Raw genomic sequence first — 102,095 nt, 5'->3', positions numbered from 1 at the left:
ATGTCCCTCTGGTGGTGTGGGGGCTGTGCTTTGGAAAAGTGGGTGGGGTTATATCCTGCCTGTTTGGCCCTGTCCGGGGGTATCATCGGATGGGGCTACAGTGTCTCCTGACCCCTCCTGTCTCAGCCTCCAGTATTTATGCTGCAGTAGTTTGTGTCGGGGGGCTAGGGTCAGTCTGTTATCTGGAGTATTTCTCCTGTCTTATCCGGTGTCCTGTGTGAATTTATGTATGCTCTCTCTAATTCTCTTTCGCTCTCCTGGAGGACCTGAGCCCTAGGACCATGCCTCAGGACTACCTGGCATGATGACTCCTTGCTGTCCCCAGTCCACCTGGCCGTGCTGCTGCTCCAGTTTCAACTGTTCTGCCTGTGGCTATGGAACCCTGCCCTGTTCACCGGATGTGCTACCTGTCCCAGACCTGCTGTTTTCAACTCTATAGAGACAGCAGGAGCGGTAGAGATACTCTCAATTATCAGCTATGAAAAGCCAACTGACATTTACTCCTGAGGTGCTGACCTGTTGCACCTTCTACAACCACTGTGATTATTATTATTTGACCATTCTGGTAATTTATGAACATTTTAACATCTTGGCCATGTTCTGTTATAATCTCCACCTGGCACAGCCAGAAGAGGACTGGCTACCCCTCATAGTCTGGTTCCTCTCTAGGTTTCTTCCTAGGTTTTGGCCTTTCTAGGGAGTTTTTCCTAGCCACCGTGCTTCTACACCTGCATTGCTTGCTGTTTGGGGTTTTAGGTTGGGTTTCTGTACAGCACTTTGAGATTTCAGCTGATGTAAGAAGGGCTATATAAATACATTTGATTTGATTTGAGTAACTACAATGTTGATCCATCCTCAGTTTTCTCCTATCACAGACATTCAACTCTGTAACTGTTTTAAAGTCACCATTGGCCTCATGGTGAAATCCCTGAGTGGTTTCCTTCCTCCCCGTCGAACTGTTAGGAAGGATGCCTGTATCTTTGTAGTGACTGAGTGCATTGATACACCATCCAAAGTGTAATTAATAACTTCACCACAGGAGGTTGGTGGCATGTTAATTGGGGAGTACGGGCTTGTGATAATGGTTGGAGCGGAATCTGTGGAATGGTATCAAATGCATCAGGCATGTGTTTGATGCCATTCCATGTGGCTCCATTCCAGACATTATTATGAGCCTTCCTCCCCTCAGCAGCCTCCAGTGAACTTCACCACGCTCAAAGGGATATATTCAATGTCTGCTTTTTTTGCTTTTTTTACCGATCTACCAATAGGTGCCCTTTACGAGGCATTGGAAAACCTCAATGGTCTTTTCGGTTGAATCTGTGTTTGAAATGCATTGCTCTACTGAGGGACCTTACAGATAATTGTATGTGTGGAGTACAGAGATGAGGTAGTCATTAAAAAATCATGTTAAACACTATTATTGCACACAGAGTGAGTCCATGTAATGTAACATGTTAAGCACATTTTTACTCAGCTTATTTAGGCTTGTCACAACAATGGCGTTGAAAACTTACTGACTCAAGACATTTCAGCTTTTCCTTTTTAATGAATTTGTTATTCTGTGTTGACATTATCGGGTATTGTGTGTAGGCCAATGACACAATCTCAGTTGAATCCATTTTAAATTCAGGCTGTAACACAACAAAATGTGGAAAAAGTCAAGGGATGTGAATACTTTCTGAAGGCACTATAGGTCTTTTAATCTACATGTTGTGTTCTATCATGAAAAGTTGTCTTGAAGTTGTCTTGACAAGTTGTTCTCTTGAGAAACAACCAGCAGACAAGAATGTACATTTTGTGGCCTAATATATTGATACCCTTACACTTTTCTTAAATAATCCATAATTCTGTCTAAAATAAATTGAAATTGAAAATAACTCCACACCTGGTTATTTGAATTTCCACATTGCACAACCACATAAAATTTTAGAAATAAAACTATTGACAAAATTATTAGAACCCAGTACTAGTACTTGGTTGCACAGCATTTGGTCAGCATAACTGCCGCTTATTGCAGCCCTCAATGAGCTTGCTGTACCTTTCTACTGGCAACTTTGCCCACTCTTCAGCTGTAAATTACTCCCAATTCTTCAATGTTTGATGGTTGCCTTATGACCAACTGTTGTTTTTAGATCTCGCCTTAGGGTTTCGACGGGACTCAGATCTGGACTCATTGCTGGTCACCCCAGTCCAGTGTTTCTTCTTGAACCATTCCTGGGTGCTTCTTTGTGTTCTTGGGGTTGTTGTCCTGCTGGATACCCATGACCTTCGACAGAGACCTCATTTTTGGAATCTGGGTTGAACACTGCACTCCAAAACTCCTTGATAAGCTGCTGATTTCATGATGCCTTGCACATGTTCAAGGCCCCCAGTACCAGAGGCAGCAAAGCAGCCTCACAGTATTATCAAAAAACTCTCGCATGTTTGGTTGTAGGGAGGGTGTTATTTTCTTTGAATGCTTAATTTGGTCATACATTACTGTAGTTCTACTTGGAATATCGTTGTTCAACGGGAGAAGTAAAAAAAATGACTCGAGTGAAGGGTGACAATATATTAGGCTGCAACTTTACCCAGGGATTGCACATACTGTCAAGACAAACGCAGAGGGTTTCATCCTTTTATGCGTAAGAGGTTGAGACATCAGAAAAGAGGAAATACATGGGAGATTAGGATGGAGGTATGGAATAGGTATATGAGGCAGAGCTGAGTGAAAGAGAGCATCTGAGGCAAGGAGAAGAAGCAAGAATAGAGGAAAAAGACGGTGACATTTACACACACCAGGGTAAAACCCAAATATTTGATTCTGTAATGAGAAAATGCACCTCTTTTCCAACGTTATTCCACCTCTTTCTGTTTGCTTTCTCGTTTGTCTCCATGTTCTCTGTATTTCTCATTGTCTGGGAGAGTGCCGGTCGCGTGCCCCCACAGATCGTAACTCCCGGTCTCCTTTAAAAAAAATCATATAATAACTTTGCTCTTTTCCCAACAGCTGAAGAAAAGTGAAAATCCCATGATGAAGGTCCTACCCATTCTGGCCATGATGCTACTCGGGGCGTCTGCCATGGTGCTCAATGGCCTAAACTCCACCGGTACAGTAGCCTGCCCTCATCATCTTAACACCACAGTGACTGATGTAGATTCAACAGAAGATATATTTTGAGGGCCAGATACTCTGACCCAGATTAAGCCTAGTCCTGGACTGAAAAGCATGCTCAAATGAGAATCTCCATGTAAAGTTCTGTGTCTGCCCCCATCAAAAAATATATAGTATACATATAAATACTATAGTATTCACTGTAGCATTTTTGCTGACTTTACTATAGTATTTACTGTAGTACTGTATACTGTTTTATTTACAGTTAATTATAGTAGAAATACTGTAGTAAAATATAACTGTCCTTGAGCAAGGCACTTAACCCTAATTGCTCCTGTAAGTCGTTTTGGATAAGAGCGTCTGCTCAATTACTAAAATGTCAATGTAAATACTATAGTAATTAATGTTGTGTTTTTGCGGATTGTAGTATACTGTAGTGTTTTTGTGGATATGACTCTACTATTTGTTTTATTGTCTTTGATATAGAATTCGAGGCTTTCTCCTTCAGGAAACCTACTGGAGAAATACTAAAAGCTAGTTTTCCATAACCTGTAGGTAGGACTGGGGTCTGAACAGACCCCGGCGCTTCTGGTCTTTTCTATAACCTGTAAGGAACTCAGTATATGGTCTATACTTTGCATGTAGGTTACTCACTTATGGGTGGAACTAATTGCGATATGGGGAATGGGCAGGGTATATGCAAATAAGATACTGTAGTATTTACTATAGTTAAAAAAAAATGGAGTGCTTTTGCAGACTGTAGTGTTTGTGTAGATAATACTGTAGTATTTACTATAGCATTCTACAGTTTACTGCAACATTCTATAGTAAGTACTACATATGGTCGAGGGATATTACAGTGTGTAGTATTTTTTCATGTTGGTGGGAAACCAGCCCTGAGAGTATATGGACGGAGCCTCTTTCTCTCATATCCCTCCTTCTAATCTCTCCCTTGTTCTCCCCTTGTTCGTTTAGAACCTAAGTGGGTCTCTGGGAAGGTCAAGGTCTTTCTCCCATGTTCTAGCCATTCTACCTGGTATAAACTTCTTCAAGGAAGAATTGGACTTTACATCTGCTGAGGTAAATTCAGACTTCTCTAAGGTTTTAGCTTACAGACCCATGTTCTCTTAGTTATTTAACCTTATTTAGGCAAGAGTCCCATTGAGACCAAGGTCTCTTTTCGTTAAAGGTAGACATACTGTATTGTACCTCTGTATCTCTGCATGATATGCAGAATTACCCAAATGACCACCATTAACTAACTCTCAAAGCAGCAGGCTGTACTCTAGTTCAGGATATCTACACTATTGTCGTCATTTAAGTTTTCAGTGTTGTGCATTAGTGTCTAACCCTAATTTTAAATCTATTACGATGACAACTCTCTCTCTCTTTCGCTTTCTCATGCATTCATCAATTCATTCGTTTTCTCTCACACACACAGACATTCTGCCGTTCTCAAAAGGACAAATCTCATCTGATATCAATCCGCTCCGGCCTGGAGAACGAGGACGTGGATGTTTTTGCTCAGACGTTCAGCAGAAATTCCACCTCGCATCTGGCTCGGCGGTTTTGCAGTATTTGACCCCATTCAGGTGACGATTTTAGACTGAATAGGGGCAGGTTCCTGGACACAGATTGAGTCTAGACCTGGACTAAAAATAATTATTGATGGAGATTCTATATTGAGTCTGCTTTATAGTCCAGGATTAGGCTTAATCTGTATCCAGGAAACTGTCCCATTTTTTTAAGTATTATTATTTTTAAACCTTTATTTAACTAGGCATGTCAGTTAAGAACAAATTCTTATTTTACAATGACGGTCTACCCCGGCCAAACCCTCCCTTAACCTGGACGAAGCTGGGCCAATTGTGTGCCGCCCTATGGCACTCCCGATCACGTTGTGATACAGCCCGGGATAGAACCAGGGTCTGTAGTGACGCCTCTAGCACTGAGATGCAGTGCCTTAGACCGCTGCGCCACTCAGGAGCAACTGGTCACCATTCAAAACCAGGTGGACAACAGTGTTCATGCCCCCCAACTCCTTCTGCACACACACACACACACACACACACACACACACACACACACACACACACACACTTTTGATTTGAAGTATGACCGATCTCACAAGTTTTGTATTATATAGCTCAGTGGCCATGTGGTTAGAGTGACTGTCCTGAGCTTGGAAGGTTGGGGGGTTTGATCCCAGGTCGAGTCATACCAAAAGGGGCCAGATTCCTCTCTGCTTATCACTCAGCATTAAAGAAAAGGATTGGGGCTAAGGTCCTGCGATAGACTAGTGTCCAGTGGATGTACTTGTATTGAACGCTTCATCAAAAGCCTCACGCTGCAGTAGATAGGCTCATGCCGTTCTGGCTTGGACAAGGCTACGTAGCTACTTATATGGCTCTATAGTCTCTAAAAGGGATTTAATAATGGATAAAACAAACTTTTTTCATTTTATCTCTCCATCTCAGAGAAAGGGGAATGGAATGATAAGCAGTGCAACCAAACCAATGACTTCCTGTGTGCCTTCAGACCTGATGAAAGAGAGGAAACGAATGAAGGAGAAGAAGAAGAGGGGATGGTGGAAAAAGGGAGTGAGGTTTGTCATTTAGAGTAGATGACAGAGGAGCAGTCAAGTGAGCCCAAAGTAAGATTTAACGAAGCAACTGATAGTGTTAGAAACTTCTAGACACATTGCATTTGAGAATCCTATCTAGACCTATTGTATTTATAGGTCTAGATAGGACCTATATAATGTATTTTCAGGAGGAATGGTGTCGATAAAAATGCTGCTTCACGTGTTTGTACTATGAAACATGATGCATTTTTTTATTCGAAAATATAAAAAAAGGAATACAAAATATCTTAATGAATCAATAATCATTGCATTACTTTATTTTGTTGACCTGGCCTTATTTAGCTATATTTAGAAAGCAGATGGGGGTCAAGAAATAACAATACAAATGCAGCCTCTTCTCATTTAGAGATGGACAACCCACTGGGTTGACTTTACAGATTTAGAATTTAACCTATTACCTTTCCATTCGGTGCCCTGTTTGAGTAGTCTGCCCAAAACAGAGATCATGCGTGATATTTACTTTGCATGCTTTTTTACACATGCTATTGATCAGAGAGAGAGAGAGAGAGAGAGAGAGATTAATCGCCCTCTACACAACTGTTGCTCTAATCCTCCTTGAGAGGATAGGCTTAGTAAAACTACAGGTTGGAGACGCTGCCACAGCCATATTGAACAGACATTTTGTAAAAAAAAGATTGTTCTTTTTTTATTTGATGACCATATTCTAATGGTCATTTAGCCTACTAAATATTTGTACAACTAACTTCGAAACTTATTTTCGGCCAAATCACTGGATGAATCAGTAGGCTATTAACTTGTAATGGTCTAATTTGGTAACCTTTTAATTAGTGGTTGTAGATTAGAATATCGCTTTTTTGATAGTTTAGAGATTGTGACAGTGACAACACAGTTTTGAAGATGAAGGACCGATTGGAACAGTTGAAGGCGGTAAGCTACGTCTTTTTATACACTTGTTCATGTTTTCATAGCCTTGCTTGCTATTAGCTTAATATATAACCGTTGCTAATCATAATACAATTATATAATAGGGATGGGGGACGTATCAGATTTACTCGTTTGTCTTTGCGCACTAGATGCGGTTGGTCCGGATGAGCGGTTTGGCCATAACATTAGAACAACTGTTTGATCTCATTTTCAGGCCTAGAAAAGCGGAAATAGAAATAGCCTAGTTGAACATTGGGCTAATAAACATTAGAGCATTCATTTATTCTAGGAAGTAGGTAGACCTAATTGGGGTGTGATGATATTCAGGCTGTACACTTGTTTATTGGTGGTGCGTTACAAATGGAGGGGGGTGGGTATAGAGAGGGGAACAGAAGAAGGGTTGATTAAGGAAAGATGAAAGGACTGTTTTCTCCTAATTTCCTGCACCTCATCCAAGATCTCAATGTCATCGATGTAGGCTATTCATTGTAGCTTGTGTGCGCTGCAATCCTTATTGTGTCTGGTTAAAAAATGTACTTTATAGTGGCTTCAAAACACATTGTTTCACTGATGTAAGAACCGCTAAAAAGCCGGTGAGTGTAATTATCTCACCACAAACACACCACCACAACAACTCTGTCTGTCTGTGTGCGTGTGTGTCAACAGAAAAGTGATGTGGCTGGGGACGATGTGGAGATTCCAGTGGAGAACCAAGCATTTATGGATGACTTCTTCGCCCAGGTATTTCTGACCATACTCCTGATGTTTGTGTTTGTGTGTGTGTGTATTTGCGTGCGCGTGTGTTCACCAGTATGTCATCATTGCCTGTCTCGGTCTCAGATTGAGGAGATTCGGGGCAGCATCGATAAGATAGATGAGAGTGTGGCGCAAGCAAAGAAGCTGTACTCTACCATCCTCTCCGCCCCTACGTCAGAGCAGAGTAAACATCATCATTCAATCCCACTCTGTCTCTGCCCCCTCTCTCTCTCTCTCTCTCTTCGTTATCTCACCCACTTTCTTTCCATTCCATATTGTTCATCTTTGTGGCTTATTGATACTTCTATGTTACAATCGCTCTTTTTTCTCCCTTTCTCTGTGCTCACCAGAGACGCAGGATGATTTGGAGGCAGTCACCAACGACATCAAGAAAGCAGCCGGCACCGCTCGCAACAAACTAAAGAGTCAGTCCTTCTTGACCCTTTAAATATTAGATGCACCATATCTTACCCACAGTCTTTCTGACATCCAACCGTTTTTCTGACGACCAGCACAGCAGTCATCAACTTGTATAAACTTAGTTTTCCTGTCAAGATAAAGTGTTTTTGAATGCCATGGACTCCAATGTCATAGTCATTTTGTGTTGTTGTCGATGGCCGTAGTCACGGTAACGGTTGCATCTTTCCATCCCTGGCAGGTATCGAGAAGCAACTTGAGACAAACACAGAGGAACGGTCGTCAGCAGACACGAGGATTCGGAAGTCCCAGGTAACCCTTAAAAAAAAAAATAACCTCAACCATACCCTTAACTCTATCGGTTTGCACGTCAATCATGTCCCCGTCGTTTTTCCTGTTGGAGACCGGGGTTGGAGACTTGGGTTCCATCCCCACTGGTCACCATAACAACCTCTGTACCCACCTCCACCTTTTCCCAGCATGCCATCCTGGCCAAGAAGTTTGTGGAGGTGATGACCAAGTACAACGAGGCTCAGACGGATTTTAGAGACAAGAGCAAAGGCCGCATCGCCCGGCAGCTGGAGATCAGTGAGTCTGACGTCTATGAACCTTCATAACCATGTGATAACCATGTCATAACCAGTAGTAGAGACAAGATACCTGGTATAACTAGGGCCAGGGTTTTTTGTTCCTGGAAAAGTCAATTGTCAGGAAAAAATGCAGGCCCAAGTTACATTAAGTCATAGTGTATGTTTCAACCTACCACAGACAGACTCAAACCAATACAATGCTCTTTACCAGTTCAAATACTTTGAGTGTTTGCTTGAATCTGCCTGGAGTTGGGCAGGGTTGCAGTTTTGTTACTTTTCTTTTCTGTTTTATTAAGCCAGGCAAGCTCAAACAGACACAGATAAAGTATTTGAAACCCAGATCTGCTGTTGATGGCGTGTATTAGTAGTCTATGTATTAGTATAGTATATGTATTAGTATAGTCTATGTATTAGTATAGTCTATGCCAGCATTAAATCAAATCAAATGTATTTATATAGCCCTTCTTACATCAGCTGATATCTCAAAGTGCTGTACAGAAACCCAGCCTAAAACCCCTAACAGCAAGTGTAACAGTGTAGGTTCCGTCCCTCTCTTCGCCCCAACCCGGGCTCAAGGGGAAACCCTACTTCAAGTCTCAGAGCGAGTGATGTCACCGATTGAAACGCTATTAGCGCGCACCACCGCTAACTAACTAGCCATTTCACATCGGTTACACTCACCCCCCCTTTGACCTCCTCCTTTTCCGCAGAGTACTAACCAATGATCCGGGTCAACAGCATCAATGTAACAGTGTAGGTTCCGTCCCTCTCTTCGCCCCAACCCGGGCTCGAACCAGGGACCCTTGCACACATCAACAACTGACACCCACCGAAGCATCGTTACCCATCGCGCCACAAGAGCCACGGCCCTTGCAACGCAAGGGGAAACCCTACTTCAAGTCTCAGAACGAGTGACGTCACCGATTCAAACGCTATTAGCGCGCACCACCGCTAACTAACTAGCCATTTCACATCGGTTACACAAGCAATGCAGGTGTAGAAGCACGGTGGCTAGGAAAAACTCCCTAGAAAGGCCAAAACCTAGGAAGAAACCTAGAGAGGAACCAGGCTATGAGGGGTGGCCAGTCCTCTTCTGGCTGTGCCGGGGTGGAGATTATAACAGAACATGGCCAAGATGTTCAAATGTTCATAAATGACCAGCATGGTCAAATAATAATAATCATAGTAGTTGTCGAGGGTGCAACAAGTCAGCAACTCAAGAGTAAGTGTCAGTTGGCTTTTTCATAGCCGATCTTTGAGAATATCTCTACCGCTCCTGCTGTCTCTAAAGAGTTGAAAACAGCAGGTCTGGGACAGGTAGCACGTCCGGTGAACAGGTCAGGGTTCCAGCAGGTCTGGGACAGCAGGTCTGGGACAGGTAGCACGTCCGGTGAACAGGTCAACATTACGGGCCTGTTATGTTATTAACTTGTTATTAAGCCTTTCATACATGTTATTAACCCCTTTCTGTGAACTCTCCACTCCACAGCGGGAAAAACAACGACCGACGAGGAGCTGGAGGAGATGTTGGAAGGAGGGAACGCAGCCGTCTTCACCGCAGGGGTAATTCTGTGTGTGTGCGTGCGTATGTGTACAAGCGAGAATGTTTGTGTGTATGTTTGTGTGTGTACAAGCGAGAATGCTTGTGAGTGTGTATGTGTACAAGCGAGAATGCTTGTGAGTGTGTGTGTACAAGCAAGAATGCTTGTGAGTGTGTGTGTGTTAAACAATTGTCGTATATTTCCTTTCCTAGTGTGGGTGTTAAGTTAAACCGTTGTGTATATCCTCTCCTAGTGTGGTTGTTAAACCGTTGTGTATATCCTCTCCTAGTGTGGGTGTTAAACCGTTGTGTATATCCTCTCCTATGTGTGGGTGTTAAACCATTCTGTATATCCTCTCCTAGTGTGGGTGTTAAACCGTTGTGTATATCCTCTCCTAGTGTGGGTGTTAAACCGTTGTGTATATCCTCTCCTAGTGTGGGTGTTAAACCGTTGTGTATATCCTCTCCTAGTGTGGGTGTTAAACCGTTGTGTATATCCTCTCCTAGTGTGGGTGTTAAACCGTTGTGTATATCCTCTCCTATGTGTGGGTGTTAAACCATTCTGTATATCCTCTCCTAGTGTGGGTGTTAAACCGTTGTGTATATCCTCTCCTAGTGTGGGTGTTAAACCGTTGTGTATATCCTCTCCTAGTGTGGGTGTTAAACCGTTGTGTATATCCTCTCCTAGTGTGGGTGTTAAACCGTTGTGTATATCCTCTCCTAGTGTGGGTGTTAAACCGTTGTGTATATTCTCTCCTAGTGTGGGTGTTAAACCGTTGTGTATATCCTCTCCTAGTGTGGGTGTTAAACCGTTGTGTATATCCTCTCCTATTGTGGGTGTTAAACCGTTGTGTATATCCTCTCCTAGTGTGGGTGTTAAACCGTTGTGTATATCATCTCCTAGTGTGGGTGTTAAACCGTTGTGTATATCCTCTCCTAGTGTGGGTGTTAAACCGTTGTGTATATCCTCTCCTAGTGTGGGTGTTAAACCGTTGTGTATATCCTCTCCTAGTGTGGGTGTTAAACCGTTGTGTATATCCTCTCCTAGTGTGGGTGTTAAACCGTTGTGTATATCCTCTCCTAGTGTGGGTGTTAAACCGTTGTGTATATCCTTTCGAGGGGGGGGTGTTAAACCGTTGTGTATATCCTCTCCTAGTGTGGGTGTTAAACCGTTGTGTATATTCTCTCCTAGTGTGGGTGTTAAACCATTGTGTATATCCTCTCCTATGTGTTTTGTAGATCATGGAGTCGGGTATATCGAAGCAGGCGTTGAATGAGATCGAGGCGCGGCATAAAGATATTGTGAGGCTGGAGAGCAGCATCAAAGAGCTTCATGACATGTTCGTGGACATTGCTATGCTGGTGGAGAACCAGGTAACCCTTCACACCTTTTAGGGTGCATCCCAAATGGCACCCTATTCCCTACGTAGTGCACTGCTTTTGACCGCTGTTTGTGTGTGACTCTCCCAACACTCCGCCCACTCCCTTCAAAGGGCGGTATGATTGACAAGATTGAGAGCAACATGGACCAATCGGTGGGCTTCGTAGAGCGGGCTGTTGCCGACACCAAGAAAGCAGCCAAATTTCAGCAGGAGGCCCGTAGGGTGAGTGGGGCTGAAACCATAGAATTAGAATGAGTAGAATGGCCGTCCCCATTCAGGTCGATGATGCCATAATAGGTGATTCTATTTATACGGCTGCAACGTCCTGTTTATAGGTCCACTTCAGTCCGGACCCTAGACCTATTATCTATCACCTTGGTCCATACAGGAGAAGGGATACATTGGCTTCGTCCCAAATGGCACCCTGTTACCTTCATAGTGCGTTGCTTTTGAAAGTACTGCACTATACAGGGAAAAGGGTGCCATTTGGGACATACACTAAATCTACTGTCTTGCTACAGGGGGTTCAGCATTCTCACTCATGCAAAGAATCTCTTAAAAACTTCCGAACGTGCAATGGCAGAATTGAGTCTAAATATTTATCGTGGGTTATGATTTCTCTCTATGGTCAGGTCAATCTTCCCTTTTGTTTTTCTGAGTTTTTTCTTGTTCTCTTTCTTCTCTCCCTTCCCTTCATTGTTTCTTTATATTTATTCCTCCTCTTACTCCTCTGCGTCCTCTTGCTCTCTCGCATCCTCTGTCTTTCTTTGCCTCTTTCTTTCCATCTTCCGGCCTTTAGAAGCAGATGATGATCATGTGTTGCTGTGTCATTCTCTGCGTCATCGGAGGGTCCTTCCTCTACAGCTTTATCAAATAGGAAATACCGTCCGGGGAAAACTTGTTGTGAAACTGAGAGGTGTTCAAAACTTAAACGTTTAAATCCTGTATTGATCCGGAAGGATGTTACCCTGGTCACAGATCTCTTTGTACTCTTGCAAACGCCATTCCTGTCCCTGTCAAGCCAAATGTGTGGATTTCCAAGTTTGATCAGGGCCTGGATTTATAAAGCCTTTCAGAGTATGAGTGCAGATCTGGGATCAGTTGAACCTTTTAGAGCACAATGAATAAGATTACATGGACAGGCGGGGCAGGATCCTAGATCAGCACTCCTACTCTGAGATGCTTTATGAATACGGGACCAGATTAGATAACATTAGATCCAGGTTATTCTTAGTCTGTGTCCCACATGGCACCCTATTCCCCTTGTAGTATATAGGGAATAGGGTGCCATTTGGGATGTAGACTTAGGCTTTATTATTGGCCTCTTAACGTGATAATTACTTATGACTCTGGCCTCAGGGGAAGTTGAAGAAGAGTGTCCCAGATTACCCCCAGTCTAACCTGGGTGGATGGATCAACAGTGGTCACTGTCTGTCAAGAGACGCATACAGCGCTACTCAGAGGAGATACACTTCAGTCCGGCTTAAGGCCTTCCACCCTACATTGTCTTTCGTCTTCCCTCTCCCTCTTTCCTTTCATCTTTTTCTCTGTCTTTCTCTCTCTCACACACACTCTCTCTCTCTCTTTTCTCCTCTCTCTCTCGTTCCTCTTTTCAGGCATGCTTCTCCCCACAGCTCCTTTTCCCACTTCAAGGATTTGTGTCAATTAGCTTTGGTAGTGTGGCTCCTTAATAATCTAAGCCAAGACAGGTCAACGATAACACTGTAATCATGTCAAGTAACCTAAAGATATTGGTAAACAAAATATGATAAAACGATGATTCACTGCCCTATTGTCAGCTAGTAATCAACATGACCCCAAAATGGCTCCTTTTTATGTTATTATTGTGTGTTGAAGTTATTGCTTAATATTGCACTCATGTCATTTTTATCCTACATGTGTGTTGATGCATGTACCACCAGGGAGCATGCCTGTGTCATAAAACTGTCACATGCACTCTCTCTACAAATGTGTATAAACCCTGTATTGAAGCCACCCTGCAGCCATCTTGGTAATCCCCCTCAATGGTTAAAATATTTTGGAAGCTATAGAAATGCATTTGTTAATGTCTACATTAGTTTTGACACGTTTATTCTATTACAGACGCTTTAATGCATACTTTTAAATTATATTATGTGGCCTAAACATTTTTTTAAATGAGGAGAGTACTAATGTTACTGTCCCCACTACAAAAAAAATACTTAAATACATGTAATTTTGTCTTTGAAATAATATGGAGGACTACTCCTTCTAGGGAGTGTCAATATGGCCGACTGGTGGCTTCAAAGCATCTCAATGACCAATACATAGCATCAGCAGTCCAGGGTTTATTTATATAAGCCATTGCTCTCATTCCCCCTCTAATAATAGATAGGGTAGTATTTTTGTTGTGATGCAAGCAAGCAGTATCAAGTGAATAGCCAATATGTCTGTGTGTGTTTGTGTCTTCAGTCAGATACATGTGTAGTGATTTTGTAGGCATTTATATGGAAAATGTTTATCTGAACAAAATGTAAGGTCAGGTTTCCGTTTTTTGTAGCTTTTCCCCTCTCTTGACAAATAATAAAAAAATAAAGGATCGCCATTTGCCAAGTGTTTTTATTTGTAAGTTTTCATTATTCAACTACTTGAAACTGTTTTGAAAAATAGGAATAAAACAAAACGAATTGCCTTTGACATCTCTCGCCGTCTGTATATTGTTTAATTGGCAGGCCAAATCCTCCAATTGTTGCCATCCACCCAACTGTGGGACCAATAGACAGCCGCTTCCGGACAACTGCCATGAAGGGGCGGCTTTGCTGTAGCAATCCAAGACCAAAGTAGCTACTCAGAAAACGTGGCTCAGCAATGCAAAGCTCCGGGAGTCAAGACACAGCAGAAGCCAGGAGGCAGACTGGCCCCGTTGACCGTCCTTGAACAGGTCTACTCAATCATGGTGGTGTGTAACGGAAATACATTTTAATTTTATGGGTTCATAAGTTATATGGCAGGTCTGGCAATTTTTGTAAAGAGGTTGAGTTGGGTAACACGATGTCTGAATTGCGTGGTAGTTCATTGGTAGCCTTACTGACCCTTTTAGTCTGTTGACCAATTGTTATTCTCCTTTGAAGATAGTAGCAAAATGGTTGCCAATTGGAGTTCGATTCGTCCAATAGCTTGCAATTTAATTGGTCATTCACGTGTCGGTATCACTTTGTTTTACGTGTGTTCAACCCTTATCGACAAAATGTATTTGGGAGTGACATAATTACCGACCATTTAGCTTCTCGCCGGCTTTGCGGTCGTTGGACGATTTTATTGTTGTAGGCGGGTCTTGAGAAACTAGTGTTTTGTGAGGAGATGAAAATGGCGGCGGATGGCTGACCGCCGTCTTTATCGGATATTAACATAAAAATGCGATTTAAACCAGCGTTCTCTGTCGCTTTTAACAGAACGTCGTGTCATTTTAATATGACCAGATTAAGGATTTTCTAAACTCTTTGGTTGATTGGAGTTTTCCAAAAGACAAAGCGGAAAGTTCCTTTGGAAAAAGATTGCTCGCTGTCTGCTGTTGCATTTTAAATTTAGACGTTCGTTTTAGTTTAGCGAACAGTTTGTTCAGCATAATAAGAAAATGTGTTTGAACTACATGCCGCAAATAATCCAGGACTGGTAACCCCCCCCTCACTCCCTAAAACTAGCCAGACAATTGTCTAAATTGTATGTATTGTATCAATTGTAAGCTACACTCTATAGCTAACGTTAGCTATAACACGCTAACCTTTACATAATGAACCACACTACAATCCCAAATGCAATATTGGCGCTATAAACAAACCAAAGCTTGCTAGCTAATCCCATTCTCTCGGTAGGGTTTTGTTTTGGTGATCGACAACAATGCTTCCCTTTGGTGGGGGATAGCTAGCATCTTTACTATTTCTCTAGCTATGTCCTAGTGGTAATTATCTACCGTTAGCTGCAAATAACATAACGTTGCAATGTGTAAACGCTCGTACTTTATTTATACGGTGGTTTTAATCAAATCAAAATGTATTAATTTGGCTACGTTGCTGACTGTATTTAGTTTGTCAGATTTGAAAGGCTATTTTTTTTGTTACCCGCAAGTTACAGTGGACATAAATATTACACTACTAGAAATAAATAGATAAATTAAGCTACATTTCCAATCACGAGCTAGTTGTAGTGTTCAGCAGCTTGACAGCGCAGTCACAGGTACCCACGTGTATCGGCGAACCGCCTACCAAATAAGCAGTCCACTGTCTCAAGTGACAGTCATAAAACATGGAAGATAAGCGTCGACCAAGATTCAGCAAGCGGCTGGTAAGTAACTAGTTGGCCCAGCGTTATTTCAACGTCTCCCTGTTTTGTCTGTAGTAAAAATCCATAGCTAACGTTACTTTAGACGTTGATGGTGATGAACTATCTGAAATGGCATGGACTACCGCAAGTTACTACGGACGCACCTTTCAATATAGTTAGTATGGACATTTTCATATTTTAGTGTGTTCTTAAACTGTCCATATGGATTGAGATATTGGAATTATAGAGACAGAGGAAGTGAGTTATGTTACTAGTCTGCGGTTCAATTCCATGACTTGCACCAAGACTTGTACCTCATAATTTAGGTTATGGGAATAACTGTAGTGTTTTTTTTCCCCTAAGTAACAATTTATTTCCAATACCAAATAGCTGAGAAGGTTATGTCTCTGACTTGTCTTGCTTGATGGCGTCATGTAGTCCAGATTGGCACTGTTGACTAACTTGAGAAAGTACTGTAACGACACTGGGTTTATAAGCGCAGAAATCGACTCTGCCGCTTGAGCATACTTTTGCGGCACAGTCGATAGTGCAGGACTTCGGGCTAGAAGGTCGAGGGTTCGAGACCTGCTCCCTGCTGTTTCGTTACAGTACGATAAACAGGCTCTTTGGTCAAAAGTAGTGCCTTATAAAAGGGAATAGGGTGCACTTTTAAGACGAGCCAGGTTCATGTTCATCGCTTGGGGGTTAAACCCTGCCAGGAGAGTGCATCATGTCAGTCGCTCCAAAACTTTGTAAAAGCAAACGGAGCGGAAGACATTTGGTTAAAGAGGACCGGATCAACCATGTCTGGAGGAGTGAACACAGGGTTAGGTTGGGCTATGGCTGGGATTAGTGTGAGCTAGCTAAATCTTTGGAAAGGAATATTGTACATTTTTGTTACATGGTACATTTGATTGAGGGTCAGATAAGATTATTGATTGATGTGTTTGAGGGGAGTTCTTTTTTCTGCATGTTGAGAGAATTTGAACCTGTATTGTAGGGTGACTAGGGTCTCCAGCCTACCTGACTGTGTAGAATCTGGATAGTTACAGGTGAGGTGACACAAAAAAGGCTGTTACTAGGCAATGGACTGTAGACCTGATGTTTATACTGTACAATGGATGTACGTGTGTGTGCACAAACAAGTGCGTGTGTGTGTTTGTGATTGTTAAAGTTGAGTTTTAAACGATAGTCACGTTTGTAGGAGCAGAAGCAGAACATGTCTTTCAGAGCTGTAGCCAGGCAGCATCATGCAGAGATAACGTCTTATCAATTATGAATAGGCAGTAGTGGTCAGCTCAACATCTCTAAGTCTCTGGTCTGTTAGGGAGAGGGAGTTATTTTTCTTTGCCTGTACTTTGAGCCATGCATCTCCAGAAGGCATATTGCCTGCAATACAACCGTGCCAGTAATGAAACAGGAGAAGAGAGGGAGAGAAGGGGATTGGAGGGAGGGGGGGTGTGAGTGGAGAGGACACTGTGGCGAGAGCACGCTGTCGGCTCTGTGTGAAGCAAGAGAAGTTACTGGAGAGGCTGGCTGTCTGACTGGCCATGTGAGCAGAAATGCGGAGAACACGGATGGAGAAGGGGGGGGGGTGAGACACTGCAGAGGCGGGGGGAGTGAGACACTGCAGAGGCAGAAGAATGACAGAGCTGGATAGACCGCAGGCCTCTTTCTCTCTGAAAAGAAATAGAGAGGGGGAGCGGAGGATGGCGAGCGAAGGAGAGATGCTGCTGCACTACGCTGGGGATGAAGGGATGTGGGAAGAGAGGAGGAGGAAGAAGAAAGATAAAGAGAGGAGGAGGGATGTAATGGTGACACTGAAGGTGCGAGGTGTGTAGAGTCTCCATCCCATAGGATTCCCCAAGGTGCACTGCAGGAGAGGGAAAAGGCAAGATAAATATGATGGAGAGGATACTGGATTGCTACAGTGAGGGAGGGAGAGAGAACATCTGTAACCCTGCTGGTACTGGCTCCGAGACCCGTCTCTTGGTGACGATCTTTGATAATAAACATGGACAATGCGGTTAGATACTGCATCTGGCGTGTGCCCTTACCCACTCTGGTTGCTCAGGCGTCGTGGTGCGATTGTGTAGCTCAGGGTCGTCTATTGTTTCTTGAGTAGCCGAGTGAGTGGGAGACCCAGGAGGTGATCTAGACCGGAGGCGCTGGCCGTCCGTTGTTCGCCAGCCAAGGCGTCTCCCAGACGGATCCACTCCCTCCCGCTCCCATGTTCCTGGCATGGTGCTCCAATCCAGACTGTTTCTCTGTCTGGAGTCTGTTGTCACAGAAGCAGAATTCCCGCCTTGGGAATACTAGGTGGAGCTGGACACTGCGGTGTGTGTGACCAGCAGCTGGTCTGTGTGATGTCTCAGTTAAAGGTCGTTGGTTCCGCCGCGGGCTGTAGCAACGTAGTGCGTCACTGAGAGACGGTATGCTGTGTCTCAAATGGCACCCTATTCTCTACATAGTGCACCATCTAGGGAGCCATGCGGTACGCGCAGCCACCGTCCACTGTGCTGGGCAGCGGCCCAGGGGAGCACAGACCGACTGGCGCACTGCGTTACACCACTCACTGCACTGCCGTTGTGTCCGTCTCCTATACCAAACCACCTGAATGGAACAAAGATCTTTCGTCAACCCTGACTTAAAGATGGATCGCGGATTTTGAATTTACTGGGACGGGGTTGTCTTCTTGAAGGGCTGGGCTGCCCAGAGCCAAAGAGGATTGCAGTGGCTGGCTGGCAGGCAGATGGGCAGTGAGATGTTGGAGGTAGGGCTGGTACTGGTGCCTCATTCTGCATCTCATGTCACTGATTTGGCTGCTACAGCGGTGGATACTAGTGCTGTTTAATGTCTCGCTGTAGAGTGGCGTTGGCTTGTGGCTGACAGTACAGTGAGGTCGTTTTACATTGTGTGATGTTTGCAAGGAGGCGTGTGTGTTCAGGGCCGGCTGAGGATGTTTTAGAGGTGGGTGAGACGGGCGGAGAGATTGCATTCTCAGACATCTCTTATTGTTGTCCCTGAGCTCTGGGCTGCTGGACCCCCACCCCCTCCCTGGGTCAGCTGGTGCATTGCCATGGCAACCCTGGTCCCCTTTGTGTAGCTGTTAGCGATAGTGCTAATGATAACCGTCAGCTGGTAGACGGAAAGGCTTTCCCAAAAAACCTTCTCAGTAAAATGTTGAGTTAAAAAGTAGCCTCTGCCTTTCTGGCAGAATGATATCATGATTATTTGCATCAATCCAATGGCCATTTGTTTTGCAAACTCTGAAATCACATGAGCCCTACATCCCCATCAATGAAGCATCAAGCCTCCAGTTGACAGAGGTGGTGAATAAGTAGTGGGGATGGGGGACAATATTGAGCGGATGAGCAGGGGGAATGGAAGCACTGGGTAAAAAAAAAGGCTCCAGGTAACCCCCCCTTTATTTATCCCCCCCCTCATCCCTGAGAGAAGGGAGAGTCAGTGTGAGGGAAATGAATGATAGGCTACTTTAGAGAGAATTGATACCCTGGCCTGAACATCAATGTATTGTGTGTGTTCTGTGTTGATATGGGTTTGTGTGGGTATGTTCTTTCCTCCTTGCCCCAGTGTGTGTTGTTATACAGAGACTTTTTGTAGGAGGGAGGTGCAGGTCATGTACTGTGTGTGGGAGCATTGTTTACACAGCCAAACACTGCGGTTTTTAAGTAGCATTACATGTTAAAGAAATACCTTAAAGAACCTGGGAGAAGTATTAAGCCTAACTATTACAGAAATTCCGTAAATACCCTAAAATAGTGCGATGGGATTTAAAGGGTATACAGCTGCTGAACACATTGAGGTAAATCTGTTCTTTATTCCTTTTCTCTCTTCCTCCTCACGTTCCTATTCCCTTTTGCTCTCCCCCTCTCCTTTCCCCTCCTTTCTTCCTCTCTCCAGCGGTCGGGCACGCGGCGGCGCTACCATGACGATGGTATCTCGGACGACGAGATCGAGGGGAGGAGGACCTTTGACCTGGAGGAGAAGCTGACGAGCGAGAGGTTCACCTCAGACAGGGTCAAACGCATGGAGGGGAAAGGTCAGTGTTATTGCACCCTATTCCCTACATGAAATGCACTTCTGACATTAGTAGTGCACTATAGGGAAGGGAATAGGGTCTCATTTGCGCGTTGCTTACAAACTTGAGTAGCTTTGAGGATTCCTGTTTAGTTTATGACTTATTGTGGTTTGTTTTTCCAGACCTCACGTTTGAGTACATCCAAAGAGGTGGGTTGAGGGACCCGATCATCTTTGAGAAGCCAGACGGACTGGGCATCAAGTACGTCCTGCTTTCCCCCCTCAACTCTGTTGGAAATACGCTCACTTTATTCTCTCTGGGGCAATTAGAATGGCTGAAATTGCATTAAGAGTTTGTAATTCTCTGAGTAATATGTAACCTGGTTTGTCGTGCTCTCTAAAGGATGCCAGATCCAGACTTCAGTGTGAACGACGTCAAGATATTTGTCGGTAAGATTCCCTCCTCCTCCAGTGCTTCTATCCAAACACGCCTCTTCCCTTTTCCAGTTCCTCTCCTTCACCCACTTCACTCTATTTCTCCATCATAACACTCCCTCATTTACATCTCCTTTATTTCTCTCCCTCGCTCGCATTTTTAACACCACAGTCGACCAAACAAGCCCTGCAGGCTCTAGTTTGATCTGATCTTGACCGTATTGCCCGGTGATATGAAGTGCTGCAAAGAAGGACTGAGAAAAGCTGCAGCCGGCCCAGAACAGAGCAGCAAGTATTGCCCTTCAATGTACACAGAGGGCTAATGTCAACAGTACGCGTGTCAGTCTCTCTTGGCTCAAAGTACAGGAGAGATTTGACTGCATCAATTCTTTATTTTTTTTAAATGTTTTATTGTGATAATTTCCAAGTAGTCTGTAATCAATTTACATATAGCTCTGATTGGCATGCTTACCCACCAGACATGCCACCGGGGGTCTCTTCACAGTCGAGACCAAATCGAGAACAGATTCAAGGCAACGCACAGTATTCTAGAGCCATTATCATATGGAACACCCATCTCAAAGGACTCAAGCAAACCTAAAAAAAATGAGCTTCAAAACAACACCTCACAGAACAGTGCCGCTCCCCATCTGACCTAATTAACTGATAGTCATTATGTACAGAGCATTCAGGAAGTATTCAGACCCCTTGACTTTTTCCACATCTTGTCACGTTACAGCCTTATTCTAAAATGGATTAAACTTTTATTTTTTCATGAATCTAAACACAATACCCCATAATGACAAAGCAAAAACAGGTTTTTGGACATTTTTGCAAAAAAATAATATTATTCAGACCCTTTACTCACTACTTGGTTGAAGCACCTTTGGCAGTGATTACAGCCTCGAGTCTTCTTGGGTATGACGCTACAAGCTTGGCACACCTGTATTTGGGGAATTTCTCCCATTCTTCTCTGCAAATCCTCTCAAGCTTTGGTTGGATGTTCGATCGGGTTCAATTCCGGGCTCTGGCTGGGCCACTCAAGGACATTCGGAGACTTGTCCCGAAGCCACTTCTGTATTGTCTTGGCTGTGTGCTTAGGGTTGTTGTCCTGTTGGAAGGTGAACCTTCACCCCAGTCTGAGGACCTGAGCGCTCTGGAGAAGGTTTTCATCAAGGATCTTTCTGTACTTTGCTCCGTTCATCTTTGCCTTGATCCTGACTAGTCTCCCAGTCCCTGCCGCTGAAAAACATCCCCACAGCATGATGCTGCCACCACTATGCTTCACCGTAGGGATGGTGCCAGGTTTCCTCCAGACGTGACGTTTGGCATTCAGGCCAAAGAGTTCAATCTTGGTTTCATCAGACCAGAGAATCTTGTTTCTCATGGTCTGAGAGTCCTTTAGGTGCCCTTTGGCAGACTCCAAGCTGGCTGTCATGTGCCTTTTACTGAGGAGTGGCATCCATCTGGCCACTCTACCATAAAGGCCTGATTGGTGGAGTGCTGCAGAGATGGTTGTCCTTCTGGAAGGTTCTCCCATTCCACAGAGGAACTCAGGAGCTCTTTCAGAGTGATCATCAGGTTCTTGGTCACCTCCCTGACCAAGGCCCCAATTGCTCAGTTTGGCCGGGTGGCCAGCTCTAGGAAGAGTCTTGGTGGTTCCAAACTTCTTCCATTTTAAGAAAAGAGGCCAATGTGTTCTTGAGGACATGCAGTGCTGCAGAAATGTTTTGGTACCCTTCCCCAGATCTGTGCCTCGACACAATCTTGTCTCGGAGCTCTATGGATAATTCCTTCAACCTCATGGCTTGGTTTTTACTCTGACATGCTCTGTCAACTGTGGGACCTTTTAAATAGACAGGTGTGTGCCTTTCCAAATCATGTCCAATCAATAGAATTTACCACAGGTGGACTCCAATCAAGTTGTAGAAACATCTCAAAGATGATCAATGGAAACAGGATGGACCTGAGATCAATTTTGAGTCTCCTAGCAAAGGGTCTGAATTCTTATGTAAATAAGGTATTTCTGTTTTTTTTTATCTTTAATAAATTAGCAAAACATTATAAAGGTTTTGCTTGCCATTATAGGGTATTGTGTGTAGATTGAGATTTGTATTTATTTAATCCATTTTAGAATAAGGCTGTAACGTAACAAAATGTGGAAACGGGCAGCGTGCCTGAATACTTTTCGAATGCACCGTACGTATACTGATGTGTGGGTAACCGTCAGTAGGGCCTTTTTTGTTCCCATTTAAATTGGTGTCGTTCAGTCCTTGAGCTGTTGTCTATTTATGTCATGTTTCATGTTGTGGAAGAGTAGCTTCAGCGACAGTTAATGGGGATCCCAATAAAATACCAAATACTCTCTTACCTTCCCTTTTCCTCCTCTCACCTTTTCTGTCTCTCTCCTCTTTCTCTCCTTTGTTCCTCCCTCACCGTATCACCCCTCTGTCTGTACACCTCTCCCCCTCCTTGTCTCCCCCAGGCAGCAGGCGTATGATGGATGTGATGGATGTCAGTACTCAGAAGGGTATAGAGATGTCTATGGCCCAGTGGAGACGTTATTACGAGACGCCCCCCTCCCAGAGGGACAAACTCTACAACGTCATCAGCCTGGAGTTTAGCCACACCAAGCTGGAGAACCTGGTCCAGAGGCCTGCATCGGTCAGTCTGAGAGAGATAGATATATAGATAGATATATATATATATATATATATATACATACATACATACATATACACACACACACACACACACACACACACACACACACACACACACACACACACACACACACACACACACACACATACATATCGGCACACACACCCTCCTGTCTGTTCTTACCGCCTCCTGTGTATCCTATCAGGTGGACATCATAGACTGGGTGGACAACATGTGGCCTCGGCACCTGAAGGAGAGACAGAGAGACTCCACCAACTCCATCACAGACATGCAGTACCCCAAAGTGCAGAAGTAAGGCTCATCTGTGTCCCAAATGGCACCCTATATAGTGCACAACTTGACCATGGTCCGTAGGCCCCGTCACCTCCATCACAGATATGCAGTGCCCCGAAGTGTGACCCTCTCCCTCATCAACTGCGTTCTCCTTCCCTCTTTTTCTCCTCTCCCCCTCTGTTCCAGGTACTGTCTAATGAGCGTGCAGGGCTGCTACACGGACTTCCACATCGACTTCGGGGGTTCCTCGGTCTGGTACCACATACTGCGGGGAGGCAAGGTAACAGCGGACTACTTGATCTTACAACGTACGACTTGGACTTAAGACTCGGACCCTACGACTTGAGACTTGGGACTCGAATAAGAGTGACTCTGGTTTCCTCTCACTTCTTACCTCTGAGCCTTTACTTCCTGTCAGGTGTTCTGGCTGATCCCACCCACGCCTCAGAACCTGGAGCTGTATGAGGACTGGGTGTTGTCAGGGAAACAAGGGGACATCTTCCTAGGAGACAAGGCCCAGGACTGTCAGAGGATAGAGCTGAAGCAGGGCTATACCTTCATGATCCCCTCAGGTACCCACTTAATATGTTGGGAAATCTGGTGTGAATGGATTGTAATGTTTTAAAAAAAAAAAATGTAGAACTGCCTTAATTTTGCTGGACTCCAGGAAGAGTAATGGGGATCCATAATTAAACCACACACACACACACACACGTTTAATCATACTCATACTTTGGCACACACACACATACAGATGTTTAACCGTTTAAACTTCAACCTAGTGTTGTGTGTTCCTGTTTCTAATGTTTACCTTTGTTTGTGTCCTGTCAGGTTGGATCCATGCGGTCTACACTCCAGTGGACACCCTGGTGTTTGGGGGAAACTTCCTCCACAGCTTCAACATCCCCATGCAACTCAACATCTACAGCATCGAGGACAGGACACGGGTGGGACACACACACACACTCTCTCTGTACTAAATCTTTTTCTATTCCTGAGCACTCAAAGAAGAGAAGTTACTAATAAATTGAAAGTTGAACTTGGTGTCTCTGCAGGTACCAGCTAAGTTCCGTTACCCGTTTTACTATGAGATGTGTTGGTACGTGTTGGAGAGATACCTCTTCAGTCTGACCAACACCTCCTACCTCACGCCTGACTTCCAGAAACACTCCCTGGGTATCGGTCAGTGCCAACACTACCCCCTCTCTGTTTCTCTGTTCTCCCCCTCTGCTCTCTCACCCCCTCCATCTCTCTCTACACTCCACCTCCTACTATTCCAGCTTTACAGCAGGCAGCTCAGCACTTCTCTAACCATCATTACTTGACATTAGGTGGTTACGTTTTGAATGACAGCACGAGATCGAGAACCTGAGACGTGCACTCTCTGTATTTCGTTAGACTACAAACCGTGCATTCCTTTTCTCTTTCCAGCTCCACCTCTTCATCTCTCTGTCCCTCCCTCCCTCCAGGTCTTACCAGGGACCCCTCCACCTGTGAGTCAGTCAACGGGCACACCCAGGAGGAGGATGAAGAGGAGGCTCCCCCGACCCGGGGCTCTAAGCCCGGGGTGAAGGTTCACCTCACGCCTTTTGAGCTGGAGGGGCTGTGGAACCTGCTGGGGAAGCTGGAGTCGCTGCCCTCACAGAAGAACTGTGTCCCGGCAGGCATACACGATGCTCCCGCTCTTCTGCACGACATCAGGGTGAGGGATGGATGGATGGATGTGGGTTTCTGACAGAATGAAATATCCTCATATCAAAATGGATGCATACGCATGACTGACTAAGTCACTTTGGATAAAACCGTCTGCTAAATGGCGTATATTATAAAGGTATTGTGTGTGTGCCTGTGTTTTCATGTACTAACCTTCTCTTGTCCTCTGTAAGGCCCTGCTGAAGGAGCATGCTAATGACATCCCCAAACTGTCCTACACTGGCAAGCCCATCGTCAAGTGGCCCAAGAGGGTGAGAAGGCGACACACCGCATTCAGTCACACGCTCATATTGGCCCTTTACACTCCTACCCATATACGGGATCAGATTGGCAGGTTTGGACGGCAACGAGCGCCTTAATTGGGACGCAGTGGCTGTACAGTGACTTGATATACCTGACGTCAGAACTCAGTGGCTGTACAGTAACTTGATATACCTGACGTCAGAGCTCAGTGTCTGTACAGTAACTTGATATACCTGACGTCAGAACTCAGTGGCTGTACAGTACATTTACATTTACATTATGGTGCATTCACCTATAATATCCAGTAGAACAACCACTTTACAATAGTGCATCTAAATCTTTTAAGGGGGGTTAGAAGGATTACTTTATCCTATCCCAGGTATTCCTTAAAGAGGTGGGGTTTCAGGTGTCTCCGGAAGGTGGTGATTGACTCCGCTGTCCTGGCATCGTGAGGGAGCTTGTTCCACCATTGGGGTGCCAGAGCAGCGAACAGTTTTGACTGGGCTGAGCGGGAACTGTGCTTCCTCAGAGGTAGGGAGGCGAGCAGGCCAGAGGTGGATGAACGCAGTGCCCTTGTTTGGGTGTAGGGCCTGATCAGAGCCTGAAGGTACGGAGGTGCCGTTCCCCTCACAGCTCCGTAGGCAAGCACCATGGTCTTGTAGCGGATGCGAGCTTCAACTGGAAGCCAGTGGAGAGAGCGGAGGAGCGGGGTGACGTGAGAGAACTTGGGAAGGTTGAACACCAGACGGGCTGCGGCGTTCTGGATGAGTTGTAGGGGTTTGATGGCACAGGCAGGGAGCCCAGCCAACAGCGAGTTGCAGTAATCCAGACGGGAGATGACAAGTGCCTGGATTAGGACCTGCCGCTTCCTGTGTGAGGCAGGGTCGTACTCTGCGAATGTTGTAGAGCATGAACCTACAGGATCGGGTCACCGCCTTGATGTTAGTGGAGAACGACAGGGTGTTGTCCAGGATCACGCCAAGGTTCTTAGCACTCTGGGAGGAGGACACAAGGGAGTTGTCAACCGTGATGGCGAGATCATGGAACGGGCAGTCCTTCCCCGGGAGGAAGAGCAGCTCCGTCTTGCAGAGGTTCAGCTTGAGGTGGTGATCCGTCATCCACACTGATATGTCTGCCAGACATGCAGAGATGCGATTCGCCACCTGGTTGTCAGAAGGGGGAAAGGAGAAGATTAATTGTGTGTCGTCTGCATAGCAATGATAGGAGAGACCGTGTGAGGATATGACAGAGCCAAGTGACTTGGTGTATAGCGAGAATAGGAGAGGGCCTAGAACAGAGCCCTGGGGGACACCAGTGGTGAGAGCACGTGGTGCGGAGACAGATTCTCGCCACGCCACCTGGTAGGAGAGACCTGTCAGGTAGGACGCAATCCAAGCGTGGGCCGCGCCGGAGATGCCCAGCTCGGAGAGGGTGGAGAGGAGGATCTGATGGTTCACAGTATCAAAGGCAGCAGATAGGTCTAGAAGGATGAGAGCAGAGGAGAGAGAGTTAGCTTTAGCAGTGCGGAGAGCCTCCGTGACACAGAGAAGAGCAGTCTCAGTTGAATGCCCAGTCTTGAAACCTGACTGATTAGGATCAAGAAGGTCGTTCTGAGAGAGATAGCAGGAGAGCTGGCCAAGGACGGCACGTTCAAGAGTTTTGGAGAGAAAAGAAAGAAGGGATACTGGTCTGTAGTTGTTGACATCGGAGGGATCGAGTGTAGGTTTTTCAGAAGGGGTGCAACTCTCGCTCTCTTGAAGACGGAAGGGACGTAGCCAGCGGTCAAGGATGAGTTGATGAGCGAGGTGAGGTAGGGGAAAAGTAACTTGATATACCTGACGTCAGAACTCAGTGGCTGTACAGTAACTTGATATACCTGACGTCAGAACTCAGTGGCTGTACAGTAACTTGATATGCCTGACGTCAGAACTCAGTCTGTCTGCTTCACAGCCCTGGATGGGTTTTGACTGACAGCCGTTCTGAACTTGAGCACCACACGCGACAAAAAGATGCCCTCGTCCCTCCCGCTAATTGAGCAACCTTTTGCACATTTTTTAATTGTTGTCTGACTGAGGGAAATGCTGTAAATTTAAGAGGACTGGAAAGGTTGAGGATGACAATAAATACCGCTTTGATGTCGTACAAGCAGGCCAAACACCTGTCAGTCCAAATGTGCACTTCACATTTCTGTATCATGAACCTCATGTCTATACAGTTACAAGGTGACATGGCGGCATACCCCGTTCTGAACAGAATGAGCCGATTGTTTGTTTGTTGTGGAAACATTTTTGCCGCGGAACACGCACTCAAACGCACTCCTGACGCCATTCTATACTCACCAAAATCCCAATCTGTTTCTCTGAATTGTCTTGTTGAAAGCCTAACGCTGTAAGATCGTATTTTACAACTTAGCTAGTCATGTTGGAAATGGAATACGCTTTCAAATGATGCCCACCTGACCCAGACTGCAGTTTTCTAATGAGATGTTGTTGGATAGCGCGAACCACAACAGTAATTGTGTGACGGCTCCGATGCAGGGCTGCGTTCCAAACAAAACAACTGCAAGTCTGCTTGCTCTAGTTCCTCAACGGCACAGCTAGGAGAGCTCAAAACATGACCTTTTTTATAGTTGAAGACTCTTCACATAAAAGTGCATTGAAATTCATATTTTTCTAATGTTACTGAAAGTATCCAGATTACAGTAAATGTAAAATGCACATGAAATCAAGTTTAAATGTTTGGGTTCCATCTTGTGTAAGGTGAACTGTTGTCCTCAACTTTGGTTTAATCATTTTTTTCCATAATGTCCAAACTGTTGCTACTGTGCTTATGCTTATAATAGTTATGTAAGAAACCTAAACCTGGAGCCCTGTCCATATAGGCCTATATCCCCACACGTGTTAACACACACACATACTGTACATTGTCGTAAGACGGAGTGCAAGTCATGCCACATTCTTGGACTGCCCCCTCCCCCCCATTTGTTTCAAAAAAAAAAATTGTATAACTTTGAATTCACCTTTATCCCAATAATTCTCGCCCCCACCCTTCCAGCCGTCGTGGTACCAGCCCCCTCCCCCTCCTCCCCCGGTGGCTCGTCCCAAGCTGTCTGCCACGGTGGTGACCCCGCGGCCCCAGAAGCCCGCCTCCTCCATGTCCGTGCTGCGGCGGCGGCGTGTGCGGTGTAAGCGCTGCGAGGCGTGCGTCAGGACGGAGTGCGGGGACTGTAACTTCTGCAGGGACATGAAGAAGTTCGGAGGGCCGGGGAAACTGAAACAGACCTGCGTGCTCCGACAGTGTCTGGCGGTGAGAGCGAGTGGGGGGGGGGGTGTGTGAGTGAGTGGGGGGGTGTAAGAGAGATTGGGGGGGTGAGAGAGATTGGGGGGGGCGTGAGAGTGGAGGGGGGGTGAGAGTGGAGGGGGGGTGAGAGCGGGGGGGGTGTGTGAGCGAGTGGCGGGGGTGAGATGTTTCATCCGTACAGTAGAAGCATTGTCACTGTCTCCCTCTTTGCTCGCTGTGTGTATCGCTTACTGCTTGCCTTTGATGCCAGGGTCCTTATCTCTTCTTCCCAGCTAGTATACGGTGTGTGTGTGCCATTCTGACAGAATATACTAGTCTGTCAGTATATTAACTCCTCCCTTTCTCTCCCCCAGCCGGGTCTGCCCCTGTCAGTGGTGTGTGAGATCTGTGCAGAGGGGAACCAGGAGGGAGGAGAGGGGCCGGTCTTCGCCCTCACCCTCATGGAGTGTTCCAACTGTGCCCAGATAGCCCACCCCGCCTGCCTCAAAGTAACCCCGACACTCTCCTCAAACTATACCCTACCTCCAAGTTTCAGCTTGATTTGCCATATGTAGTAAATGCATGTTGAAATCTAACTCACCAGAACTCTCACAATCTAATCAGCATTAAAACACACATGACATCACTTTTTGTTGTTGTCTGACATCAGTACAGATGGAGGTTAAACTCTCCCTCTACCTCTCTCTGGTTCTCAAACAAAATCCTCTACACTTCTGACTCTCTCTTTCTCTCCCTCCACCTCTCTCTCCCTCTACCTCTGTCTCTCCCTCTACCTCTGTCTCTCCCTCTACCTCTGTCTCTCCCTCTACCTCTGTCTCTCCCTCCACCTCTGTCTCTCCCTCCACCTCTGTCTCTCTCTCCACCTCTGTCTCTCTCTCCACCTCTGTCTCTCTCTCCACCTCTGTCTCTCTCTCCACCTCTGTCTCTCTCTCCACCTCTGTCTCTCTCTCCACCTCTGTCTCTCTCTCCACCTCTGTCTCTCTCTCCACCTCTGTCTCTCTCTCCACCTCTGTCTCTCTCTCCACCTCTGTCTCTCTCTCCACCTCTGTCTCTCTCTCCACCTCTGTCTCTCTCTCCACCTCTGTCTCTCTCTCCACCTCTGTCTCTCTCTCCACCTCTGTCTCTCTCTCCACCTCTGTCTCTCTCTCCACCTCTGTCTCTCTCTCCACCTCTGTCTCTCTCTCCACCTCTGTCTCTCTCTCCACCTCTGTCTCTCTCTCCACCTCTGTCTCTCTCTCCACCTCTGTCTCTCTCTCCACCTCCGTCTCTGTCTCGCTCTCGCTCTCTCGCTCCACCTCTCTCTCGCTCCCCCTCTCTGTCTCGCTCCACCTCTCTGTCTCTCTCTCTCTCTCTCTCGCTCTCTCTCTCTCTAGGTAACAGGGGATGGTGTGGTGAATACAGATCTGCCCAGCTGCTGGGAATGTCCCAAATGTGTTCTGGGAATCACCGACACTGAGGTAGACCCTCCTCTATCTATATACACACACACACACACACACACACACACACACACACACACACACACACACACACACTGTGTCCCGGCTAGCTAACGGCCGTGACTCTCTCCCTGTGCTGTGTGTCAGTCTTCGGGCACCGATGATGATGATGACAGTGGGGCGTCCGTTGGCCTCGGCCCCCTCTCCGCCACCGCCCTCTCCTCCACCCAGGGGCCTCTAGGGGTCTCCATGGAGCCAGGCTCTGCTCCTGGGTTGGGGGACGAGGGCTGGGGCAGGGCGATACTGCTACACCCAGGGCTGGTTCCCAACCCCCCGTCCTCCTCCTGGTTCTCCGAGGCGCCCCTTCCCTCCCCTGGGCAGCTACTACTAGAGCAGCGCGGCCTCAAGCGGGCGGGGAGATGGGCAAGCGGGCGCAGGAAGAGGGTGAGAGGCCTACCGCCGCCACCGTGCTTCCCCCCCGCCCGTTACATCATCATCACGCGCCTATCACTGGTCTGACTGACGAGGGGAGGGGCTGGGGGAGACGTGGGGCTTTGGGCTCCACAAATACTGTCTGAATGTAGAACCCTTTGCTTTAGGGTCGGTATCAGACACTTTATCTGTGCCTGTTTTCAGCTTGCCTGGCTTAATGGACCAGTAGATAAGTCTGGCACTCCAGAAAAATATTTAAAGGGGTTTTCAACTATTTGAACCCAGGTCTAGTCCATGTATTTGTGAGACGGTATTTGTGGAGCAGAAAGTGTTTGTAGCCTGAACGAAAGCCCAGTGCATGTGGAGGTTGAGCGAGAGAACCAGCAGCTTGTGATGTGAATGTGCTTGTCTGTCTTCAGTGCAGCAGGCGTTATGTCAACAGAGATGTTACAGTATTCAATGAACAGTGAATTTCTCTTGCATTGATGTTTTTCTTTTTTTGATTTCAGGTGAAGGGGGACAAGAATAAAATGTTACACGCGGTAAGTATGGCAGCCAATAAAAATGTATTAGACTAAACCGAAGACAGTTTTTCACCCTTTCCCTAAAGGATACTTTGCTCCCTCTCTCCTTTCCTCTCTTCTTTCCTCCCTCCTCTTTCCTTTCCTCTGCCCTCTTTCATTATCTCCTTTCCTCCCTCCTTCCTTCCAGAAACGCAAGTCTTCTTCGTATCTCGACGGTCACATCGCCAAGATTTACCGTCGCCATGGTCACAGCCGAGACGACGACTCGGGCAGCGATGATGATGATGAAGGCTCCAGGAGCGGAGGAGGCACGGGACAGAAGATATCCGGGCCACGCCCTCGCGGCAGTGGCTCCGCCTCTCGGAGAGGCTACGGGACTGGGAGGCGGGGCATTTGGAGAGGCTCCTCCCACAGAGGGGCAGGCCGCGGGAGCGGGCTGGCCCCTCACTCCTCCCTGAAGATGAGGCGCGGCAGAGGGGATAGAGAGGGGGGGCGTAGGGAGAGGGGCGGGAGAGTGCGCCTCCGGGGAGGCACCAGGATGCAGAGACGCAGGGACGAGTCAGAGGACGACGATGATGATGATGATGACGACGACGAGGGAGATGACGACAGCGAGGAAGATCGGCAGCATCACCACCGGCAACGCCACAGGCGGAGGAGAACGGACGACGAGGAAGACGACGACGATGAGGAAGACGACGATGAGGGAGACAGCTCGGCCCGGGACCTGGAGGGGGAGGATGAGGACGTGGCCGGTGAAGACGAGGAAGACGACGAGAACCGGTCAGACTCTGAACCAGAGCCTCCCGTCCTCCTGGTGTCTGACCTTAACGACGACCTCCTAAACGGCTCGTACCTGACCGTGACCCTACAGCGCCCCCCCAGGGCCAAACGCCACCCCGGCTCCATCGTGCCCAAGCTGGAGGCCGCCATGTCTCCCAGGACCCACGGCGGCGGTCCAGGTTACGTCCAGCATAAAACCCTCTGGAAGACGCGGCACAAAAACGGCACGGTCGCCGCCGGCAACGGCCTGGCCCAGCCCGCCAAGAATCCAGTCGGCCGGCCTCCTCGTCATCGCATCAACAATCCCCACGGCGACACAGCAGACAGGGAAAGAGAGAGGGACACTGCCTCTCATTCCTCCTCGGACTCCTCGGCCTCCCCCACCCCTCCTCCCCACTCCTCGCACTCTCCTTCCTCGCTCCTGTCGCTTCCCTCCTTCAAGGATGTAGGAAATGAGAAAGGAGGGGAGAAGGAGGTGTGGGTGGCGGTGTTCCGTTACCTGAGCAGAGCCGAGCTGGCTAGCTGCATGACTGTCTGTAAGGCCTGGTACAAATGGTGAGTCACACTGTCTGTTATTAGATTCCAATTCACAGCCATAAGCATGGCTTGTTAGTGATTGGGGGGGGGGGGGGGGGCGGAATCTACAGTTGCATATTGGCATATTATTTTTGGCGATATATGGTATTAAAAATATCGCAGTATTTTCTGCTAGTTGGCTTGTTCGCCATCTTTTTAAATATGGAGCAAATTTGTTTTCAGCACTTATTTCCATGACTGATCCAAACTGGTTTCTCATGGCTCTGTTGTCTCTCTTCAACAGACATCTATATGGTGAGCAATATGTTTGGAACATCGAATCGCAATAAAATTACAGTATCCAATCGCGTTACTTATAGAATCGCAATCCATATCGTATCGGCACCTAAGTATCGCGATCATATCGTGAGGTCCCTGGCCATTACCAGCCCTACTTATTGTTTCTGTAGACAAAGGAGTTTAGTTCCTGTTTCTGGTTCAACGCAGCTTTAGGATATTTTCTTCCATTTAAAATGACATGACACTCTCCTTAATCTGTGGACCAAAGGGCACTTTCTGTGGGGCTTCTCCATGACGCGTGGTTTTTACACCAGAGACGGGAGACAGTCATGTCATTTTAATGGATGAAAAATACTGAAGCTGCGTTGAAACAGAACCAGGAAACCTCCTTTATCTAACAGGACTATCCTCATTTCTGTACCCCCTCTCTGATAAGAGAATTATCTAATAAAGGTAAATGAATCAATAAACCATGATGAATTATTAGTCATACAGCATGGTTAATGAATAATCAATGTAATGATCGATTGGTCTGATTAGTTCCGGAAAGTTCAGGAACCACTGGAGAGGGAAAGAAATGTGTCTATGCAATTAGTATAGAGAGAGAGAAGCAGATGGTCAAGGGAGTAAAACTTCAGAGAGTTCCTAACCTTGAATGAAAGGAACAGGCTGAGCCAGAAGGTGATAAACAGCGTGAGAATTTTATGGGGGTTGCAGGTCACCAACGGATTGTGTGTAAATGCATGTGCGTAAGTAAGCAAGAACTATATAATGACTGTTTTGTTATCCTGACGGCAGAACGTTCTCATGAATAAAGCTACAGAAACCTTTTGCAGAAAGCTGAGTCCTTGCCTAATTATTTTAACCCATTGTCTTACAAACCTTGGGCATTAGTCAAGGCGAATTGATTATTGATTATTATCATCAAGATATAAAATTCCTTTAACACTCTCCTTCCTCCCTCCCTCTCTCCCTCCTCTCTGTAGGAGTTGTGACAAGCGTCTGTGGAGTGGTGTGGATGTATCGCGGTGTCCCTCCCTCTCCTCCCAGGCCGTGCAGGGCATCATCAAACGCCAGCCCACCTCCCTGGACCTTTCCTGGACCCCCGTGTCCAAGAAACAGATCACCCTGCTCATACACCGCCTGCCAGGTAGCTACTGCACACACACACACACACACTCACAGAGAGACACACAACAACATCCACCACAACAGTCTACACACACACCGTACCATTGCAAGATGAATTAAAACCTTCTCCATCCTCTTTCTCTCTTCCACCCCCCGTCTCTCAGGTCTGAAGGAGCTGATGATAGCAGGTTGCTCCTGGTCGTCCATGTCGGCCCTGTCCACCCCCAGCCTGCCGTGCCTCCGTACCCTGGACCTGCGCTGGGCAGAGGGGATCAAAGACACCCAGATCAGGGACCTGGTCACACCACCAGGTCACTAGTCAATACTAACTGACTAACAGGGGTGTTGGGAGTTAAATCTCTCTCCTTTTCCTACAGGCTGTTATGACTGCAGCAGGCCACTGGTGCCGTGTGTGTGTTTGACTATAGTAGTTTGTTTTTGAGGAATTATGTAGCTGCTTCACCTCCCCTATGATGAATGAATCTCGAGTTTTAGGTGGTTGGGTTTGGCGAGTAAGTATTTTCTATTGAATGGGGTGGGTTAGTGACGGTACTGTACGTATCTAACCCCTCTCTCCCAGCAGGTTGTGACAGTCGGTCTCGGCTGCGTGGCTGTGTGGCGCTGCGTCTAGCCGGCCTGGACATCAGTGACTCCACCCTGAGGCTGATTCTCCGTCACATGCCCCTGCTAGAGAGGCTGGACCTGGCCCACTGCAGGGACCTCACGGACCAGTCCGTCTGCCTGCTCACCGCCGCCGGCACACACACACGAAACACACTCACGGAGATCAACCTCGCAGGTAGGCGCGTGCGCACACACACACTCTCTCCCATGGAATGCATAGAGGTGAACCTTGAAGGTACACACGACCCACATGCGAATTTGCAATTGCTGAGATCAGCCTCGCAAGTACACACACACACACATTTTCTTCATACAGGTTGTACACCTCTACCTCTGTCTAAGCCCTCCTCCTCCCCTTCCTCCCCCAGGCTGTAACAAGCTGACGGACGGCTGTCTGGCCTACCTGAAGAGGGCGTCTGGCCTGGCGCTGCTCGACCTGCGGGGCTGCAAAGGTGTGACGCGGCGGGGCTGTGAGGGCTTCATCTCGGACCTCTCTCACTGCGTCCTGTTCTGTATGACAGAGGAGAAACTCATCCAGAGGATATCGTAAAACTGACCCCGTTCTTACCCCTACGCAAGGGGCACGTAGAGACCCCGTACCAGCCAGGAGAGATGGGGAGCAGCCAACACCCCTCCCCCGAAAAGGAGAACAAGCGCTCCAAAAAAAAGGAGGGCGAGCAACAAAAAAAAGTGAAGACGTTCCCACTCCTCACTTGGATGATAGAAGACATGGAGAGAGGGGAGGGTGTAAGGAGAGGGGAGAATGTGCTGTTGCAGCATCATGTGTTTATTAGGAGGGTTAGGAACGATATGACTAGCACAGAGACACTTGTTAGTGTTGTTCACACTACAGGGCTGAAAATGGGAGCCCTGGGCCTCCCAAGCGGCGCAGTGGTCTAAGCCACTGCATCTCAGTGCTGCCTGTGCCACAGAGATCCTGTGTCGCAGCCGGACGTGACCGGGAGACCCATGAGGCGGCGCAAAATTGGCCCAGAATCGTCCGGGTTAGGGGAGGGTTTAGCCGGCCATGATGTCCTTGTCCCATCGCGCACTAGCGACTCCTGTGGAGGGCCGGGCGCAATGCACGCTGACACGGTCGCCAGGTGTACGGTGTTTCCTCTGACACATTGGTGCGGCTGGCTTCCGGGTTAGGTGGGCATTGTGTAAAGAAGCAGTGCGGCTTGTTTGGGTCGTGTTTCTGAGGACGCACGGCTCTTGACCTTCTCTCCTGAGTCCGTACTGGAGTTGCAGCGATGAGACAAGACTGTAACTACCAATTGGATACCACAAAATTGGGGAGAAAAAAGGTTAAAAAAAGAAGACGGGAACCCTATGGATTGAATGTGGGTTTTTGTGCGACATGGTCTACATGAATTAGAGTGAATCAGGGTTTAGGTTTCAGAGGGGGTTGAGAGGGGAAGACTCCGACATGACTGGTGTGTCCCACTAGGTCCAGATTCTATGCCACACTGTCCAACACTTCCACGGACTCCTTGGGAAACCGAGCCGTCGGGACTTGGAAGCACCGAGGGGATGATGAATTGCAACCCCCCCCCCCCCCCCCCGTTTCAGCTCTCATTGTGTCCCCTCCTTCTTTTCGCGCCATCCTCACCTCTGTTCCTTACACTTACAGCCATGCGTTTTGTTGGATAAAAACCATACTGTATCTCTCATTAGTTACATCCAAAATGGTACCCTGTTCCTCATAGTACACTACTACAGAGCCCTGGTCAAAGGTAGTACTCTATATAGGGAATAGGGTGCTATTTGGGACAAATACATTGTTTCTCTTCAGTTTTACTTGACTCCCTTTCACACTACCAGTCACTGCAGGTCTTAACTTTAACTTGGCTTCTTTGAATTCCCTCATTTGACAGAATATTTTCCTCCTGTCATTTTAATGTTTTTCCTTTCTGTCAGTCTTTTTACAGGTGTAACTTTTTGTTCATCCCTCTGTCTCTGTCCCCCATAATGTTATTGTTAATAATGTTGAACCGGAGGGCTTTTGGGTTGAGCGCGCCCCAAATGTCACCCTAGTCCCAATATCGTGCACTACTTTTGAAAAGTAGTGCACTATATAGGGAATAGGATACCATTTGGTACGCGGTCTTGGTGAATTGTTTTGGTTGCCCTACTGCAGTTGCTCAATGGGACTGTAATGTGCCTGTAGCATTGCAATCAATTATATAATTATTTTCTGAAATGTTTTGCAGAAATTCTCTGTTAATTTGTGGTTTTTACAAGAAAAAAAGGAAAACAAGAAATCTGAAATAGTGTGTACGCACGTCTTGATTGAAATTAAGTTGAGGTCAGTTGCTAAATACAGTGCTAGTCAAAAGTTTGGACACACCTACTCATTCAAGAGATTTTCTTTATTTTTTACTATTTTCTACAATGTAGAATAATAGTGAAGACGTGACTCATGTACTAACCAAAAAAGTGTTAAACAAATCAAAATAAATAATAAAACCCTTACACAGCCTGGAGGTGTGTTGGGTCGTTGTCCTGTTGGAAAAACAAATGATAGAACCACTAAGCGCAAACCAGATGGGATGGCGTATCGATGCACAATGCTGTGGTAGCCATGCTGGTCAAGTGTGTCTTGAATTATAAATAAATCACTGACCATGTCACCAGCAAAGCACCATTACACCACCTCCATGCTTCACAGTGGGAACTACACATGCAGAGATCATCCGTTCACCTACTCTGCGTCTCACAAACACAGCGGTTGGAACCAAAAATCTCAAATTTGGACTCATCAGACCAAATGACAGATGTCCACCGGTCTAATGTCCATTGCTCGTGTTTCTTGGTCCAAGCAAGTCTCTTCTTATTATTGGTGTCCTTTAGTAGTGGTTTCTTTGCAGCAATTTGACCATGAAGGCCTGATTTACGCAGTTTCCGCTGAACAGTTGATGTTGAAATGTGTGAAGCATTTATTTGGCCTGCAATTTCTGAGCCTGGTAACTCTCATGAGCTTATCCTCTGCAGCAGAGGTAACTCTGGGTCTTCCTTTCCTGTGGCGGTCCTCATGAGAGCCAGTTTCATCGTAGCGCTTGATGGTTTTTGTGACTGCACTTGAAACGTTCAAAGTTCTTAATTTTCCACATTGACTAACCTTCATGCCTTAATGTAATGATCGACTGTCGTTTCTCTTTGCTTATTTGAGCTGTTCTTGCCATAATATGGACTTGGTCTTTTACCAAATACAATTACAACACAACTGATTGGCTCAAACGTATTAATTTCTGGAATCTCTTTCCTTAACTTTTAACAAGGCACACCTGTTAATTGAAATGCATTCCAGGTGACTACCTCAAGAAGAATGCCAAGAGTGTGCGAAGGGTGGTGACTTTGAAGAATCTCATAAAATATATTTTGATTTAACACTTTTTGCTACATGATTCCATAGTTTTGATGTCTTCAATATTATGCTACAATGTAGAAAATAGTTTAAAAAAATGAATGGAATGAGTAGGTGTTTCAACTTTTGACTGGTACTGTAAGCTATCATGCATGTTGGCTGCAGTGTTCATACTGAACATTCTCTACATTACTGAAAATCCACAACAATCCATAAACTTTTAGGGATTATAAAACAATGATTTAATGGCATTCATTTATAAGTGGTTAGAACAGAAGGCTCCCATGCACAAAATGGTGTCCCAGTGGTCCCTGGGAAACGTAGTGCACTCCTGCAGTCGCCATCTCTGTTGTAGGCTCATCATTAAAGAGAAACTGCAAGTCAACAACTAAACGCTAACTATATACACAAGTTCCTCTCCTTTTTAAATAGGATACCATATGCAAGATAAAAAATGTAGTATCAAACAGTAGCTTATTAGGCTATGGATGCATCTGAAATGGAACCCTATTCCCTACATAGTGCACTACCTTTGACCAGGGTCCATAGGGCTCTTGTCAAAAGTAGTGCACTATATAAGGAATAGTTTGCCATTCCAGACACCCTATGTCTGTCAGTATTTCATATGTAACAATGTCGTGTGTTTGAAAGCGGCATATAAAACAACTTTATTCATGCTTCTATTGGGAAATATCTATGTAGGTAGAGTAATTCCTCTGTGACAATGTCCTGTGTTGAAAGCTTATAGAGTGTTCGGGATGAAGGCGTTGAGCTTGTATCCCGTTCCACTTTAGAAATTACTCTGGAACTCCACCCTGGGAAGAAAGAAAATGGAAATATTAGGGATGGAGAATGGTGTGGCGTGAAGGACGTCACGCTGCTTATTCAGCGACTACCACTTCCACCTGACATGACTCGCGCTGAGGCTCGTACCAAGGACCGCTGCTTTGCTAGCACAAGTGACTGCACTCCCGAAGCGTCTTACCAGTCCGCGCCACCGACACGTTCACAATTCTGCGACACTTCAGGCTGGGAAGTTGCACACATCCCCATGTGTGTTGTGCGTGCATCATTTCATGTGTGAGGGTGAGAGATGGAAGACATCGATGGGCAACGGTATGTGAATGACCTAAGAGATGGAATAAATTGTGACCCACCAGTGCAATCTGAGCGCGTGCAGGAAGGCGGACAGCCCCTCCATGACAAGCAGGATGGAGACGGTGAGTGTGGAAAAGAAGACGGTTAGAACTACAGATCCCACGTAGCCCTGCCACGACAGGCTGATACGCATCACACAGAGCACCTCCGACAGCTCTGCAACACACACACACAACTGGTATTGTGCTGTGTTCAAAACAACTGGGAACTCTGAAATCTCTGACTTCAGTGCGTTCGAGACAACCGGTAACTCTTGAGAAAAAGTAGCTCCGACTGAAAAACGGAAACTCTCATCGTTCTAGAGCTCAGACCTGAAGCTCACTGACGTCATGATTTGACCTCGTTTTTTTCTCCAGAGTTCTCCGTTGTCTTGAAAGAACCAGTAGTAGTCTGTCACTTTTCTATTAAGCAAAAAGCATACAAATACATGTGGGTTCTTTTTTTTTAATTCAGTACCAGTCAAAAGTTTGGACACACCTGCTCATTCAAGGGTTTTTCTTTATTTTTACTATGTTCTACATTGTAGAATAATAGTGAAGACATAAACTATGAAATAAACACATGGAATCATGTAGTAACCCAAAAAAGTGTTAAATCAAAATACATTTTAGATTCTTCAAAGTAGCCACCCTTTGCCTTGACAGATTTGCACACTTGGCATTCTCTCTACCAGCTTCATGAGAAATGCTTTTCGAACAGTCTTGAAGGAGTTCCCACATATGCTGAGCACTTGTTGGCTGCTTTTCCTTGACTCTGCGGTCCAACTCATCCCAAACCATCTCAATTGGGTTGAGGTCGGGTGATTGTGGAGGCCAGATCATCTGATGCAGCATTCCATCACTCTCCTTCTTGGTCGAATAGCCCTTACACAGCCTGGAGGTGTGTTGGGTCATTGTCCTGTTGAAAAACAAATGATAGTCCCACTAAGCGCAAACCAGATCGGATGGCGTATCGCTGCAGAATGCTGTGGTAGCCATGCTGGTTAAGTGTGCCTTGAATTCTAAATAAATCACAGACTGCGTCACCAAAAAAGCACTCACACCTCCTCCATGCTTCACGGTGGGAACCACACATGCGGAGGTCATCCGTTCACCTACTCTGTGTCTCACAAAGACACAGCGGTTGGACCCAAAAATCTCAAATTTAGACTCATCATACCAAAGGACAGATTTCCACCGGTCTAATGTCCATTGCTCGTGTTTCTTGGCCCAAGAAGTCTCTTCTTATTGTTGTACTTTAGTAGTGGTTTCTTTGCAGAAATTCGACCATGAAAGCCTGATTCACGCAGTCTCCCCTGAACAGTTGATGTTGAGATTTGTGAAGCATATATTTGGGCTGCAATCTGAGGCTGGTAACTCTAATGAACTTATCCTCTGCAGCAGAAGTAACGCTGGGTCTTCCTTTTCTGTGGCGGTCCTCATGAGAGCCAGTTTCATCATAGCACTTGATGGTTTTTGAGACTACACTTGAAGAAACTTTCAAATTTCTTGAAATGTTCCGGATTGGCTGACCTTCATGTCTTAAAGTAATTATGAACTGTTGTTTCTCTTTGCTAATTTGAGCTGTTCTTGCCATAATATGGACTTGGTCTTTTACCAAATAGGGCTATCTTCTGTATACCACCCCTACCTTGTCACAACACAACTGATTGGCTCAAACGCATTAACAAGGAAATAAACTACACAAATGAACTCTTTACAAGGCACAACTGTTGATTGAAATGCATTCCAGGTGACTACCTTATGAAGCTGGTTGAGAGAATGCCGAGAGTGTGCAAAGCTGTCATCAAGGCAAAGGGTGGCTACTTTGAAGAGTCTCAAATATAAAATATATTTTGATTTAACACTTTTTTGGTTACTACGTGATTCCATATGTGTTATTTCATAGTTTTGATGTCTTCACTATTATTCTACAATGTGGAAAATAGTAAAAAGAAAAACCCTTGAATGAGTAGGTGTGTCCAAACTTTTGACTGGTACTGTGTTTGTGTATATATATATTTAAAACATTTTATTTGATCACCAGGTCACACAAAGACATAAATGATTGTATGTATGTAGAAGAGCGGCTTAAAATGTGTGTGTGTATATATCAGTGCATTCGGAAAGTATTCAGACCCCTTGACTTTTTCCACATTTTGTTACGTTACAGCCTTATTCTAAAATTGATGAAATAAAACAAAATCATCAGCAATCTACTGGGTTCATTATAATACAAACTCAATTCAGTGTAGGGTTGGAAGATGTAGACTATATGCAAATCACAGATGATTGTTACAGTATGGTTTTAGGGTTGTAGTGTGTGTGTGTGTGTCTCGGACATGTAGTTGAAAAAGGACAGGCAGACTCCGAAAGTCATGTGGACGACCCCGATGATAACGGACATCTTCATCTTGTACGAGTTCAGGAACGTCAGGTGGTTGTTGGCCAGCCGCCAGATCTACAGGTCAAAGGTCAGAAAACAGAACACAACAGATATTGTTTTGGGATGTGTCGAATTCAAGTATACCGCAAACAAGACTGTTTCTTTACGTTGAGTTGGTTTCTCTTTTCATTTCTTGTTTAAAGCAGCACAGTACCTAACATATTTGTACGGTTATAGGCTATATATTATAGGTTATAGTTATATAGCCTGTTAGTATTTGCCATTGCAGTGCAATAAAAGGAAATCAAATTGCGTAACGTTAACGCAATTTGGGGCGGCAGGTAGCCTAGTGGTTAAAGCGTTGGACTAGTAACCGCAAGGTTGCAAGATCAAATCCCCGAGCTGACAAGGTAAAAATCTGTCATTCTGCCCCAGAACATGTCAGTTAACCCACTGTTCCTAGGCCGTCATTGAAAATAAGAATTTGTTCTTAACTGACTTGCCTAGTTAAATACATTTTACAAAATGCCATGTTTTCATTTCACTCAGTCCTGAAAAACGTTTTTTCACTGTGCATCACTGTTTCCAGAACCTACTCACTCCAAAGCTGCGTATGAGAGAGCTTAGATACACAGCTTAGATACATGTTGCATGGGGGTTTCCAGTGCCGGCTCATTCAGTATGGAACGAAGACGTTGATTGAGAAAATAGACAAAACCGATACAGATCAAAAGATGGATGGATGTAGTTTAGAGTTAGTTACTGGGTCGATGCCAAATGGATAGGGACCCTGTAACACTCCGGTCACGTTTGGGTCCAGAGTAAGATACTGGTTCTCCCTCAGAGTCTCATCACTCACACAGGATGGAGAGGACAATATTAGTGTGTGTGTGTCTGTGTGTACACATACAGTACCAGTCAAAAGTTTGGACACACCTACTCATTCAATGTTTTTTCTATGAAATAACACATATAGAATCAGGTAGTAACCTAAAAAAGTGTTAAACAAATCAAAATATATTTAGATTTTAGATTCTTCAAAGTTGCCACCCTTTGCCTTGATGACAGCTTTGCACACTCTTGGCATTCTCTCTACCAGCTTCACGAGGAATGCTTTTCCAACAGTCTTGAAGGAGTTCCCACATATGCTTAGCACTTGTTGGCTGCTTTTCCTTCACCTTGCGGTCCAACTCATCCCAAACCATCTCAATTGGGTTGAGGTCGGCTGATTGTGGAGGCCAGATCATCTGATGCAGCACCATCACTCTCCTTCTTGGTCAAATAACCCTTACACAGCCTAGAGATGTGTTTTGCGTCATTGTCCTGTTGAAAAACAAATGATAGTCCCACTAAGCCCAAACCAGATGGAATGGCGTATCGCTGCAGAATGATGTGGTAGCCATGCTGGTTAAATGTGCCTTGAATTCTTAATAAATCACAGACAGTGTCACCAGCAAAGCACCATCACACCTCCTCCTCCTCCATGCTTCATAGTGGGAACCACATATGCAGAGATTATCCGTTCACCTACTCTGCGTCTCACAAAGACACAGCGGTTGGAACCAAAAATCTCAAATTTGGACTCATCATACCAAAGGACAGATTTCCACTGGTCTAATGTCCATTGCTCGTGTTTCTTGGCCCAAGAAGTCTCTTCTTCTTATTGGTGTCCGTTAGTAGTGGTTTCTTTGCAGCAATTCGACCATGAAGGCCTGATTTACACAGTCTCCTCTGAACGGTTGATGTTGAAATGTGTCTGTTACTTGAACTCTGTGAAGCATTTATTTGAGCTGCAATTTCTGAGGCTGGTAACTCTAATGAACTTATCCTCTACAGCAGAGGTAACTCTGGGTCTTCCTTTCCTGTGGCGGTCCACATGAGAGCCAGTTTCATCATGGCGCTTGATGGTTTTTGCGACTGCACTTGAAGAAACTTTCTAAATTTGTGAAATTTTCCGGATTGATTTCATGCCTTAAAGTAATGGACTGTCGTTTCTCTTTGCTTATTTAAGCTGTTCTTGCCATAATATGGACTTAGCCCTATTTGGTAAAATACCATCTTCTGTATACCATCCCTCCCTTGTCACAACACAACTGATTGGCTCAAACGCATTAAGGAAAGAAATTCCACAAATGAACTTTTAACAAGGCACACGTTAATTGAAATGCATTCCAGGTGACTACCTCATGAAACTGGTTGAGAGAATGCCAAGAGTGTGCAAAGCTGTCATCAAGGCAAAGGGTGGCTACTTTGAAGAACCTCTAATATAAAATATATTTTGATTTGTTTAACACTTTTTTGGTTACTACATGATTCCATGTGTAATGTCATCGTTTTGACGTCGTCACTATTATTCCACAATGTAGAAAATGGTACAAATAAAGAAAAACCCTGGAAGGAGTTGGTGTGTCCAAACCTTTGACTGGTACTGTAGGTGTGTCTATCCATTTACCTCCAGTTGTAGTGCTGGAACATAGGTTGCAGGTGCCATCCTGAGGGGAAGGGGCTGAGGCTTCTACTGAAACACTCGTTGTACACAGCTCCGGTGTAGATAGAGAAAAGACCCATCAGCAGAATCAGATACCGACCACCAAACATCATCTGAGAGAGCGAGAGAGAGTTGCTCTTCAATTGGATGAGGTCAAGAGGGGTACAGTGTGTGGCTGGGCCAGTTGAAATACTTCCCTTTCCAACACCCAATTCACATGAAGACAAACCAGAGACAGGAAACCGGGAAGAGGCTCTAGCATCAGCTCCAGTCCTCTGGTCTTTCTCCTGTAGTACCATCCATGAGGAGAGTGGTAAAGGTGTGTGTGTGTACCTCGTTGTCGTTGGTCCTGAGTTTGAGGTCTCTCTCCTGCAGCACCATCCAGAGAGCGGCCATGGTCATGAGGAGGCCGTGGCCCGAGGCCCCAAACATCACCGCAAACAGGAAGGGGAAGGTGATAATGGTGTACACTGCTACGGACGGAGACACAGGAGGGACAAACACAAAAATACGTACAGAGAGAGAGTTAGGGTTGACAGAGTTGGGGGATGCCTGTTGAGTTTGCTGGTGTGTGTGTGTCTACCTGGGTTGACCTCTCTGTATCTGGCAACACCGTATGCGTCTACGATGCTCTGGAAGCCGGCTGTGAAGGAGTTGGTGTGGAAGAGGGTGGGAGGAGGGGTGCTGGGGTCCGGGAGGCGGTTATAGAATGAGTCCACACCACTACCGTTCTTCCTCTGGGGGAGAGAGGGAGAGAGAGAGATATATTCCTGTTATTGCCTAAAGCAGTGGTTCCCAAACTTGTAGTCCCGTACCCCTTAAAACATTCCACCTCCAGCTGCATACCCCCTCTAGCACCAGGGCCAGGGCCCTCTCAAGTGTTGTTTTTTGCCATCATTGTAAGCCTGCCGCACACACACTATATGATACATTTATTAAACATAAGAATGAGTGTGAGTTTTTGTCACAACCCGGCTCGTGGGATGTGACAAAGAGCTCTTATAGAATCAGGGCACAAATAATAATAATAATCAATAATTTTGCTTTTTATTTAACCATCTTACATATAGAACCTTATTTGTTCATCGAAAATTGTGAATAACTCACCACAAGTTAATGAGAAGGGTGTGCTTGAATCCACTCTCACATAGGTACGTGGTTGCAAAGGGCATCAGTGTCTTAACAGCACGATTTGCCAAGGCAGGACACTCTGAGCGCAGCCCAATCCAGAAATCTGGCAGTGGCATCTGATTAAATTAAATTTTCACAGAACCGATTGTTGCAATTTCGATGAGGCTCTCTTGTTCAGATATCGGTAAGTGGAATGGAGGCAGGGCATGAAAGGGATAACGAATCCAGTTGTTTGTGTCATCCGTTTCGGGAAAGTACCTGCGTAATTGCGCACCCAACTCACTCAGGTGCTTCACTCTATCACATTTGACATTGTGCGTAAGCTTGAGTTAATTTGCACTCAAAAAAATCATACAATGATGGAAAGACCTGTGTGTTGACTTCCTACCTGACTTCCCTGTAGCTCAGTTGGTAGAGCATGGTGTTTGCAATGCCAGGGTTGTGGGTTCGATTCCCACGGGGGGCCAGCACAGAAAAAAAAAAAAAATGTATGAAATGTATGCATTCACTACTGTAAGTGTCTGCTAAATGACTAAAATGTAAATGTTCTCTTTGTTAATGCAGACAGAGAAGAGCTCCAACTTCATGATCATAGCCTCAATTTTGTCTCCTTCTAGACTCACATCAAACATCTCCAATCCAAAGTTAAATCTAGAATTGGCTTCCTATTTCACAACAAAGCATCCTTCACTCATGCTGCCAAACATACCCTCGTAAAACTGACCATCCTACCGATCCTCGACTTCGGCGATGTCATTTACAAAATAGCCTCCAATACCCTACTCAACAAACTGGATGCAGTCTATCACAGTGCCATCCGTTTTGTCACCAAAGCCCCATATACTACCCACCACTGCGACCTGTACGCTCTCGTTGGCTGGCCCTCGCTTCATACTCGTCGCCAAACCCACTGGCTCCAGGTCATCTACAAGACCGTGCTAGGTAAAGTCCCCCCTTATCTCTGCTCACTGGTCACCATAGCAGCACCCACCTGTAGCACGCGCTCCAGCAGGTATATCTCTCTGGTCACCCCCAAAGCCAATTCCTCCTTTGGCCGTCTCTCCTTCCAGTTCTCTGCTGCCAATGACTGGAACGAACTACAAAAATCTCTGAAACTGGAAACACTTATCTCCCTCACTAGCTTTAAGCACCAGCTGTCAGAGCAGCTCACAGATCACTGCACCTGTACATAGCCCATCTATAATTTAGCCCAAACAACTACCTCTTCCCCTACTGTATTTATTTATTTATTTTGCTCCTTTGCACCCCATTATTTGTATTTCTACTTTGCACTTTCTTCCACTACAAATCTACCATTCCAGTGTTTTACTTGCTATATTGTATTTACTTTGCCACTGTTAAAGTTGCGTCAATTCGATTCTGGTATCAGAACAAAATAGTCAGCACATAGTAACTTCTGATTTATTTGTACTTTAATTAATGCAAACCCGTGTATGGTAAATATGTGGTTCGTATATACGGGCTCACTGAAACACCACGCAGGGCAGACAGAGAACTGAAATGTCATCACAAGTTCTTCTTTAAATACTTCTTGACAGACGTAGTTCCCACTCCTTGCTGGGCCTGTCAGAGTAGAGACTGGGTGTGGTTTAGACTTACTCCAGCCTATCGTTGGCGTGCAGGTTGGTCCCAACCTCTTGACGCATCACATGTTGCCTGGCGTTGGATCTTATCTTCTTAGTGTATACTCAAGAGTCAGCAACCACTCAATTTCCAGTGATTTACTTATACTGTTGTTTCTCCACTCTACCTGTTCCTCACATGCTCCCCTTGTGATGGGTTTCACAACCTCCTATCACTAAGACAGCTGCCTACACCTTGTTACACAATGCACAGGTCTCTAAAACCCCTACATTGCAACCATGATCTTGTTATTGCTGTTGTTCAGCAAAAAGCTCTTGCAAAACCCTGTTTTAAAGCATCAGCATTCTGTCCACATGACCCACCATCACATGAGCCACTTACTCTAACATATATCAGTATTCAGTTATCTATAGTTTATATACTTAATATTGTAGCATAGCTTCCCCGGTATATTATATAAGTTATGCAAACAAATAGCCAGTTCAACCCTAACACCACCATGGCCTTTTTTTGCCTTTACCTCCCTTATCTCACCTCATTTGCTCACATTGTATATAGACTTATTTTTCTACTGTATGTTTGTTTTACTCCATGTGTAACTCTGTGTTGTTGTATGTGTCGAACTGCTTTGCTTTATCTTGGCCAGGTCGCAGTTGTAAATGAGAACTTGTTCTCAACTTGCCTACCTGGTTAAATAAAGGTGAAATAAAAAAAATAGCTGTACACATGCCCGTCAAATAGAGATGGTTGACCATTTCATCGAAATGTCTTCATCGTAGGGTGATAGCTAGCTACGTGAACCAAACATGAACTTCTGTAACTTACCGTTATCTAGCTAGCTCGCCGGTTAGCTATCTGTTAGCTTTGGGGATGTTATCCCAGCATTTCTCCCTCAAGCAAGTGGGATGGTGCAACGTGCACTATGCAGAGATGTAAACAAGGGACTACAGTACAGATGCCCGTTAGATAACGAAGTTAGATGGCTGAAACTATTTGAGGGTGGTTTTTTTCTCCTTTGTCTTTCTTCTGTGTCACACTGTTCCACTCTCAAACTCACGTGAAGTCTCCAACCGTTCTGGTACTGTCCTATTTGGGACAGTGGTCCTATTTGGGACAGTGGACCTATTTGGGACAGTGGTGTTGTATAACAAGAGGGCATGTGTAATAAGCATGTAACAGACAACACAATGAGAGCGGATTGGATTATTTTGATGTTTATTGATTGATGATCCAAAAAACAAACAAAGTCTTCACCTAGCAAAAGATGTGTAAAAGAAAAATGCATAAAACAGGCATTTCATGAACAAAGTGAGGAGGGACAATAGGATAATAAAATAAAGATAAGGGGAAAAAACAGTGAAATGGAACAGAGGGCTTAAAAAAATACAAATATTAGAATTTCATCAAATCAATGGCATCACTTACCAGCTAATCAAAATCATTCACATTGTACAAGAAACAAAATGAATAGTTTTTTTTAAAACGCGAAAATGGAGAATAGAAGGCATGAAATCAACATGAAATCCACAAGCTGTAAAGACTAAGACCACATTCTGATACTGTTACGATATTAATCAAAATAAGATGGCACTGAGCTTCAAAAATATATATATATCTACAACAACAATGTTCACTCTAAAGTCACCTCTGTGTTTGTGCTCCCTTGTGTGTGTGTGGTATGGGTGGTCTTACAAGGTACTATATACACATTGATGAAAAGACATGGTCTATAATATGCTTGTATGGCTCTTGGTGTGATTCAGTCAATGCCCAAGTCCTAAATGGCACCCTATTCCCTTTATCGTGTACAACCTCTGACCAGGGCCCCTTTCAAAAGTAGTGCAGCACTATATAGGGAATAGGGTGTAATTTGGGACACATCCCATGGCTCTCGGCCTAGTGGTTAGAGTGTTGGGCCAATAACCGAAAGGTTGCTAGATCGAATCCCCGGAGCTGACAAGGTAAAAATCTGTCATTCTGCCCCTGAACAAGGCAGTTAACCCACTGTTCCTAGGCCGTCATTGTAAATAAGAATTTGTTCTTAACTGACTTGCCTAGTCACTTTAACTATATGTACATACTACCTCAATTGGGCCGACCAACCAGTGCTCCCGCACATTGGCTAACCGGACTATCTGCATTGTGTCCCACCACCCGCCAACCCCTCTTTTTACGCTACTGCTACTCTCTGTTCATCATATATGCATAGTCACTTTAACCATATCTACATGTACATACTACCTCAATAAGCCTGACTAACCAGTGTCTGTATATAGCCTTGCTACTCTTATTTTAAAATGTATTTTTACTGTTTTATTTCTTTACTAACCTACACACACCTTTTTTTCACACTATTGGTTTGAGCCTGTAAGTAAGCATTTCACTGTAAGGTCTACACCTGTTGTATTCGGCGCACATGACAAATAAACTTTGATTTAGTTAAAGGTAAAATACAACAATGCCATATACAATAGGATTGTTGTATGACATATTTTGGGTGCATTCTAGTAGCCTGGAATCCAAACTGATATGCTCCGTTTCACCATTGTTAAAACCTCTACGGGATTGGTGTCCCCCCCACGGGACGGGCACGCTAATGCGATTAGCATGAGGCTGTAAGTAACAAGAATATTTCCCAGGACAAAGACATATCTGATATGGGCAGAAAGCTTGAATTCTTGTTCGAGTTTATTTTTACAGGGACAGTGCACATTAATCAACGTTTCAGTAAAAGTGCCGGTTTTAACCAACCGGCTAATTTTCAACCGCAGTCCCTGGGCAGGTTGTTAATCTAACTGCACTGTCCAATTTACAGTAGCTAAGAATACCATGCTATTGTTTTAGGAGAGTGCACAGTTATGTACTGAAAATGTTTCAATAAACCAATTAGGCACATTTGGGCAGACTTTATACAACATTTTGAACAGTGATGCAATGGTTCATTGGATCAGTCTAAAACTTTGCGCATACACTCCAAAATCTAAATGGTACCTAAACTGCAATAATACATTGTGGCCTTTCTCTTGCATTTCAAAGCTGATGTTTTTTTTGTTCCATGTTTTTTTCTTTGTATTAACTTTTACAGATCTAATGTGTTATTCTCCTACATTAATTTCACATTTCCATAAACTTCAAAAGTGTTTCCTTTCAAATGGTATCAAGAATATGCATATCCTTGCTTCAGTTCCTGAACTACAGGCAGTTAGATTTAGGGATGTAATTTTAGGCGAAAATTTAAAAAAAGGGTCCGATCCTTATTATTAAGAGCATATCAGTTAAAAATCCATTCTAATATTCTAGCCTCAGTTTATTATCCAATCTAGCTGCATTTCCCTTCTGATCAACTGCTGCAGGGTTTTGTGTGTCCCCCAGATGAAATCCTTTTCCCTAGGGTGCCATTTGGGACACAGCCAAAGTCTCTACCCATGCATACATCATCAGAGAGGCCAGCCAATCAGAGACATCCATCACTCTGCTCATATGATCTTTGATCCATGTTGTTACAGGCTGTAGAACTTGAGGCTCCTGTCCATTCCAGTGGAGGTGAGGAACTGGGCGTGCTCCCCAAAGGCCACACCTGTCACCACCCCAGTGTGTTCTGGGTAAAGAAAAACAAAACTTTAACAGGCAACATTTTTTTGACTTGAAATCAACTCAAAAGCATGAGTTGACGCACACCCAATTAAGTTGGGGAGGTGCTGATAAACGAAATAGTAAAACTGAAAGATTTTTTGTTGTTGAATATTTCATAAGGTACTGCATATACACACTTGCTATTATCGTCATCCAGCCAGGCACTTTGAAGACCCACCTCTAGACAACTGTTTCTGTCCCAAGCTAACTCATCACCACTCGCCATTGCATCTCTAGCAGTACGACACACACAGTGCATTCTCTTACCTGTGAAGTTGAGGACCTCGGACCACTGCTTACAGATGTAGACCCTGATGTCAGTGCCACCCACAGCCAGGTAAGTCCCACTCTGGTCAAACACCAGGGACTTCACCTGAGGGAGAGGAAAGAGACTCACATATCATTTCTCTAAATTTACAGGGTAGTTCAGTACAAGGAGATTACAGTATTCATACAGAGTAGACCGTTGCTAGCCTGGCTGCCAGTCGGTTTCTGTTCTCTTGCAACCTCCTTATGGAATTTTCATGCCAGTGACGGAAATGGAGATGGCAAGAGCACAAACAGATGTGGGACCAGGCTAGATTGTAGCACGACTAGCTTCTGAATGTCCAGTGTACAGTCTACAACGACTGTCTCTCAAATAGCAGCGGATTTCTTAGTGCACTAGGCTCTGGCCAAAAGTAGTGTAGGGAATAGAGGTCATTGCAGACGTGCACTAATTTTCTGCTCTTCTTACCTCGTAGTTGTTGTCCAGGGTGATGGTTTTGAAATTTTTTAGCTTCCTCAGATCCCAGAGCTTCACTGAGCTGTCCTGTGCACCTGGAGACATGAGAGAGGAGGTGAGGTGAGCAGGGCCAAACATTTACTTTTTGATCCACCAGCCACTGTGTCAAGTAGTTAAAAAAATAAAATCATCTACCAGCCACTCAGATTTTCTTTAACCAGCCAAAATATTTTGTTTCACAATAATTACACCAACAAAACATGAAAAAACAGATGAGCATGCTTTGTAATGTTTCTAAAACAAATGTAGAACTAGTAAGAAGTAGTGGTATATTGTTTCATTTCTTTTGTGACCCGAGTCTTTTAACCAAAATATCACAGATACATAAATGTTCACCTGCCCCTTTAAGGTGGAGGTTGCCATGGTAACGTGACTCAAGTCATGTTTGTGCCATTGAGTCTGACTAGAAGATACATTGTCCTCGTACCTAGCAGTTGAAACTCGAACATTAAAAAACAACCTAGCTTGTGAATGTAAACAATGTAAATAACCAAGAAACAAGGACAAAGTCTCACTTCAGTAGACTTTAATTTCAAGTAAATTAGACAAACTTTTATACCTGTGTGCAGCGCTTCTAAAAATTAATCTTTCAACTCAGCTCTTCACATGCAGTTTTGCAACACAAGGTGGGATAGGCTACAGGATTTGTAGTTCTCTGACTTTAATTTACCAGCTCTGAAACAAAACGGCAGAAATACCTAGAAAACAGCCACTGAATCATTTATTTTTGCTATAAATGTGATCATACATATTTTTATTCACAATTGGCTCAGTGTTCTGTCACTCATGGGGACACTACGTCACCACAAAATCTACAGGGAGAGCTTGAAAATTCAAGACCCTTGGGTACTGCCATAGATTTACATTATAAGTGCCCATCCAAGAAGGCTCAAGGTCATTGGCCACTGATAAAATTACGTTAAATTAAGTTATATCTACCGTAGCTTTGATATGACTGATCATGTCCACATCATACTTTCAAAATCTTAGCTAACAAGATAGACAAGCAGTCGTCATTATGAATCAAGTCGACAATCTACTGGCAAATCCTTTTCCATGCTTGTCATATGAAGAGAAATTATAGATAAAACGTATCGGTGCTCATCGGCCATAAACGTTACACAACAAGTTGGAAATAGCAAATTCAACAATGAGTGGTTTGGAAGTAATCACTATCCTGCTATTCAGTGGAGTGGGTGAGTGGTCCAAGTCTGGGTTTAAAGTCTCTTTTCCAAGCTTGAAAGGACAAACATTCACATGGTCATGAGCCAGAAAAGGTTGAATACATTGGCTATGCTGTCAACACAGCATGACTTCTGCCAAACTTCAGTGAGATCAAGACGACTGGGAACTCTGGGGGGGAAAAAAAGAAAAAAAAGAGCTCCGACTGGGAAAATATGTTTTGAAAGGTCATCCAACTCGGAGTTCCAAGTCGGGAACTCTTTATAGAGCGCCGACCTGAAGACCACTGACGTCATGATTCGGCTTTTTCCCCCCCAGAGTTCCCAGGTGTCTTGAAAGCACCATAAATCCAGAGAATGCCAGACTTTGATGAGAAAGTTTTCCCACAAAAAGGACCACCGAGCCACCTTCCTGTTCAAGTGAGCACAGCTCAACAAGTTGAGTCCAGCAATGTATTGTATGCTGCTGCATAAATGATGTAATATTCCAGGGAGATATGTATACTGTAGACCAAAAAGTAATACTAAGTGTATGTTGTGTAGTAAGCTATTAGTAGCCCATGTGCCTCACCCTAATAATCTGATCCCTAACTTAGCCTACTGTTCTGACTTGTTGGTGCACATGTAGCCTATAGCCTGTTTTAGTGAAATGTAATTGAATATTGTAAGAAATGGCATTGTCTGCTTAGATGCCCCCTTTATTTATCCTACGGTTCTGACTTGGTGTTCAGGGAGAACACTAAGAACGGCCCATGTTCTGAATTCTGTCATGTGTACATTTCAGAAGTGCTGAACAAATAGTTATATTGACTACGTCTGTCCTAGCTCGCTCATTAATGTCTTAATCAAAATTACAGATTGCCTCTTGTCCGCTCGTCGTTCGCTTATGCCATAGTTTGTACATCTCAATTGTCAGTAGAAACCACATTTGTTAAAGCAAGTCAGCCATATCAGTTATGTTTTTTTTTTAAAAAGGCAGTTTTGCTGCTAGACAAAGCTCTGCTAATACAGGTGTAGCGGTGGTAAGGATTCACTCCATGGTGCTGAACAGAAAGCTCAGCTGTTGAGACAGCTTTATGTAGGTCAATTTGTAAGTCGCTCTGGATAAGAGCGTCTGCTAAATGACTTAAATGTAAATGTAAATGTAGGCCCTAACAGTTTGTGGGCAGATTTTGTCACCGTTAAAGTGCAATTAATGTATTGTTTAGTGTTGTGTTGTGGCTTTTCTGGCCTGCATCCCAAAAAATGAGGGGGAGTTTGCCCCACCAAGATTTACATGCTAAAATCACCACTGGAGGTGAGCAATAATGTCTAACAGTGTTTACACAAAGGAATAAAGACAACTTCACACACAGTCGCTCACTCACAGAGAGTGTAACAGAGACTGACACACACACAAAGCTGATCTTCTCTCTCACGTGTGCGCTCACACATACACACTTCTCTCACATACACACTTCTCTCACAAACACACAGCAATCTCACCTGTAGCCAGGTAGTATCCGTTCTCAGAGAAGGCGATGGAGGTGACGGGGCCGACGTGGCCGGGGAAGTTGGCCACGTTGGTGCGCTCCTTCAGGTCCCAGATCTTGATCTGAGAGTCGGCCGTCCCCGTCCCGAAGATCAGACCGTCAGGGTGGAACTGGGCACAGGTCAGAGCTGGAGGGGTACAGGACAGGATGTGCAAAGAACATGTATTTGCAATGTATCCGTGTGCTTTCGGAGAGTACAGGGGACTGGGTGGTTGGAAATATTGTCTTTTATTTCGGTTACTCCAGTTAGGTACTAGGTCAGTCAATTCACAGGGGGGAGGATGGATTAAATGTTATTGTTTTTTTGTCTGTCTATTTACATAGGAAAGACAACCTGGCATTTAGGGGGCTTGATATGTGGGAAATGATTTGGTGGGCTGACCCCACAGTTAGGAAATGCTACTTTTGGATACCGACAGACAATTAGGAGGAAGCTGGTCCCTAGCAACATGTGGTCAATAAAATGTCTTGTCCCTAGCAACAAAACGTCTTGTCCCTAGCAACATGTGGTCAATAAAACGTCTTGTCCCTAGCAACATGTGGTCAATAAAACGTCTTGTCCCTAGCAACATGTGATCAATAAAATGTCTTGTCCCTAGCAACATGTGGTCAATAAAATGTCTTGTCCCTAGCAACATGTGGTCAATAAAATGTCTTGTCCCTAGCAACATGTGGTCAATAAAACGTCTTGTCCCTAGCAACATCTGATCAATAAAATGTCTTGTCCCTAGCAACATCTGGTCAATAAAATGTCTTGTCCCTAGCAACATCTGGTCAATAAAATGTCTGGGAAGACAAAGAGACGGGTCCAACGGTGTGGTCCAGCGATTAGAGCTGCCGCAATCGCCATGGTTCAAATCCAGCCCACTGCCATTTCACTCCCCCTCCCACCCTGTGGCAGACTAGTGTCCTGTCTAGGGGGTGTACCTATACATCAAGCTGCCTCACACCACAGAAACAGGATATATGCTCCTGCCCTATGGGCCGTTCTGGCTTGGACAAGGCTACTTACGTACTCCGGTCTCCTCAATAGAAATGATAAAGAGCGGGAGAGAGAAGCACTCACCACATCCTGCAGCCTCATCAGTGACCTTGGTGAGAACACGACCTGTTTGGATGTCAGAGAAGGCCCAGTACTGATGGAGAGAGAAAAGGGACGAGATAGTAAGTAGATAAAGAGGGGGAGACAGTAGATTAAAAAAATTAAGTCTTCACATAACATTCTTGACATCCAAATCCATGTGTGTTTTTCGTATTTGTGTGTGTACATGGTGTGTGTGTGTGTGTGTGTTACCTGATCCTCGGAGGAGCTGAGCAGGTAGTCTCCGGTGGCGTGGAGGGAGAGCCCGGTGACGCTCGCCTCGTGAGCCCGCACCACCTGGACACAGTTGCCCCCGGTAACGGACCACACGCGGATAGTGCTGTCTGGAGAGGCCGAGAACACTACCGACTGGAGGGAGAGAGGGAGAGTACGCAGAGAGGGAAAGGGGGGAGCAAGAGAGAGAGAAATTGTTGTGGTAAGGGATAGAATTAGAGTAATTCCAGTGCAAGAGATTGCTGCGGACTATGTGAATGGAGAGTAAAGGAAAGGAAGTGTGTGTGTGTGTCTCACCTGAGAGGGGTGGTAGATGACAGAGGTGACCTTCTTGGTATGTCCTTTCAGGGTTGCGATGATCTGCTCCTCCTTCTTATCAAACACCACCACGTTCTTATCAGCCCCGCCTGTAGAGGGAGACAGAGAGGTTAGGGGTTGGGTCCCAAACGTCACCCTTCTGGTTAAGAGCAGTGCACTATATAGGAAATGTAGGGTGTGCCATAGTATTTTTGGTTTCCTCAAGGGAAGGAGGAAGCATTTTGATGGAATTCACACAGAAACAATGTGTGTGTATATCTACAATGGGCAGTGGACTGTGTGTGTGTGTGTGTGTGTCTCACCAGTGAGCACTTTGTTGGTGTCGGAGGGACACAGGTCCAGAGACAGGATCCCAGGCACACTGGCACTGTGGAGACCCTGACAGACAGACACACAGAGAGACAGGAAGAGACAGAGAACCATCATTTAGAGCTGTGTTCAGTAGGAATGAAATGGAAGAAAAATAATCTGAAACAGGGAGGAACCTTTCTGAACGTGCCCAAGGTTTGAAGAATAAAGTGTTCCAACACCAGCCATAGCTAGAGGTCACACACACACACACGTACTCACAGCATGGGTAGCCACTTGTCTGTACTTGCTGAGGTCCTCCGTTCGGACCAGCTCTTCTGGAACCGTCTTTCCTCTCTGTGGGAAGAGAGAGACGGCAGAGGTGAGGTTTGGACAAAAAGGTATCCTAGCATGGCTACGTCCCAAATGTCACCCGACGGCCGCCGTTCAAAAGTAGTGCCTCACGTAGGGAGTAGGGTGCCACTGGGGACACAGCCCATAGCCTATACTAAGCTGACAACTGGTTGGACATTAGGTTGGTTCTTCTATGAATAGCAACAGGGAAGTTGTTTGAAAAGGACTTCTTTGGCGTTTGGAATAGTTACCTTCTTTCTCTCCGTGGTCAGGACAGTGGCCTTGTCTTGCAGCTGTGGAGAGAGGCGGACATCTTAGTATATGCCACTCTGTGCTGTGTAGTGTGACGGCATGGTTGATTGGTTATTTCAAGGTTTGATACACCACAGCCTTATATGGTACTATTTGCAATATCATTCCTCTTGTACTGTGGATGTGAATGTATGTGAGGTCATCGCTTACCTTCTGTATGATCTCTGGTATCATTCCCACCTGCTCACTGACCTCCATGGGCTCTCCTGCACCTCCAGCCTGCGAGATGAAACACAGAATCAATAACAAACGAGAATGGTACATTCCTTATTAGAAAATGTGTATTTGCGTCAGCTGTTAAAAAATCATATTTTTATGGACGAAATAGATACTACAACTTTACAGGTCTCACTTAGACCGAAGACTTCAATCGAGAAACAGACTTTGAGCTCATGCGAACCAGTTGACTATCAATTTAAACATATTGACTGAGGGCTTTGAGCCAATCACTGACCGTGACATGGGGCTGGGATGCGACTGCCTGAGCCACCACCAATCCCGCCTGTGGCTTCAGAGTGGCCAGAGCTACGGGGAGAGAGAAGGGTAAAACATAGCAGAGGAGAAATGAGAAGTGACACCCCATGGCCACTAACGTCCAAAGCTGTTTCCAGATGAACATAAGAGTGTGTGCAAGTATGCTTTCATGTGTGTCTGTCTATAATACTGTGTGTGTGTGTGTGTGTGTGTGTGTGTGTGTGTGTGTGCGTGTAAGTGAAAGAGTGTGTAGGTGTATTAGAATGTATAATCAGAGTGTACAAGCATGTGTGTGTATATAAGTGCATAATGTGTGTACACAAGCGTGTGTGTGTGTGTGTGTGTGTGTGTGTGTGTGTGTATATATATATATATATATATATATCTATCTCACCCTCTCTGGCAGCAGTGACCTCCTTGGTGAGACGGGCGATGACCCTGCAGGCGGCGTCGTGCTGGTAGAGGGCGTGGCTTAGTTCTTGACGCGTCGTCTGCAGCTGCTGCCTCAAGGTGAAACTGTGGAGCATCACCGCATCCTGAGAGAGAGAGAGAGAGAGATCGTTTTAGAAGGGTGGGTGTGTGTGTCTCAGTTCAGACACAGCGAAGGGGAGTGTAGCCGAGTATACATGGACTCACCCACTCGTCCTGCAGAGCTTTGAGGATGGCTGGGATGCTAGTGGATGAGGGAGCTTTGGGTCTGATGGGGTGAGAGACTGAAGCGGGGGGGGGAGACAAAGATAGCTTAATGTAGTGAGATATCCCCTGACTAGTGGGGTTACCATTGTTGTTGAAGTGGCAGAATGCACTCTAGCCTAGAGATCACCGGGCGCCATGCAGGAATAGTTGGAAGTCAAATAATATGGATTACCCTTATTGTGTTGACTTCAGCTCAGCATCAGATCTGAACACACTCTCCTCCATGTCTCCCTCACCTTTAATGTCTATCAGCTGCTCCTCGGACAGAGGCTGGCCATTCATAGGGTCTGCTCCATTCTCAGCTATGTACTTCTCAATCAGCCGCCGCTCGAACACCTGGTTGGACACCGGCGACACGCACGGGTGTTCCGGGACCTCATTTGATACTGGATGGACGGTAGAGCGAGAGGGGTAAATGTGCATGCCCGCAATTACAATATAAATACGGCAAACGTAACCCTAGTCAGAAGATGGAAGGACACATTACCGTTAAAGTGTATTTTGCAGATATAACACCAAAGGTGGCTTGCAAATTGAAACGTATAACATGCATATGGTGACAATAATAAGGGAAGGTTCTAGAGACATTGTTATACACAAACATACGTGATATTTTCGGTCTGTGTACCGCTAACGTTCCGGAAGGGCAACTCGACTCATTCATTCATTTGAACTTACTTGCACAAACCAGGGACATTTTCAGTAGCTAGCTAAACCTTCGTACTCCAAGATCACCGTATCAGTACAGATAAATGAATGTTCTTCGGATCCAACTGTAGCCTCTTTTTGTGTTGATTGTAAATATAATAATAATCCGGGTAAATAAAATGTTGATGTATTAATTTTTCTTTCCGTATTCACGCACGTTGATCCGCGGCTGCGCGTGTCGGGTGCAGCTCCGACTATTGCATGCTGGGATAGCATGAGTCTTCCGACCCCGCCCCTAGTCTGAGGTCCCCAACAAACTATAGTGCTATTCAAAATCCTTGGGACACTCGTACCCTAAACCATAACCATTTTAAATGTTAACTTCAATGAGGGTAAGGGCACCCCAAAGATCCCGGATAGCAAGGACCAACAAGAGATAGCCTAAATACTATATGGTCATCAAATTGTGTCAAAGGCAGTGCTGAAACGTGTGTGAATCTGCTTTCACCATTCATGGCAACTCAGAAGAAGTAGACTTATAGTCTAGAGTAGTAGACAATGGACTTGATCGTACAGCTCAGAGCCTCTGCTCTTTTCTGTCCATAGAAACAAATGGATTTGTGGAAGAGGCAGGGCAGGCCAGAAGCAAGGAAGGAGGGTGTGGTCAAGCAAGGCATCCCTCCTAGGCTAAGTGCCCTAAGGGTTTTATCAGAACAGGCGTAGGTTAGTTTCGCCTTATCCTTTTCCCGACATTCGTTTGTTGTGTAAAAAATAAAAAAATACAACAACTAAAAAAAGTTAAAAATAAAAAATATATAAGTAAAAATGTAAAAAATCCTAAGATTATAGCACACAACTCTGCAGGGGGAGGGTGTTAAGGAGTGCATTCACATATATCTACACACTTTCATACGCACACATGTTAGTACAATAATTTTTCTCTTTTTAGTTTTTTAGTTTTTTTTCCTCCTTTAGGTCAGTTTCAGCATTATGGACATGGATGTATCTGTAGTCCATTTGGCCTGTCCCACAGCCTCCTTCAGTGATGGGTTGCGAGTGGCTCTGTTGATGAACTTCTGGCCGACGATTGACTGTCTATTGTTGATTGATGTGAGTCCAGATATGCTGTTAACGTAATGATTGCTGATGTATCTTGGTAGTCTGTAAGCCATTTTTATTGCCATCTTTTGGATTGTCTGTAGCCGATTCATCTGCTGTGGTGAAGCTGTTATCCAGGCTGGTAGGGCGTATTCACAGTTTCTCTGTGGAGATGGGAGAACCTCCCGGAAGGACAACCATCTCTGCAGCACTCCACCAATCAGGCCTTTATGGTAGAGTGGCCAGACAGAAGCCACTTCTCAGTAAAAGGCACATCACAGCCAGCTTGGAGTTTGCCAAAAGGCACCTAAAGGACTCTCAGACCTTGAGAAACAAAATTCTCTAGTCAGATGAAACCAAAATTGAACTCTGGCCTGAATGCCAAGAGTCACGTCTGGAGGAAAACTGGCACCATCCCTACGGTGATGCATAGTGGTGGCAGCATCCTGCTGTGGGGATGTTTTTCAGCGGCAGCGACTGGGAGGCTAGTCAGGATCGAAGGAAAGATGAACGGAGCAAAGTACAGAGAATTCCTTCATGAAAACCTGCAACAGAGTGCTCAGGACCTCACTGGGGCGAAGGTTCACCTCCAACAGGACAATGACCCTAAGCACACAGCAAAGACAACGCAGTAGCTCAAGACAAGTCTCTGAATGTCCTTGAGTGGCCCAGCCAGAGCCCGGACTTGAACCCGATCGAACATCTCTGGAGAGACCTGAAAACACCTGTGCAGCGATGCTCCCCATCCAACCTGACAGAGCTTGAGAGGATCTGCAGAGAAGAATGGGAGAAACTCCCCAAATACAGGTGTGCCAAGCTTGTAGCGTCATACCCAAGAAGACTCAAGGCTGTAATTGCTGCCAAAGGTGCTTCAACAAAGTACTGAGTAAAGGCTTTGAATACTTATGTAAATGTGATATTTCAGTTATTTGTAAAAAAAAAAAATTGCACAAGTTTCTAAAAACCTGTTTTGCTTTGTCATTATGGGGAATTGTGTGTAGATTGATTGGGGGGGGGGATTTAATAATTTTTAGACTAAAACTGTAACGTAACAAAATGTGGAAAAAGTTAAATGGTCTGAATATTTTCTCAGCGCACTGTACGTATAGGTAGGGGTAAAGTGACTAGGCAACAGGATAGACAATTAACAGTAGCCGCAGCGTATCTAATAAACACCCTATTTAATACACTGGGCTCTGGTCAAAACATAGACCATAAATATCCAAGTATGCTGAGTACATAGTAGTAACACATTGTAAGTGGTCAGAGATACAAACTGGTGCTGCATAGAGAAGTGGTGTTGGCTGAATATAATTCTTAGTATTCAATTACCTCTGTTAGGTCATGTTGAAGTGTGAGTACGTCATGGAAATAGACACAGCATCAGGATCCCTTCCCAGCGGTTTGGTTTACTGGCCCTTCGTTCCAAATGGCACCCTATTCCCTATATAGTGCACTACTTTTGACCCGGGCCCATAGGGGAATAGGGTGCCATTTGGGACACACGATGTTTGTCACTAATTAGTTGGATATTTGTAGGACTACAGGGCTGCTCAGTAAGCTGTGGGAAGGAGGGGGGTGGGGTGAGAGGGATGTGAGGGGGGATAGAACACAACATGCTAAGAGTGAAACACACGTCATCTGTCAATCACCCCCTCCTGTTCCCCTTACGGCTCTGCAATGTCTCCCAAATGAACTCCCTCGCCCCCCCCTCCCTCTTTTCTCCTCTCCACCTCCCTCCGTCGCTTCCTCGTCCCCCCATTCCCCTCCAGACAAACATGAGTATGAAGCAGGCAAACCCCTCCTGGCCCTCCTCCTCCTGCTCGGTATCCCCGCCCGTGTCTGCTTCTGTTGCCAGAAGGAGATCTTCAAGAACAAATCCCCGACACCACCGCCATCCAACTGGACAACCCCGAGACTCGGCACCCCCCCCCCCCCTCCCGGCTACACCACGCCCGGAGGAGGGGTGTCCCCTGGACCTGGTGTCCCAGTCAGTGATAGTTAGATGGTGGCTTGGCTACCAAATGGCACCCGATTCTCGCTATTCTGTAGGTCTCTGGTCAAAACGAGTTCACTTGGGAATACGGTGCCATTTGGGACAAATCCCTTGTAGAAGTTGCCTTTAGGTTCCCCCCTCTAATCTGTTTCCCCTCGTCTCCCATGCTGTGCTACTGTAGTAATGACATTGTTGCGGTGATGCATGTTTTGTAGTTGAACGGTATTAACTTGACGTGTGTTTTTCTGTGGTTATTGCAGACGTTCTATCATGGTATATGAACCATTTATTATTACTCATTTAACTACATACTGTGGTGTGTTGGTTTTTGCATGCCTTGTGTTTTGTATGTAATTGGAGTCGATAGCGATTCTATGTGTGTGTGTGTGTGTGTGTGTGTGTGTGTGTGTGTGTGTGTGTGTATATGTCGTTTTCTTATCTTTGTCTTGTCATGTTCCATAATGTGTTTGAGTATACAGAGGTCCTTCTGTCTATCTAACTTTGGGAACTGTGGTTGTCCATGTATAGTATCTGTTTATGTACTGTTTATGTACTGTATAGTATCTGTTTATGTACTGTTTGTGTACTGTATAGTATCTTTTATGTACTGTACTTGTGTGTGTGTGTATATATATATATATATATATATATATATATTAGTATTCAAAATACTTTATTTATCCCACAAGGGGTAAGTATGTAGGCCGAGTGCATATATGTAAAAACATAATCACAACTACACAGCACCAATAGTGTATTTGAGTATATAAAAGTATATTTGAGTCCCTCTGTCTAACTCAGGGAACTGTGGTGGGAACTGGGAACTGTGGTGCTTCACCATGTACAGGGAGGTTACCCTCAGGTTCACCCTCCCCCACCCTCCCCCAACCCTGGGATGCCGGACCCCCACCTCAACTAGTGAGTCCATCCATCTCTCCTCTCTATCCTTTAATACTTCTCTCTCTCTCTCTCTCTCTCTCTCTCTCCCCCAAACCAGTGAGTTCATCTTTCTCTCTCTCTCTCTCCTTTACTCTTTCTCTCCATCTGTTCATTATATCAGTGTTTGGAATGGTTCTTGTTAGGAAACCCTCTTAGTCCGCCTGTCAGGTGTGAAAATCCTCAGGAGAAGAAACAAGGAAGAGAAAGAGTGTGGCAGTGTTTTGTTTCAGTGCTTCAGCCCTCCACAGTGGGGTGGCCCCCCGCCCAACCAGCCACAGTACAATCCTGGTGCTTCTCCGATGGTGGGGCTTTATACTCTTCTCTACTCTATTCTACCCTACTCTACACTCTTAGAAAAAGGGGTTCCAAAAGGGTTCTTTGGCGGTCCCTATACGAGAGCCCTTTTTGGTTTCAGGTAGAACCCTTTTGCGTTCCATGTACAACCCTCTGCAGAAAGGGTGTGTGTGTGTGAGGGGTATGCTCCGGTGATGTACAGCGCCCCCTCAGGGAAGGAGGAGATACAGATGGAGAACATGTCTCCAGCTGATCCCCTCCTTGCCCGTCCACCACCCTAGGTCAGTCCTCACTCACCCTCTCATACACACACACACCCTCTAACACACATATATGCACACCCTCTGACATTGTTCCTCCCTCTTTCCCCCTCCCCAGGCCTCGTCGCCCGTCTCCCCGCCCGCCTCTGACGCTGTGCACTCCACAGACGGAGCCTTCCTATTCAACATGGACACAGGAAAAAAACGCCCCCACCAACTTCCTGTAGAATCGGTCCAATCGGTTAATATAGCCACGGCTCTGTGCCAGTACGGCTCAGTGACTGTTATATGGATTGGAGAGGAAGCAGTATGTTGTTGATGTAACTGTGAACTAGACGACATTGCCCCTCAGATCACCTATCCAGTGTTATTTTTCTGACATAAGACATTGTATTATACCTTTTACAAGGCTATATTTAGATGACCCCTGTTAAACCATGGGGCCTGTTTGCAATTCAGCCAATCGTGAAGAATAGAGCTGACTACTTCAAAATGGAATTACCTCAATGGCGCAGCCCATGCTGTCACGGATGCTAGGATGGTACATGTACAAAGATGAGTCCTCTATCTCTATGGTGCGGCCTTACATTTTTGTAATGTGTCTTTTTTTCCAACTCAACGGTGAAGATGGTATCGATCAAACACTCTAGTCGTGTTCCCCTGCTGAGATGTTGCATGCATCAGCCAATGGTTGCGTGCCACGTCATCGACTGTGCCGTCGGGCACCCGATAGCTATAACATATGGTTAGCTGATACGTAAAATAGCTATCCAAGAGTTGTAAGAACTGGCATTCGTCAGCAACGTCTGAGGAGAGGAACACAACCGATAACTGCCTTTCAGGGCTCTACCTGGAACCAAAAATGGGGACAGCCGAAGAACCTTCTTGGAATCATTTTTTTCTAAGAGTATCATTATCCAATCAGAACATTCAGAACCCACATCACACCTAATCATACAATCAGAAGCCACTAGGAAAACTCATCATCCACTCAAGATAGACCAAGCAAACCTCTCCGCCTGTTGGGTAGGTAGCTAATTGCTGATAGCTACTTCCTGTTGTGTATATTTAAACAGTGTATACAGTATATATGCAAATACATTCAGAAATGCCTTTCCATGCCAAAGTATAGCTGTTTGTCATTATATGCATGGTGCACCATTTTAGTACTACATATGAAACTGTCATTTCAACAGGGTTTGTAGAGTTAAATAACTGCTTAGGCAGCTTATTAATACATTGGGAGGGTTCTATTGTATTAAGATGTTATATATCGTCTGCATAAAATCCTATTTATCATATGTAATGTCTTTTATATAATGATGCACTCCTGAAGGTTTTACAGACAGTGGACGCGTTCGAGCGGATCACTTTTGTCAAGTTGGTGACCGTCGTTGGTCACCTTTCAAAGTGTGTTGAATTATGGGGATACAAATGATCCCACTTGTGCCTACATGTCGAATGCATGAACTTTACAAAAATCAAAGGTCACTGATAAGAGAATTATCTAATAAAGGTAAATGAATCAATAAACCATTATGAATTATTAGTTATGTAGCATGCTTAATGAATAATCAATGTAATGATTATTTTCTACTTTTAAACTCGGACAAAACAGAGATGCTTGTCCTAGGTCCCAAGAAACAAAGAGATCTTCTGTTGAATCTGACAATTAATCTGGATGGTTGTACAGTCGTCTCAAATAAAACTGTGAAGGACCTCGGCGTTACTCTGGACCCTGATCTCTCTTTTGAAGAACATATCAAGACTGCTTCAAGGACAGCTTTTTTCCATCTACGTAACATTGCAAAAATCAGAAACTTTCTGTCCAAAAATGATGCAGAAAAATTAATCCATGCTTTTGTTACTTCTAGGCTCGACTACTGCAATGCTCTACTTTCCGGCTACCCGGATAAAGCACTAAACAAACTTCAGTTAGTGCTAAATACGGCTGCTAGAATCCTGACTAGAACCAAAAAATTTGATCATATTACTCCAGTGCTAGCTTCCCTACACTGGCTTCCTGTTAAGGCAAGGGCTGATTTCAAGGTTTTACTGCTAACCTACAAAGCATTACATGGGCTTGCTCCTACCTATCTTTCCGATTTGGTCCTGCCGTACATACCTACACGTACGCTACGGTCACAAGACGCAGGCCTCCTAATTGTCCCTAGAATTTCTAAGCAAACGGCTGGAGGTAGGGCTTTCTCCTATAGAGCTCCATTTTTATGGAATGGTCTGCCTACCCATGTGAGAGACGCAGACTCAGTCTCAACCTTTAAGTCTTTACTGAAGACTTATCTCTTCAGTAGGTCCTATGATTAAGTATAGTCTGGCCCAGGAGTGTGAAGGTGAACGGAAAGGCTGGAGCAACGAACCGCCCTTGCTGTCTCTGCCTTGTCGGTTCCCCTCTTCCCACTGGGATTCTCTGCCTCTAACCCTTTTACAGGGGCTGAGTCACTGACTTACTGGTGTTCTTCCATGCCGTCCATGGGAGGGGTGCGTCACTTGAGTAGGTTGAGCCACTGACGTGGTCTTCCTGTCTGGGTTGGCGCCCCCCCCTTGGGTTGTGCCGTGGCAGACATCTTTGTGGGCTATACTCGGCCTTGTCTTCGGACGGTAAGTTGGTGGTTGTAGATATCCCTCTAGTGGTGTGGGGGCTGTGCTTTGGCAAAGTGGGTGGGGTTATATCCTGCCTGTTTGGCCCTGTCCGGGGGTATCATCGGATGGGGCCACAGTGTCTTCTGATCCCTCCTGTCTCAGCCTCCAGTATTTATGCTGCAGTAGTTTATGTGTCGGGGGGCTAGGGTCAGTCTGTTACATCTGGAGTATTCTCTTGTCTTATCCAGTGTCCTGTGTGAATGTAAATATGCTCTCTCTAATTCTCTCTTTCTTTCTTTCTTTCTCTCGGAGGACCTGAGCCCTAGGACTACCTGGCATGATGACTCCTTGCTGTCCCCAGTCCACCTGGCCATGCTGCTGCTCCAGTTTCAACTGTTCTGCCTGCGGCTACGGAACCCTGACCTGTTCACCGGACGTGCTTGTTGCACCCTCGACAATTACTATGATTATTATTATTTGACCATGCTGGTCATTTACGAACATTTTAACATCTTGACCATGTTCTGTTATAATATCCACCCGGCACAGCCAGAAGAGGACTGGCCACCCCTCATAGCCTGGTTCCTCTCTAGGTTTCTTCCTAGGTTTTTGGCCTTTCTCAGGAGTTTTTCCTAGGGAGTTTTTCCCAGCCACCGTGCTTCTTTCACATGCATTGCTTGCTGTTTGGGGTTTTAGGCTGGGTTTCTGTACAGCACTTTGAGATTTCAGCTGATGTACGAAGGGCTATATAAATAAATTTGATTTGATTTTGATTTGATCGATTAGTCCCAGAAAGTCTAGTAGAGGCTGGAGAGGGAGAGAAATGTGTGTGTGTATTTAGTGTGCCCAAGAGAGCAGGGGACATATAGTAGAGGGAGTAAAAAGTTCAAGGGGTTCCTAACGTTGAGGGAAAGGAACAGGCAGAGCAGGATAGTGATAAACAGTGTGGGAAGTCAAAGGGGGGATGCAGTTCACCAACACTTTGTGTGTAGCGGTAAATGCACGTGCGTGAGTAGAGAGAAACTACATAATGACTGTTTTGTTATCTTGACCTCAGAACGTTCTCTGCATAAAGCCGAATGAACCTTTTGCAGAAAGCTGAGTCCTTGCCTAATTATTTAACCCATTGTCTTACAAATCTTGGGAATTAGTCAAGGCTTATTGATTATTATCATTAAGATATAAAATTCCTTTATCAGTCACCTACTTCATCCTGCAGCCATCACCTGCATTGCGGGAGGCTCTAGTGTCGCCCAATCATTAAGCTGTTTTTGTTTGACCCACACGAACATGACCAAAGACATGACTGAAACAGGAACCAACTTTGCCTCGATTTATGTATACAGTGGATATATACAAAATGAATGTGATATGAGTCTCTCTCTCTCATTGTTTATACAAAGTACACACATATGATTGCAAATTATGATTGTGTGATATGGGAGTTGGAGACATGATTATTTTAACACTATAAAGAAATACTTTTATAACAATGGCACACTGCTATGTTCATCCGAGATTTGTTGTAAAACCACGTGTCCAACTCTTGGCTGTTGCAGTTGCTCCTCTCCCGATTTCACTCCTCGAATTTCGTCTAGTCATTTGCTTAAGCCTCACCACGCAAACACACCCAGTGCCTTCATCTCTACCAAAGGGAGATTGTCCTGGGGTGTATTCATAAGTGCACAATGAAGAAAACAGTTTTGCAATGGAAAAATGTATTTTGGGGACAAATTCAGTTAGTCCCTACCCGTTTCAACCTGGTTGCTTCCATTAGGTTCCTAATGAATGTACCCCATGTCAGGTCAGGGGGTGAGGAAAATGAATTCTACATTATTATAGTCAGGGACAGGGCATTTCCAGACCATGTAACCAGAACTGGAAAAACACCTGGCCCTAGTTGGTCAAGGGGAGAATCTCAATTGGAGAAGGTCTGATGCCGCTTGATCAAGCTCAAGCTTTTGGAGTCACTTTTAAAACGTTCTTCCAGAACTGCTTTTCTCACCGTCTCATCCCACTACACACACACACACTTTAAAAGGAATGGACAAATCTCAAATGTAGGTAATAGGAAGTATGTATCCATTTGTTTGATTTGAGAACTTGTTTGTGTTGTATGCCGCCATAACTGGAGGAGTGAGAATGAAAGGTGATCAGTGTAGACATGAAGAAAATATCATTTCCAACGCCATATCGTTAGACCTTATGGAATGTTTAGTTTGTTTTTATTCTACGAATATAAATAGCATTTATAGCAGAATAGTCGGTAGGAAATGCACATATCCACCTCAATAAACAGAAAATACCATATCTCCTTGAAAACAAGCTAATCAGCTGTCAATTCTGTTTCACACACAAAATAACTAAGAGATCTTTATGAAAAAGGCTAACTCTTTATTATGCAAAACGATTACCAAAACATTTGCAAACAAAACGTTATGTACAACGTCGTGGTTACGATCCAAGACCTAGATTATGTTCAAAACAAGGCCTTTCAGTTCCCATCCATTCATCCCTCACTCCTCCTCTCCATTTCTCTCACTTGTCTCTCTAGCACCCTCACTTGATCCTCAAGGTCGGTTTTGTCGCCCCCGGTGCCAGAATGCCCGATACCCAATAGGACGCAGACGCTCACCAGTCCGGCCAATCGCAGCACCGTAGTCTCTGTTCCAGCGCTGCGGTCGCTTAGGATCAGGCCAAACAGTCCTAAAACCACACCCAGCTTCAGTAGCCACAGGACCCGCCTCAGAGTGGATGCCACCAATTGGAAGGCCAGGGACAACAGCCAGTAGCCAATGAGAGCCAGCAGAAGCCACTGACCGATATAGACCACAGCATCTGGGGTGATACTGTTAACAGGCATTTCAACTGGAGGAGAGATCAAAAGAGAGAAATACAACATGATATTAGCGCATTTTCTGGCCTAGTATTCTTAAAAATGCTTCCTTTACTTGTCTCCATTCCAAGATGTGGCAAAAACGTAGTCTTAGCAGTGTGTTACTATGTAATTATTGTACCGGTAGTTACAGTCACAAAGCCTAGTAGGTTACTTTTTGGCAATGTGGAGAAAAAGGTTTGCCCGTCTGGCACACACCTAATCCAGGGCATGTCTGTCAGTGGGCAAAGGGCTCCCTTGGCAGGTCAGACTTTCATCCAGTTGTGTTGTGTGTTTACAGAGAACAATTACAGTAAATTACAATGTGAGAGTGTATCTAGTGCTGTACATGGGTTGTGTGTTGAGATGTTGCACAATATGGGATCAATCAATAGATGACATAGGAATGATTTACTTGAAATTACTATTTATGTATTGACAACTGTCTGTTCTATGATTGAATAGTACACTGGTTTTCAGCCCTGGTCCTGGGGAGCTACAGGTTGTGCAGGGTTTTTTTGCTCCAGCCCAGCTCTAAAACACCAGATCCAACTAGTCAACTGTTCATCAAGACATTGATTAGGTGTGTTAGTGCTGGGCTGAAACAAAAGTCTGCGCATGACATGCTTTAGCTCTCTGGGAACAGTATTGGTGACTAACTGGAGTATTGCATTAGCTTTCTGGGCCTGTATTCATAAAGTGGGAATAGGAGTGCTGATTTAGCATCAGTGTTGCCTTTAATATTATAATGAATGATCCTAGAGCAGCCGTTTACCATCAACTCCTGCTGCCCTCAGGAACTGGGTGAGGTACTTCATAACCACATTTGCGCCACTGGCCGCTACCGCAGCCAGATACTTGACCACCCGAAAGAAACACTGATAGGAGGGGAGAGAGAGAGAGAGAGAGAGAGAGAGTTGATATAGGGTTCTGTTTGAGGCAAACACATGGGCCACTAAATACGGAAATAAAACAAGCATGCACAAGGGTTCCCGTATAGGCCGACTTGTTGCTACTTCCACCTACCTAATTCGACAAAAGAACTGATATCATTAGACTAAGAATTTGTGATACATACTACTGTTAAATTGAATTTAGAGCAGGCTATTCTTTGTTCCTCACCTTCTGTGCAGTTTCAACAGACCGCGCACCGACCAGGTGGACAAGGTAACCGTGCGCCTCCTGGGACAAATCCGTGAGCGTCTCCCGGAGGACTTGCATCATTCCCGGGGAATAGTTAAATGACTTCTCGAAGCGACTATATTCTCCCGAACAAGTAACTACCACGGTGCTCAGCACACACAAGACGAAACATACTTTCATTTTTTCCCCCAGACGCCTTACGTAAAGTCAAACAATTAAAAAAAACATCCAACGTCTTTAGATTTAGTTGAGTATGGTTTCACTGCATAAGCATATGCTACAACAATCTAAACTGGCCACTCTACGGACAGAAACATATTGGCTTCAATGTGGCCTATGTCTTACATATGGAAAGAAAAAAAACATAGTCTAACTACAGTTTCCAGGATATAGAAAGTGGGCAGGCCAACTCAAAATGTACTACAGTAGTTGCGTTGCCCTTCTTCATCTTTAAGTTTGATTGGCAAATCGCGTTCAACTGACAAGTGCATACACCGCCACCTACTGTACTGGAGTGTGACGACCTACCTATACCACTACAGTATATTCTCTTGACTAACCCTGGATTTCTAATAAAATAACTCCGTGCAAACCTCACCACTCCCATCACCCCCACCCAAAATACCACCCACTCCCGTCCAACCTCTGACCCTGTCAAACACACTCGCCCTTTCTACACACATTCCACAAAATAGTAATACGTGTTCAACCGTTTCCTCTACCATACAGCCATTACACATTCCAGTACCATATTTCCTATCAATTTCAAAAATGAATTCAATCCCGTATGCCCTAATCTCATCCTACACAACATAACCTCCTCCCTTCTGTTCTCATTACATGACACCATCTCCCGTAAAGATTTCCTTGAACTCTAAAAATGTCTGCCCTTACTACCTTCATCCCAATGTCTCTGCCAGCAATCTAACCCATTTTTTCGAATGAATGTTTTAATTTCTCCTCTACCCAACTGCACCTGTATATCCACAATAGTACTTTTCACTGCTCTTTTTGCTGTTATATCTATTATATTATTTCCATAAACTCCTGCATGAGCCGGAATCCAACCGAACTAAATGTCAATACCATTTCTTTGTAACCCCAACAACTGCATCATTACTTCTAACCATAAATCATCACGTTCTGACTTTCCAGATCTTAAACTACACAAAACCGATGCAGAGTTCGAACATATTACTACTCTTCTTGGTTGCACCTCCTCTATCCATTGCTATCCAACAATTATCGCAAGCATTTCTGTTGAATATACAGACAAATCATTTGTTAGACTTGCATAGACTAACATCGAACTCAATAATAAATACACTTGCTCCCGTCTCCCCATTCATCGTATCCTTCGAACCATCTGTATACACGGCAATACAATAATACAACTGATTACTAATATATTGATCGACTATTATTCCCTCATTATCTTCTTCACACCACTGTTTATTTATTTTTTTCCGATCAGGCTAAAATCAAGTTAACTTGCCCTAGCTTTCTATTTGCAATTTAAATGAGGGTTTGCGAGGACTGGATGAAATTCCTGAAACGTTGACGCCGTAAAACCTGCCCACCGGGTAGAAAAGGGGAAGTAGGACACGCTCGCCACCTACTGTCAAGAAGTCGACATTAAATAGCTTATCCTGCAGGTCGCAACGTTTCAGAACGTTCCGATTGAAATAGGCCATGTAGAACAAACATGCTTCTCTGACATGCAGAATAAGGATTCACATTAGCTCTGTTATTGTCATTTCTATCTGCAACGTTCGACAACGTTTGGCAGTTGACGGCACCAAATGTATTTTATTTTATACCAACCTTTATTTTCATACCCTCATCTCCTGTTGTTGTCTATTTGTTCGACCGCTTAAAAATATGTAGTAGGTGTTTATATCACACACAAAATAGCTAAAATAAATGTCTGAACAAAATAAGTGAAATTAAAGTTTATTTATTCAACTGTTATCATGGGCCCTGGTGTTTATTTTATTCCCTATGGTCCTGGTCAAAAGTAGTGCACTATATAGGGAATAGGGTACCATTTGGGACAAACGTCAGGGTCTTCTTCCATTACTTGTTCCTCTGGGATTGGGCCTTGCAGGTCAGGTAGGCCAGCTTGGTGGTGAACTGCTCAGTGAAGAGGGGGTGGAACGCCAGCATGATCCTCAACATGTTGCCTTTACGGGCCTCGTCCACCGGAGTCTGGCCCCAGATATCTATCTCCTGGGTGGGAGGGGAGGAGAGGAAAGAGAGAAGAGAAGAGGAAGGGCAGGAGAGAGGACACGAGAAGAGAGGTGAGGCAAGGTGGAGGAGTGGATCGGACTCTAAGGTGAATTTGGAAAAAGGACATTCATTTCAATTGTCAGATGTAGTGGTGGTATGTTGAGGATGCTGCTGAAACTCTAACTGTGGAGTAAAAACACTTAGGTGGCATAACGGTCCAGTTGCTACAGTACTTTGGTGAAGATTAAATTACTACCTCTTTTACCTCTCCTACCCCACCCTGAGATGAGCAGGGTCGCACTGTAGCAAAACCTTTCAAAACATTGTGCAACTGAAAATGTGTTTCTTATTGGACAAGTTCAGATAGTACCTCCCTGTTTCAGCCTGTTTGCTTCCGTTTAGTGCCTAGTGAGTGAACATGACCCTGGTTCTTATCAGAGGGTGGCCCCATACTGCCCCACGGCTTCTAATACCTCACACCTCCCCTTCCGTCTAACCCATTTGGTAGATCAGGGGCTGTATTCACTAGGCACGAAATGGAAGAAAACGGGTCGAAACTTTGAGGAACTGGGATGGACTACCTGAACTTGTCCAATAAGAAATGCTTGTTTTCGTTTTTTCAGTTGCTCAGAGTTTTGCTACATTTTTCAATAATGAATATGACCCTGGTTCTTACCAGCGGGGTTGCCCCATACTCCAGCAGCCTGCGGACCATGACTGTGTCCCTCATCTTCACAGCCAGGTGCATGGCCGTGCGTCCATTGTAGTCCTTAGAGTCCATGTCTACTCCAGACAGCGCCCAGGCATGAAGCAGCTGGTAGTCTTTCTTGGCCACCGCCCTGAGAGGGAGGGAGGGGGGTGGGAGAGGGAGGGAGATGGCGGGAAATGGGAGGAGGGGGAGAGAGAGACGTGGGTCAATATTTCTATAACAAGAGTGGCATCTTATTTTTGAATAATGAAAGCACGACTCAAAATGATTCATGTTTATGAATAAGGAGTTACTCACTGCAGCAGCTCCACGCCGATCCTCACTGAGGGCATGGCCAGTGATGCCTCTCTCATCCTCAGGAACTTGACGACGTCATAATGCCTGACATGCAAATGTGAGCCACCATTATCTGGCTTTAGTGTGTGTGCTTTCAATGTTGCTTTATTAGTCCACTTCTAGACTTATTCCAGGTCGACTGCTTACAATGACGCTTTGACAAAGCAGAGCAGGGTGAGTGGGCTACCTGTTGATAATGGCCAGGCGTAGGGGTGTGTTTCCGAAGCGGTCTTTCAAATGCTGGGAGGCTCCTTTGGCCAGCAGGTACTTGACCATGTCCAGGTTACCGATCTCACAGGCCTTCAGCAGGGGTTTGGTGCCGTCATAGTCCCCACAGTTCACATCCATCTGAGGGGGGGGGGGGGTATATGCAAGACAAGTGTGTGTGAGAGAGAAGAAAATGTACCTAAATAAAGAAAACACAGACACACACACACACACATTTTCTAGGATCTCCTGGAGGGAGAGGAAGTCGTTGTTCTCTACAGCTCCGTTAGCGAAGGAGGGAAGCAACTCTCCCAACAGTCCCTTGCGCTCCTGAAGGAAACACAAAGAGTTGAACCAGGTATTTATCATCATGGAGTAGGTGTGCAAGTCAGGTGTAACATCACTGATAAATGGGCAAATGAGTCTATCCAAATTATAGGTGAACTCATATGGCCTTGCCTCTATGTCCTTGTTCCGCAGCCAGCTGAGCTCTAGGACCTTGCCTAGCCATTGCAGAAACGTCTTGTCCCTGATCACAGGGCCTGCGATCACGATCGGTTTTAGGCTGAGGTCCCTCGCTGGGGGTTTCTCCATAGCTGGGACAAAGAGCAGGTGGTATGTATTACGATAGATAATCACGCAGAATGGGTAAAATATCAAAGCTACCGAGCTATCTAGCTACTCTGCTAACGTTACTAGTAGCTAGCTAGCACATCAAGTTCAGATAGCTAGCTAATTGCAGCACTTAGCTATCTTCTCTCTGCTGCATATTGAAGTGGTGAACTAACTAAAGTAGCTTACTACCTTTCTATAGTATCACGTTACTTTATAAACATTGAACAGTTAGTTCATGTAAGCAAACTAGTTTGCTCATCAAGGTATTAGAGCTTGTCAACAAACCAACACAACCGTTGGAGGGCGCGCGCGAGATGAGTGGCCAAATTATTTTGTTGTTTTTGTTTTACAACTGGTCATGTCCACTAGGTGGTAGCAAAGCTATATATTGATCTAAATACGAGCCTCTTTTGGTGGCGCAAAATGACAAATGTGCATACACTTGTTCTTCGACCAGACACAGTAGATTCAATTCACTATTTGTAAAGACCTTGGGTTGTTTAGGCAAGAAAACAAATGTTCACCCTGTTGCTGTCAATTGTCAGTGAAAGCAATGGGATGTTGACGACCATGATGATGGTATATTTGTGGCCGTTGGACAGAAGTCTTCCGTGTACTGAAAATTCCTTGGCAGAAAGAACAGAGATATGTTGCTAGGTTACTCAAATTACAAATAAAGACGTCATCCCTTCTGACACCAGGGAGATGTTCAGCGAGAGGGAAAAAGAGGGAGGGAGAGAAAATAATCATGTATATTTATTTATAAAGGGCTTTTAATATGTGTCCCTCATAACTAAAAACAAATGTAATGATGGAGTGAATAAGTAAATGTAAAGAGCGAGAAAGAATGATATGGGAAAAAAAGAAGGTTAGGAAGGGTGGATGGAAAAAGAGAGGGGTGGATTGTGTGTGGGTGTGTGTGTGGGAGGGAGGGAGGGAGAGTGTGAGATGGAATGGAAGAGAGGGCCAGAGAGGAACAAAACAATTAGTTTTTTGAATAATCTGGAGTCAGACTCCATTGAAGCAGTGAACGGCTCAGCCACTCCACTACCCTGTAACCCTGCCTCCCTCCCAAATGGCACCCTATACCCTATATAGTGCACTACTTTTGACCAGTAGTGCACTATATAGGGAATAGGGTGCCATTTGGGTTACATTCCATGTCTCTGAAAGAAGAGACTGTGAGGGAACAGAACAGGAAGAGATGAGGGAGGTCAGGAGGTCGGCAGCTGGACGGCCCAGTCACAGTGTGTGTGTGTGTGTGTGTGTGTGTGTGTGTGTGTGTGTGTGTGTGTGTGTGTGTGTGTGTGTGTGTGTGTGTGTGTGTGTGTGTGTGTGTGTGTGTGTGTGTGTGTGTGTTTCGAATGGATAGAGACGAGAAAATAATCTCTATGGCCTGGTGCCTAGAATGGGAGAAAAGGCTTTGATTCGAACGATACCAGGAAGTGTACTGTACATGGGAGCCAACCAAAATGAAGTCAACTGTTTCAAATGGTTCCATTCAGTTCCATCCATTCACTGGAGGTTCCATCTGGCTCCCAGAGCACATACATAACCTGATTACTGCAACTCGCTGTTGGCTGGGCTCCCTGCCTGTGCAATTAAACCCCTACAACTCATCCAGAACGCCGCAGCCCGTCTGGTGTTCAACCTTCCCAAGTTCTCTCACGTCACCCCGCTCCTCCGCTCTCTCCACTGGCTTCCAGTTGAAGCTCGCATCCGCTACAAGTCCATGGTGCTTGCCTACGGAGCTGTGAGGGGAACGGCACCTCCGTACCTTCAGGCTCTGATCAGGCCCTACACCCAAACAAGGGCACTGCGTTCATCCACCTCTGGCCTGCTCGCCTCCCTACCTCTGAGGAAGCACAGTTCCCGCTCAGCCCAGTCAAAACTGTTCGCTGCTCTGGCACCCCAATGGTGGAACAAGCTCCCTCCCGACGCCAGGACAGCGGAGTCAATCATTACCTTCCGGAGACACCTGAAACCCCACCTCTTTAAGGAATACCTGGGATAGGATAAAGTAATCCTTCTAACCCCCCCCCAAAAAAGATTTAGATGCACTATTGTAAAGTGGTTGTTCCACTGGATATCATAAGGTGAATGCACCAATTTGTAAGTCGCTCTGGATAAGAGCGTCTGCTAAATGACTTAAATGTAAAATGTAAATGTTACAGAAACACTTCCTGGAGAATCTTATGATGACATTTGATGACATTGCTGTCTAAACCTTCTTCATGTTGTTCTATCATTCTAGGTATTCTAGCGTCCTGTCCATGAGGTGTACTTGTGCATCAAGCTGCCTCACGCTGCAGAAACAGGCGATAGGCTCCAGCCCCTATGGGCCGTTTTGGCTCGGACAAGGCTTACTTGTGTTCTAGAGAGAGAGAACACTTTGTCCTGACTCTCCGGAGAGAAGATGAGCGGGACTTACTATCAGAACAGATGGAGGTCATTTTACAAATGCATTTTGAAGAACAGTATTTTTTTATATAAATGATTTTATTTTAGGGAAAATTAAACCATTATTTAACACTGCATTGTAGTAAAACACTGCATACTATGGAATCACATCCAAATCAATTCCACAGCTTCATGTTACACATTCAAAGACATAACATAAAGCCACAATGGTAGAAACTTAAACAAACCATCAGTGGCGGACAAATCATCAGTATCATAACAGGGGAATTGGTGGAAATCTGTCTGTAGATGTGATTGGTCAGTTAAAGTCCTTCTGCAGCTGTTATTGGTCAGTTGAAGTCGGGGGCAGTGACCTGTATGGGAGTCGAGGGAACATCTTGATTGAGAGACTGGAAGAGAGAGAGAAAGAAAGAAAAAGGAGAGTAGAAAAACAGATTAACTAATGTGAAGGGACATTTTACATTGACTTCAGGTGTCCCTGGCGGTAATTTCAACGGCACTACTCTATTGCCACTACTCTATTGCCACTACTCTATTGCCACTACTCTATTGCCACAACTCTATTGCCACTACTCTATTGCCACTACTCTATTGCCACTACTCTATTGCCACAACTCTATTGCCACTACTCTATTGCCACTACTCTATTGCCACAACTCTATTGCCACTACTCTATTGCCACTACTCTATTGCCACTACTCTATTGCCACTACTCTATTGTCACTACTCTATTGCCACTACTCTATTGCCACTACTCTATTGCCACTACTCTATTGCCACAACTCTATTGTCACTACTCTATTGTCACTACTCTATTGCCACTACTCTATTGCCACAACTCTATTGTCACTACTCTATTGTCACTACTCTATTGCCACAACTCTATTGCCACTACTCTATTGCCACTACTCTATTGCCACTACTCTATTGCCACTACTCTATTGCCACTACTCTATTGCCACTACCCATATTGCCACAACTCTATTGTCACTACTCTATTGTCACTACTCTATTGTCACTACTCTATTGCCACTACTCTATTGCCACAACTCTATTGTCACTACTCTATTGTCACTACTTTATTGCCACTACTCTATTGCCACTACTCTATTGCCACTACTCTATTGCCACTACTCTATTGCCACTACTCTATTGCCACAACTCTATTGTCACTACTCTATTGTCACTACTCTATTGCCACTACTCTATTGCCTGCCCTGTGGCATCCTCTGTGTATTTACACAATCTTGTAAATATTTTATTTGTACAGAAACAATCTCTGAATGAATGGGCGTCGTTTTTATCGCCCTTTTATTTTGTTTGGATTCTGTCTTGGAATATTATTCCTCATTGCCAGCACTTTTGTTTTAAATATGGCAAGCATATGTTGTGATTATAAACAATAAACATATAATAATAACATTTAGACTGAACATATCCGCAAATAAATCCAAGTGAACAAATTAAAATATCTATTCCCACCACATCCTATGATGAATATGATCATGGTAATTAAGCAATAATACCCCAGATAATAACGAATATTACAGTGATAAACAAAATATTAAAGGGGAAGTATTTTAAAATTGTTTTACTTTATTTTATTCAACCTTTATTTAACTAGGCAAGTCAGTTACTAACAAATTCTTATTTACAATGACGGCCTAGATGGTTCGATGGTTCCTAACCCGGAAAGTAGTCTATGGGCCAGGAGACACTGTAATCTGTAATCTGCATGTACTCTACACACATACATACACATTGTAATGTTGTGGTATTGTGGACGTTATATTGTACATTTGTAATAATAGAGTAATAATGTATTTTATGATGTAATGTCATTTATGATGTAGGGTGTTGTGTTTTACTGTGATGTCATTTTTTTTTAACCCTGTTTGGACCCCAGGAAGAGTAGCTGCAGAATGGGGATCCTAATAAATACTAAATATAATGTACATGGTAATCTTGTAATCTACAACTGTAAATTCAATTAAATACTAAAGTTCCCCTTTAATGTATTTTCCTGTCTGTCTTACTGAGTATGGTCCAAAACCCCTCCTCTTTTTGTACAGCATGTAAGAGAGCGTCGAGGAGACGATGATCTGGATGATGGTAAAGAGAAGGAGGGACGACTTTACTCCATAACTGAACACCTGAGGTAAAAAAAGAGAGAGAGAGAGAGAGAGAGAGAGAGAGAGAGAGCGGGGAGCGAGGGAGAGTCAGAGAGAGCTAAAGTTAAACTGAGAGCAAGTAATTTGTAAGAACATTTGTCACACATCGTTTGTAATATTGCATTGTGATGAAACAGATCATTTGAATATGAGAGATTTATCATTTCAGATGAAATATCATTTCTCAATGAGTTATAAACATGATGCATCACAAACACCTTGGGGTAACAACGTACAGTACCAGTTAAAAGTTTGGACACACCTACTCATTCAAGGGTTTTTCTTTATTTTTACTATTTTCTACATTGTAGAATAATAGTGAAGACATCAAAACTATGCAATAACACATATGGAATCATCTAGTAACCAAAAAAGGGTTAAACAAATCAAAATATATTTTATATTCTAGATTCTTTAAAGTAGCCACCCTTTGCCTTGATAACAGCTTTGCACACTCTTGGCATTATCTCAACCAGCTTCATGAGGAATGCTTTTCCAACAGTCTTGAAGGAGTTCCCACATATGCTTAGCACTTGTCGGCTGCTTTTCCTTCACTCTGCAGTCCAACTCATCCCAAACCATCTCAATTGGGTTGAGGTCAGGTGATTGTGGAGGTCAGGTCATCTGATGCAGTACTCCATCACTCTCCTTCTTGGTCAAATAGCCGTTACACAGCCTGGAGGTGTGTTTTGGGTCATTGTCCTGTTGAAAAACAAATGATAGTCCCACTAAGCGCAAACCAGATGGGATGCCGTATCGCTGCAGAATGCTGTGGTAGCCATGTTGGTTAAGTGTGCCTTGAATTCTAAATAAATCACAGACAGCGTCACCCTCAAAGCACCCCCACACCATCACACCTTCTCCTCCATGCTTCACGGTGGGAAGTACACATGCGGAGATCATCCGTTCACCTACTCTGCGTCTCACAAAGACAAGGCGGTTGGAACCAAAAATCTCAAATTTGGACTCATCAGACCAAAGGACAGATTTCAACCGGCATAATGTCCATTGCTCGTGTTTCTTGGCCCAAGCAAGTCTCTTCTTGTTATTGATGTCCTTTAGTAGTGGTTTCTTTGCAGCAATTCAACCATCACATCAAATCAAATATTATTGGTCACATACATGTGTTTAGCAGATTTTATTGCGGGTGTAGCGAAATCCTTGTGTTTCTAGTACAACAGTGCAGTAATATCTAACAAGTAATATCTAACAATTTCACAACATATATCCAATACACACAAATCTAAGTAAAGGAATGGAATTAAGAATATATATAAATATATGGATGAGCAATGTCAGAGCGGCATAGACTAAGATACAGTAGAATAAAATAGAATACAGTATATACAGTTGAAGTCGGAAGTTTACATACACCTTAGACAAATACATTTAAATTCAGTTTTTCACAATTCCTGACATTTAATCCTAGTAAAAATTCCCTGTCTTAGGTCAGTTAGGATCACCACCTTATTTTAAGAATGTGAAATGTCAGAATAATAGTAGAGAGAATGATTTATTTCAGCTTTTATTTATTTCATCACATTCCCAGTGGGTCAGAAGTTTACATACACTCAATTAGTATTTGGTAGCATTGCCTTTAAGTTGTTTAACTTGGGTCAAACGTTTCGGGTAGCATTCCACAACCTTCCCACAATGTTGGGTGAATTTTAGCCCATTTTTCCTCACAGAGCTGGTGTAACTGAGTCAGGTTTGTAGGCCTCCTTGCTCACAACACTTTTTCAGTTCTGCCCACACATGTTCTATAGGATTGAGGTCAGAGCTTTGTGATGGCCACTCCAATACCTTGACTTTGTTGTCCAGAAGCCATTTTGCCACAACTTTGGAAGTATGCTTGGGGTCATTGTCCATTTGCAAGACCCATTTGTGACCAAGCTTTAACTTCCTGACTGAAACAAGTCTCTTCTTTTTATTACCTCTACAGCAGAGGTAACTCTGGGTCTTCCTTTCCTGTGGCGGTCCTCATGAGAGCCAATTTCTTCATAGCGCTTGATGGTTTTTGCAACTGCACTTGAAGAAATGTTCCGTATTGACTGACCTTCATGTCTTAAAGTAATGATGGAATGTTGTTTCTCTTTGCTTATTTGAGCTGTTCTTGCTATAATATTGAATTGGTCTTTTACCAAATAGGGCTATCTTCTGTATACCAATCCTACCTTGTCACAACACAACTGATTGTCTCAAACGCATTAAGAAGGAAAGAAATTCTGCAAATTAACTTTTAACAAGGCTCACCTGTTAATTGACATGCATTCCAGGTGACTACCTCATGAAGTTGGTTGAGAGAATGCCAAGAGTGTGCAAAGCTGTCATCGAGGAAAAGGGTGGCTACTTTGAAGAATCTAAAATATATTTTGAGTTGTTTAACCTCTCTGGCGCATGTGGGACGAATTCGTCCCACCTACGTAACAGCCACTTCAATCCAGTGGCGCGATTTTTGAATCGTTTGAAATACTATTACTTCAATTTCTCAAACATATGACTATTTTACAGCTATTTAAAGACAAGAATCTCGTTAATCTAACCACACTGTCCGATTTCAAAAAGGCTTTACAACGAAAGCAAAACATTAGATTATGTCAGGAGAGTGCCCAGCCAGAAATAATCAGACACCCATTTTTCAAGCTAGCATATCATGTCACATAAACCCAAACCACAGCTAAATGCAGCACTAACCTTTTATGATCTTCATCAGATGACACACCTAGGACATTATGTTATACAATACATGCATGTCTGTTCAATCAAGTTCATATTTATATCAAAAAACAGCTTTTTACATTAGCATGTGACGTTCAGAAAAAGCATAACCCCCGCAAACTTCCGGGGAATTTACTAACAGTTTGCTAAATTACTCACGATAAACGTTCACAAAAAGCATAACAATTATTTTAAGAATTATAGATACATTACTCCTCTATGCACTCGATATGTCCGATTTTAAAATAGCTTTTCGGATGAAGCACATTTTGCAATATTCTAAGTACATAGCCCAGCCATCACGGGCTAGCTATTTAGACACCCGGCAAGATTAGCCTTCACCAAAATCACATTTCCTATAAGAAAAATGTTATTACCTTTCTTGTTCTTCGTCAGAATGCACTCCCAGGACTTCTACTTCAATAACAAATGTAGGTTTGGTCCCAAATAATCCATCGTTATGTTCCATCAACGACGTTTGTTCGTGAGTTCTAGACACTATCCCAAAGGCAAATCACGGCCACGAGCATGGCGCATTACGTGACAAAAAAATTGTAAATATTCCATTACCGTACTTCGAAGCATGTCAACCGCTGTTTAAAACCAATTTTTATGCCATTTATCTCGTAGAAAAGCGATAATATTCCGACCGGGAATCTGCAATGAGCCTAAACAGCCGAATGAAATTTCTCCACGGGGGCGAATCGTGCACGCGCCTCATTCAATGACCCTCTGATCGGCCACTTGGCAAAGGCGATAATCTGTTTCAGCCAGAGGCCGCCTCGTCATCGTTCCTGTTTTTCCCGGGTTCTGAGAGCCTATTGGAGCCCTAGGAATTGTCACGTTACAGCTAAGATCCTTACTCTTCAATAAACAGATGCAAGACGCACGACTCCTTGTCTGACAGGCCACTTCCTGCATGAAACCTTGTCAGGTTTTTGCCTGCCATAGGAGTTCTGTTATACTCACAGACACCATTCAAACAGTTTTAGAAACTTTAGGGTGTTTTCTATCCAAACCTGAATAATAATAATATGCATATTCTAGCTTCTGAGTTGGTGTAGGAGGCAGTTAAAAATGGGCACATATTTTTTCCAAAATTCTCAATGCTGCCCCCTAGCCCGTAGAGGTTAACACTTTTTTGGTTACTACATGAATCCATATGTGTGATTTCATAGTTTTGATGTCTTCACTATTATTCTACAATGTAGAAAATAGTACAAATAAATAAAAACCCTTGAACGAGTAGGTGTGTCCAAACTTTTGACTGATACTGGATACTGGCGACACGCACACACACACACACACACGCACACACACACACACACACACACACACACACACACACACACACACACACACACACACACACACACACACACACTAACGCACACACGCACACACACACAGACCAATGATGAAAGAGGTACTAACAGTGGCATAGTGCTGGTGGTCACATTCATACTCCTCCCCGTAGTGTGTTGCGGGGGCCAGGGGGTGGTTACACGGTGTCTCTGGGTTATTGTGGAGATCAATGAAGTAGAAGATGAGGGCCAGGAGAGAAACCAAAATGGCCACCAGTGTCACCACCATACACACACCCAGCTAGAGGGACAGAGGGAGAGAGAAAGAGAGAGAGAGAGAGAGAGGGAGGAAGAGATAGGGGTGGGAGTCAGGGGCCAGACCTCATTGATTATAGTGTACATTTTTATAATGTAGGGTGTGTGTGTGTGTGTGTGTGTGTGTGTGTGTGTGTGTGTGTGTGTGTGTGTGTGTGTGTGTGTGACTATCTGTGATAAAGTGAAAATCTGAGGCTCGCACCCGACCCACAAATAAATAAATAAATGCGCTGTAGGCTAGAGTCAGAGATGGCAGAATTCTTTTTGACAGGGGGTGGAGGATTTTTTGTGTGTCTATTTTAGATATGTTTCTGCTTATAATTTTGCTAGGCTATTTGTGAGTCAACTTGTCTATTATTGGATACATGCAGCTTTTCTTCTGTCATTATATGTTTCCCTAGAAAACGAAATAAACCCTTGCACACCAGAATCAGTTTGACCAGTTGTAAGGAAATTGAAAGCTGTGAAAATGACCCAACATGTTTCTGATAAGATTTGAGTTTGGCTTGGATGCATATTTATGTGGTTGAAATACTGTCAGCTTTTATGACGCTGATAGATCGCAGCTCTACAGCCGGTCCCTAACTGTGCATTCACATTCTCTCAAGATTCTGAAATAAATAAATACAATTTCTCTACTCCTGTTCCCGAGTCAAAATGTACATTTGTTGTATCATTTTACCCTAGAAATGCTTAATTCTGCAGGAGTTAATATTAAGACTATGTGAGAAGTTAGTGTCCAGATTTCAGTTTCAATTAAACCCATCTGAACAGTAGGCTTCAGTTCCCTTGACGTGTCACAGGCCTATTTGAAGTCCCCATCTTGTGACTGTCGTATAGCGCCTCACAATCTTCACACATAATATATGCACTGTTATTATCCTCTTTTACCACTTCACCAAATCTTTCCCAAACAGGACTTTTATGGCCCTCCCGTCTCTGTATTTTCAACTCTCTATTTTGCAGCTTTTCTCTTATTGAATTAAACTCCGGGATTGTCCTTTTTGCCTCAGTGGTTCGATGTGTGCTCCCAAAAGCGTTTGGCGTGTAGGCTATTTGGCAAGCGTAAAGTTAGGCCCCAAAGTTTAGGCTTTCACACTAATGCCAAAAACATGAAAGAAAACCCTAAATGCAGTCTATAGGCCTAGATATAAATTGCACAACAATGATACATGTATAGATTTTTTTATGTATTATTTTCTCTTTATTCAACCCAACTGCCACCTACCCGCCCTTAATTTTCATAATATTTCATAACCCTAAACTAATGATGTATAAATAAACACTAGATGATAGGGGACACTGTTTTGAACCCACCGTGCCTCCATCTTGGCACTCCAACAACGTTGTAAAAAAAATTTGGTAGCTATTGCCACGTTTATTCTCTAACAGCCGAGCCGTGTGGCTCAGTTGGTAGAGCATGGTGTTTGCAATGCCAGGGTTGTGGGTTCGATTCCCACGGGGGACCAGTACGGAGAAGAAAAACAAATTATGAAATGTATGCATCCACTACTGTAAGTCGCTCTGGATAAGAGTGTCTGCTAAAATGTAAACCTTAACGCATACTTTTAAATGATACGATATGCGTTAAACATACAAATAAAGCAATATCTAAAAACATTTTCCTTAAAGTATAAGTTTTTGAAAGTATTAATGTTACTGTCCCCACTAAAACAACAAAAATACTTAAATGCATGCAATTTTGTCCTTGAAACATTTAAATGAAATAATGTTGAATTCCATTCAATCCTATAGAACTCGCCAACTTGTAGTCCTAAAACCCGGAAATTAGTTACCTCTGGTTCATTCAGCCATCCCTATGTAAAAAATGAACACTGACAATAAGGTCAAAGGTTAACACAGGCTTAGGAGATCTTATAAGTTTTGTTCTATGAGATGATAGGAGTCAGTTAACATGACCTTTATGAATTATGAAGCCTTTATTATGAAGTGCTTAATGTGCTTTTTTTAATTACATAAATTCTTCAAAATTCACAAAAGGTGATGTTAGCTGATGAAGATTATCTCATAGAACTAAACGTATAAGATCTCCTAAGCCTGTGTTTACTACAAACCTTATTTTGAGCGTTGAACCTCTATGGGATCGGTGTCCCTAAACCGGGACAGTTGTTGCTCAATATGCGATAATGTGACTAGAATGACGTTGTAAACAACAGCCAACTTTCTAGGACATAGACATGTCTTATTGTTAATCTAACTGCAGTGTCCAATTTACAGTAGCTATTACAGTGAAAAAATACCATGCTATTGTTTCAGGATAGTGCACAACAACAAAACACTTTTATCATGGCAACTGGTTTGATACATTCACCTCTGAAGGTAAATAATGTACTTACATTCTGTCACGCCCTGACCAGCGAAGTCGGGTATATTGGGTCAGGGTGTGTCATGTTAGGTATTTTTCCTTGGTTTGTGTTTTGTTTACGTTTTAGCCTTGTGTAGGCTCTAGGTGGGAAATTCTATGTTGGGTTCTGTCGATTCCCAATCAGAGACAGCTGTCGCTAATTGTCTCTGATTGGGATCACATTTAAGTGCTGTTTTCCCCACGCTGTTTGTGGGGTGTTGTCTCTTTGTTTGAGCACGTAACGTATTGGCATTTTTTCTTGATTTTGTGTACATGTTTAATTCCAGTGTGTTGAATAAACATGTGTTCGCTCCCAGCTGCGTTTTGGTCCGCTTCCTCGTCACCAGACGCCGAACGTTACACATTCAGTAATCTTTATCTGATTTGTCATCATAAGGATCCCATAAAATGTAGCGTAGTTGTGTTTGATAAAATCCATTTTTATATTCAAATGTTGGAACTGGGTTCTACAGTTTGCCACACCCCACACCTGCTGTCTTTTCTGTAGGGAAGCTAATGATCCATCATGTATGACATTCCTGGCAGTGTGTAACTTAAATGTTTTATTGCCATGGGATTTCTGTATGTTCTCTATAGTTATGTATGGTAATGTTAGGCTCCCGAGTGGTGCAGCGGTCTAAGGCACTGCATCTCAGTGCTAGAGGCGTCATTACAGACCTTGGTTCAATTCTGGGCTGTATCACACCCGGTCCCATTGGGCGGCGCATTGGGAGTCCCATTGGGCGGCGCACAATTGGCCCACTGTCTTGACCTTTCTCTTGCATTTAAAAGATGATGCAACAATTATTTTTGGGAAACCGCATGTTTTTTATTTCTATTATCTTTTACCAGATCTAATGTGTTATATGCGCTTACATTAATTTCACATTTCCACAAAATTCAAAGTGTTTCCTTTCAAAAAGTATGAAGAATATGCATATCCTTGCTTCAGGTCCTGAGCTACAGGCAATTAGATTTCATTTTAGGCGGAAATTGAAAAAAAGGCTGCAACCCTTTAAGAGGTTTTAAACAAAAAACCCTACAAAAACACCATTCATTTTCCCATAGGCTTTGTCCAATGAACCATGGCGGAGGTAGTGCCTACAAAAAGACGCCATTACTATTTTTCTCTGTGGAGGACTGCTTTTCTGGGGAGTGCTAATATTGCCGACCAGTGGCTTCAAAGCCTCTCATTGGCCAATACATAGAATCAGCAATCCAGAGTTTATATACATCATTGCCCTAAACCTGGACAACCCGCGGATATAACCGGTTATGAGATCACTAGTGTGAGTGTGTGTACGCAAGCATACCGTGTAGTGGTATTCATACTCACCGATTTCATACTGCTGTGTTTCTCCATCACTATGGCAATGACTCCTGCTGCTATGAACTAGACACAGCAGATATAAACAACTCCCAATTGTCAATAAAATATCATAACCAATGATTAAAAGAATGAGTGGCTGATAAAACAATAATGAAATTGAATGGCAACACTTAAAAAAAAAACTGGTAATCACAATAACAAATTTGATAGAATAACTTATGTAACCATTCAGTACAGAGAGTGAGTATGAGTGAAGGTTAGGTTACTCGGTTACCGATAGGCCACTCCACCAGGGTACCCCAAAGGTCACGACCTCTGTGAACTCAGTGGAGAGAAGGGGGATGGAGTAGGACATCACCATCAACCCAATCATTACCTGGGACACCTGCCAGATAGATAGATAGGTAGGTAGGTAGGTAGGTAGGTAGATAGATAGATAGATAGATAGATAGATAGATAGATAGATAGATAGATAGATAGAACACACACAATCACACACACAGGCCGGTTTACTGTAAATACACTTTGTGGGAACTGCTGATGTAAAAAGGGTTTTATAATATGATTGACTTATTGACACAAACACATTAGGTTCCAGTCGTTCACCACAAATCAATGTCTGACATCTTTATAGAGACAGTAAATATAATGAGTCATGTACAAATACATATTTGATTCTTAAATGCATCAGTCAAACATAATGTGAAGGGGAAAAAAATTAAAGCAGGACACTAAATGCACAGGGCTGAACACAACATGCAATAATAACCACCCCCTATTGTAGTATCTCCGTCTATAAAAAAAGTACAAATAGTCTTTGACATCTGACGCTCACCCCCAAAGCCTTTGGCTCGCCTTTCTGAATGCTCTCGCGCAGAGCCCGCTGTCTGTCGGTCAGTTTATCCGAGTTGATGTCCGTCGTCACGCTCACTGACAGGTCCCTTGAGACCGACACAGCCATCCTTGCGCTCTGGAGTCCTTTGGCGCTGGGGTTCAAGGAAAAGGACAATACGCAATGTGTGTTCAATTGTTAGGCTATTAAAGAGATTGACCTTACCAACACTTTTGTTTAAATTCTTATTAATTATACAACAATAGTGAAACCTCCTGGGTGGACCGTTATACAATCAAAAATCCTATTAGGATAATCGACGCATCTTACCTTTTCCTTTCAGATACAAAATCACTTTAGTATGCCTAATTCCACAAACTCAACTTCTTGTTGCCTAATCTACGAATTAGAAAATTAGATTTCGCAACATAGCCAGTCCGCGTCCGTTCCCTTAACTTTTTGTGTCTCCGCCCGTTCTTGGCACGAACGAAACACGAGTAGGATTAGCTTACTTTCACTGGTGCGAAGCCTCCACCCCTAGCCCACTGTCACCCCCTCGTCTTGGGAGACAGTGATACAATAGTCAATATAAACATTCGTAGCAACCGTTTTTGTGACAGCCTGGACCTACACGGTCATTCTGCAACAACAAAGGACCGTGTGCATACAACAGGGGCTGTTTTCATCAAGGTAAGTCCGTTTTTAAATAGCTGATGAATTTACGTAAATGGTGGATGAAGTTGCGCTGATCTTCAGGGGCGAATCGAGAGAATATGGCAGTTTAGCCCTGATGTGTAGGCAACAGAACAAGATTATTGAGAAATAAGAATGGTAAATAGGCGTTATACATTTGTTTTTAACTGACCTGTATCTTTAAATAAAGGTTTAATAACATGTAGGCTAATTAAATAAATAAAAGAAGACTATCTTTCTATTATGGCGGATATTTGTGCATGGTGCCCTGCCCAAGCCCCCCTCTCATTCACTTGTCCTTGAACTTCATGTTGCGTCAATACAGTTCAGACCAGTCGGCTGGACCGTGTTAATGTACCGTAGTTCATTGCTCTTTCCCCTGCTTTGTTTTCTTCCCTCTCTCCCCTCCTCTTATTTCGTTTGCTTGGCCTAAACAAGCAAACCCTTCCCCACTTCGAATACAGTAGAGTGCATAGTGCATGCAGTGAGGTCTGTGTTTGAACAGCGTTCTACGCTCTAGAATAATGTTTGGTGAAGCTGGTCTGGAAATGAAATGTTCCCATGCCCCCATATCTTGATTCAATTGTAATACATCTCCCCCCGCCCCCGTCTCTCCCCAAGCCCACTGTGCACATCTGTTTTTCATCCAGCAGCAACATTCCACTATATCCAATGGGGACTAGGCCAACTCAGACATGTGGTTTAATTCTCTCTCTCAGACCCCCCCCTCCCTCCCTCCCTGCCTCTCTCCCCTCTCCGCCTCTCTCCCCTCTCCTTTTTTCTCTTATTCTCTCTCTCTGACTCTCTCTCCCCCTCCCTCCGTGCTTCTTTCCCTCTCCACCTTCTCTCCACCCGTCTTTTCTCGCACCTTCTCTCTCTCCTCCTGTCTCAATCTCTCTCTCTCCCGCTCTCTGGCTCTCTCTATCTCTCTCCCTCTCTCTCTCATCCAGTCATTCACACCACTCATCACTACAATCCAAGTCCTTGCTAGGTCAAATGCACCTCGCCCCTCTTGCAGTTACAGCTCAACATGCACATGCACATGCTTGAAGGGATACTTCGGGATTTTGGCAATGACTCTGGTGAAGTAGATCATCTTAGCTTGGACATTGGAGGAAGGTTACATCAGATAAGACCATGGCTGCAGACGGTCTGAATAGCTATTTTACAACTATAGCTAATACATTACTTAGCAAATTACCTTCTCAGTCAGGTTGCTTTGAGGAGAGTCAGGTCCAGCTGTTTTGCTCACAGCAGGGGATTCAAGTAGATGATTTTTCATTTGAAAAGGTGCCTGAGTCAACTGTGCTAGAGAGGCTGAAAGAACTTGACCGTTCCAAAGCAACGGGCCTTGACAACATTCCTGACAGATTTCTAAAGGACGCTGCGGTAATTATCACCCCCTGTGTAACTCACATTGTGAATCTGTCTATTGAACTAGGCTGTTTTCCCAGTGAACTGAAATTTGCAAGGGTCATTCCTGTATATAAAAAAGGGAATAAGTTAGATCATGGAAACTATTGGCCTGTCTCAATCCTGTGGGCTTTATTCGGAGGTCATGGAAAAGATTATGTTCAAGCAGATTGACAGTTATATTTCTTTACATAACCTATTCTATGAGCTCCAATCTGGCTTTATGAAATCCCATTCCACTGACACCTGCCTATTATATCTGACTGACCACATAAGGAAGGAAGTAGATGGAGGGACATTTTATGTTATGGTTATGTTAGATCTCCAAAAGGCGTTCGATACAGTTAATCATGAGATTCTGTTAATCAAACTAAGAGCCATGGGCTTTAACAACTTAGCAGTAAAATGGTTCAGCTCTTACCTGTAAGAAAGAAAACAGATGGTGGATGTGGATGGGACCCTGTCTAAACCCCAAATCTTGAACTGCGGGGTACCCCAAGGGAGTATGCTGGGTCCACTTTTAATTATTTTGCAAATAAAGGATCTGAAAACTACAGTGGGGGAAAAAAGTATTTGATCCCCTGCTGATTTTGTACGTTTGCCCACTGACAAAGAAAGGATCAGTCTATCATTTTAATGGTAGGTTTATTTGAACAGTGAGAGACAGAATAACAACAAAAATATCCAGAAAAACGCATGTCAGAAATGTTATAAATTGATTTGCATTTTAATGAGGGAAATAAGTATTTGACCCCCTCTCAATCAGAACGATTTCTGGCTCCCAGGTGTCTTTTATACAGGTAACGAGCTGAGATTAGGAGCACACTCTTAACTTCTTTGGGATAGGGGGCAGTATTTTCACGTACGGATAAAAAACGTACCCGATTTAATCTGGTTACTACTCCTGCCCAGAAACTAGAATATGCATATAATAGTAGATTTGGATAGAAAACACACAAAAGTTTCTAAAACTGTTTGAATGGTGTCTGTGAGTATAACAGAACTCATATGGCAGGCCAAAACCTGAGAAGATTCTATGCAGGAAGTGCCCTGTCTGACAATTTGTTTTCCTTCTGTTACAGCTCTATCGAAATTACAGCATCTATGCTGTAACGTGACACTTTCTAAGGCTTCCATTGAGAACTCACCATGTTTTTCTTTATCTCTTTGAATGAATACAACGTTGCCCGGTTGGAATATTATCGCTATTTTACGAGAAAAATAGCATAAAAATAGATTTTAAACAGCGTTTGACATGCTTCTAAGTACGGTAATGGAATATTTTGAATTTTTTTGTCACGAAATGCGCTCGCGCATTACCCTTCGGATAGTGACCTGAACACACGAACAAAACGGAGGTATTTGGACATAACTATGGATTATTTGGAACCAAAACAACATTTGTTGTTGAAGTAGAAGTCCTGGGAGTGCATTCTGACGAAGAACAGCAAAGGTAATCCAATTTTTCTAATAGTAATTCTGAGTTTAGGTGACCCCGAAGTTGGCAGATGTCAAAATAGCTAGCCGTGATGGCCGAGCTATGTACTCAGAATATTGCAAAATGTGCTTTCGCCGAAAAGCTATTTTAAAATCGGACATAGCGATTGCATAAAGGAGTTCTGTATCTAAAATTCTTAAAATAATTGTTATGTATTTTGTCAACGTTTATCATGAGTAATTTAGTAAATTCACCGGAAGTTTTCAGTGGGTATGCTAGTTCTGAACATCACATGCTAATGTAAAAAGCTGTTTTTTTTATATAAATATGAACTTGATTGAACAAAACATGCATGTATTGTATAACATAATGTCCTAGGAGTGTCATCTGATGAAGATCATCAAAGGTTAGTGCTGCATTTAGCTGTGGTTTGGGTGTTTGTGACATATATGCTTGCTTTGAAAATGGCTGTGTGACTATTTTTGGCTGGGTACTCTCCTGACATAATCTAATGTTTTGCTTTCGCTGTAAAGCCTTTTTGAAATCGGACAATATGGTTAGATTAACGAGAGTCTTATCTTTAAAATGGTGTAAAATAGTTGATTGTTTGAGAAAATTGAATTGTGGTATTTTAGTTGGTTTTGTATTTCGCGCCGTGCGATGCCATTGGCTGTTGGCTAGGGGTTCCGCAGGCGGAACGGGGTTCCGCTAGCGGAACGTCTGTCCTCAACAGGTTAAAGGGAGTGCTCCTAACCGCAGCTTGTTACCTGTAAAAAAGACACCTGTCCACAGAAGCAATCAATCAATCAGATTCCAAACTCTCCACCATGGCCAAGACCAAAGAGCTCTCCAAGGATGTCAGGGACAAGATTGTAGACCTACACAAGGCTGGAATGGGCTACAAGACCATCGCCAAGCAGCTTGGTGAGAAGGTGACAACATTTGGTGCAATTATTCGCAAATGGAAGAAACACAAAAGAACTGTCAATCTCCCTCGGCCTGGGGCTCCATGCAAGATCTCACCTCGTGGAGTTGCAATGATCATGAGAACGGTGAGGAATCAGCTCAGAACTACAGGGGAGGATCTTGTCAATGATCTCAAGGCAGCTGGGACCATAATAACCAAGAAAACAATTGGTAACACACTACGCCGTGAAGGACTGAAATCCTGCAGCGCCCGCAAGGTCCCCCTGCTCAAGAATACATATACATGCCCGTCTGAAGTTTGCCAATGAACATCTGAATGACTCAGAGGACAACTGGTGAAAGTGTTGTGGTCAGATGAGACCAAAATGGAGCTCTTTGACATCAACTCAACTCGCCGTGTTTGGAGGAGGAGGAATGCTGCCTATGACCCCAAGAACACCATATCCACCGTCAAACATGGAGGTGGAAACATTATGCTTTGGGGACAGGACAACTTCACCGCATCAAAGGGACGATGGACGGGGCCATGTACCGTCAAATCTTGTGTGAGAACCTCCTTCCCTCAGCCAGGGCATTGAAAATGGGTCGTGGATGGGAATTTCAGCATAACAATGACCCAAAACACACGGCCAAGGCAACAAAGGAGTGGCTCAAGAAGAAGCACATTAAGATCCTGGAGTGGCCTAGCCAGTCTCCAGACCTTAATCCCATAGAAAATCTGTGGAGGGAGCTGAAGGTTCGAGTTGCCAAACGTCAGCCTCGAAACCTTAATGACTTGGAGAAGATCTGCAAAGAGGAGTGGGACAAAATCCCTCCTGAGATGTGTGCAAACCTGGTGGCCAACTACAAGAAACGTCTGACCTCTGTGATTGCCAACAAGGGTTTTGCCACCAAGTACTAAGTCATGTTTTGCAAAGGGGTCAAATACTTATTTCCCTCATTAAAATGCAAATAATTTTATTGGATTTTTTTGTTGTTATTCTGTCTCTCACTGTTCAAATAAACCTACCATTAAAATTATAGACTGATCATTTCTTTGTCAGTGGGCAAACGTACAAAATCAGCAGGGGATCAAATACTTTTTCCCCCCACTGTACCTGTACATGTGACCTTTTCCTATATGCAGATGATTCTGCACTGTTGGTTTCCCACAAAGACAAGAATGTGGTTGAGAAAGCCCTCAGTAAATGGCTATATGACAATAAGCTGTGACTTCACCTTGGAAAAACAGAATCCATGTTGTTCGGGTACAAAGTGAAACTGAGGAAATCCCCAGATTTTAAGGTGGTAGTAGGTGACATAGCAGTCGCAGCAAAAGACTAGTTTAAGTATCTTGGATGTGTGCTAGATAACCATCTGAAAGGGGAGAGCATGGCACAAAATGAACCATAAAATTAGGTTCCTGGCTAGAACCTCCAAATATCTGGATAGGAATGCAATGGGGACATTGGCAGGGGCTCTTGTTCAGTGCCACTTTGACTATGCATGCTCTTCCTGTTACAATAGTGTCCCCAAGATATTACAAAGTAAATTGCAGACATCTCAGAACAAATTAGTCAGGATTATTTTTAAACTTCCAGCATCTCGACTATTACCACTTTGAAAGCCTTAGATGGCTTAAAGTGGAGGAGAGAGTCGCTCAGATAAAATTGTGTCTTGTACATCAGATTGTCCACAGTATGGTCCCCAGATCCCCAGATAGTTGTTTATTAGGAACGGAAATGTTATTAATTATCGGATGTTGTGAAACAAACAACAGTTGTGTCTTTCATTGTTTGTTGTCATTACAATCGCTGCCTAACCTTGTTGTATTCCCACTTCCCCTTTCCCTCTTCAAAAGGACCACAATGGAAATAAGCTGTTAAGCTGTGTTGTGTTATCCTTGATGATTTTCTTAAATTGTATGTGGAGGCGTCACCAGCTGGAGCACCCTTATGTATTGATTTTACAAATTGTCAAATAAATTAAATCATTCAATAAAGGTACTCATTGCCAAAATCCTGAAGTATCCCTTTATTAAGCAGAGTTCAAATATCATGCTGGAAAGCATAGAACTCTGTGTGAATCATCAATCAAACCTTTGAACCCAAAATTGCAAACATGCATTCTACTGTTTATCTGCGTTCCAGTGCCTGTGATTACATTTTGTGTTTGTCAGATCAAATCAAATCAAATGTTATTAGTCACATGCGCCAAATACAACAGATGTAGACCTTACAGTGAAATGCTTACTTTACGAGCCCCTAACCAACAATGCAGTTAAAGAAAATACAGATAAGAATAAGAAATAAAAGTAACAAGTAATTAAAGAGCAACAGTAAAATAACAATAGCTAGACTATATACAGGGGGGTACCGGTACAGAGTCAATGTACAATTTTTAGGGCCTTGCATTGGTTACATTTTGTGATTGATTCTGATAAGCATGTCTCCTCTCTCCTTTCTCTTCTCTCCTCTTCCTTTTTTTCTCTCTCTTTTCTCTTTCCTCTCCTCTCTCCTGGACCAAACCCTTTAATTCAGGATGATGTCATCCACTGAGTCAGGAACAGGTGGTCCTAAATTACATCGCCTCTTCATCAAGTTTGACCCAGAGGTTGTAGCGGTAAGAGAATTGAATGAGTAATGGACATGAATTGAATGATTACTATACACTCATACATATAGATAGTCAATACATCTACCAGACTGCTCTTTCCCTCCTTATTGTACCATTCAATTGTCTTTTAAGAGTGGAATTCATATATCTATCTTGTCACCATGCATCAGACACGTGCTCCACGGAGTACGCACTTGCTCACTTCCCCTCATAGACTTAAAAGCATTGGACTGGTGAAAGCAAGGGCTAGAAGGACCGATTGTCCCCATCATACTTTTTGCACTAGTCATTTCTCATGAGCAAGAATGAATGGAACTGGGAGAAGGCTAGAATCGGACCACAGAACTGAGTTTTGTAATCATCGAAATAGTTCCTTTAGATGCAGTTCTCTCTTTTCTCCACCAGGTGGTGTCGATACTGCTGGGTCTATTCCAGGTGCTGTTGGCTGTGCCTCTGTACTACATGGACATTGGCTTGCCCAAACTACAACTTATGCTCCCTTTATTTATTGGCTTCCTGGTAAGATCCTAATTTAATAAAGCCATAAACAACTTTGTTTCTGTCACAGGAGGCTGCTGAGGGAAAGACAGCTCATATTAATGGCTGGAATAGAGCGAATGGAATGGCATCAAAGACATGGAATCCATGTTGTTTTATTTTTCTCTATATTTTTCCCCCTTGCCATACCATCCCTACTCTAATTGGAGTAAACTAATGGACAACAATAGTTCTACTGCTACTTAAAGCTATTTCACTCACATCTACGGTACCTGTAGTTGAAAAATTATACACATATTCCACATTTCTTCAAGTGCTGGATTTTCACCCACATTCGCCAATCCACCATTAATTCTGATCTTAACTCCAACCCTCTGATATCCACAGATTAACCCATCTTTCCCAGTATAATGCCATTTTGCTATTTCCTTTTGCAATACATCCCTCCATTTGACTATGATGTCTTACGACGGTCCTGAACCTATCTATTTGTAACATTTCTACCGATATTGCCCTAAAAATAAATACTTTACTCAAGAGTATAATGATATTTCCCATTGACTGGTGGTGTTTTTTCAGATCCCATAACAATACAGTTTGCAGGTCCATCTGAACCCTGATATTATGACATAACAACCATTCCTGGACCTGATTAAAAAAGTGAGCCACGATGGACAGTACCAGAAAATATATTCTATTGATTCTGTTTCCTTGTGGCAGAGTCTGCACAAGGCTGACTGTTCAATGCCCCATAAACTGGATTGAGCATTCTTTTTGTAGCAAGTATTTATATAATAGCTTAAATTGAAGCGAAGGGATTGATGTGTCAATTGTGGTTTTATTTTTTACATTTTTTTATTTAACCATTATTTAACTAGGCAATACAGTAAGCAACAAAAGTATTGGGACGGTGACACATTTTTGTTGTTGTTTTGGCTCTGTACTTGGATTAGAAGTGACACAATGACAATGAGGTTAAATTGCCGAACGTCAGCTTTAATTTGAAGGTGTTTTCATATATATCGGGTGAACCGTTTAGAGATTACAGCACTTTTTGTACATAGGGGACCAAAAGTATTGGGACAAATTCACTTACAGTACCAGTTAAAAATTTGAACACACCTACTCATTCCAGGGTTTTTCTTTATTTTTATAATTTTCTACATTGTAGAATAATAGTGAAGAAATCAAAACTATAAAATAACACATATGGAATCATGTAGTAACCAAAAAAGTGTCAAACAAATCAAAATATATTTTATATTTGAGATTCTTCAAAGTAGCCGACCTTTGCCTTGATGACAGCTTTGAATGGCGCCCGAGGGGATGGCTGCTGTTTTATGGGCTCCTAACCAACTGTGCTATTTTGTTAGTTTTTTCGCATTGTTTGTAACTTATATTTTAACTTATTTTGTACATAATGTTGCTGCTACTGTCTCTTATGACTGAAAATAACTTCTGGACATCAGAACAGCGATTACTCACCTCAAACTGGGCAAAGATTTTTTCTTTAACGAGTCCAAAGCAAAGGATATACTGCTTCCTCGGGAATGGGCCCAAATCCCCTTCATTTGCGTGAAGAAAAGACAGAGAAAAAGGGGGCGGAGGTCGGGCTGCCTTCTGAGAATTCTTAGGCGAGTGAGTAAACCCCCACTACCATCTGTTCTATTTGCCAACGTGCAATCATTGGAAAACAAAATGGATGATATACGATCAAGACTATCCTACTAATGGGACATTAAAAACTGTAATATCTTATGTTTCACCGAGTCCTGGTTGAACGACAACACGGATAATATAGAGCTGGTGGTATTTTCCATGCATCGGCATTTACAGAGAAGCTAAGGGGTGGGTGTTTATTTGTCAATAACAGCTTGTGCGCGATGTCTAATATTAAAGAAGTCTCAAGGTATTGCTCGCCTGAGGTAGAGTACTTTATGATAAGCTGTAGACCACACTATCTACCAAGAGAGTTATAATCTATATTATTCGTAGCCGTCTATTTACCACCACAAACCGATGCTGGCACTAAGACCGCACTCAACCAGCTGAATAAGGCCATACTCAAACAAGAAAATGCTCATCAAGAAGCGGTGCTCCTAGTGGCCGGGGACTTTAATTCAGGCAAACTTTCTGTTTTACCTCATTTCTACCAGCATGTCACATGTGCAACCAGAGGAACACAGAGACGCACACACAGAGATGCATACACAGCTCTCGCATACATAGCTCTCCCTCACCCTTCATTTGGCAAATCTGATCATAATTCTATCTTCCTGATTCCTGCTTACAAGCAAAAACTAAAGCAGGCAGTACCAGTGACTCGCTCAATACGGAAGTGGTCAGATGATGCGGATGGTACACCACAGGACTGTTTTGCTAGCACAGACTGGAGTATGTTCCAGGATTCATCCAATGGCATTGAGGAGTATACCACCTCAGTCATCGGCTTCGTCAATGAGTGCATCGACGATGTGCCCACAGTGAGCGCACGTACATATCCCAACCAGAAGCCATGGATTACAGGCAACTGGATCCTGGACTTCCTGACGGGCCACCCCCAGGTGGTAAGGGTAGGCAACAACACATCTGCCACGCTGATCCTCAACACTGGGGCCCCTCAGGGGTGTGTGCTTTGTCCCCTTCTGTACTCCCTGTTCACCCACGACTCCGTGGCCAAACACGACTCCAACACCATCATTAAGTTTGCTGATGACACAACAGCCTGATTACCAACAACGATGAGACAGTCTATAGGGAGGAGGTCAGAGACCTGGCAGTATAGTGCCAGTACGACAACCTCTCCCTCAATGTGAGCAAGATAAAGGAGCTGATCATGGTCTACAGGAAAAGGCGGGCCAAGCAGGCCACCATTAACCTCTACGGGATAGGGGGCAGCATTGAGAATTTTGGAAAAAATATGTTCCCATTTTTAACTGCCTCCTACACCAACTCAGAAGCTAGAATATGCATATTATTGTTCAGATTTGGATAGAAAACACTCTGAATTTTCTAAAACTGTTTGAATGGTGTCTGTGAGTATAACAGAACTCCTATGGCAGGCAAAAACCTGACAAGGTTTCAAGCAGGAAGTACCCTGTCTGACAAGGAGTCGTGCGTCTTACATCTTTTTATTGAAAAGTAAGGATCTTAGCTGTAACGTGACAATTCCCAGGGCTCCAATAGGCTCTCAGAGCCCGGGAAATAACTGAAGGTTTACGAGGGAGCCTCAGGCTGAAACACATTATCACCTTTTGTAAGTGTCGACTCAGAGGACCTTTGAATGAGGCGCGTGCACGAGTCGCTCCTGAGGAGAAATTTTATTCGGCTGTTTAGGCTCAATGCATACTCCCGGTCGGAATATTATCACTTATCTACGAGATAAATGGCATAAAAATTGGTTTTAAACAGCGGTTGACATGCTTCGAAGTACGGTAATGGAATATTTAGACATTTTTGACACACCAATGCGCCATGCGCGGGACCGTGAAGAAGCATTCTGATAGTGTCTAGAACTCACGAACAAAACGTCGCTGTTTGGATATAACGATGGATTATTTGGGACCAAACCAACATTTGTTATTGAAGTAGAAGTCCTGGCAGTGTATTCTGATGAAGAACAAGCAAGGTAAGAACATTTTTGGTGAAGGCTAAACTTGCCGGGTATCTAAATAGCTAGCCCTGTAATGCCGGGCTATGTACTTAGATTACTGCAAAATGTGCTTCATCCGAAAAGCTATTTTAAAATCGGACATATCGAGTGCATAGAGGAGTAATGTATCTATAATTCTTAAAATAATTGTTATGCTTTTTGTGAACGTTTATCGTGAGTAATTTAGCAAACTGTTAGTAAATTCCCCGGAAGTTTGCGGGGGTTATGCTTTTTCTGAACGTCACATGCTAATGTAAAAAGCTGGTTTTTGATATAAATATGAACTTGATTGAACAGACATGCATGTATTGTATAACACAATGTCCTAGGTGTGTCATCTGATGAAGATCATCAAAGGTTAGTGCTGCATTTAGCTGTGGTTTGGGTTTATGTGACATGATATGCTAGCTTGAAAATTGGGTGTCTGATTTTTTCTGGCTGGGCACTCTGCTGACATAATCTAATGTTTTGCTTTCGTTGTAAAGCCTTTTTGAAATCGGACAGTGGGGTTAGATTAACGAGATTCTTGTCTTTAAATAGCTGTAAAATAGTCATATGTTTGAGAAATTGAAGTAATAGTATTTCTAACGATTCAAAAATCGCGCCACTGGATTTCAGTGGCTGTTACGTAGGTGGGACGATTTCGTCCCACATACCCTAGAGAGGTTAACATTGACGGAGCTGTAGTGGAGCGGGTTGAAAGTTTCAAATTTCCACATCAACAACAAACTATCATGGTCTAAAACCACCAAGACAGTCATGAAGAGGACATGACAACACCTATTCCCCCTCAGGAGATTGAAAAGAATTGGCATGGGTCCCCAGATCCTCAAAAAGTTCTACAGCTGCACCATCGAGAGCATCCTGACCGGTTGCATCACCGCCTGGTATGGTAACTGCTCGGCATCTGACCGTAAGGCGCTACAGAGGGTAGTGCGTACGGCCTAGTACATCATTGGGGCCAAGCTTCCTGACATCCAGGAGCTTTATATTAGGTGGTGTCAGAGGAAAGACCAAAAAATTGTCAAAGGCTCCAGTCACCCAAGTCATAGACTGTTCTCTCTGCTACCGCAAGGCAAGCAGTAAATATAGGTCGAAAAGGCTCCTTAACGGCTTCTACCCGCAAGTCATAAGACTCCTGAGCAATTAATCAAATGGCCACCCGGCCTATGTACGTTGACACCTCCCATTTGTTTGTACGCTGCTGCTACTCGTTGTAAATTATCTATGCATAGTCACTTTACCCTTACCTACATATACAAATTACCTCGACTAACATGTACCCCTGCACATTGACTCTGTAATGTTACCCCTTGTATATAGCCTTGTTATTGTTATTTTATTGTGTTACTTTTTATTACTTTTTACTTTAGTTTTTTTGGTAAATATTTTCTTAACTCTTTCATGAACTGCACTGTTGGTTAAGAGCTTGTAAATAAGCATTTCACGGTAAAGGTCTACACCTGTTGGATTCGGTGCATGTGACAAATAAAGTTAGATTTGATTGGAGTTACACTCTTGCCATTCTCTCCACCATCTTTATGAGAAATTATTTTCCAACAGTCTTGAAGGAGTTCCCACATATGCTGTGAACTTGTTGGCTGCTTTTCCTTCACTCTGTGGTCCAACTCATCCCAAACCATCTCAATTGGGTTGAGGTCAGGTGATTGTGGAGGTCAGGTCATCTGATGCAGCACTCCATCACTCTCCTTGGTCAAATAGCCCTTACAAGGCCTGGAGGTTTGTTTTGAGTCATTGTCCTGTTGAAAAACAAATTATAGTCCCACAAAGCGCAAACCAGATGGGGTGGCGTATCGCTGCAGAATGCTGTGGTAGCCATGCTGGGTAAGTGTGCCTTGAATTCTAAATAAATCACTGACAGTGTCACCAGCAAAGCACCCCCACACCATCACACCTCCTCCTCCTCCATGCTTCACAGTGGGAACCACATATGCGGAGATCAACCGTTCACCTACTCTGCATCTCACAAAGACAAGGCGGTTGGAACCAAAAATCTCAAATTTGGACTCATCAGACCAAAGGACAGATTGCCACCGGTCTAATGTCCATTGCTCGTGTTTCTTGGCCCAAGCTAGTCTCTTCTTATTATTGGTGTCCTTTAGTAGTGGTTTCTTCGCAGCAATTCAACCATTGAAGGCCTGATTTACACAGTCTCCTCTGAACAGTTGATGCTGAGATGTGTCTGTTACTTGAACTCTTTGAAGCATTTATTTGGGCTACAATTTCTGAGGCTGGTAACTCTAATGAACTTGTCCTCTGCAGCAGATGTAACTCTGGGTCTTCCTTTCCTGTGGCGGTCCATATGAAAGCCAGTTTCATCATAGCGCTTGATGGTTTTTGCGACTACACTTGAAGAAACATTCAAAGTTCTTGAAATTGACTGACCTACATGACTTAAAGTAATGATGGACTGTTGTTTCTCCTTGCTTATTTGATCTGTTCTTGCCATAATATGGACTTGGTCTTTTACCAAATAGGGTTATCTTCTGTATACCACCCCTACCTTGTCACAACACAACTGATTGGCTAACACGCATTACGAAGGCAATAAATTCCATAAATGTACTTTTAACAAGGCACACCTGTTCATTGAATTGCATTCCAGGTGACTACATCATGAAACTGGTTGAGAGAATGTCAAGACTGTGCAAAGCTGTCATCAAGGCAAAGGGTGGCTACTTTGAAGAATCTCAAATATAAATATATTTTGTTTTGTTTAACACTTTTTTGGTTACTACATGTGTTATTTCATAGTTTTGATGTCTTCACTATTATTCTACAACGTAGAAAATAGTAAAAATAAAGAAAAACCCTTCAATGAGTTGGTGTGTCCAAACTTGTGACTGGTACTGTATATGTATTAAAGTATTAAAAAGTGTTTGGTCCAATTATTCATAGCACGTAATGACTACATCAAGCTTGTCACTCTACAAATTTGTTTGATATATTTGCTGTTTGTTTTTGGTTCTGTTTCAGATTTGTTTGTGCCCAATAGAAATGAATGGTAAATAATGTATACTGTAAATAAGAATAGAACATGTTTCTAAACACTTCTACATTAATGTTACAGACGCACAAATATAATAACCCCAAGACATGCTAACCTCTCACCATTACAATAACATGGAAGGTTAGCACTTTTGGGGGGGAATGATATTTGTACTTCTGTAACTTTCTCACTCATCATTATTCACGATTCATTCAGGATTATCAATAATCATAGTAGCATCCACATTAATGCAGAAGTGTTTAGAAACATATTCTATTATTATTTACAATAAAAGTGACTCCAAAATTACACAAAATATTATTTGCCATTCAATGGCCATAATAAATAGGTATGGTGACAGAGGGCAACCTTGTTTTATGCCTCTGGACAATTCAAAGTTCTCAGAGAAGTAACTGTTATTTATTATTTCACATAAAGGATTGTTATGCATGACTTTTACCCATCTTATGAGAGAGTTCAAAAATCCAGGGACCGTATCAGATGAATTCTCAAAATCTGCTAAAATGATTATAGCTGGTTTCTCTCATTCTCATAGTTTTCCATTATTTCTAGTAGTTGCCTAATGTCTCCAATATATCTTCCTTTTAACAATCCCGTCTGATTTTGATGAATCAGACGGGATTGTTAGGACCTTGTTTATTCTATCAGCAATACATTTAGCCAATATTTTAGTATCACAACATTGAAGGGTGACCATGTGTTTGATATATTTGATACCATTCTACCAATTCTGCTCCAGCCATTACCACGAGCCCGTCCTCCCCAATTAAGGTGCCAAGCTTCCTCTGGCTTCTGTTTATATGCATAGGCTATATGTTATATAGTGTGCATCATTGGAGGGTTTGATTTTCTTTTTTCACATCTGTAGCAATTGAAACAACAGATATTGTTTCTACTTTCTTTTAAAGTTTGTGACGGCAGGGTCGTTCGCCTTCGCCTGTGAGAAGTCTCCCGGCAGACAGCTAGTAAGACATTACAACAGTCACGTGTTGCATTGGAATATACACTGCTCTAAACGGGTGTAATCGATTCCATTACTCAAATGTCCACCTGGGTCTACCTGTACAGTAGTCCACATATTGGGCTGAACATGTTGCCCATGGGCTACTGTGCAATGTATATACCCTATTACGTGCATGAGAAGATACATCCATTATATAGCAACATTTAGGTCCAAGATCTTTTTTCTCTTAGGAACAATTTCATCTTTGGGGCCAGGAGATTTTAGTGTCTCTACTTACTCTATCTTCCATGTTATGTCTTTCTCCCCAGCTGACGGGCTGTGCCTACACTAACGTGGCCAGCCTGTTGGCGGGCCTACTGGCTCTGTGTATGTACAGCGTCTCCCTACACTCCGTCCAGGGCACTGCTGAACCCTGCACTCTGCCAAGCA

The 102,095-nt window shown here is 43.9% G+C and overlaps 6 protein-coding genes and 1 pseudogene across 13 annotated transcripts; 2 read left to right on the top strand and 5 right to left on the bottom strand.

The window, feature by feature from the left end:
* The first annotated feature begins 6,290 nt into the window (after positions 1–6,290).
* LOC115191865 (syntaxin-3) lies at positions 6,291–13,445 on the top strand. Its single transcript, XM_029749845.1, has 10 exons — positions 6,291–6,629; positions 7,293–7,367; positions 7,467–7,566; positions 7,733–7,807; positions 8,041–8,111; positions 8,279–8,387; positions 9,879–9,952; positions 11,169–11,303; positions 11,423–11,533; positions 12,111–13,445. Exons 1-10 carry the CDS (start codon positions 6,600–6,602, stop codon positions 12,186–12,188), a joined length of 858 nt encoding a protein of 285 aa, XP_029605705.1. The 5' UTR covers positions 6,291–6,599; the 3' UTR covers positions 12,189–13,445.
* A 653-nt stretch (positions 13,446–14,098) lies between these two features.
* Positions 14,099–34,739, top strand: LOC115191863 (lysine-specific demethylase 2A). Of its 5 annotated transcripts, none has more exons than XM_029749842.1 (22): positions 14,099–14,249; positions 19,535–19,673; positions 19,835–19,913; positions 20,055–20,101; positions 22,572–22,750; positions 22,956–23,062; positions 23,231–23,324; positions 23,463–23,616; positions 23,876–23,991; positions 24,100–24,226; positions 24,514–24,746; positions 24,931–25,008; positions 28,055–28,306; positions 28,654–28,788; positions 29,674–29,757; positions 29,887–30,183; positions 30,681–30,713; positions 30,883–32,033; positions 33,281–33,444; positions 33,590–33,736; positions 34,009–34,224; positions 34,418–34,739. In XM_029749842.1, the coding sequence occupies exons 1-22, from the start codon at positions 14,244–14,246 to the stop codon at positions 34,597–34,599; spliced, it is 4,020 nt and encodes a 1,339-aa protein (XP_029605702.1). In that variant the 5' UTR covers positions 14,099–14,243; the 3' UTR covers positions 34,600–34,739. The 5 variants fall into 5 exon arrangements, with proteins under 5 accessions (XP_029605702.1, XP_029605700.1, XP_029605704.1 ...); XM_029749840.1 differs by lacking the exon at positions 14,099–14,249 and adding an exon at positions 14,617–15,631; XM_029749843.1 differs by lacking the exon at positions 14,099–14,249 and adding an exon at positions 17,280–17,443.
* A 2,895-nt stretch (positions 34,740–37,634) lies between these two features.
* Positions 37,635–49,630, bottom strand: LOC115191601 (V-type proton ATPase 116 kDa subunit a-like; annotated as a pseudogene).
* Positions 49,449–57,970, bottom strand: LOC115191862 (pre-mRNA-processing factor 19-like). Its single transcript, XM_029749839.1, has 16 exons — positions 57,728–57,970; positions 57,286–57,435; positions 56,990–57,066; positions 56,748–56,889; positions 56,334–56,404; positions 56,030–56,098; positions 55,819–55,860; positions 55,496–55,570; positions 55,228–55,303; positions 54,905–55,014; positions 54,587–54,742; positions 54,359–54,428; positions 53,246–53,419; positions 50,532–50,614; positions 50,063–50,168; positions 49,449–49,760 (listed from the first exon to the last, which is right to left on the bottom strand). The coding sequence occupies exons 1-16, from the start codon at positions 57,744–57,746 to the stop codon at positions 49,663–49,665; spliced, it is 1,518 nt and encodes a 505-aa protein (XP_029605699.1). The 5' UTR covers positions 57,747–57,970; the 3' UTR covers positions 49,449–49,662.
* A 9,123-nt stretch (positions 57,971–67,093) lies between these two features.
* On the bottom strand, positions 67,094–69,328 carry LOC115191861 (transmembrane protein 109). The gene is made up of 3 exons (XM_029749838.1): positions 68,883–69,328; positions 68,536–68,638; positions 67,094–67,753 (listed from the first exon to the last, which is right to left on the bottom strand). The coding sequence occupies exons 1-3, from the start codon at positions 69,081–69,083 to the stop codon at positions 67,395–67,397; spliced, it is 663 nt and encodes a 220-aa protein (XP_029605698.1). The 5' UTR covers positions 69,084–69,328; the 3' UTR covers positions 67,094–67,394.
* A 1,512-nt stretch (positions 69,329–70,840) lies between these two features.
* On the bottom strand, positions 70,841–73,614 carry si:dkey-9i23.14 (L-asparaginase). Of its 4 annotated transcripts, none has more exons than XM_029749835.1 (7): positions 73,524–73,614; positions 72,844–72,980; positions 72,619–72,714; positions 72,365–72,525; positions 72,139–72,222; positions 71,809–71,971; positions 70,841–71,132 (listed from the first exon to the last, which is right to left on the bottom strand). In XM_029749835.1, exons 2-7 carry the CDS (start codon positions 72,976–72,978, stop codon positions 70,980–70,982), a joined length of 792 nt encoding a protein of 263 aa, XP_029605695.1. In that variant the 5' UTR covers positions 72,979–72,980; positions 73,524–73,614; the 3' UTR covers positions 70,841–70,979. The 4 variants fall into 4 exon arrangements, with proteins under 4 accessions (XP_029605695.1, XP_029605696.1, XP_029605694.1 ...); XM_029749836.1 differs by having other exon boundaries at positions 73,490–73,604; XM_029749834.1 differs by lacking the exon at positions 73,524–73,614 and adding an exon at positions 73,285–73,314.
* A 1,865-nt stretch (positions 73,615–75,479) lies between these two features.
* tmem176 (transmembrane protein 176) lies at positions 75,480–86,936 on the bottom strand. Its single transcript, XM_029749837.1, has 7 exons — positions 86,786–86,936; positions 86,459–86,609; positions 85,898–86,008; positions 85,630–85,686; positions 81,744–81,914; positions 77,457–77,573; positions 75,480–75,809 (listed from the first exon to the last, which is right to left on the bottom strand). The coding sequence occupies exons 2-7, from the start codon at positions 86,582–86,584 to the stop codon at positions 75,750–75,752; spliced, it is 642 nt and encodes a 213-aa protein (XP_029605697.1). The 5' UTR covers positions 86,585–86,609; positions 86,786–86,936; the 3' UTR covers positions 75,480–75,749.
* Between the last annotated feature and the right edge of the window lie 15,159 nt (positions 86,937–102,095).

This window comes from Salmo trutta, chromosome 4 (assembly GCF_901001165.1).
Source record: "Salmo trutta chromosome 4, fSalTru1.1, whole genome shotgun sequence".
NCBI classification, from domain to species: Eukaryota; Metazoa; Chordata; class Actinopteri; order Salmoniformes; family Salmonidae; genus Salmo; species Salmo trutta.
The sequence above is the reverse complement of the archived record's forward strand: the minus strand, read 5'-3'. Positions and strand labels throughout refer to the sequence as shown.

Coding starts and splice junctions, on each gene's coding strand:
- LOC115191865 (XM_029749845.1), top strand. CDS start 6,600: ATGAAGGACCGATTGGAACAGTTGAAGGCG. Junction 8,388..9,878: donor CGCCCGGCAGCTGGAGATCA/GTGAGTCTGACG, acceptor TCCACTCCACAG/CGGGAAAAACAACGACCGAC. Junction 11,304..11,422: donor CTATGCTGGTGGAGAACCAG/GTAACCCTTCAC, acceptor CTCCCTTCAAAG/GGCGGTATGATTGACAAGAT.
- LOC115191863 (XM_029749840.1), top strand. CDS start 15,593: ATGGAAGATAAGCGTCGACCAAGATTCAGCAAGCGGCTG. Junction 30,184..30,680: donor CAAGCGGGCGCAGGAAGAGG/GTGAGAGGCCTA, acceptor TTTTGATTTCAG/GTGAAGGGGGACAAGAATAA. Junction 34,225..34,417: donor CACGGAGATCAACCTCGCAG/GTAGGCGCGTGC, acceptor TTCCTCCCCCAG/GCTGTAACAAGCTGACGGAC.
- LOC115191862 (XM_029749839.1), bottom strand. Junction 57,067..57,285: donor GCAGCTGATAGACATTAAAG/GTGAGGGAGACA, acceptor CCCCCGCTTCAG/TCTCTCACCCCATCAGACCC. Junction 50,615..53,245: donor CGGATACTACCTGGCTACAG/GTGAGATTGCTG, acceptor TCATGTCTCCAG/GTGCACAGGACAGCTCAGTG.
- LOC115191861 (XM_029749838.1), bottom strand. CDS start 69,083: ATGAAAGTATGTTTCGTCTTGTGTGTGCTGAGCACCGTGGTAGTTACT. Junction 68,639..68,882: donor CTGTTGAAACTGCACAGAAG/GTGAGGAACAAA, acceptor CCCTCCTATCAG/TGTTTCTTTCGGGTGGTCAA. Junction 67,754..68,535: donor GAGGGCAGCAGGAGTTGATG/GTAAACGGCTGC, acceptor TCTCTCCTCCAG/TTGAAATGCCTGTTAACAGT.
- si:dkey-9i23.14 (XM_029749835.1), bottom strand. CDS start 72,978: ATGGAGAAACCCCCAGCGAGGGACCTCAGCCTAAAACCGATCGTGATC. Junction 72,526..72,618: donor TCCAGGAGATCCTAGAAAAT/GTGTGTGTGTGT, acceptor CCCCCCCCTCAG/ATGGATGTGAACTGTGGGGA. Junction 71,133..71,808: donor AGTATGGGGCAACCCCGCTG/GTAAGAACCAGG, acceptor CCTCCCACCCAG/GAGATAGATATCTGGGGCCA.
- tmem176 (XM_029749837.1), bottom strand. CDS start 86,584: ATGGCTGTGTCGGTCTCAAGGGACCTGTCAGTGAGCGTGACGACGGAC. Junction 85,687..85,897: donor CCTGGTGGAGTGGCCTATCG/GTAACCGAGTAA, acceptor TGCTGTGTCTAG/TTCATAGCAGCAGGAGTCAT. Junction 77,574..81,743: donor ACCACCAGCACTATGCCACT/GTTAGTACCTCT, acceptor TTTTTACCTCAG/GTGTTCAGTTATGGAGTAAA.